General features: G+C 38.8%; 3 protein-coding genes across 4 annotated transcripts in view; all 3 read right to left on the bottom strand.

Moving 5' to 3' along the window:
• HSPA4L (heat shock protein family A (Hsp70) member 4 like) overlaps positions 1-56933 on the bottom strand; it is a 56978-nt gene extending 45 nt beyond the window's left edge. Inside the window, exons 1-19 of the mRNA XM_084884602.1 lie at positions 56511-56933; positions 45356-45413; positions 42383-42523; positions 41901-42023; positions 39338-39437; positions 38881-39014; positions 33634-33878; positions 33433-33509; positions 31793-31944; positions 30815-30927; positions 28006-28139; positions 25337-25536; positions 22471-22566; positions 18985-19122; positions 17359-17484; positions 16607-16714; positions 14451-14570; positions 10132-10293; positions 1-7762 (exon numbers count right to left, since the gene is read on the bottom strand). The exon at positions 1-7762 is cut by the window's left edge and continues 45 nt beyond it. Coding sequence (XP_084740728.1) covers positions 7571-7762; positions 10132-10293; positions 14451-14570; positions 16607-16714; positions 17359-17484; positions 18985-19122; positions 22471-22566; positions 25337-25536; positions 28006-28139; positions 30815-30927; positions 31793-31944; positions 33433-33509; positions 33634-33878; positions 38881-39014; positions 39338-39437; positions 41901-42023; positions 42383-42523; positions 45356-45413; positions 56511-56617 — 2526 coding nt within the window. The 5' untranslated portion in view covers positions 56618-56933 and the 3' untranslated portion in view covers positions 1-7570. The remainder of the gene's footprint in view (positions 7763-10131; positions 10294-14450; positions 14571-16606; positions 16715-17358; positions 17485-18984; positions 19123-22470; positions 22567-25336; positions 25537-28005; positions 28140-30814; positions 30928-31792; positions 31945-33432; positions 33510-33633; positions 33879-38880; positions 39015-39337; positions 39438-41900; positions 42024-42382; positions 42524-45355; positions 45414-56510) is intronic.
• A 6176-nt stretch (positions 56934-63109) lies between these two features.
• On the bottom strand, positions 63110-79515 carry SLC25A31 (solute carrier family 25 member 31; the record flags this gene model as incomplete). The annotated part of the gene is made up of 6 exons (XM_084883994.1): positions 63110-63482; positions 66286-66411; positions 67866-68020; positions 73230-73347; positions 74522-74649; positions 79284-79515. The coding sequence occupies 6 exons, from the start codon at positions 79513-79515 to the stop codon at positions 63285-63287; spliced, it is 957 nt and encodes a 318-aa protein (XP_084740120.1). The 3' UTR covers positions 63110-63284.
• A 4881-nt stretch (positions 79516-84396) lies between these two features.
• INTU (inturned planar cell polarity protein) lies at positions 84397-133071 on the bottom strand. Of its 2 annotated transcripts, none has more exons than XM_084884593.1 (16): positions 132851-133071; positions 125476-126017; positions 121559-121644; positions 116690-116896; positions 111661-111779; positions 109776-109865; positions 108153-108230; positions 104492-104681; positions 96658-96711; positions 95135-95197; positions 93977-94198; positions 92638-93111; positions 90949-91046; positions 90395-90584; positions 88442-88599; positions 84397-87216 (listed from the first exon to the last, which is right to left on the bottom strand). In XM_084884593.1, exons 1-16 carry the CDS (start codon positions 132994-132996, stop codon positions 87105-87107), a joined length of 2829 nt encoding a protein of 942 aa, XP_084740719.1. In that variant the 5' UTR covers positions 132997-133071; the 3' UTR covers positions 84397-87104. The 2 variants fall into 2 exon arrangements, with proteins under 2 accessions (XP_084740719.1, XP_084740720.1); XM_084884594.1 differs by having other exon boundaries at positions 111661-111776.
• Between the last annotated feature and the right edge of the window lie 11108 nt (positions 133072-144179).

Raw genomic sequence — 144179 nt, 5'->3', positions numbered from 1 at the left:
TTGACAATGTGCACTGACATCCAAAATGAATGGCATTTATTATCGTCATTTGTTCGATCACTAGTATGAAGATGCACATTACATACATAGAAAATGTTGATATACTTTGATACTGCCATAGTAAGCCTTTTTATGGATGTTTGTGAAACAAGATTGTATGCCAAGTTTATATTCCTAAAATGTTACCAACATAAAATCACAAACCATTCTTATGTCTGCTCATTAAAGCTATTGTCAGTTACATGCACAACTCAGTTAATAATTTTTATAGACATATCACACTCGATTATGACTTTCTGCTTTGCACTGGTCACTCTATATTGAAAAAAAAAAAAGAGGAACTGCGAAATCAAATATGGTAGTTTTCTTAAAAAAAAAAAAAGTAATTATACGCTAGTAGCAACTAAACTGCCTAAAGTTACTTTACTTTAATGACAAGTCAGAGTCACTGTGTACATAAATTATTTTAGTAATGGTTGGAGAAAAAAAATGACTTGTATGCATATTGTTAATACTAAACAATTTGGTGGCTTCATTAAATATTGCTTCTATAAACTGGTATTAAATAACAATGGCATCATCCTACTGAATATAAAAGGTAATCGCTTTTAATGTGAGTCTCCTTCTAAGACTAAGCCATAAACGCTTGTTTCAGGGGAGAAAAAAATCACAACACTTTAAAGCTTCCATTACCTAGATTTTCGTCTCTAATTACATTTTTAACATCTACACTCTGGGTGGGTCCATATGATTTCAAGATCATTTTAACTCAAGTTCTTGGTTGCAAGAAATTCAAAACCAAGGAGATGTACCAACATATGCATGTAATCATAAAGCAGCAAATAACTGACGGTGTCTAATCTTTAACAAGCATTCTTAATTTCTGACACTTGTTATTTTGTCACATTGATATTTGAATTAAAAATGAGGGATGTTGGCCGAAACCGGTTTGGCTCAGTGGTAGAGCGTCAGTCTGTGGACTGAAAGGTCCCAGGTTTGATTCCAGTCAGGGGCATGTACGTTGGTTGCAGGGCACATCCCCGGTAGGGGGTGTGCAAGAGGCAGCTGGTCGTTGTTCCTCTCTCATTGACATTTCTAGCTCTCTGTCTCTCTCTCTTCCTCTCTGTAAAAAAATCAATAAAATATATATTTTTAAAAAAATGAGGGATGTTGGTTGCTTAATACTCATAAAATTGATCTTGTTTGGTCCGGAACTACTTAAAAATATTCTAAGGTTAGATGTAAAATATATACTTGACCAGGCCACTACTAAATTTTAAAGGTATTATATAGGGAAATTTATATCATGGCTTTTCCAGCATGAATTTGAAATAAAACTCTTAACAGTAAGATTTGGTATGAAAATAAAAAGGAGATAATCAAATTAGCTATTAAAGTGATATGATAGCCATGAAACTTCTTTAAAAAACCATGAAATAGAGACTTCTAGTAAAGATGGAGGTGTACGTAAACATGGTACTCACATCCTCCCTCAACCACATCAAAATTACAACTACACTACAGAGCCACCATCATTCAGAACCGCCTAAAGTCTAGCTGAACAGAAGTCCTACATTCATGGATTTAAAGAAGCTACACTGAGATTGGTAGGAGGGGCAGATATGCAGAATAAATTGGTTACACAACCACATGTGGTGGATTTTGAGGAGGGTATTTCCGCTGTAGAGGTCCTCTCTGAGGAGTGACAGGATCCATTCTCCATACGAGAGGGGAGGGGAAGGGAGGGGAGGGGAGGGGAGGGGAGGGGAGGGGAGGGGAGGAGAAAGAAAGAAATTAACCCTTTGCACTCCGCTGTCCCCTCTCAGGGGACATTGAAATTCTAGCATATCACTCGGATGTCCCCCTCTCAGGGGACATTGCAGTTTATTAGTGATTACGGGGAATTGAGTTAATTCAACGCACGTTTCGCAAAGTAGCGTCGAGTAGCTGGTAGCCAATTTCCAGAATGGTTTGGAATGCAAAGGGTTAAAAACCTATTTGAAAAAATAGTCTACAGCCATACCACCCTAAACACGCCCGATCTCGTCTGAAAAAATAGTGACAGAAAACTTTCCTAGTCTGGTGGAGGAAATAGACATACAAGTCCAGGAAGCACTTGGTTCCAAACTAGAGGAACCCAAAGAGCCCACACCAAGACACATCATAATTAAAATGCCAAGGTTAAAGACAAAGATAATCTTAAAAGCAGCAAGAGAACAACAGTTATCTACAAGGGAATGCCCATAAAACTGTCAGTTGACTTCACAAAAGAAACTTTGCAGGCCAGAAGGCAGTGGAAAGAAATATTCAAAGTAATGACTAGCAAGGACCTACAAGTAAGATTAAGCAGCAAAGCAATAATTTAGAATTGAAAGCCATAAGAGCTTCATAGACAAGGAAAAGCTGAGTTAATCACCATCAAACCAGTATTACATGAAATGTTAAAGGGTTTTCTTTAAGAAGAAGAAAAAAGATTAAAAATATAAACAATAAAATGACAATAAATATATATCTTTCATCTTAATAAATAAAAGCAGAACAGAAACAGACTCATAGATACAGAAAACATTTCAATGGCTGCTAGATGGGAGGGGGGTTGGGTGGAAAGGTAAAGGGATTAAAGAAATACAAATTGATTGTTACAGAATATTCATGGGGATGTAAAGTACAGCACAGGAAATATAATCAATAATAGTCTAATGCATGGTGTCTGCTGGGAACTAGATTTATCAAGATGATCACTTAGTTATATAAATACTGTCAATTGTAATTGAAAAATTAAAAATGATTTAAAATTTTTAAACTTATTAAATTAAATAAAAGGTTTAAAGACGTCCTGGCTGGTTTGGCTCAATGAGTTGAGTGTCAGCCTGTGAACTGAAGGGTTCTAGGTTCGATTCTGGCCAAGGGCACATGTTGGGTTGCAGGCTCAATCCCCAGTAGGGGGTGTTCAGGGGGCAGCCAATCAATGATTCTCTCTCATCATTGATGTTTCTATCTTTCTCACCCTCTACCTTCCTCTCTAAAATCAATAAAATATATATATTTTTAAAAAGGTCTAGAGAATAATCCGAAATAAAAGAGAAAATTAGACTTCTGATAAATATAATGATTTAGGAGTCTAGAACTGGATGTAAAGGTAAATGAAATGTTATAGAAAAGATTAAGGACCATTTCCATTTATAGTTTACAGATCGTAATGCAATCAAATTATCTAAAACATGTTGAATTTTCACTCATCTCTTTATAGGATGGGTCGTTTCTGGGTATCAGTACATTTCCCTAATAATTATCCTGTGACTTAGGACATGATACTAAATTAGAGATTCCAAAGCAAAGATCATACTATTAATTACTGTTGTTATAGATGTTTACCTATTTGAAAGACTGAATCAAATGTTCGTGATTCAATTATGGGCTTTTTTTTCCCGTGAAAGTTCAAGTCATTTAATAATGTATTTTAACAAACGTGCCTTTTCTTTTAATACTCTAACAATATGCTAGAGGTATCCTTAGGGATACCTAAGGATAGGTATGGAAAAGGCCATTACTACCTCTGGATACTGATCACTGCCAAAGACATTCAGGTTTTCTTCTCTTCTTCTAAGCTGGTTGTTAGTCTAAAAATTCCAGGTGACCATTTATTATGTGAAACAATTACCTTAGAATTTAGTAGGAAAAACTTGGACATGTGTCTGTATTGTAAACCCAAAGCTTCTTTTTCGTACATAGAAGAATAATGTATTTTAAATTATAGATGTGAAAGTAAAATAGCTAAAGTTTCTTTTTTGTTTGGTTAAAAGTCTTGGATCTTTTATTTGCAATATTTTTTTGTTACTTTTTATTAAAAGAAAAGGTTATGTGCTTCCTGGGAATTACTTTAAAATTAATACTTTAAATTAGACATTGATAAAAAAAACAAAAGGTAATTTTAAACCTGTTTTATTTTTTTGATCAAAAAGTCTATCTCCTGAAAGAAACTGACTGCTTTAAGAAGATTTAGCTTGCTAAATTGCTCTTAGTTAAAAACACATTAAGAGGATACACTGTAAGTATCCAACTTGGTAGATGTCCCTACCTACATAATTTGAAAAGTTAGCAGTTGCTATTTAATTTATGCTATCAGATTTTAAATATTAATAGAGCAATACAATTAGTTACATGATTAAGTTTTACAGAATCAAATATCACAAAATAAAATTCCAATTAAAACTTCCAAAGTTTAAACACAAGATAACATTTACTTTCGAACTGAGGTTGTAAAATTCTACAAGGTGAGAAAGATGACTCTTATTTTTCTAGTAATTTAAGACTTGTAAATCTTGCCTTAGCATTAATTTGTGTGTACTGCCAAAAATCAACCATTAGAACAAAATCTTGAAAAAACAACAAAATCTTGCCCTGGCCGGAGCTGTTAAGAGCATTGGCCTGGACACGGAAGGGTTGAGGATTCGATTCCAGGCCCTGGTCAGGGCATGTGTCTGAGGCGACCAGTCAACGTGACACTCTCACAACTGTTCTCTCTCTCTCCACCCCCCCCCTTCCTATCTCCCTTCCACTCTCTCTAAAAAAATCAGTGGGAAAAAATATCCTCGGGTGAGTATTAACAATAACAACAAAAACAAAATCTCAATGGGAATGTTTACAATTTAAATTGATGAAAAAGGAGGAATGGCTATATCTATTTTGAGACTGAAGTAAGCTAATTTGATTACTATATTCAAATATCTATTGTCTTTAAATATGAATAATTTTTCAAAATAATTAAAGATGTGCTAATTTGGATAAAATGCTTTAATACTAAGATTTTATTATATTGATAACTGAGCCCCAAAATTCACTTTTAATAAAGAGTTCTATCAAAGAAATAACTATGAGCATACTAAAAATTGCCACCCCAAAAAGTCTAAGAAATCTTTATTTCTTAATAAGAGACCAGTTACCCATTTAAAATAGATTATCTGATATTCCAATAGTCTAATTCTTTGGTGTGCTGTTTCTAGTTACTTTAAAACTCAAGAATTCTGATTACTGCTAAGGAATTTAAATTTGTTATATTATTGCTATATTATTAGCAGTTTTTGTTTTTATACTCATAATAGGCTATCAAGAGTTGTTTTACAAACCAAATAATTTATATTTTTTCAAGAGTCAAAATATAATAATATTTATTAATCATCCTAGATATTTCTTATATTTAGTCTTTATTTGCCTACTATAGTAAAACAGTCTATTTTGTTATGTATCTTTTAAAAATCTATAATAGCTTTTCCTTTTGAAAAAATATGTAATTCTTTTGTCTAGCACTGCATATTTCAGTGATTAAAATGAAACCAAACCATACTATGTACCCAAAATTGTATTTAGGAGAACATTCCTTTGTAGAAGAACTATATTACATTCTAAGTAGTCAATAAATAACTACATTATAAGGTTAAACAGTGTTTGAAAATATAATTTAAGTTGAATAAATTAAAAAGCACACATATTATCTTTGAATGTATTTAACTCATTGTTATATAACTGAAACAATTGGAATGTTATATATCTGACCAAAACACAGAACTACATAAACTGATTTAAGGAATGGAAAATGTCAGGACATACTAGACAATTCAGATGAAGAAAGGGTTGTCCCCACATTTATTCCCAAGAGGTTTCTGAGGTATAGCTCCTAAAATAGTGATAATGGTCTTCTTGCTAACTCAAGAAAAAACTATAAACTCCTTACTTTTACTGTTATGAGTTCCCTTTAATGATTTTGTTCTTCCCCAAATGAACCTATATAGTATATTCAACATATAAATGAAAAGTAACTGGTAAATGCTTTATAATAAGGTACTTTATCACTTATTACTAATGGATATAATTATTTCATTTTAAATGTATTAAAACAAGAACAGTTTAGACTAGAAAACATTAAGATATATTGAGAGTATATGATTTTTTTTAATGCAAACAAGGGATATCTTCCTCAAAAAGGATGATAAAAATCCCTGGAAAGTGCACTCCCTCTACAGTCCCCTTTCAGTGCAGACTACATTGTAGAAACAAAATCTCTCTTAGAGAACTAGTTGTGAGAAATAATGACCATCCCTAAAGGTACTAAACTCTCAATCTGTACTACTTAAGTCAATATTAATTATTCTTAATACAAAGATTTAGCTTTTAGAAAAAGTGAGCCTTTGAAAATTTCAGAACTAGGTCAATCTAGTTGATTGGGATTAAACACAAGAGCCCAGGCACTGACTATGCTTTCTTTTCTTATAGGTTTAAAAATCATTTCAGTCTACTCCCAGTTAGTTTCAAGCCTGTAGACAGAAGTGAACAAGGTGAACAAGTCTGGTGATGAAACACAGATTAAATCCTTAAAATATCTTAATTTCACGGTCCTCTGTCCCATGTAATTTATATAAGAACCACCAAAACTGGAGCCAAGGTCTGAACAGGTAATATAATAGCAGGAACTATAATTTAATCACATCATATTAAACTATGTAACATTCTCTATTTTGCCTGTTGATATGTAACATAGTTAAGTTTATTATAAGCATTATTTCCTAAGACTTAGGGCATAAGTGATTCTTTTCAAGTATTACCACTTATTTAATAGTGTTTTTCTATATCTTAACATTAAGTACTTCAATAAGTGTACATAATGCAATACATTGTGCCATTTCCCCTTTCCCTGTGTTAAGATTTAACAGAATCAATCCATAAGACTAAAACCAATATCAAAACTGAAACAAGGCTATCAATATCACAGATGCATATCTGAGTAGATCAACAGCATTTCCCACTTCACATGAACGTATTTTCATAAAAAAGCCTTCTTCGGGCTAGCAGCAGCAGCAGGTCTTCAAGACAAGTAGATCAGAAGTTTCAAGTGAAAATGATACTGAAGTACTTTAAGAAAACATCAATCTACATTTCTAATAAAGGAAGAAAACTGCTGGTGTCACCTTTACATAAAATTGTGCGTGCGTTTTCACTTTCAACGTAGATTTGGTTCATTTACGTGATAAAAGCAAAGCTTCTGGAATTCTCATGGCACACCAATGAGATGGACTAATTTGTCAAGGAACCTCTTATTTGTTTGCATACTTAAGTTAGAACAGTAGAATAACTAGAAAAAAGTCAGTGCCCTAATGACTTCAAACCACATCAGTTTCAATATTTGTTTTTCAAAATAATGATCAGTTATATCTATGCTTCTGCAACAATAGTGCAATACTGTATACTTTCCTGAATAAGAAGCTAAAGTTTATCCAAGTAGAAGCTCTAAATAAGGTAGACTGTGGCCAACTACATGTCAGTCTTGCATGTGATATACATTAGGAAAGCTTAAACTGACATGTAAATCTATATTCAGCTAAAGCTTCACATAAGCAGCAATGGAAATTTATAGATGTGTACTCAATATAAAACACTTTTCAAAACTACTCCCAATAACAAATGACAAAAAGTGGTTAAGAACAACTGAACATCTGTTGTGTGTATCAGATGTAAAATAAGAATGGATCCCGTGGTTACTTGCACTGTTTGAATTATGTGAAGGTAAATTTAAGATTTAGTCCACTTCCATCTCCCCAGAAGATTTAGTATGCTGTGAGCTGTCTTTTGTTGTATCTGGTTTGGTTTCAGTCCCACTCTGTCCATCCATCTGTCCGTTGTGTTCACTATTAGCTTTTGCATTGTCTTCTGCAACCTCTACTTTTGGTTTGGGTTTGTAAATGATGGGGTTACAGAAATTATCCAGTTCCTAAAGACATGAAGAATATCGATTACATTAAAAAAATCCACTGTTAAATTCCACATTAACTTTCAAAATTTCCACATAATTCCACATACCTGAATTTATGTTAGCTCAGTTTCTTCAAGTACCTCAATGAGAGATTTACCTTCTGGGTTAGTGCATGTCAGTGGAATTATTCAATCTTAACAGTGTTTTTTATATTGAATCTTCCTAAAAAATCATTTCCTCAAATTTAAAATATAGTTTACTTTAGCAATTAACATAGGGAATCATATATCTTTTTTAGATTATTATTGCAAATAGCTTTTAATTAATTTCATTAAATTATGCCTACTGCTCTGTTATGAGAATTATGCCAGCAACTATTTCATGAATTGATATTTCTCAACATTTATATGAAAACATACATACTAACTTTACTTTTTAAAACAAATGAATAGCCTTTTTAATGTTGAGAGAATAAACCATGAAAATAAATGCAATTTAAGAATTTAGAAGAAATACAATGTATTTCTAAATTGTTACTTTATTTTTTTACATAGACAAAAAAGACCATTAAAATATTTTCAAGACCTGTGTCACAGAGATTGATATAGAAGTGGAAAGATAAGGAGTAACATCCTGGGGGAATGTTTTAATGGCAAACTGCTTTCATCATACTTTGCACTTCATTTGATGAGGAATAAATTATTATAGCTTCTCTGTAAAACTTTCTCAAAAGTTTAGTGCTCTATTTGATTAAAATAATACCTCTTTCTGTTAAAAAACATGAGATACCTAAAAATATACGAGGTGAAAAAATCACCTGAAATTCCATATCCTACAGGTGTTAACATTTTGAGTGATGGTCCTTCTAGATGAATATCAGGGATACACATATATACAAATATATCTATTAACACATTCATTTATACAGTGAGATATCTTTATATTCTGTAATCTTTCATTTTTCACTCAGTATGTTGCTCACATCTGTATATATATACATATATAGAGATATTGATATATCTCTATACTTAAAATACTTAATGACTACAATGTGTTATATGGATGTATCAATTTATTCATTGACTTGCTTACTGATAGGTATTTTAGGTATATCCAATTTATTGCTATTATAAACAAAGGTATTTAATCTGCATATACCTATGCAATAATCAATTTAGGATGAATTCTTAGAAATGTGATTTTGGGTTAAAGTGCCTACTCACTTTAAATTTGTATGCATATTGTGGTACAATGTCCTGGAAAAGTTATAACAAATTTAACCAAGATGTTCAGGGAGAGCATTCATTTCTTCATACCCTTGACAATTGTGGCAAGATTATAAATGTAAACACACAACTTCAGATGGGTGAAAAGAGAGATTTGCATTTTTTAGATTAGTGATAAGGATGAACAATACTTTTTGTATTTTTCATATTTTTATTGAACATGTATTTCTTTTGTCAACTGCTTATCCAATGTATTTATTCATATTCCTACATTGATGCTGATCTTTATTGAAAACTTTGTCCCCTATTTTTATGTTTTCTATGATCAACTGAAATTTTCAGTAGTAATGTTTTTAGAGTGCAAACTTTATCTTAGAAAGAACTAAACACGTTTGGAATTATGCAAAGACTGACCTGCCAAGATTACAATGGAGACTTAGAGGTCTTACCCAATCCAGAAAAGTCTAACATATTTGACAGACAAAAGTTGTCAAAGTGCTTTATTTCATTCTGTATTACATTTAATTTTTTTAAAAATAGGCCTTTTGTATGCGACTAATGAAATCAAGAGATGTCCCACATAGAATCTTTTTTCAAAATAAAAAATTATGTCTCCCAATAAAAAATTTTAGTGCTTCAATTTACAATAGCTAAGATTTGGAAACAGCCTAGGTGCCCATCAGCAGATGATTGGATCCAAAAACTATGGTACATCTACACAATGGAATATTATGCTGCCATAAAAAAGAAGAAATTCTCATCATTTGCAGCAACCTGGATGGAATTGGAGAACATCATGCTGAGTGAAATAAGCCAGTCAATGAAAGAGAAACACCACATGACCTCACTTATTTATGGATGATGAAGAACATTATAAACTGAAGAACCAAAAGATAGATATAGAGACAGTAAACTAATAAGCAGACTGTCAAATTACAGCGGGGAGGTTAGGGAGATCTGGGGTTGATAAGAGATCAACTGAAGGACTTGTATACATGCATATAAGTACAACCAATGGACACAAAACTCTGGGGAGGGAGGGCATGTATGGGAGGGGGGGCAATGGTATATGTACAAAGGTAATAATTTAAATAAATAAATAAATAAATAAATAAATTTAGTGCTTAAATCCCTTAAAAAGAGAATTCTATAATTTCTTACCTTTGACTTTGCAACTATTTCTGAAACTTTCACCACAGGATCTTGAGTGAGACTTAATTTATTCTGTGCATTCATCTTACTGTTAAGCCAACTCATGGCTTCGTTGATATATTTTTCAATTTTTTCCATTTCAGCAGGATCCAAATGATCATATCTTTCATCCTAGTTAACAAAAAACCAAACAAACAAACAAAAAAACCCTTTACTTAATGGAACTTTTTTAGTAAGTAAATTTTATTAAAAAATTTATTGAATATATACTTTGCACATATGCATGTGAAGCCACATGCATGTTACATAGAACTGAAGAGCCTGGGGCAAAATAAAAATCAGTATGGGTTCTTGAAAGGCTTTCTAAAGGATTCAGGTTTAGAAAAAAATGACTAGTGGTGAATATTCAAAGAAAGGTACTTAGCCAAAAAAGGAGCTGCATGGAATTGAATTTGTCAGAGAGTTAAGAGAAATAAGAGAAGCAAGCATATGGAAAACTAAATAGAAATTTCTGAATATATAACAAAACACTATAGAAAGTTTTTGATAAAAGGAATTGCATAATAAAATGCTGTCTGAAAAAGAGAATTGCAGAGCTAGCTGTTTTGGCTCAGTGGATAGAGCATCGGGCTGCAGATTGAAGAGTCCCAGGTTTGATTCTGGTCAAGGGCACATGCCCAGGTTGCAGGCTCGATCCCCAGTAGGGGGCATGCAGGTGGTAGCCAGTCAATGATTTTTCTCTCATCATTAATTTTTCTCTCTCCCTCTCTCTTCCTTTCTGAAAACAAAAAAAAAAATATATTTTTTAAAAAGAGAAAATTGCAGCTGCCACACATAGAAGACATGATAACAAGCCATGGTTTAAATTGTTAGCCACAGAACCAGAAAAAATGGACAATGCAACATATGGAAAGAGGGTTTCCTGATGAACTAGAGATTGGACATGGAGATAAAGGGAAAGAGAATGAAAGAACAGAGAAGATGATGATGCTTCATCAGATACTGGATCCATCTTTCTACATGTGTGATTACAAATTATGTACCCCTCATCTCTCAGTTTCTGGGTATCCGCGCCCCCCCCCATTTTTCTGAATTCCTTGCAAATTCATGGATCATTGCTTAAGTTCTTTCCCATTCATGCTGTATTTACATTCTTTAAATAAATTTTAAAAAAGCAAAAACTCTAGCCTTGAGCCTCTTCCCAGAAATCCCAACTCTATAAACAACTTCCAACTTGATTTTCTATTTGTGAAATTTGAAATGATGCCCTACATTTCAATCACCTCCCTACCTTCTCTTCCCAGTAAATGGCAACTTCATCCTTTCAGACCAAATCCTATGAGTCATTTTGGACTCTTCTTTCTGTTATATTTCTATAAAATCTATCAGCAGATCTTATTAGCTCTGCCTTCAAAATAAATGCAGCAAAAATATAACTACTTCTTCCCCCTCCACTACCCAAGTTCAAGCCTCCCACTGTCTCTTGCCTGTATTATTCTATTAATGGCTGCACTAGTCTCTCTGCTTCTAGTCCTTAAAAAATAAATCATTTTACTTTTATGTTCAAAATCTTCAATGGATTCCTATCTCAGAGGAAAAGCCAAACTTTTCTAAAGGCCTAATAGGCCCTTTATGATCTGGTACCTGCTTACCCACCACCACTGTTTTAAACCACAGGCCCTCCTTGCTGTTTCTTCAGTATGTTCTCCCTTGAGATTTTGCAACTGCTATTCCCTTTTTTGTAGAACTTTTTTCTTACAGTTATCATACATCTTGAACGCTGACCTCCTTCAGTTCTCCCCTCACATGTCATCTTATTAGCAGTCTGCCCTTCTGACAAATCTCCACCTCTGACAGTTCCTTACTTTTTTCATAGCTCTTTATCACTATCTGACTACTTTACAGTAACTTATTATCTACCTTTCCTTACTAAAGCATAAGGTTCAATGTTTTGTTTGATGCTGTAGTTCCAGCCCCTTGAAGGGAGTCTGGCACATGATAAAAACGAAAAATCCTTGATCTTAAGTGAAGTCTTGCTTTGGATAATTTCTTAAACCTGCACCCTCAAGAAGACTGCTAAAACCTGGTCCATAGTAATTTTATGGGAATCTCCAGTACCATAATTGAAATAGTCTTAGTGTTTCCGTTGTCGGCTTGCTCCTCCTTATCTTTCCTTTATCCTTTTGTTCTATTTGTACCTGTTTGGAGAATTAGGACGCTGACATTGGCAGGGACATTCACAATTTTTACCTGGAGTCTTCTAGGTTGCTTGGATTGCGATATGATTTTATAAATTTCACAAATATTTTTTTCTGTAATAAGTAACCTCTTTCTACATTGTATAGCGAAAAGCTCCATGGTTAAGAGTTTGTATGTTAGGTTTGTATGTTTGGTACTGCTTAGGTGCTTTGTTTTTAAATATAGTTTTTGTTTTTATATTTTTTTTTAGAGAGAGAATAAGGGAGAGGGAGACAGAGAGAGGTACGGAAACATTGATGAGAGAGAAACATCAACTCCATCAGCTGCCTCTTGCATGCCCCCTGATCAGGAATTGAACCAGCAACCAACCTCTTGTGCATGGGTCCATACTTAACCACTAATCCGCACTGGCTGGGTGATGCTTAGGTTTTAATCCTGACCCCACTATTTACGACTTTGACAAGTTGCTTACGCACTGCAGTTTTCTTATATATGCGTATGAGAATGAAGTGCGATAATCCATATAAAAATGCTTCAAACTCACTAAGTGCTTGTTCAACGTAAGCTATTACTCATACTCTGCTCAAATCTTTCAGGTGCTAGCTAGCCTCTCCTGCTAGCAGGCATGGCTCAGTGGTTGAGCATCGACCTATGAACCAGGAACTCATGGTTTGATTCCCAGTCAGGGCACAGCCCAGGTTGCGGGCTCAATTCCTAATGTGGGGCATGCAGGAGGCAGCCAATCAATGATTCTCTCATCACTGATATTTCTCTCTCTCCCTTTCTGAAATCAATAAAAATGTATTTATTAAATTCAATGTAATGGCAATGATAAAAATTGGGAAAATTATGAGTTCCTTTGATACCAAAATGAATTTTTTTTTTTAAAACTTCACCTGAGGATATGTTATTTTCTTTGGTTATAAAGAGAGAGGGAGGGAGACAGAAACATTGATGTGAGAAACATCAACTGATTGCCTCCTTTATGCACCCTGACAGGAGATTAAACTCTTAATCTGGATATGTGCCCTGACTGGAAACTGAACTCCAGATTCTTCAGTGCATGGGACAACACTCTAAACACCCAAGCCACATCGGCTGGGTGAATATTTATTTAAAGCAGGAGTTAGCAAACTTGTCCTACAGACCTAATCCAACATGCCACCTGTGTCTTTTTAAGTAAAGTTACTTTGGAATACACGCAGGTCCATTAATGTACATATCACATATGATTACTTTTGCACTACAATGAAGACTTGAATAGCTGTATATAGATAAATCCTGAAAAGCCTAAAATATTTGCTCATTTAAAGAAAAGTTGGCCCAGCCAGCATGGCTCAATGGTTGAGCGTCACCCTATGAACCAGGAGGCCATGGTTTGATTCCAGGTCAGGGCACATGCCCGGGTTGCAGGCTCAATCTCTAGTGTGGGGCATGCAGGAGGCAGCCAATCAATGATACTCTCTTATCATTGAGGTCTCTGTCTGCCTTCCTCTCTGAAAATCAATAAAAATATATTTAAAATATTTAAAGAAAAAGTTGGCTAACCTCTGGTTAGAGGGAAAAAACAATAAGCTTAATTTTGTTAAATCTTATTGTTATATCCAAGTGGAGATATCATTTATATAACTAAATTTTTGAAGCTTAAAATAAGTGGAAAGGTCAAGGGTAATAATATAGATTTGGGTATGTATATAAAAGAAACATGGGTACAGGGGATTGTCCAGTTAGAAGACAGGGAAATCAAAGAAAAAGAGGCCACAGGACAAAAATAAAGGCTAGCAGAGTCCAGTCACAAAAAGCCTTTAATAAAAAAGGTTTAAGAAAACCTCTCTCACTATATCAATAATGATCAATAATGGATTTGGTCAGTAGGTTAATTTGTAATGTGGTTTTAGGGAATTAAAAAAAGTGAAAATCACATACCTGCGCTGTTATTTTAAAGGCAGTAATATCATTTACTGACAATTCTCATAAAAAAAGAAAGGTTTCAAGTTTGCTGCACAATGTCTCTGAAATTTGGTAGCAACAATTGTTATAGCTTTGTAGCTGAGAACTTTTGGATTTGCCCCACGCTCACCAAGTATTCCTCATGCCATCATCATCAGTTGACTTTATGAATTCAATACCTTGTTTCTGTACGCTTCTATCACTTTCATGACAAGTTGTATCTTTTTTCCCAAGTCAGTTAAAGCTTTTGGTCTCTCTTCATGTTCCATGTATCTCATTTGAATAGGCTGGCCATATTTCTGTTAACATAGGTTAATTTTTTTAAAAAGAAAAAGTTACTAACAAAAACCTTTTAACAGAAAACATTGAATATTATGTATATTATGTTTATTCATTAGTTTAAAATGTATACTTTATTATAAATGCAGTGCTTTAAAAAATAAATCTTTGTATTTTTTCCATAAAAAAAAATCTTTGGGCCATGTAATGGGGAGTTTCTAAATGTTAAAATAGCCTCTATAACATTTAGGAGAGGTATAATATAGAAGAATGAGTAAATATTTTATTTCAAATTGTTTACATACTTAAATAAGAATTAGTTTATTTTAGATGTTCAGAAAAGTTACAAAGGAAATGAAAGATAAGACCCAAGCACCTCTCATCGCTTTTCTCTAATGTTAACATGTTATACCAGCACAGTGTATTTGTCAAAACTAAGAAACCAACCCTGGTACATTACTATTAATTGAAATCCAGATTTTATTTGGACTTCATCTTTTTCTGTTCCAGGATATCATATTGCATTTAGTCTTTACATCATACTTTTTTTTTTTTTATATAAATACTAGAGGCCTGGTGTACGAAATTCATGCACTTGAGGGGGGGGGGTGGTCTCTCAGCCTGGCCTGCACCCTCTTGCAGTCCAGGAGCCCTTGGGGGATGTCTGTGAACCTGGCTTTCTGGCTGAGCAGCCATCCCCTGTGGGAGCACACTGACCACCAGGGGCAGCTCCTGCATTGAGCATCTGCCCCCTGGTGGCCAGTGCACGTCATAGCGACTGGTAGTTCCACCACTGGGTCAATTTGCAAATTAGCCTTTTATTATATAGGAAAGATATCTGAAGAAGCACGTACTGCATTTTAAATTTCTAAAAGCCATCTTAAAACAATAGTAAAGCCTAAAAAAACTTATGTAGCATTCATTTTTATGTTTAATTATACATTTAAGGTGCTTAAATATCCATTTGGGGTGTTTCTGGGCTTTTCCAGCTATTTCTATTAGCACTAGCTGCTTGGCTGTTCCTATGGTCCAAAATACATGCATTCTCTTAGGGAGATAGGGAGTAAAATCACCAAGAAGATAAAATGTGATAAAGCCATGTATTGCTGTCATAAGCTTGTGTTTGCTAGTTGCTTTATAATTATTCCTTTTGGAATTAATTGTTTCAAGATATTAACTTCTTTTGCACCCCCATCTCCAGTTAACAGGTTGTTTTCCCATTTTCTAGAAATGCTTAATGCCATTATTTAGCTTCTATGTAGTCCCTTGCTACTCAAAGAATGATTTAGGGACTAACTGCATCAGAATCTCTTAGAAGCTTATTAAAACTATATAATCTTAATCTTGGGCCCACCTCCATATACTAAATAATAATCTGCATTTCAGTAAGAGCCCTAAGTAATTCATGTACACATTTAAGCACCATATGATCCACACTAAGGAGGAAGGAATAAAATTCCCTGTCATCCTTCCAGTCTGATTTTCTAATCAAACTATTTCCTTTTCAGGATAGGAGGAGGGTTGGTTAGTAAGCAGGTGAAAAGGTCTTTTCTTAAAATCAAACTATTGGCCTAGAAGAAGGGAATCTGGTGACCACGTCTCCGTATTTCTTTGTAAAAAGAAAATTTTTGAAGTTCTTTGCTGACCAAGTGTCCCCACACTTGCAGTATGGAAATCAAACCAGTGAAGGGGGAGAGAAGCTGAGGAAGTGTGACTCCTCTAATAAGAAGGGGTTAGGTTGACAAGTCACTTTTAATGACATCTCAAAAATATATGGCTTGTTAAAGTAACACTAACATTCTGGTCATCTAAATATTTATATCTGAGAATCATGACAGACAAATATAATTATCATTATTTGATTTCAATTACATATTTAGCATTGCTCACTTCTCAAAATGCTTTTTAAATGAGAAAAAACATTTCCTCTTACACATGCCTGCCTTAGTAATTTCTTACATATTTATGAAAAAAATACACTGTGCTCTTACAACCAACTTTTAGGAAAACTTAATAATATTCTATTTTGCACTAACATGGACTTTAAAAAATGTACCTTTAGTTCTTGAAGCCTATCCACATAAACTTGTTTAGGCTGGTCCTCTCCTTCTTCATAAAGCCAATTCTCTGTATCTTCCAATACTGCAGATAGTTTATTCAAGTCCTAGATATACATTTAAAAGACAGTGACTAAAAATGCTTTCCTTACAAATATAAATTTAATGAAGGAAATAATGTTTTCAAATATAAAAAACTGAATTTCATATTTTTTTACTTTTATTTATAAATATATTCTTCACCATACTTCTGCTAATTGGAAAAATAAGAACCATTCCTAAATGTGCTCAAGAAGATTGACAATAATGCATTTAACACATTTATTTACATAATTTGTATTAGCAGTCACAAGCAAACACTACAAGTAGTTCTACCGTGTTTCCCCGAAAATAAGACATCCTCCGAAAATAAGACCTAGTGCATGGAAAGATAAGACATCCCCTGAAAATAAGACCTAGCGCATCTTTGGGAGCAAAAATTAATATAAGACACTATCTTATTTTCGGGGAAGCAGGGTAGTAAAAAACATACTTCTTTTTTTTCAGTCCTCACTTGAGGATATTTTTTAAATTGATTTTTAGAGAGATACAGAGGGAGGGAGGAGTGAGCAAGAAAAAGAATCAAAGACATAGGAGAAACATCAATTGGTTTGCTCCCATATATGCTATGATTGGGAATAGAACCCAAAACCTCCTGGTGTAAGGAATAACACTCCAACCTACTGAGCCAGTTGGCCAGAGCTAGACTTACTTCTTGAGTGACGAACTTTCCATAGACAGTGCCCAGCTTGTCTCTAAAATCATAAACATATTCTTCAACAGCATTCTTAGCATCATTTCTCTCTTTCTCCAATTTATCTTGCATTATCATTTTCCCCTGTTCAAATTAGGTTAAAGTTTCAGATTAGGTGCCATTAAGAATATTAGGGAGTTAGGGATATAAAAGTCAAAAGCACAATGAAAATACCATTTCATAAGATGACTAAGAAAACAATTATTGGTGAAGATGTGCAGAATATGAAACACTTGTACACTGCTGTTGGAAATGTACAATGCTGCTGCAGTGACAAAAAAGTTTGGTGGTTCCTCAAATAACAATATGACCCAGCAATTAGGTATAAATCCAGAGTAGCAACTCAAACAGATATTTGCATACCAGGGTTCACTGCAGCAATATTCATAATAGTGAAAATGTAGAAATTGTCCACTAACAGATGAATGGATAAATAAAATGTACATATATACAATGGAATATTAACCTACAACAGAAGTTCTAATACATGTTAAAACATGGGTAAACCTTGAAAATATCTCCTAAGTGCAATAAGTCAGACACCAAAGGACAAATATTGTATGACTACATTTATATAGTAAATATTGTATGATTATGTTCATCTACAATAGGCCAATTTGTAGAGACAGAAAGTGGATTAGAATTTTATTTTATTATTTATTTTTTAAAATATGCTTTTATTGATTTCAGAGAGGAAGGAAAAAGGAGAGAGAGATAGAAACATCAATGATAAGGGAGAATCACTGATTGGCTATCTCTTGCATAGCCTCACTGGAGACTGAGCCTGCAATCCGGGCACGTGCCCTTGACTGGAATCGAACCCGGGACCCCTTCTGTTCACAGGCTGATGCTCTATCCACTGAGCCAAATCAGCTATGGCTAAAATTGATATATTGGTTAAAAGCCATATATTCCATGTCATTGTACATACTCAGATTCAGGAAGTCACAGTTCAATTCCCAGTCAGGGCACATGCCCAAGTTGTGGGCTTGATCCACAGTGGGGGGTGTGCAGGAGGCAGCCAATCAATGACTCTCATTGATGTTTTCTCTCTCTCTCCCTTTCTGAAATAAAAATAAACAAATAAAAGTAAACTATTTCTTACACAATTACTATTAAAGAAACAAAACTCTTCAAGAGACTAAAACATTTAGCTATGTAAGGAAAATTTCAAGAACGACAACAAATTTTACAAAGTATTAATTCTAAGCCAGGAAGCATTTGAATAGAGTATTTATCTTTTAGGACAACACAGGAGAAGAGGGGAGCTGCTATTACTTCCCCATAAGGCATTTGCTGGGTGTTACTGTTAGAGACAGACTAGAAGGGGTAGGAATCATTATTGTTGGACTAGTCTTTCTCTATAGTGGAAATAATCATGTTTCCTCATATAACTAATATGAAACTGTACATGACATTAATACAGCTCATATTTTGTCCAAAATAAAGTAGTTTAATGATCTATTTAGTAATTTCTTAGTAGTTATAAACTAATTACCTCATTTGGGGGGATAACTGTTGACTTCTACAAAAATCTCAGAATACACTACTACCTATTTTAACATCAACACGGGAATTATATACCTCATTTTCAATGTAGCTATTGAGAAGATCTTGGCCCAGTTGTCTACACAGGCTACTATGGATAGGTAGATCAATACTCTTGACTTTTCCTTTTTTAATGGTCTGGTTTAATCGGTCTTGTCTGTCTGAGGGAGTTGACTGAAAAAAAAAAAAAAAAAAAAAAAAAGAGGATAATAAATTTCTAAAGCTAGTTTAAAAATAGATTTAAGAGTAATTTCAGATGAAATAAGAAAGTAAAATTAAACAAAACTTATCAAGTATATTTTAAAATATTACTTTAATGCTGATAACATTTTATACTCTGCACATTAAGTCTTTTTATATAAAATATATTAGACTGGAAATGCAAATTGAAACCATAATGAGATGCTACTTTACATCCATTAAGATGGCAGTAATATAAAAAATAGAAAATGACAATTGATGAGGATGTGAAGAAATTGGAACTCTTATTCATAACTGACAAGATAGTAAATTAGAGCCATTCTAGAAAACAGTTTCTCAAAAAATAAAAGATACCATATATCCAGCAATTCCAGTCCTAGGTACATGCCCAAGTTGATCAATCTACACTAATAAAAGATAAAGATGCAAATTGACCATACCTTTGTGATGCCCACCAGCCAATCAGGAGTGAGTATGCAAAGTAACCGAACAAAGATGGCAGGTTAATTTGCATATGCTGATGCTGAGCAGCTGGGGGCAGGGCAGGATATCTTGAAAGGCCCACACACAAACTTTCATGGTCCAGCTTCCTCTGAGCTCCAGTGCTGGGAAGAGGCTTTGGGGACATCCAAGAACATATGGGGAGGAACTGGACTGTCAGATATCAGGGCAGGAACTCGGGGGGTGGCTTTCTCACAGCCTAGGATGCTCATAGGGTTCATGGTTCCTGTGCTGGTGCCTCTCTATGGCAGAGTGGACTGGCATCTATATCTGAGTTTCCATCAGCATGGCCTACATTGTTTTTTCTGTCCTGATGATTCCCTGAGATTCTGCCTCATCCAATTTGCAGCCCCATCCAAGCTGTTTGCAGCTACTTTTCTATATGAATGGCCTGTTCTGGCTCAGGCTTCAGACTTTGATAAAATCTTTTCAACAAGAGGAATTGGAGTCAGCCTGTCACAAACCTATCAATAAAGGGCCCAAGACCCAGCACTAGCACCAGTCTGCCTTGCTTCACAACTGGGCCTTGCCTAGGCACTTCCTAGCCCAATACAAGTAGCAGCAATCTGTAAATCTCTCTGTAGCTTCTGCTGGGAGGCCCCAAAGCCAGTGTGCACAGTAGACAGCTTCAGATCATACCATATTACAACTCTTCACATTCACAAGTGACACACTCAAGGGGAAGACTCAGTGAGCACCAAAGCCCCCACTGAAGCAAGTCCTGATCCATAGGGTTGTCTCATGCACAGCAGTTCTTCCACTATAGTTGCAGCTGGTCCTCACAGTCAATTGGTCTATAGGTCAATTACTCCCAGTGATGCCAAAAGCAGTCAAGACTCAACTATAAGACTGTGCATGAAAATCACACTGGGGCACACCTTGAATGCCCAGCTAAGGTGCCTGGGGAGGCTGAACCACTGGGCCCTATAGGACATCTATTACACAAGGCCACCCTATCAATTACAGGAGATATAACAGCTCTACCTAATACATAGAAATAAACAGGGAAACAGCCAATATGAGGAGACAAAGAAACATGTTTCAAATGAAAGAAATGGAAGCAAGCAATCTACTTACTGGATACAGAATTCAAATAATGGTTATAAGGTTACTCAAGGATTTTTTTTTTTAATATATATTTTATTGAGTTTTTACAGAGAGGAAGAGAGAGGGATAGAGAGTTAGAAACATCGATGAGAGAAAACATCGACCAGCTGCCTCCTGCACAACCCCCACTGGGGATGTGCCCGCAACCAAGGTACATGCCCTTGACTGGAATCGAACCCGGGACCTCAGTCTGCAGGCTGACGCTCCATCCACTGAGCCAAACCGGTTTCGGCAACTCAAGGATCTTAATAAGAGCTTCAAGGGACTTAGTGAGCCTTTCAAGGATCTTAGTGAGAATTTAAAAGACATGAAAAAGGACCAGTCAGAAATTAAGCATACACTAGCTGAAATAAAGAATAATTTATAGGGTTTTTTATCAATAGAGGATTCTGAGAATCAAATAAATGATTTGGAATATGAGGAAGCAAAAGAAGAAAAAATACCCAGCCTTAACAGCAAAAAGGAAAAAGAATCCAAAAGTATGAAGATAGTATAAGGAGCCTGTGGGGTAACTTCAAGCTTACCAATATTTGTCTTATGGGGATGCCATAAAAAGAGAGAGAGACAAAGATAGTGAAAACATATTTGAAGAAATAATAATAGGAAACTTCCCCTACCTGATGAAAGAAACAGACTTATAAGTCCAGGAAGTGCTGAGTCCCAAACAAGAGGAACCCAAAGAAGCAACATCAAGTAAGACAGATCAAAATTAAAATGCCAAGGTTTAAAAACAAAGAATCTTAAAAGAAGCAAAAAAGCAGTTGGTTATAGGGTGCACCTATATGACATATAAGGGTGCACCTATATGACTATCAGCTGATTTCTCAACAGAAACTTTGCAGGCCAGATGGTGTGGCAAGAAATATTCAAAGTGATGAATAGCAAGGACCTACAACCAAGATTAGTCTACCCAGCAAAGCGATCATCTAGAATTAACAATCAGATAAAGAGCTTCACAGACAAGAAAAAGCTAGAGGAGTTCATCGCACCAAACCAGTATTACATGAAATGTGTTGTTGTTTTTTTTGTTATTTTAAAAATATATATATTTTATTGATTCTTTACAGAGAGGAAGGGAGAGGGATAGAGAGTTAGAAACATCAATGAGAGAATCATAGATCAGCTGCCTCCTGCATACCCAACAGGGATGTGCCCACAACCAATGTACATGCCCTTGATTGGAATTGAACCTGGGACCCCTCAGTCAGCTCTATCCACTGAGCCAAACCAGTTTTGGCAAAATGTTGAAGGTAATTCTTTAAGGAGAGGAAGAAGAAGAAAAGATAAAGAATATGAAAAATAAAATGGCAAAAAATACATATCTATCAATAATTTAATCTAAATATAAAAATGAACAAGAAATCGAATGAACAAGATAAATTGATGAATAAAACTGAGGCATGGAAATATGGAACAGACTGATCAGTCTTAGAGGGAAATGGTTGTGGTGAGTGGGAATAGATTAACCAAAGATATACATATATGTTTTACTGATGGACACAACAATAAGGTGGTGAAGGCTTGGGGCAGGGCAGGAACTGGATGGAGTGGGGCAACGGGGAGAATGATGGGGGACACCTATAATACTCTCAACAATAAATATTTAAAAAATCAAAAAATCAAGTGTATTAAAAACATACATTATAAAGTAAATACATAAACTTAAATTATTCAATCCCCATAAGACACAACCATAGAAATAGTAAAACAAACCTTTGTTTTGGCTCCCGTATGATCAATTTCCTCTTCTGGGGTGTGCTCAGCATGACATTGTTGATGACCTTCTTCTTGGTCAACCTGCATTTTTTCCTGAAAAGAAAATACGTATTATTTGTAGTGTCTATTTTTCTTTAATAAACAGCATATTAGAGTTCAAGTCTGTTTTTGAACTATATAAACAGTAAAATAGAAGCTTGTTTTCAATCATGAAAATAACTACAAATAACAGGTAATTAAAATGAAAAGATCTATTTGATGCTGTATATAAATCTTGTGTGATTCACCTGTGGCAAAAACACATACATAATAAATGGAAAAATTTCAAATCAAATTCACAAAAGGAAGCTTACAAACAAGAACAACAAAAAAACCCTATTAAATTTCACATGAAAAATGTCAATAAAAAATTTAATGTGGGCCAAAACCGGTTTGGCTCAGTGGATAGAGTGTCGGCCTATGGACTGAAAGGTCCTGGGTTCGATTCCGGTTGCGGGCACATCCCCAATAGGGGGTGTGCAAGAGGCAGCTGATCGATGATTCTCTCTCATCGATGTTTCTGACTCTCTATCCCTCTCTCTTCCTCTCTGTGAAAAATCAATAAAATATATTTTAAAAAATTTAATGTGGGATAATGAAGTGAAAAAGATACAAAATTTATGTACTTCATAAATTCAATAATATTTTGAAATGTAGTAAAATACTCAAAGAAATACAGTAAAATTGTCAAAGTGGATGTCTCTGAATTATTATAACATAAACTTAAAAAAATTTAATATCTAAAAGACAAACTTTTAGCCAGTTAAGGTTGATAAAATGGACTTTCTATTTGGCAAATAATACTAAGTATTACATTTTTCTGATCTTTAAAATCTTATTCTTGACCGTCCTTCCAAAAAGAAGAAAGCTTAGAATTCAGAAATCAGTATAATTTAGGTCTTCTAATATATCTGAAGTTAAGCACATTCAGGATAATCATAAGGCTATCTTTAATTAAAAAAATAAGTTTATTTGTGCCAATGAGAAAAATAAGTTGTAATTGTTCTTTGTCAATAAAAGGACAATTATTTCTGTTATTTCAACTCCCCCTGCACCTTCTAACTGTACATTTTCTCCAAGCCTGTGATTGAGAATATGTGAAAAAAGTGACACTGGTGCTCTGGCTGGTTAGAGCATGCAAGAGGCAACCAATTAATGTGTTTCTCTGACACAGATTTCTCTCTCTCTCTCTCTCTCTCTCTCTCTCTCTCTCTCCCTCCCTCCAACCACTCTCTCTAAAAATAAATGGAAAAAATATCCTCAGGTGAGGATTAAAAATAACAAAAAGTAACAGTGGTAAGTTGATGTAATGTAGGAAGACACAATTACATTATTTACTTCATTTCTTGTAATACTAAAAAAAGATGCTGCCAATTAAAAGACCAAACTGCTTTATCACTTGGCATTTTTGTTTTACACCTATTCAAAGAGCCCTTCTAGTGTGTATATTTTTATACATCTAAAGGCAAATTAACCAAATAAATTGGTTAAGGTAGTTCTAAAACTTGTTCACATTCAGAAGCCAATGCTTCTGAAAATCATTCAATTAATTTATTAATATATGTATTTTTCTACATAATGTCCTTTGTGCCATCGAGACCATTAGCAAGTGACTTATCATTTGTTTAAAAAATTGCTCCAGTATAGGTCTCTAGTATCTCTATACAGTAGGTAATTGGGTTACGTCGAAGATCCGTTCCTGAGGCATGACCTTACGTGATTTTCACAAGTTGGAACCCACCTACATAAGCATCTATGTCACTCACATGGAGCACATACACAGCAGTAATGAAGTGAAACAGAAAGATTGCAATTCCTGACTTTTACTTGTGTTAAATAAATAATAAAAAACTTAAAACACATATGTACATACATCGAAATGACAGAATTTAAAATAACTAAATAAACTAGAGGCCTGGTGCATAACATTTGTGCACTGGGGGTGTGAAGGGCCCTCAACCCAGCCTGCACCCTCTCACAGTCCAGGACCCCTTGTCCTTACTGCCCACCTACAGCGGAGGCAGGAGAAGCTGCTGCAACCACTGCTGAGCTTGCCAGCCATGAGCCAGCTTCTGGCTGTGTAGTGGTCCCCCCGTGGGAGCACACTGACCACCAGGGGGCAGCTCCTTCATTGAGCATCTCCCTCCTGGTTGTCAGTATGTGTCATAGCAACTGGGCATTCCACTGTTCAGTTGATTTGCATATTAGGGTTTTATCATATAGGATGGGAGATGGCAATGTAACCACGAAATGACATACATCGAGTCCGATGTAACCCGAGGACTGCCTATATATAAAAGCCTAAGCGACTGTTACCACCAAACAACTGGAGCGACCGGTTGACCAGTTGCTATGATGTGCATAGACCACCAGGGGCAGACACTCAATGCAGGAGCTACCCCCTAGTGGTCAGTGTGCTCCCACAGCCAACCTCCCATGGGTCCTCCTCCCCCCACACCTGCCAACCTCCCGTGGCCCCTCCCCCCTGCTGGCCGGTCCCCCCAATAGGCCCCAATTGGGGGGCCGGCTGGCCAGTCTCCTGTGGCCCCTCCGCCCCTGGTCAGCCAATTTCCCTCGTCCCCTCCCCTGTGCCATTGGCCCCATTGGCCCCAATCAAGGGGCTGGCTGGCCAACCTCCCATGGTCACTCCCCCTCGCATTGCAGGGCCAGGATGAGCAGGAGCAGCAGGTAGTGTTGGACTCCCAGTTTTGGCCCAATTCCTGCAGGCTATGCTGAGAGACCCCCACCCGTGCATGAATTCATGCACCAGGCCTCGAGTACTATCTATTTAATTAGAGGAATTTGAAACAAAATTTTTACATACCACATCATCTTTGCTTTCATCCTTAAATGAAGTTTCTGTCTCCATAGGACCATCGATGTGATCCCCTTCTATATTTAGCTTCTCAATTACTGATGCACTAGCCACACTGAAGATTCCATGGATGTTAATGCGAACTTTAACCTTCACTTTAGAACTATCACCATCAGACTGTGGAAAAACATTCTGAATAGTGAAGCTCCCTTAAAGAAAAAAGAGCTTTGATCAATACAGGGGCCTCAGATTAACTCATTCAATTCAGTAATTTGACTATCATCTTTCCAATGATGGCAAATAATTGTGAAATTATTACCAAATCCAGATTAATTACTGCAGGACAGGTATTTTCCCCAGATCATTTTCATACCTTAATAAATTTGGTATTAAGACTTAGAAAGAGTAAGCAACCTGTCCAAAATCAACAATGCTAGATAAAAAGGAGAGATGGGATTTTAACCAACGACAATCTGACTCAAGGCAATATAACTTTTAAGTTGTTTTTAATGCTCTAAAACCAAAATAAAATTCAAATTTCTGACCAAATATAAAATGACCCTTTTGCTACAAGTTATGCAAATTATAATCATCTCGATAATTCATAAATAAAATTACTTAAACCTTCCCTGGATTTTTCCTATAGCAAAATTGCTATTATTCAGTCACTAATGTCTACAGAGGTCATATTAATTTTTCAAGTACAGTTACAAAGATTATCTTTGTAGATAACCAGAGAAATTTGAATATGGACTGTATAGTAAACAGTATTATTCCAAAAATAAATTTCTTGGATATGATGTCTTAATGTGAGAGAATGTTCTTCTTAAGAGACCTGTGGCATATAATTAGTGGTGAGTTGTTGTGATATCTATGCCTTACTTTCAAACAGTTTGTTAAAAAGTGTATGTATCTGTGAGGTTAGCAACTGGATCTAGGTGAATACATGGTGTTCACTCAACAGGTGGTTGCCAGCCAGTGGGATCCGGGGACCACTGGTGGTCCGTGAAGTCTGAAAGGTTGGCGACTGCTGCACTAAACTATTCCTTCAATTTCTTATAGCTTTGCAATTTTTCAAAATTAAAATGGTAGAGGGATAAAACACAAATGACAAAAGATTCACCATTAAGTCATTAAATCATTTTGATATATAGAGATATTTATAGATCATGCAATTATTTTGAATTATTTATAACTTAAGGCAAATGTAAAAATAAATATGAAAGTACATTAAGGAATAAATTATGTAAGTAAAAAAAAAAATCTACCAATGCTGCCCTGGCCAGGTGGCTCAATAGGTTGGAGCATCGTCCTGTGCACTAAAAGGATGCGGGTCGATTTGCAGTCAGGGCGTATACCTAGGTTATAGGTTCAGTCCTTGGTGAGGAGGCAACTGATCAATGTTTCTTTCTCATATCAATGTTTCTTTCTCCCTTTCCCTTCCCCTCTCTCAAGAATCAATAAAAACATATCCTTGGGTGAGGATTAAAAAAAAAAAAAAGAAATCTAATGTTTTATTTATTTTTTTAATCTCAAATAATGATATCCATAGTAGAGAAAGAATACTAGGCAGAAAAAATGAGTAGTAAACAATATGGTTGCCCTGCTTTGTGGGTTGAATTATGCTCCCCTCCCTGCCCTTCATATATTGAAGTCCTACTTTCCAATACTTCAGAAGGAGACCTGATTTAAAGATAAGGTCTTGCCAAAACCGGTTTGGCTCAGTGGACAGAGCGTCGTACTATGGACTGAAAGGTCCCAGGTTTAATTCCGGTCAAGGGCATGTACCTTGGTTTCGGGCACATGGCAGCTGATCGATGATTCTCTCTCATCAATGTTTCTAACTCTCTATCCCTCTCTCTTCCTCTCTGTAAAAAAAACCAATAAAATATAAAAAAATAAAAATAAAGATAAGGTCTTTTCACAGGTTAATCAAGTTAAAATGAGGTTATCAGACTGGGCGCTAATCCAATGTCTGGTATGTTTATTTGGAGACAGGTATACAGACAGAATGTCATGTGAACATGATCACCTATAAGTCAAGGGAAGAAGTCTAGAATGGATGGATCCTCCTTCCAAATCAGCTCCTTGATTTCAGACTTTTAGCATCCAGAACTGTGAGACAAAATTCTATTGTTTAAGCCACCCAGTTTGTGACAAAATTCTATTGTTTAAGCCACCCAGTTTGTGGTACTCTGTTAAAAAACCCTAGCAAATGAATACCACCTTCAGTATTTAATATCTCCTGATTTAAATATTGTACTTGAAATATTTATAACGTCCCCTTTCTAGTCTGTCATTAAAAGCAATACATAAAGAATTTTAAAACTTAAGAATGATTCTTTCTCTCTTTTTTTGTTGTTAATCCTCACCTGAGGATATTTTTTCCATTGATTTTAAAGGAGTGGAAGGGATGGGAGAAGGAGAGAGAGAGAGAGAGAGACAGACAGACAGACAGACACATGGATGTCAAAATAAATTTAAAAAATTCAAACTTTGCTGTTATTTCAGAAACCAACTCTGAGCGCTAACAAAGTACATGTTTAGATAAAGGTATGGAAATCTTTCTTTTAAAATCCAGTGCTGGCTTAGCTTAACTATCAACTTATTTGTTCCCTTAATTCAAACATTAATATATTATTTACAAAAATAAAAAATTCATGAACACTTTCTCTTACCAATTCTTGGATCAGGATAAGGCACTTCATGTAAATTAGTATAAAATGCTTCTAGCTCAAATGGTTCCTTCTTGTGGAAAGTAATGACCTTTGAGAATGGAGCAGGATGGTTCTTACAGAATACTTCACATTCCCTAACATGGAGTGAGAAAACATGCAGTTTAAAACAAATAGAAGGTTGCCTATGAAAATAATTAGAGAATTCACCTTATTTTTAATTCATAAATAGCAATTATAAAGGCCTCTTTCCATGCACAAAGTATAGAAAAATAAATTGTTTGTATTATTAACCTCGATTTGATTGGCTTATGGCTCAAAGATTTTAGAATGTCTGTCATCATACTAGTGCCACTAAAATTAAAAAAAAGTTCCCCTGAGAATAGGTATATGTTAAGGCTAATATAGAAAGATTATCTTTTTGTTGTTGTCTTTTACTTACATCTGAGGACCAAATCCTACCCATTAGTTTCCAAAATACTTACCAAGTGGAACTTTTTTTATTCTAGCTTCTTTAAAAAGGAGCTTTTATTTGAAAAAAATTTCAAACTTACAGAATTGTGCAAGAATAAACACCTATATATATATTTTTTTAACCTAGATTTATTACTATTAACATTTTAACCCCATTTGTTTCATAATTTGAGTATATACACACTGTCAATGTATGTGTATATTTTTTTCTGAAACAATAGAGGCTATTATATACATTTATAGCCATTTACCTTAAGTGCTTCAATGTGTATTTCCTAATAGGGATATTCTCTAATATAACAACAGTACAACTGTCAACTTTATAAAGTTACATCAATACTTTAATATGTAATTCATATTTCAATTTTTAAAATTTATGTAATAATGCCATTTGTAGTATTTTCTTATCTCCAGTACAGGCAATTTAAAAACCTACAAAGCAATTCCTATTCATTAAGTAGTGTAACAGTTTTATAACTGTTGTTTACAGTGTTCCAGAAACATATTCTTTCTTTAAAAAAATATGTATTTTTATTGATTTCAAAGAGGAAGAGGGAGAGATAGAAACATCAATGATGGGAGAGAGTCATTGACTGGCTGCCTCCTGCATGACCCCACTGGGGATTGAGCCCACAATTCGGGCAAATGACCCTGACCAGAATCAAACCCAGGACCCTTCAGTCCACAGGCCGATGCTCCATTCACTGAGCCAAAAGGCATAGGGCCAGAAACACATTCTTCAATACATAGTATCATCCTATGAAGTAGGCAAGGTTTAAAATTTTTATATTCATGGACCATTTCCCTATCCTAGTATTCAAGAACCCACTACCTTATATTTTCTTATTGTAGTTACTAAGATATATTTCCTTTAAAATTTAACTTTGCATATATTTTCTTTCTTTTAAATCTTCATTGTTGAGAGTATTACAGATATACTCCTTTATTTCTCCATTGCCCTCCTCCACATGGTTCCAGCCCAGAGCCAAGTCTTCAACACCCTATTGTCTGTGTCCATAGGTTCAACACACACACACACGGTTAAGCAACCATCCAACCGTCTGACCAGCCGGTAGGTATGATACACATTGACCACCATGGGGCAGACACTCAATGCTGGAGCTGCCAAGCTGCGGTGACTTGGCAGCGACAGTTCTTGGGTGACGCACCCCAAAACCATAGAGGAACAATCCTGATTCCTTGCAGGGTGCTCAATTCCACCTTCGACAATTAGTTATGTGGTTGCTGGGGCTCTGTTGGCCCTGAATCTGGTTTACTGCACACTTGCATCTGCATTCCACACCCTGTATGACAGCAACTTTGCAGAGTGCCCTCTCGCACTCCAGGACCCCTCAGGGGATGTCGGAGAGTCCATTTCAGCCCGATTCCCGCAGGCCAGGCTGAGACACCCCACCTGCTGACTCTCTTCAAGCCATGGAGCCGCCCCAGGTGCAGCCAGCCAGGGAGGAACTGCAGGAGATTGGCTCCAGGGCATGTCCGGCCCATCTGGTCCAGTCCCACCCTGCCGGCCATCTCCTAATTAATGTCCTTTCAATGTACTGTACATGAATCTGTGCACCAAGTCACTAGTATGCATATAAGTACTTTGGTTAATCTCTTCCTGCCCCTCCTCTTTCCCTCTGAGATTTGTCAATCTGCTCTATGTTTCCATGACTCTGGTTCTATTTTATTCATCAATTTATTCTGTTTATTAGACTCTTCGTTTATTTATTTTGATTTTTAGATTCAATTGCTGACATATTTATTGCTATTTTATATTGTTCATATTTATTATCTTTCTTCTTACTAACTTGTTTTCCCTTACTGTTTTTAAGATTATCTCTTTGTCTTGATCCTTGGGTATTTTAACAATAATGTGTCTTGGTGTGGGCCTCCTTGGGTTCCTTTGGGGGCTTCTGTGCTTCCTGGACTGTAAGTCAATTACTTTCATGAGGTAGGGGAAGTTTTCTGTCATTATTTCTTCAAATAGGTTTTCAATATCTTGCTCTCTCTCTTCTCTTTCTGGCCCCCCAATAATTCGAATGTTGGTACATTTGAAATTGTCCCAGAGGCTCTTTATACTATCTTATTTTTAGATTATTTTTTTCTTTTCGCTCATCTGATAGGGTGTTTTTTGCTTCACAACCAAAAGGTTGCTGGTTTGATTCCTGTTCACATACCTGGAGTTTCAGGCTCTATTACCAGTACATGGTGTACCAAAGGCAGCTGATCTATGGTTCGTTTTCTCATCAATGTTTGTTTCTTTCTCTCTCTCACTCTCTCTTCCAACTCCCTCTCTCTTCAATAAAAAACACAAACATATTAAAAAGTAACTTACCCAGACCCAGTTCCATCTTCAAAAGAGGTCTTCCATCGTAATGTGATTGAGTAGGGAACAATGTCCGTTATGGAAAACTCACGCACCTTAAATGCTGGTGAGAGAATCGCACACTGCCAATAAAATGTACATCATATTTAAATCAACAAACACAAAGCACACACTAGATCACCCTTGATTAAACTGCTTAATAAAGTCCTTGCAATAAAATTGTTACATTTTAAAATTACTGTTTAATGGTAAAACTAGTTAACAGTTAAAAGTGTTGCCCAGCTGGTGTGATTCAGTGGCTAAGTGTTTGAATCAGGAGATCACAATTTGATTTCCAATCATGGAACCTTCTGGGTTGCAGGCCCAATCCAGTAGGGCATGCAGGAGGCAACTGTTCCATGATTTTCTCCCTCTCTCTTCCTCTCTGAAATCAATAAAATATATTTTTTTAATGAAAGTGTCAGAGTACTTTTTCTGTGACCTTAACAAATTAATACAAAAATATTTTAAAACCCCCAAAAAGAATTTTTAATGGGAATAATTATATGGATTCATAAAATAAAAGTTATAGACATACTGTTTTATGATAGTGTAAAATTATAAGTAGCTTGGCTAGTGTGGCTCAGTTGTTGAGTATCAACCTCTGAACCAGGAGGTCAAGGTTCAATTCTGGTCAGGACACATACCCAGGTTGCAGGCTTGATTTCTGGTAAAGGGCCTGCAAGAGGCAACCAATCAATGATTCTCTCTCATCATTGATGTTTCTATTTCTCTCTCCATCTCCCTTCTTTTCTGAAATCAATAAAAATATACTTAACAGAAATAAAAAATAGGAAAGACATAAGACTTACTTTTCAGGAATAATTTCAATTTACTTTTAGCCTATTGACAAGTGGTTAGACTAGATAATATTTAAACTCCTTTTAGGTCTATCACCATATTTCTGGAAAAATACACATTCCAAAATACAACTAATATTAATCATACCTGTAATGCACATCCTCTTGCAACAGCTTCATCAGCATTTAATGTGGTACTTATGTCTTTAAGGAAGAATTTCGTGATATGTTCCTTTACTGCAGGAATTCGAGTTGCTCCTCCTACAATTTCTATACTACTTATGTCTTCACGCTGTAAGTCTGGAAAGCAAAATTTTTTAATTGAGAAAAATAAGGTAATCTTTGTAACAATGTAGAAAGCAGACCTTGGAAAGTACTTTATTAAAAAGTGAATATTTCATTTGCTCAAAACAAGAAAAAAAGGAAAGAAGATGGGCAATTAAAAGGTGAAATTTAATAAGTACTACCTATGTGTCAGGCATTGCACTTGGTGACAGAGTGATAATAAGAACAAGTACCTCATGGACTTTATTTATTTACTTATTTTTAATATGTTTTTACTCATTTCAGAGAAATATCAATGACTGAGTGGCTGCCTCTTTCATACCCCCTACTGGGGATTGAGTCCACAACCTGGCACGTGCCCTTAACCGGAATCGAACCTGGGACCTTTCAGTTCGAGGGCCGATGCTCTATCCACTGAGCCAGGTCTCATGGGCTTTAAAGGGAATCTCCAGAGTCTTTCAATGTTTTATCTTTCACCTCCAGAATCCACACAAAAGCAATTTTTTTAAAGGGCAAAATATACTTCTTTCCTTGGGAACAGTTTTTAATTAGAATTTTTTCCCACAGAAGATACTTTTAATTATTACCAAAAACTTTAACAACAGGCAAGCATATTTCCATTTCTACTTTTTTAAAAATTTAATTCTCACCTGAGGATATTCTTCTACTGATGTTTAGTGAAAGTGGAAGGAAGGGAGCAAAGGTAGAGAGAAAGGGAAACATTGATGTGAGAGACACATGGCTTACTTGCCTCCTGCATGTGCCCCGACTAAAACTGGGGAGACCAGAACCAAGGATTTCGAGTTTGCAACTGAGTTACGTGTCCTTGTTTGGAATCAGACCCTTCAATCTACAGGCCATTGATCTAATCACTGAGAAAAACCAGCTAGGGTCCCATTTCTACTTTACCTTCATGTTAGAAGTCTTCTAAACACCTTAGTTTTACTAGCATTAGTTGTATGATATAAATAATAAAATGAACCAGGATAAGTTCTCAAAAACCCAGATTTCTACTATCTTATTTTTATCAATAAAGAGTCATAGTTGGTCCGAAGGTTTTGGGTTATTGTTAAGCTGATTAACAAAGTCATAATCTCCTCCTCTGAAATGAGGAATACAAATATTCAAAAAAAGAATGAAGGTTTATAGTTTTACCATTTCCAACACCAGATATTTTCAACTGTTTTCCTCTCATAGCATATATAAACCAATTACTAAAATTCTGTGGCACACCAAAATTATATTTTTTGCCTATCTCACACACAAAAAAATAGGTAAAATTTTGATTCATTCACAGTGGATAGTTATTATTGTGCTGGCTGTTGTCATTTTTTTATTTGATAATCTAAGGGAAATAAGTGTCATTGTCCCTGATTAAATAGACAGGTATTATATGTTTGAAAAATTCTTGCAGCATACTGACTGAAAATAGCTGTCCTATACCATTCAAATGAATAATACCATGCTACAGTTTCCATGGTTAGTCCAATAATCTCCACTTACTAGCTTGTTCCAGTACTGCTTTTAATGGTGGTTCAACTCTGGCAAGGAGGGAAACACATAATTGTTCAAATTGAGCCCTGTGGAAAAATGAAATAAAATTCACTATTTGAAACCTAAAAATCAAGCATATCTTCAAAAATAACAGAATCTCAACATTATAAAATAAGCAAACACTTTCCCAACTGAAAACATACATGGTACCTGTTCATTTTACTAGAAACATCAAGATCATTCATGAAACACTCGATGTTCAGTGGAAGATCTGACGCATTTGCACTCATTAGCTTCTTTAATTTTTCACATTCCTGATATAAACGCAACAAGGCTCGAGCATTTTCTTTCACATTTATCTTATATTTGGTCTTGAACTCATCACAGAAGTAGTCTACTAAAGCCTCATCAAAGTTCCTGCCACCCAAATATGGATCAAAGGTAGTAGCCAATACCTGTTTAATTGAAAAACCAGAATGGAATTTTAAGAAATATATTTTCAAACAAACAAACAAAAATACCCTTTTAAAATTAAAATAAAATCAAACCCAAAAAACTTGTCAAAACCCACTGGGGTACCAAATTTGAAGTCCTCATATCAATTATATTTAGCCAGAATATGTACTCACTCTGAATTATCTGCTTTAGGTTACATATCAACATATCATAATTTAAGAATACCGTAACTCTAGCCTGGCCAGTATGGCTCAATGGATGAGCAATGACCTATGAACCAGGAGGTCATGGTTTGATTCCTGGTCAGGGCACATGCTTGGGTTGTGGGCTAAAATCGCAGTATAGGATGTGCAGGAGGCAGTCGATCAATGATTCTCTCTCATCATTAATGTTTTTCTCTCTTTCTCCCTCTCCCTTCCTCTCTGAAATCCATAAAAATATTTTTAATAACTAATTCTGAAATAAATGAGTTACAACAACTAAAACTTTACCATTACACAGCTTTTTATTCTATAACAGCACTGAATAGGTAGGCCAAAAACTAAGTTTAACAGAACAAAGAAATAGTCATAAATACATAACCAAAAATAAAGTAGCTAAGCAAAGCTGATCCAAAGATTAAACCCTAAAATAATATAATTGGTCAATGTATAGTTCAGGGAGTAGAACTTAAATTATTAAGAAACAAAAACAAAAAACAAGTCTATTTTTATAAAAATACAGAAAAACAAAAGAATACATGAGGAAAAAAAAAAGAACACCGAAAAGTATGAAGAAGAATGACAAGAGCCAAAATCAGTTTGGCTCAGTGGATAGAGCGTCGGCCTGTGGACTGAGAGGTCCCGGGTTCGATTCCAGTCAAGGGCATGTACCTTGGTTGCAGCACATCCCCAGTAGGGTGTGTGCAAGAGGCAGCTGATCGATGATTCTCTCTCATCGATGTTTCTAACTCTCTATCCCTCTCTCCTCCTCTCTGTAAAAAAATCAATAAAATATATATGTTTTAAAAAGACACAACTTAAAAAAAATGACAAGAATTTGACATGGTAAACATGCTGACCAATAAGCTCCAGCTAGCAATCAGGTGGAACAAGAATAGACAAGTCACAGAACTTCAACTCTAAAGCTCTTGGAAGTCATAGGACCAAGATATGTAGTCTCTCTCCCCATTGTAGAGGGCAGAAATGCCTACTTACAAAGTAACTACTAAAACATGGAGTCCCACTGCTTGTATTTGTCGGCAGCTTTTTTCTCCCACAAGGATGGGTGGTAGATTAGTGGTAAACATGATAGTACGAAGTGGGCATAATCTGACTGGTATGTTCTCCCACAGACTAACATGGGGAATCCATGCACAAACTTCTTACATGGTCCAGTAACATGCAAAGTTGTATTACGGTAGTATGTGACTTGTACAAATGTACATCCTTTTGGAGAGAATAGATTTTATCAAATGTTCAAAGAGTTCTATGATCACTACTCTAAGTATTTACTAAAAAGAAAAGAAATTTTTTAAAAAAATATATTTTATTGATTTTTCACAGAGAGGAAGAGAGAGATAGAGTCAGAAACATCGATGAGAGAGAATCATCGATCAGCTGCCTCTTGCACACCCCCTACTAGGGATGTGCCCGCAACCAAGGTACATGCCCCTGCCCAGAATCGAACCCGGGACCTTTCAGTCCCCAGGCCGACGCTCTACCACTGAGCCAAACTGGTCCTGGCAGAAAAGAAATTTTTAATTTACTTTTCCTTAAGTAAAAATTCAAGATTAACTACCAAGAATAAAACCTCCATTCTTGGTAGTTAATCTTGAATTTTTAGTGTAAGTCATCTCCATCTAATTTTCTGATTACAAGGAGGTGTTAGAGTCATATAAACTACTCGTGGCCCCATGCACAAATTCATGCACATTGAAAGGAAATTAATTAGAAGAAATATCGCTATTTGCCCTTTCTCTATGATAGAAGTGTCAACCAAATTCATAAATGACAATGACAGATCAAAACACGCATGTGTATGGTGACAGTGAGAGCTTTATATATCTACTAGAGGCCTGGTGCACAAAATTTGTGCATGGGGTCAGGAAGGTGGAGCGTTGTCCTTCAGCCCAGCCTGTACCCTTTCCAATCTGGGATCCCTCTCACAATTCAGGACTGCTGGCTTCCAACTGATCCCCTGCCTGCCTTCCTGCTTGCTCCTAACCGCTTCTGCCTGCCAGCCTGATCACCCCCTAACAACTCCCATGCCAGCCTGATTGATGTCTGACTGCTCCCCTGCTAGCCCGTTTACCCCCAACTTCCCTCCTTTGCCGGCCTGGTCACCCCTAACTGCCCTTCCCCTGCAGGGTTCATTGCCTTTAACTGCCCTCCCTTGCAGGCCTGGTGCCTCCCAACTGCCCTCCCCTACTTGCCTGATCACCCACAACTGCCCTCCCTTGCAGGCCTGGTCCCTCACAACTACCCTCTTCTGTTGGCCAACTTGTGTCCACATAGGAGCCAGATCTTTGACTACATGGGGGCAGCCATATTGTGTGTTGGAGTGATGGTCAATCTGCATATTACTCTTTTATTAGATAGAATAGAGGCCTGGTGCATGGGTGGGGGCCAGCTGGTTTGCTCTGAAGGGTATCCCGGGTCAGGGTGGGGGCTCCCTTGGGGCGTAGGGCAGCCTAAGTGAGGGGACTGTGGTCGTTTGAAGGCCAGCCATGCCCCCCAGTGACCCAAGCGGATGCCAGCCATGCCCCCCAGTGACCCAAGCGGAGGCCCTGGTATATGGGATACATTTACTTTCTACAATTGAAACTTTGTAGCCTGGAGCGGAGCCAAGCCTCCTGCTTGCTCAGGGGCAGCAGCCATTTCTGTTTGGATTTGTATACCTGCTATAATTGAAACTTTGTAGCCTTGAGTGGAGGCTTAGGCTGGCAAGGGCAGGTGGAAAGCTTGGCTTCCTTCATTTTCCTCCGTTGCTGGGGAAACGGCTCCCTCCTGCTCTCTGTGGCTGTAGCTATCTTGGTTGGGTTTATTTGCATACTCGCTCTGATTGGCTGGTGGGCATGACTTGTGGAGCAGAGTGGTTAATTTGCATATTACTCTTTTATTAGGTAGGATACTAATAAAAGCCTAGGTGGCCATCATGCCATCAAAAGATGGCCGCCTCACAATCCATCACCAGATGGCTGCCATAAGATGATTGGCAGAGAAGGGCAGTTGTGGAAGATCAGGCCAGCAGAGGAGGGCAGTTGGGGGCAAACAGGAAAACAGGGGAAGGCAGTTGGGGGGCGACCAAACTGGCAGGTGAGGACTAGACCTGCAGGGAAGGGCAGTTGGGGGCTATTGGGTCGGCAGGGGAGGGCAGTTGGGGGTGATTGGGTCGGCAGGGGAGCAGTTAGATGTCAATCAGGCTGGCAGCAGAGTGGTTAGGGGGCGATCAGGCTGGCAGGAAGAGGCAGTTAGGAGCCAGATTGGAAGAGGGATTTCCAACTGCTGGTGTGGACCAAATCCATAGGGTCCCAGAATGGAGAGGGTGTAGGCTGGGCTGAGGAACTCCCCCATCCCCTGTGCATGCATTTTGTTTACAGGGCTTCTAGTATATTGATAAACTTGCTTAATTAGACCTGCTTTCTGATTTAGCTAAACTTTTCCAGCCCAGTGAAGCACCCCAACTTCTCTTTCAGGTAACTGTCAGAAGCAACACAGCAGTAAATATCAACACGAAGCAAATTATTGTAGACCACACAGGGAGAACAAAGGATAAAATATTTAAGTATATCAGTGTTTGACTATATTCTGTGCAGTGAGAAAACCTGAAGTCATTTTCAATTCAACCATTTCTTACTTCTTTTCAGTCAGGTCAAGTTTCTAAACTTTCTAAATCTGTTTTCTGGCTAATGAAAAGAAAAAAGGATTTGACTTAGTCTCCTGTCTACCTACTCCAGGACTTCTGTGAGGATCAAATGAGATGAGGCACAGGAAAATGCTTCACAGACATTTGGTTAAAGTGTGAAATGTTTGCACCTGGCTATAAAGCAAGTTGTGTTCCTGGGCTGAAAAAACTGCAAGAAGGCTAATCATAACTTGGGAGAGGAAGCCAGAAGTTGCTACATGATGTCATTATCTGGCGCCCACAGCCACCATTTCCAGGCTGGGCTGGGCTGGGCTGGGCTGTGAACCACATTTTGCACTATGGGGTCTCGGCACCAGCGTTGGCTGCGATTTGGTGGGCTGTCACTTGGGATGGTGGTGGGGCCTGTGTTCCACTTGGGAGAAGCCGAGTGTTGTTTTGTGGGCGCCAGCTCTGTGGTGCCATTTCTCTGTAAATGGCCAGTGCGCATCACAGCAGCTCCTCTGTTGAGCATGTGTCCCCTGGTGGTCAGTGCGTATCATAGCGACCGGTTGGACAGTTAGACACTTAGCATGTTAGCTTTATATATATATGTAAGACAAAAGGCTCTAAAAGATGTTGGATAACCCAAAGCATTTCATCTTCTAGTCAATTCTATACATGTCCATAATGGAGAGAATGTGTAAGTCTGGATAAGATAACCAATGTAAAAATAAATATAAAACCAAATATAGATTATAAGAAAATAAGCACATGCAAATAAATAATGCCACATTGTAGAAAATTTTTATTAGGATTCCTGGATACAAAGGTTTCCAAAAACAATGGAATCATTTTTTAAAATGTTTCCTTATGTATATTTATAGATAAATATGTAAAATTATTTGATAGCTAATGTAATACCTCAACAATAATACAAATAGCTAATGAATATTATAGTATCTACAATGTGGCATTCCACGCACTTTGTATAAGTCAACTCCTTTTGTCCTCAGAATGGTAACCCCAGGTGAGAAACCTAGGGTTTAGAGAGGTTACGTACCTTGCTCAAGTTCACAGTTTTCATAGATTTTTAAATCCAGACATAAAGGTTCTCTATATGGTCTTAAATGCTCTGAACCATTAAAGCTAAATATTGCAAATCACTTATTTACTTACTTTAAGTTTTCCTTTGTTAAAAGCACAAAGTGAGACTTGGTAGGCAGAATGTCCCATATCAATAAATACTACATTTCTTGGTTTCTCATCTAACAGGGGAAGATCCTGTTTATAAATTCCATATGCTAGTGCAACTGTGTAAGAACAAAGAATTAGGTTACTTTCAGTATAGCAGTCAGATGGAAACAGATAAATCACTTTGATACTACACACTTTAATACACAGTAGGGTAATACAAATTAAGTTCAAATTAACTTCATAATTTGCTTAATTAATATTTTAAATTTTATTTTTTTCTGTACTCATTTATAACTCTTGAAGATTAATGATTCTTATAGCCAATGTAAAACATGCCAAACTTTTATACTCCAAAATGAAAAGCTTACAAGAACCAGTACATAAGTTTTTAAAAATTAACAGTATTTTTTTATGTAATTTCAAACAGCGAAGTGCTCACCTGCAGTAGTTTCATTCATCAATCTTAAACAATTTAAACCTGCAACCTGGGCTGCGGCCATCACAGATCTTCTCTCAGCATCAGTGAAAAAGCTGGGAATCTGATATTTAAAAACAACAAGTATATAAAATTTATGTAGTATGTTTTACTTTAACATTTCATTAGCTGAAAAATGTAAATTACACTAAAACTTGTGTACAGCTTAAGGCAAAGAATGGTGTTCTAATGAAATAAATGAGAAAACATGCCAAAACCCGTTTGGATCAGTGGATAGAGCGTAGGCCTGTGGACTAAAAGGTCCCAGGTTCAATTCCGCTCAAGGGCATGTACCTTGGTTGTGGGCACATCCCCACTAGGGGGTGTGCAAGAGGCAACTGATCAATGATTCTCTTTCATTGATGTTTCTAACTCTCTATCCCTCTCTCTTCCTCTCTGTAAAAAAATCAACAAAATATATTTAAAAAAAAAAAAAAGAAAGAAAGAAAGAAATGAGAAAACATACTCTTCCACTGCCCTCCATCCCCCAACCCACTGTGTAACCTGCTTCAGTGCCTGCAGGCTATGGTTCAAGGTCACAGTTTGTTCTGGCATGGGGCACTATGAGAGACCCAGGGGGACAGGCATTGTTTTTTTTTTGTTTTTAAAAAAATATATTTTATTGATTTTTTTACAGAGGGGAAGGAAGAGGGATAGAGAGTTAGAAACATCGATGAGAGAGAAACATCTATCAGCTGCTTCCTGCACACCCCCCACCAGGGATGTGCCCACAACCAATGTACATGCCCTCGACCGGAATTGACCTGGGACCCTTCAGTCCACAGACTGACGCTCTATCCACTGAGCCAAACCGGTTTCAGCTGTTGTTTTTTTTTGTTTTTGTTTTTGTTTTTAAGTTTGGCTATTTTATATCATAAAATGGTGACCTAAAGTACAAACAATTGTAAAGCAACAAATAATATGGAATAATACTGCAGGACTTCCAAAATATGTTAGTCTAAAATCCTTCTTATGTTAGTTTGGCCTATGAAAAAATATATTAGTTCATCTAATATACAACATGGGCTCTGTAGTTTATAATACGGTATCATGGAAATTGTGTAAGAAAGTAGGTCAGGTACTCTCATCACACACACACAAAAATAAATTAATAAAAGGTAACCATATGAGGAGGTGGATATGTTAATTTTAATTAGCTTGATAGCACTAATCATTTCACTATGATATGAAAGCATCACATTGTACAGCTTATAAAACCAACAAATTTTATCTTTAAAAAGGCACAAGGGAATATGTTTATTATAGTGATAATGATTTTATAGGTATATGCATATGTCAAAACTTTAGAAAGTATACATATTAAATATATCCAATTTATCATTAAAATTAAAACCTCTTCTTTCTGATACAGAATATTCACACTCTAAAAATCCCATGTGGGAGTTTTCAACCTTTGAGATACAATGTTCAAGTCCCTAGAGGTAGGAAAGTCAGTGCTCCCTGGAAAGATTCTTAGGGAGAAGTGGCATTTACAGAAGCCACTAATCACATACATTAGTTGTATTTTTTAAAAGATTCATTGATTATCATAAATGACTTTTGGAAACCTCTCTCCTAAATTTTACCAAATAAGGTACTTTCTTTTTAATCTATAAGTAAAAATGGAGCCCAAGCCAATTTGGCTCAGTGGATAGAGCGATTGGCCTGTGGACTGAAGGGTCCTGGGTTTGCTTCCATTCAATGGCATGTAACTCCATTACAAGCTTGATCCCTGGCCCTAGTCAGGGCTCATATGGGAGGCAACCAATCGATTTGTCTCTCTCACATCAACATTTTCCTCTCTGTGTTTTGCCCTCTCCCTTCCACTCTCTATAAAATAAAAATTAATGGAAGAATATCCTTCGGTGAGGATTAACAACAACAAAAAAGTAAAACTGGATTTAGTTTATTACTGGATAAGGGCAGAAGCAATAAAGAAAGGAAGAAAATCATTAAATATAACAATACAGGATGCTTCCCTTATTCACAGTTTTGCTTTCCAGGGTTTCAATTATCCATGGTCAACCAAGTTCTGACAATACTAAATGGAAAATACCAGAAATAAATAATTCATAAGTTTTAAATTGTATGCTCTTCTGAGTAGTGTGATGAAATCTAGTATTATCCTGCTCTGTCCTGCCTGGTGACTCATCACTTTGTCCCAAGTATCCATGCTGTATGCACTCTCTGCCCAGGGGCCTATGTAATAGCCTCCTCGGTTATCATATTGACTGTTGTGGTACCACAGTGCTTGTGTTCAAGTCACCCTTTTTTACTCATAATGGCCCCAAAGTGCAAGAGTAGTGATGCTGGTAATTCGAATATGCCAAAGAGAGACTGTAAAGTGCTTCCTTTCTTTAAGTGAAAAAGTATGTATGCATACAAAAAATCATAGTACAGATATAGGTTTGGTATTATGGTTTGAGGCATCCACTAGGTCTTGGAACTTAACCCCCATGGATAAGGAAGGACTATAGTACACTGGAAAATAGGATTCAAGAGTACTCATTACTGAAGTAAAACTTACTGATATCACACAGTCAGCTACTGGTTTCTTTAAAGCATTTTCTGAGGTCTCTTTAAGCTTAGCCAACAGCATTCCAGTAACTTGCTCAATAGCAAAAGGTCTCTCTTCTTCTAGGTACCGCACCTGAAACCAAAAGTTGAGAGATTTTTATTGAGTCATTTATTCATCCAATAAATATTCTTTAAAAATCTCCACTATACATGTTGGATATACAACATTGAAAAAGGCAAAGTCGTTGCTCAAGGAAGTTATATTCCAAAAAGACTGTTCTAGTGTCATAATCTGTTAGTTCTGAAGTTTCAATGCCTAACACATTGTTACAAACAAATTAGTTGCAAAAGTGTCTTTACCTGTTACATATCCTTACCTCCCACAAAAAGCAATTTCTATCATTCAACTTCCTAGCTAACAATAAAGAAGAAAAATAGGGTATTTGGTTTCTTTAATTCAAATATGTTTGTATTTCAGGAATATAAACTTACCTTAATTCCTGCACTTCCATTAGGCATTTTCTGAAGCTCATAGGGAATCCTGATCCTTTCAGTTTGCACAATAGGATCATCAAATGATCGTCCATGAAGCTTTTTGAAGCCATGAATTGTATTTCTTACATTTGTTACTATCTGTTGGCAGTAAACACTTTATCTGTTACTTAATAAATGCAACATAAAACACTATTCTAATACCTGAGAACCAATAAGTCTCTATCCTACACATCCAAGTGCAGAATTACACACATTCATTTTTCTGGTTTCCTACTAATAGTAAAATTATACAATGAGAACATAAGCATGTAAACTATTCCCCACCCCCACCCCCAATATTCCTCCTTTCCTTGGAAAGTTAGATATAAAATCACTGTCTTCAAAAAAGAAAGAATAAAATTTAAATATTTTTCAAATAATAAAACTGATCTACAACCTGTGTCTGGTTTTACTCAACACTTTTGCTCTAGTACAGTGATTTTCAAGTGGTTTGCCACAAGAATTTTTAAAAAATGAAGTACCTGATAATTTAGTCAGGGGCACTGATCTCCTTTTCCCTTAGATTGTCAAATAAAAAATGACAATAGCCAACATGACAGTAGCAATCAAATGTGAATGCCTTGTCTTGAACCATAAATACATAGGTTATATAATAGAGTTGCATCTAACTGTGCCTGATTGGTTAATTCTTGGTACTAGAACTCCTTATATACAAGTATAGGCAACGGAGTTTTTTTTTAAAAGTCACTTTGGAGCAATAGGGTAGGTAATCACTATTATTATTATTTTTGTAAATAAATCGAAATCATATTTTTTTTTGTCAGATTGGCAAAAAAAAATTTTTTGGTGTCCCACAGAATTTTAGTTTATGTGTGCCATGAGATGAAAAAGGTTGAAATTGCTGCTCAAGGAAATTAGCATCTTTGATTTCTCTTATTTCTTTCCACTTTCATTTGTTTTTATTTAATATGTTTTTTATTGTCTGGTCTTTCTTTTCCTCTGATATGTAATTCTTTTTAAAAAAATATATATTTTATCGATTTTTTTACAGAGAGGAAGGGAAAGAGACAGGAAGTTAGAAACATCCCCTACTGGGGATGTGCCCACAACCGAGGTACATGCCCTTGACCGGAATTGAACCCAGGCCCCTTCAGTCCGCAGGCTGACACTCTATCCCACATGTGTCAAACATAAGGCCCGCGGGCCAAATCCAGCCCGCCAGGCCTTGCAATGTGGCCCGCACCGCGCTGTCATCACTGCACTCCGCTGTCAGTTTATGACATTGTCAGTTTATGACTGTTCAGTAAACCATTCGGCCCGCGATTTAGGCTGGATTTTAGATTTTGGCCCCTTCTCTGATTGAGTTCGACACCCCTACTATCCACTGAGCCAAACCAGTTTCGGCTGAATATGTAATTCTTTATGACATTTCTCATGTACTACTATGTTGCTTCCATTGCAACGAATTGCTCCTAGGCTTGTAAATTAAAACTCTTTCCATAAAGCATGGTGCTACTAATTAAAGTGCTAATTAGTAAATGGCTTGTACTTTGATAAAGCAAATTTTTCTTTAACTAGAACACATAGTTCTAACAATAGAATATTACTGAGATCTATTTGTGCCCTCTTATTGACCTTTAAAAGCCAAATAGATGTTGATCTTCAATTATGAGACTGAAAACTGCAGGAATCTTGAATTACCATGTTCGTCTTTAGCTCTTTAGGAGCTATAACTTTCTTTAGAGACTTTGATATCTATTGATACACTGAGAAGATTAGCCAGAAAATGAGATGCAAACTTTAGTGAAGGGGGCATTTTGGAACCAACTCAACATTTATGTACAAACTAGAGGCCCGGTACACAGATTTGTGCACTGGTGGAGTCCTGAGCTTGGACTGCGCACTCTTACAATCCAGGACCCTTTGGGAGATGTTGGACTGCCGGTTTTAACCTGATCCCCACAGGCCAAGCTGAAGGACCCTACTAGTGCACAAATCCATGCACTGGGCCTCCAGTATGCACATAAGATTTTTGGTTAATCTCTTCCCACCCTTCCTCCTCCCCACTTCCCTCTGAGATTCATTAGTCTGTTCCATGTTTCCATGCCCCCCGGTGGTCACTTAACATCATAGCTACTGGTCAAGCAGTCGAATGGCTGGAAGGTCACTTAGGCTTTTATATATATATATATATATATATATATATATATATATATATATATATATATATATGTATGTGATGAAAAGCCTAAGTGATATATATAGATGAAAATAGAAGAAGTTACAAGCATATTCATATCTAGACCAATTGAAAGACAAACTTGGTAAAAATTATAAGCAAAATTCCTGGATAAATGAGCAATTATTCCTACAAAGTCATAAAGAAAAAGCCCCATTAAACAAAGTTATCTTATAATGAAGAAAACCCAGGTATATATTAAAATTTAAAAAGAAAACTATTAAGGGCTTTTAGTTTAGGGCAATAAACTAAGTCCATGGACAATGAACCTGTAGCCTGGAATATTAAAAGTGAATGTGCTACCATAAGTATTTCAGAAGCCTAGAAATATGAAGACTTAAACAGATTCCATATCAAGTACTGGTAGCCACATTGGATTCCTCCGGAAATTAGTTCCTCCATTCTTCCACACTTTTTTTTAACAAGACATCACTCACTTGTTGTTGAAGTGCATATTCTAGATAGGATATCCCATAGAAAATGACTACCCAGTGAAAATTGATGTTATATGATGGAACATCCTAACTTCACAACTAAAGATTTTTAATAAATAAAATTTTAAAATATTTTATAAACCAAAGCAAATATATATAGTAAGATACAAAGGTTTAGTATCTATCATATTTTCCCTACTCTTTGTTTTCACTCTTAATTTACGTAAAATGGGAGCTTAGTTACCAAGATTCAGTTCATTGTTTCTATAAATCAAAACATTTACATTAACAATTTACCTGGCTCTTTGCTGCATTTCCAATGGCTCTATTTCTTGATCCCAAAGATATACAGGCCCTAAAAGGGGAAAAACACAATTTTGTTTTCCATGGTGTTTTTATACCAATGTGCTATTATTCTGCTTCACCTTATATAAAAATAAATTAAAAGGGTTAATGCAATCATGTACTATTTTAAAAAGAGGTTATCTAAAATCAGAATTTTGCATATAAGAAATGGAAAAGTGATTAGAATAAATGTTATACTTTTAAAAAATGTTCTATTGGTGGCAACACTACATTGGTTTCTAAAACTGTTTTTCAAATTCTATTGTTTTTTAAAAAATATATATTTTATTGATTTTTCAGAGAGGAAGAGAGAGGGATAGAGAGTCAGAAACATCGATGAGAGAGAATCATCGATCAGCTGCCTCTTGCACACCCCACACTGGAGATGTGCCCGCAACCAAGGTACATGCCCTTGCCCGGAATCGAACCCGGGACCCTTCAGTCCACAGGCCGACGCTCTATCCACTGAGCCAAACCGGTCCCGGCTCTATTGGTTTTTGACCTACTAATAAAATTAACTGGATTCACCCTGGTTGATGTTACTCAGTGGTTCCAGCATGAGCCCTGGCCCTACGGGTTTCGGGTTTGATTCCTGGTCAAGGGCACATACATGGGCTTCGTGTTCAATTCCCAGCCCCAACCAGGGAGTGCAAGAGGCAACCAATCGATATGACTCTTTCACAATGATGTTTCTCTTTCTATCCCTCCCCTCTCTCCCTTCCTTCCACCCTCTCTAAAAATCAATGTAAAAATATACTGTATTCAGTAAGGACAGACTGCTTGAATCTAAATCCTGGCTCTGCTACATAACAAGTAAATAACCTTGTGGAAATCACCTAACCATTATTTCCTCAGTTTCTCATCTGGAGGTAGTAATGGTAATACCTGCTCATAGGACTGTATTAATTAAGTGAATATAGGTAAATGCTTTGAATAATACAATTAATGTTTTTATTTCTGCATTTATACATAATTCTGCTTATAAATGCAAGTATAGAGTAACTTTATTATCAATAATGTAATAATTCAAGAAAGTATTTTCATGATTTCCATTGTAACTAAGGTAATTATTTAAGTAACAAATAGTTACAGGCATTATGTGCATACTAGCTAGCTACAATCACTCTCCTTGAATAATTTGTAGTCTATTGAAAAAAATCAGAATATGATTATGAATGACAGTAGCAAAAAAAAGGAGACGAATTACATCTAGATAATAAGGTTTAGAAAAAGCTAGTAGTAAAGGTGATCTCTGAATAAAGGCTTAAGAAAAGAGAAAGCACTTTAATGTGCTTTGCTGAGGACATTTCCAATATATAGTATATGTCTATTCTCAATACGATACCCAGAGAAATTCTCCTAAAGACTAAGGTCATGAAAGTTCTCTGCTTACAACCCTCCCCCTGGCATCACCACACTGTTGTCTGTGTTTATGGCTTATCCCGTTTATGTTCTTTGACTAATCTCTTCACCTTCTTTATTCCGGTCCCCTTCTCCTCTCCCCTCTGACAGCTGTCAGTCTGTTCCATGTACCCATGCCTCTGTTTCTCTTTCCTTGGTCAGTTTATTTGTTCATTAGATTCCACATATAAATGAGATCATATGGTATTTGTCGTTCATTGACTAGCTTATTTCACTTAGCACAGTAATCTCCTGAATACTTTTTAACTTTTCAATACTTCACTACCATTATTTGAGTGCACAGAATCTCATTCTTAGGTTGATTTCTCAAGAGTTTAAATTCTTTTGAAACACTAGATCCAAATAAGATTGATTCAACAACTATCACTTCTTAAGTGCTAGATTCTTTGAAATATACTTCAGACATATATTACTTCACAGAGAAAGCTAAACAATTAAAATATTGCCAAAGGTCTTCAAACTCCTTTCTTTGTTTAATTTCATCAAAAATATTCCATAACACAACCACTAAATAAGTATCTGCCAAGGATTTTCAGAAAAATCTAAATAAATACCCATTCACTCTAAAACTTTTACCTAAACTTTAGTAATAACAAGTGAAATAGACACTTTATATCACATATTAGGCAGATATAAATTTTTAAAGGAAAGGTTATTAACTATTTAAATAACTATATAATATAAAATCCACATATATTACACTTTTATAGGTTATTTCAACTACTATTTAGAAATACCTTAAAAAAAGTGTTTACAATACATGTTAAATCCATAATATTCAATCTAATATTGTCACTATATTGGCTGTCACAGATTCTCAGAGAATGCCACAGAACTCTAACCAAATAAACAGAACTTCTAAATGTCCTATGTCACTTTTAGTAGAGGAGGGACATAAAAATCAAATGACAGTATATTACTTTAAGAAAGTTATATTTCACCTTTAAATTTAAGATTAACTTTCTCTCTCTCTTATAGAGTCTATTTTTATAAGGCCATGCTGATTGGGATGGAGGAAACACATACTGCCAGCAGACTAAAAGACTTCTCACTTAAAAGGTCAGCCCTCTAAATTTCTTTGCTTCACTGTTAATCCCAACTTAGGATTCAAAAAGCCTTGACTTAGGACTTAAACTTTTAATATATCCCCATTTTAAAAATTCTGACCTTCCCTTGCCAGTTTCTATAAGATCACAATTACTATTTTAGCTTCATCTGCTATCATTGAGTAGACTCTAAGAAATACAATAGCTCAATTAATAATGATATGAGAGGTCAATCAACTGCTTTAAACTAAGTGGTTAGCTCCTTACACTGCCAATTTCAACTATGATTGCCAACATGTCCATAAAGTAACCTTGGCACTATTGACACTTTGGGCCAGACAATTCTTTGTTGGCAGAGTGGGGGTATTCTGTGCACTGGAGGATTTTAAAAGCATCCCTGGACTCTACTTGCTGGATACCAGTAGCATTAACCCCTCTCTCCCTCCAGTGTATCAATGAAAAATATCTTGATATTGTCAGATGTGCCCTTGTGGGGGGAAAATCTCTTCCAACTGACCTACTGGATCATTTTTTAAATATTGTCCTGTGGAAAATTATTGCTTAGACCAGTGGTCAGCAAACTCATTAGTCAACAGAGCCAAATATCAACAGTACAATGATTGAAATTTTTAAACTTAAACTTCTTCTAACACCACTTCTTCAAAACAGACTTGCCCAGGTCATGGTATTTTGTTGAAGAGCCACACTCAAAGGGCCAAAGAGCCGCATGTGGCTCACAAGCTGCAATTTGCCGACCATGGGCTTAGACATTCAAATAAGTTGGGAAAAACATTCTTGGAGTGTTTCAATGGTAATAATTAAGGAATCTGAGAAGTTATGCTGTAAAAAGAACACAAAAACATCTGGTTATTATTTCCTAAACTTAACTATTTTAGAAAAATGTTGCCCTAGTAGGAGGTAAGGGAGGAATGTTCTCAAAGGACTTATTATTACCACCAGAGGCCCGGTGCACGAAATTCATGCATAGTGTGCGTGTGTGTGTGTGTGTGTGTGTGTGTGTGTGTGTGTGTCAGCCAAGCCTGCACCCTCTCCAATCTGGGACCACCAGGATCGGGCCTAAACGGGCAGTTGGACATCCCTCTCACAAATCAGGACTGCTGGTTCCCAACCACTCGCCTGCCTGATTGTCCCTAACTGCCCTTCCCTGTAGGTCTGGTTCCCCCTAACTGTCCTCCCCTGCAGGCCTAGTCACCACCAACTGCCCTTCTCTGCAGGCCCGGTCCCCCACAACTGCCTTTCTTTGCAGGCCTGGTTGCCCCCAACTACCCTCCTCTGCCAGCCTGTTCACCCCTAACTGTCCTCTCCTGCAGGCCTGATCACCCCCAACTGCCCTTCCTTGCAGGCCTGGTCCCTCCCAACTGCCTTCCCCTGCTGGCCTGATTGACCACAACTGCCCTCCCCTGGCGGCTATCTTGTGTCCACATGGGGGCAGCCAACTTGTGTGTTGGAGTGGCAGTTAATTTGCATATTACTTCTTTATTATATAGGAGGATTTGCTTTCTTAGAAAAATAAGGCTTCTTTTAGACCTTATATTTAGTAATAATAAAAACGTTCCAATCTTTCAGTATGGACAATGTATACAATATTTTAATGTATGAAAATAATAAAATTTTACTTAAGCCTGGCAGGTGTTGAGCTGACCTATGACCAGGAGGTCATGGTTTGATTCCAGGTTGGAGAACATGCCCAGGTTGTGGGCTAATCCCCAGTAGGGGGCATGTAGGAGGCAGTGGATTGGTGATTCTTTCTCATCATTGATGTTTCTATCTCTCTCTCCCTCTTCCTTCCTCTCTGAAATCAATAAAAATAAATTTAAAATATTTAAGAGCTTCCAAATGCTTTTAGTAAGTATAGTTCATAAATAAATTAGTTCATAACTTGAAACCATTAACAGAAATCATAAACATTTACATAATTAGAGACAATGTTTTAAAAGTTGATTAGATGCATTAAATTAGACATATTATTTAACTATTAGATTATTAGAGATATCTTACTTAAAATCTACCAGTTCAAAAACAAGTAATGGTACACAGTAAGTTGAAAGTTCTAACCACTTTGCAAATTACTACTTGCCACTAACTTTTGTAAATAAAGTTTTATCAAAACATGGATATGTTCATTAATTTATACTGTAGTGACCAACCACATACCCACAAAGACTACCAATGGCATTTCAAATATCTTAAACTCAGGTATTATGTAATTTGTATTTCTCATTCCTGGCCTTCTAGAAACCCTTTAGAATTTCTCACCCATAAATTCAAAGCAATGAGTGAAGATTTGTTTTATTTTAGATAATATTCATACTAAAAGATCCTTCCTTCCTTCCTTCCTTCCTTCCTTCCTTCCTTCCTTCCTTCCTTCCTTAAATCAATAAAACCATGCCCTCGGGTGAGGATCAAAATAATCATAAAATAAAGTATTTTTATAGTCCTAGCTTTGGCATGCTAAAGTGTGAGACGTCTGTCCTTCTACCCATCTCAGCACAATTTGAGTTTTAAAAAAGTAAAGGTGTTCATTGAATTTTTGTTTGTCGACAGAAAAATAATATTTTGAATTTTCCACTAACAACAGTGTATCTATTATCTATTCTTTTAAAAAATATATATATTTTATTGATTTTTTACAGAGAGGAAGGGAGAGGGATAGAGAGTTAGAAACATTGATGAGAAAGAAACACCAATCAGCTGCCTCCTGCACACCCCCTAATGGGGATGTGCCCACAACCAAGGTATGTGCTCCCAACAAGAAACAAACCCGGGACCCTTGAGTCTGAAGGCCAATGCTCTATCCACTGAGCCAAACCGGTTTCGGTCTATCTATTCTTTATGACCATTAAAAAAGTAAATTAAGAGCCATATGTATAAGTTTAAGATGTCCACAATATATTTTTTTAAAAGCAATTGCAAAATGTGTATTATGTAATTATATTTGTTAAGAAACATATAGAAAAACATCCCAGTTATGTACAAACGCTCACATACTTGCATAAAACTAGGAACATACACACTTAAGTTTAAGAGGTGGTTGTAAAGGGACAAAGGGGAATATTTACTTTGTGTAATTCCTCAGCACTTTGTTTTATTTTTATTTTTTAAATATATTTTTATTGATATTTGAGAGGAAGGAAGAGGGAGTGAGACCTGCACACCCCACACTGGGGATGGAACCCGCAACCCGGGCATGTGCCCTGACTAGGAATTGAACTGTTGATGCTCAACCACTGAGCCATGCCTTCTGGGCTCAGCATTTTATATCAACATTGGCATAAGCTCATAGTAAAATATACAAACAAAAGCAATTCATATAATACAAAGAATACTTAATAAAAAATGTAAAAGCCTCCTCTTTCCCCAAAATGTATCACCATCAAGTTCTTCTATCCAACTATAATCACTGTTAATCTGTTTAGTTTGGTGTTTTGTGTTTTTTTTTTTTTTACTTAAAAAAAAATCCTCACCAGGGCTAGTTTGTCATTTTTGATGTATAAAAAATTGTAATACCCCAAAGTAAGTGATTTCTATTTTTGTGCATTAAAGAGGACATCCCAAAAATGTGAGATGTAGTGTATAAATAGTATTTTCCCATATTGTCAGGTTATTCACACACTGATAAAGAAATAGGGAAAAATAATGAAGACTAGCACATCTTTGGGAGCAAAAATTAATATAAGACACTGTCTTATTTTCAGGGAAACAGGGTAGTAGTCACATCACTTTCCTTTATGTTTAACTAACATATTTTGTGTTATTATGTTTTTATGAATTTTTAAACAAACTAAATTTTTATATATTAAAATAACTTAAAAGTATATTAAAACATTTTAAAACTAGATATTTCTTAGAAACTAGCCAAAAATAGATGAGTCTGTTATTAGAACAAAGATGTTTCTCTGTACAGTAACTGCCCAGGTAATTTATCTCTTTGATCATTACATCCCCAGTAATCTAGTCTGTATATACCCTCCTCATGTGAATAGATAATGGAAGCACATTGGGGTTCTGGAATCAAAGTGGCCTGAACTGAATCTTTTATAGCTTACTAATTCTTGGCCAAGATACTTAACTCTGCTTTAGGTTTCTAATGAAAAAAGATAGCTAGTAATACCAAACTAAAAGAAATAGTGAGGTATTTATGATAGTGCAAGCACTATTATCAACATGGCAGAATGTTTACATTGACCACATGCTTTAATCTGATATTGAATGACGATCTTTGGTGCACTTTCTTTTCCCACGTTTGAAACTAATTACTCTGGCCGAAACCGGTTTGACTCAGTGAATATAGAGTCAGCCTGCGGACTGAAAGGTCCCAGGTTCAATTCCGGTCAAGGGCATGTACCTTGGTTGCAGGCACATCCCCAGTAGGGGGTGTGCAAAAGGCAGCTGATTGATGATTCTCTCATCGATGTTTCTAACTCTCTAACCCTCTCTCTTCCTCTCTGTAAAAAATCAATAAAAAATATATATTAAAAAAAAATTCATGAAACTAATTACTCTGATATAATTAAGCCTGGAATGGAAATTCCAATACCCATCTGTATACTTAATTGAACAGTACAAACATATCTAAGGCCTTTCAAATGTACACACATTAATTCTATTTCTAAAAATTTATTTGAAGAAATTAAAAGTAAAAAATTTACTTATAGCCTAGCCAGTGTGGCTCAGTGGTTGAGCATTAGCCCATGAATCAGGAGATCATGGTCAGATTCCCATTAAGGGCATATGCCTAGGTTGCAGGCTTGATCCCCAATAGGGTAAATGGGTCACACAGCTGATAGAGGTTTCTATCTATCCTTCTCCCTTCCTCTCTCTAAAACAGAAGGATCTTAGCTTAGTATCTGCCACATAAAAATTCCAGTAAAGATTAGGTACTTAAAAAAATTTTAGTTACAAAGATAGTTATTGCCACATCTACACTAATAAAGAGAAACATGTAAATTGACCATCACTCCACTACACCCATCAGTCAATCAGAGCAAGTATGCAAATTAACCCAACTAAGATGGTGGCCACCATGGATCTGGAGTGAGCAGGAGGCTTGGATTGCCCCCGGTGATGGAGAAAGCCAAGCTTCCTGCCTGCCCTGGCCTGCCCTGGCCTCCGCTCAAAGCAACAAAGTTTAATTACAGAAGATAAAATAAATCCCAGATACCTGCTTCCAGCCAACCCTGGCCTATCTTGGGTTGCTGGGGGGGCGTAGCCAGGCTGAAAACCACCACAGGCCCCCCACCCAGGCTGCCCCACACCCCAAGGGAATCCCTACCCTGATCCAAGACACCCTTCAGAGCAAACTAGTCAGCCCCCACCCATGCACCAGGCCTCTATCCTATCTGATAAAAGAGTAATATGCAGATTAACCATCACTCCAACACACAAGATAGCTGCTCCCATGTGGTCAAAGATCCTGCCCCCATGTGAACATAAGATGCTACCTCAAGATGGCCAGCAGGGAAGGGCAGTTGGAAGGGACCAGGCCTGCAGGGGAGGGCAGTTGGGGGAGACCCAGGCCTGCAGGGGAGAGTAGTTGTGGGAGACCAGGCCTACAGAGGAGGGCAGTTGGGGGGGGGGGGGGTCCCAGGCCTGCAGGAGAGGAAAGTTGGGGGTGAGCAGGCCTGCAGGAGAGGGAAGTTGGGGGTGACTGGGCCTGCAGGGAAGGGAAGTTGGGGGAAGACCCAGGCCTGCAGGGGAGAGCAGTTGGGGATGGGGGGTGGTGACCAGGCCTGCCAAGGAAGGCAATTGGGGGTGATCAATCCTGCAGGGGAGGGCAGTTAGGGGTGATCAGGCTGGCAGAGGAGGGAAGTTGGGGGCTACTGGGCCTGAAGGGAAGAGCAGTGGGGGAAACCCAGGTCTATAGGGAAGAGCAGTTGGGGGGGACCAGGCCTGCAGGAGAGGTCAGTTGGGAGGGACCAGGCCTGCAAAGGAGGGCAGTTAGGGTTGACCAGGCCTGCAGAGGTAAGCAGTTTGGGGGGGGACCCAGGCCTGCAGGGGAAGGAAGTTGGTGGAAGCACCAGATCAGCAGGGGAGAGCAGTTTAAGAATAGATTATACTACTTTATATTCTGTTTGGTAACCAACATATCTTTACATTAATTTTAGCATTTTTAGGGGTGATGAGGCTGGCAGGGGAGGGCAATTAGGGGTGACTGGGTTGGCAGGGGAGGTCACCTGGGGGGGGAACAGGCCAGCAGGGGAGGACAGTTAGGGGCAAACAGGATGTCCAGGGAGCAGTTAGGTATCAATCAGGCTGGCAGGGGAGTGGTTAAGGGGGTGGTCAGGCTGGCAGGCAGAAGCTAAAGCGATTAGGGGCAAGCAGGAAGGCAGGCAGGGGAGCAGTTGGAAGCCAGCAGTCCTGGATTGTGAGAGGAATGTCTGACTGCCCCTACTGGGATCGGGCCTAAATGGCAGTCGGAAATTGCTTGAGGGGTCCCAGATTGGAGAGGGTGCAGGCTGGGCTGAGGGACACACATCCGGGTACCAATTTCATGCACCGGATCTCTAGTTGTTTATAAAAAAATATATAAACAATCTGAATGTCCAATAAGGGATAGATTAAATTAAGGAAATGCTAAAAATGCTAAAATTAGTGTTAAGGTATGTTTTAGATAGAATGAGGTTACAGAATATAAAGTAGTATAAAGTATTCTTAAGCTACACACAAGAAAAACCATGCAAATTTTATTTCTGGATGGAACAGTTATATTAATTTCATCTTTTAATGTGCCTGTATTTCTACAATGAACATGTACTGCTAGTATAATTATTCTTTTAAGAAAATTTTCAGAAAAATTAAGCTAATTTTAATGTATGCTGTTAATTTCTTTCTCCCTCCTCAATTTATCCACAACATTAGAGGCTAGTACAAGCACTCCCAACTTTACAGAGGTGAAGTCTGAAGAATTAATATATTAAATTACCTGGCCTCAGTCCCTTAATTGTAGGCCAAAATTAAGCAATTATTTATTTCATTAAACTGTCCTTGGTTTACACACAGTATTCTCTCATTTAAACATAATAATAAGTTAAAGAATGAAACAAATGTGAAAATTATATGGATACTGAACCAAGGGAATGGAGCATTTCTTTCCTCTTTTCCATAGAATCCTTTCATAATATATTTCTATCTCAGAAATACCTGTGTCGTGTTAGCTTGACAACTAGAGTACGGAAAACATTTTTTAAATGTAAAAAGAAGTTTTAACAGTACTATGAAGATTAACTCATCTAAGCTCATATTTGAGTATATAAATACAAAATTTCAATAGAAATATAACACATAGCTGGAAAAGGTTAAATAAAACCTTCTAGAATATTCTTCAAAGAAACCAAAGCAGACTGCTTCAAGTAAGCTACTCCTGGATATCTTGACACATTTAAAAATTTATAGAATTTCAGTAATTTAATCGTTTAAAGTCTTAGCTTAACACTGATGCTGGTTAAGATTAGGTTTATATTTATTATATTTTGGATCACTGGTAAAGGTCAAATGAACATGTTTAGTTACTTGTCCATAGAAGACATGGAAACTTCGTTTCCTCATAAAATTACCGGTAACAAGAGCCTACAACACGAAGCCAATTTATCATATCCCTGCCTTAATTATACTTTTCGTCAACAAACTTCCCAGACCAGAGAAACAATGGAGCATGTTTCCATGACATAATGCCACTTCTTTTAAGTCTTTCATCAAGTGTTCGCAACACAATAGCTCCTCAAGCATGTTTATACAGGACAGCCGCCTCCCACTCTCACAATTCATTCTGTAGAAATGTGCTTTGGATGGAGTCTAATGCCATCATTTCCCATTAAAGAATGTGCATTACCCATACAAGAGGCCAACGACTCCCACCCCCAATGCTCTCCTAGTTAATTCGTGTTAATACACACGCCCCTGGAAACCCGGCCATTACCTGGAATTCTCAGGGACACTGGGGAAAAACCCTGCACACCTCACCTGGTTAAAAAGAAAAAGAAAAAAGAAAAAAAAAAGAAAATAAAAAAAGAAAAAAGAAAGGAAAAGAAAAGAAATAAAGAAAGAAAGAAAATTAAAAAAAAGAAAGAAAGGGGGGGGGAAAGCTTTCTGGGCCAGATGATCCTATAACTCATCTTCCGATGCGCGCAGTCTAAGCTCTAATTTCTTACTTTTTGGCGAGAAAGGAGAGAGAGAGAGAGAGAGAGAGAGAGAGAGAGAGAGAGAGAGAGAGAGAGAGAGAGAGAGGAGATGATGCAGGAGAGAAGGGCAGAATGGATGCAGAATCCGTCACTCGGCTGGCAGGGGCGGAGGGGGTAGGGGGGTGAGCCTGCGGCCGGGGATTTCCCCCAAGCCCCACTAGGAAGAAACGGGAGATTTTTCTCTAATGTTCAGCGCATCGAGGGGGTTCCCACCCCAACCCCTAGCCGCACACTAAACAGCAGGGCCGCCAGGGCACGAGGCGGGGCGCGGGGACCGAGCGGAGATGCGCACACTCAGAGCTCAGCCCCGGAGCCCCGGAGCCCCGGATCCCCGGAGCCGCCGCCGCACCTGTCACCGGGGTTCGGCGCGCCTCCCGGGGAGTCCCCGGGCGGGAGGGACCTGACGCCGGGGCCGGGGATCGGGCCGGACGCGGCACTTACGGGGTGCACCTGTCGCTGTACTCATTGGCGATGGTCTCGATGCCGCCGCTCCTCGCCACCGCGATGTAGCAGTTGAGGAAGCCGAGGTCGATGCCAACCACAGACATCCCGCCGCCGAGAGGTCGGGATGCGGGTGCCGAAAGCTTCGGGGGAGGGACCGCGTCCTCGGCTGGGCTGCGGCTCCCGGGCTTGCGACGCCTACGGGAAGCAAAGGAGAGGTGACCCGAAGTGGCTGCGCTTTAAAGCGAGGGCAGCGCCGGGCCGCCGGGAGAGGCAGGGGGCCGCCGCCGCCGGGCTCGCTCTGCGCTGCGGGCCGGCGCCTCCAACCGGCGGTTACCGCGCTCCGCGCATGCGCGCTCGGCCTCCCGGGGACGCGCGAGCCGCCGCTTCGGCCGCTTCCGGCAGCGCTCGGGCAACGGCCGCTCGTGGAGCTGCGGGTTCGAGAAAGATCTGGAAAATGGAGGAGGCTGAGCCAGCCGGGGGCGGGGGCCGGGAAGGCGGAGCCGGAGGATCGGGAGGAGGAGGGAGGACACGGCGCTGGCTCGCTGGCCCTCGCGCGGCGGGCGGCCGGGAGCTCTGCGGCCGGCCCGGGGAGCGGCGCCCCCGCCCCGCGGCGTCCGAGGCCGCCCTGGCTTGTTGTTGGCAACCGGGGCCACGCCTGGCAGGGCGGCGGGATGCCACCCACACCGGCCCAGGCTTGCAGGGGCCAACCGCGGCCCCGCACCTCGCCGCCCCGAGGGGCCCACATGCCGGCCGCTCGGCTCGCTCTGTGAGGTCGAGCCCATTGTGCAGCGCGGCGGCCGCCTCGCCCGCGGGAGCCCCAGGCGTGGAAAGCGGCCTTTCCACTTAAATGCCTTGTGTGGACGGTGACTGGACGCGTGTGTGTGTGTGTTTCTCCTTGCCAGGGCTTGAAATACCCAAAACCAATCGGTCAAGAAACCAGCACACTGATAGCTTTCCCTCCATGGTACTTCCTTCGCCCCATTCTAAAGATGCAGTCCCTTCCACTAACCCTGGCCCCCGCCGAAAACCCGTTTTTCAGGAAAGCGACCTTCTGTGTGTCAGCCACCCCTACATCTGGCAAGCCAGGGCTTCCCCGCAGCTCCTGCCCTAGAGGAGGCGGGACAGCAGCCTGGTGCGGCCCTGCCCTGTGTCCCTCTCCGTGTCACCATCTGATGTCTGGTCCTGAAATTAACCAAGTCATAGTTTTACACTTACGGAGTTTGGCTGTCCCGATCCTTCCGGTTCGGTTCTTCATGGGGCTCCCGTTCCTTCTTGCCCAATTCTCCATGTGATTCCTGCCCCTTCTCATCCACTTGTTCAGATGTTTCCTGTTTCTCCTCACCCGATTCTTGGGATGTTTTCTGTTCCTTTTCTACTAACTCTCCGGATACTTTCTGTTCCTTCTCGATCGACTCTTTGTCCGGTTTCCTACTTGTTTCCATCTTGAGATAGACAGTGTCACCAAAATCTTCAGCACTTGTATTGTCATTATTTCTCCACTTCTTCAAAGATTTTAAGATTTTTACTACTATCAGTGCTACAACAGCAGCAACAGCAAGTGTGGTTATAGCTCCTGCTGCTATTGTGATAAAGACCATGAAGTCCATTTTCAAGAGAAACTGGGATGTACAATTTTGCTTTCACTCTGGTCTTTCTACATTAGGGAGTCACATCTCTCCAGTTCACTGGAGCTCCTGGTGGACAATGGACACTCGGCTGGCAGGGGGCGGAGGGGTTGTCGTCAGGGACACCGCAGACTGGGGAGGGGCGTCCCGTAGGGCAGTGCGTGAGCACAATGGGGATTGGCTACTGGGCTCCCCACGGAAACCCACCCCCGGTGGCACGTGGCTTTGATCCTCTCCCTCAGTTGCCTCTGCAGCCATCCTCCTCTTGGGCCCACCACCTAGATTTATATCAAAATCTCCTAGGGCCATTTAATTACCCATGCTTTCTGTCTATATAACGAGGGTGTGAGAATGACTTTTCTATTAAAAAAAACACACTTAAAATTACCAGAGTAAAAGTAAATAGTTGAGGCCAGGGATAAGAGATTACCACATTCTTTACATTTTCTGGGAGGAAATGAGCATACCTACTGACTAGAAGCATGAAGGCTTTGGGGATCAGAGAGATTTGTAGTCCTAGGCTTGCCTAACTTACTAGCAGTAGGGCCTTAAACATTTAACTCTGCAAAGGAAATAAATGACATAAAAATACCAACAGGTGCAATAGCACAGAAGCATCAAAGAACATACTGTATTTGAGGAATCAGAAGTTACTGGTATGCTTGTGGTACAGCTATGTATGGCAGATATGATGTATAGCTGAAGTTTAGCTAAATCATAGACATTATATGCCATGATAAACTTCTTATCCTACAGGCAAGAAGTTTACCCTTTTAAGAATGAGGACCTGGCCAGACCAGTGTTGCTCAGTGATTGAGCTTCAACCTATTAACCAAGATGTCACAGCTCAATTCCTGGTTAGAGCATATGCCAGGGTTGTGGGCTCTATCCACAGTCAGAATGTGTGCAGCAGATAGCCAATCAATTATTTTCTTATTGATGTTTCTTCCTCTCCCTTCCTCTCTGAAATCAATTAAAAAAAATTTTTAATGCGGCCCTGGCTGGTGTGGCTCCATTAGTTGAGCATCATCCCATTCACCAAAAAGTCAGCAGTTGCCAAAACCGGTTTGGCTCGGTGGATAGAGCGTCAGCCTGCGGTCTGAAAGGTCCCGTGTTTGATTCCAGTCAAGGGCATGTACCTTGGTTGTAGGCACATCCGCAGTAGGGGTGTGCAAGAGGCAGCTGATGGATGATTCTTTCTCATCAATGTTTCTAACTCTCTATCCCTCTCTCTTCCTCTCTGTAAAAAAATCAATAAAAAAAAAAAGGTCAGCAGTTGATGTCTCTCTTTTCTTTCCCCACTGAAACAAAAAAATGTGGGTGTTTGAGTCCAAGTTCTTCTCTCGCTAAATCGAACAATGAAGTTGCAGACAAAAACTTCAATAGAACCAAAGTTTACTGGGAGAAGCCAGTCCTGGAAAATGTGTAGCTGGCGTTCCAGAAGCAGGCCCGTATGTGGAACTTTCTTTCCATGTTGGGAGTAGCTTAGTATCCAAGCTAATTAAAGTCTAATAATCCATGTGTGGAGGGTAACATGGCCATAAGCATAAAACAAACTGAGGAGTCTCAGAGGGAAGGGGAGGGGGTGGCAGGAGGAGATTAACTGAAGAACTTATATGTTCAACCCATGGATACAGACAATAGTATGGGTGAAGGCCTTGGGAGGGAAAGGGATGGGGGAGGAGGGGACCAATGAGGGGAAAAAAGAGAGGTATCTATAATACCTTCAACAATAAATATTGATTTTAAAAAAGTTCAGGGAGAAACCAAGATGACGGCATAGGTAAACACCTAAACTGCTGTCTGGCACAACAATATCAAAACTACAACTAAAAGATAAAATAGACACCATCAAGAATCACAGGAAAGCTGGCTGAGTGGAAATTCTACAACTAGAAGGAAAAAGGAAACACAAGAGACTCAGAGGAGCTGTGAAAGGCTGAAGTACAGAGACGTACACGTGGAGAGGACGGGCAGCTGTGTGCACGGGAGGCTGAGTGTGGGGCTGGCTTCCTAAAGGGAGAGGGAGACAGAAGCTCCCAACTGCGCTTAACTCCAATCCCGGGCAAAACACTGGTAAACCAGAATCATTGGGGGAATCTGGACTGTCAGGAAAAGGGAAAGCACAGACTCAGGAGCTACAGAAAACAGAGGTCTGGAGGCACATGCAGAGAAGCTGAATGCGCGTTGGCTTTCTAAAGCAGGAGGCAGACAAAAGCTCCCAACGGCGCTGAACTACAGTTAAGGGCAAGTTTCTGGAAACCCCGACTCATTCGGAAAGAAACTGAACAGGCTGGCAGTGGGTGAAACTCAATGGCGTTTCTCTCAGAGGTGCTTACAGTGATTGCCGAGGGACACTGAGATCCAGAGGTCTCATAGGGCAGGGCTGATGGGAAGCCAAGACTGTCTGCTCCACCCTGAGACTCTTCCCCATCCAAGCTGAGCACAGACACTTTTACAATCTTCTCCCATAAGGGTGTCTCCAGCACAGTTCTCCCAGTGTAGACACAGCTGATCCTCACAGCCAATTGGCCTGGAGGTCAATTCCTCCCATGATACCAATAACAATCAAGGCTTACCTACAACAAGGCTGTGCACACAGTCCACAAAGGGGTGCACCAAAAGTGTCCACTCCTGGTAACTGGGGAGGCTGAGCCACTGGGCCATATAGGACACCTACCACACAAAGCTACTCTGCCAACTCAGGAAAGCAGCGAAAATGTGGAGACAAAGAAACAGATCATAAATGAAAGAAATGGAGGAAAGCAAATGACTGGATATAGAGTTCAAAACCAGATTTTTCAAGAATTTCCTAAAAAAGGCTGATAAATTTAACGAAACCCTCAAGGATATGAAAAAGGACCAACTAGAAATTAAACATACATTGACTGAAATAAAAAATATTATACAGAGACCTAACAGCAGTCTAGAGGATTGCAAGAATCAAGTCAAAGATTTGGAATACAAAGAAGCAAAAAACCCTCAACTGGAAAAGCAAAAAAGATAAAAGAATCCAAAAATCTGAAGATTGTGTACGAATCCTCTGGGACATCCTCAAGCATACCAACATCTGAATTATGGGGGTGTCAGAAGAAGAGAGAGAGCAAGATACTGAAAACCTATTTGAAGAAATAGTGACAGAAAACTTCCCCCACCTGGTGAAAGAAGTAGACTTACAAGTCCAGGAAGAGCAGAGAACCCCAGACAAAAGGAATCCAAAGAGGACCACACCAAGGCACATCAAAATTAAAATCTCAAGAGTAAAAGACAAAGAGAGAATATTAAAAGCAGCAAGAGAAAAACAGCTAGTTACCTACAAGGGAGCACCTATACGACTTTCAGCTGATTTCTCATCAGAAACTATGCAGGCCAGACAGGAGTGGCAAGAAATATTCAAAGTGATGAATAGCAAGAATCTACAACCAAGGTTACTCTACCCAGCGTAGCTATCATTCAGAATTGAAGGTCAGATAAAGAGCTTCACAGATAAGAAAAAGCTAAAGGAGTTCATCATCGCCAAACCAGTATTATATGAAATGTTGAAAGGTATTCTTTAAAAAGAGGAAGAAGCCGGGACCGGTTTGGCTCAGCAGTAGAGCGTCGGCCTGTGGACTGAAAGGTCCCGGGTTCGATTCTGGTCAAGGGCATGTACCTTGGTTGCGGGCACATCCCCAGTGGGGGGTGTGCAAGAGGCAGCTGGTCGGTGTTTCTCTCTCATCGACGTTTCTAACTCTCTGTCCCTCTCAATTCCTCTCTGTGTAAAATCAATAAAATATTAATAAATAAATAAATAAATAAAAAGAAGAAGAAAAAGGTAAAGATAAAAATTATGAACAACAAATACGTATCTATCAATAAGTGAATCTAAAAATCAAGTGAATAAAAAATCTCATGGCCGAAATCGGTTTGGCTCAGTGGATAGAGCGTCAGCCTGCAGACTGAAAGGTCCCAGGTTCGATTCCGGTCAAGGGCATGTACATTGGTTGCGGGCACATCCCCAGTAGGGGGTGTACAAGAAGCAGCTGATCGATGTTTCTCTCTCATCGATGTTTCTAACTCTCTATCCCTCTCTCTTCCTCTCTGTAAAAAATCAATAAAATGTATTTTTAAAAATCCGATGAATAGAATAAACTGGTGAGTATAATAGAAAATGGGGCATAGAAAGGGAGTGGACTGATAATTCTCAGGGGAAAGGGGAGTGGGGGGTGCGAGAAGAGACTGGACAAAAATTGTACACCTATGGATGAGGACAGTGTCGGGGAGGTAAGGGCAGAGGGTGGGGTGAGAACCGGGTGGAAGGGAGCTATGGGAGCAAAAAAAGAGGAACAATTGCAATAATCTGAACAATAAAGATTTAATTTAAAAAAAGCTCAAATATAACTTTTAAACTTCCTTTATTAATACAAAATCCACAAACTAATTTTTGAGGGGACTTTTTCTGTTTCAAGATATATTCACATTAGCAAGATTTTATTTAAAGAAAAAAGTTAGCAGATATATGCCATTTTGTATTCTTTTTCCCCAACTACAGCTTTACAGTGTCATTAATGTCATTATCAGTTTTTTTAATTAAAAGCTATATAATATCATAATCATTATACTTAGTACTAAACTGAGCTGTTTTAGTAAAGATCTTGTAGAAGAAAGCTTACTTATACCCAATGATATAATGATGACATTAGTACTAAACTGAGCTGTTTTAATAGAGATGTTGTAGAAGAAAGCTTAGTTATGCCCAAAGACATAATGATGACATCTTCTGATAAGCTTTTAAGAAATATATGTCATATGATTTTAAAGGAAAGGAAGATAATTACATTAAAATAATAGCACTTATAAAGAACCTTAATTTCTTATATTTTAATATTATACATTTTAATTTTTCATCACAAAAGAAAAGGATTTTAACTAATAAAAGTAACAGAAACTAATTATAAGTAAAATGTCTCAGTAAAGTAAGTTTGAGTCTTAATGGGAAGGAAACCCACATTTATCTGATTTTTAGTATTAAATGCTTGAAAAAGCTTATGCTTTATTGTAGAATTACCACTTAAAAAATACTGAAAATAATAACCAACTATCAAAGTATATACAAATGGCAGCTATATAATGTGTATGTTTAAGTTAAATGTATGCATTTCTCAATTTAATCTGATGAATTACCTCCAAAACCAATCTGAAGGAATTGTTGAAATTTATCATATAATACCAACACTAAAGCGCCCCCTGTACCACGAAGAATATTGGAGAAGCAACCACGAAAAAATGCAATCACTCCCTCCTGTTGGAATATCTTCACACCGCAGTCAAAAGATCCTTTATACTGCCGTTCAGTCTCACCGCTCTACATAAAGACAAATATTTTACCATTATTGTAATAGCTTTTATGTTAAATAGATTTTATTCAGTACTAAGTACAGGTAAAAATAACGACATATTGAATAAATATGTTGGTCCAATAGGTATATACTGAATGTATATCTAGTGGTCGGAGATACACTTGAAAACTGAGCAAATATTAGGCTTAACAAATTTCAAAAGATGGCATCTCAAACCATGATTTATACTCTCACCACACTGCAATGAAGTGCTAAATCAATAGTAAAAAAATAACTAGAAAAGTATCATGCTTGGGTATTAAGAGCAAATCTTAGAAAATATTTTAAACCTAATAACAACCACAAAACTCCTTAAGATGAAGCTGAGTGGTGACTTATAAGGAAATTAATGTGCAATTTAAACATTTTTAGGCTAAGAATAAACCCAAAGAAAGTAGAAACTAAATAAAGAGAAAATAAACACAATAGAAAGCATAAAAAGCCACAAGTTAGTTATTTGAGATAATTTACTGATAAATTTCTGGAAACATTCCGGCATCAAAACTATTAGAAATAGCAGATGATTCAGAGATTAAGGGAAACATGATAGCCTCGCTGGTGTAGCTCAATGGTTGAGCATTGACTTATGAACCAGGAAGTCATGGTTTGATTCCAGGTGAAGGCATATACCCAGATTGTGGGCTCAATCCCCAGTGTAGGGTGTGCAAGAGGTAGCCAATCAATGATTCTCTCTAATCATTGATGTTTTTCTCTTCCTCTCTTGCCCTTCCTCTCTGAAATCAATAAAAAAAAGAAAAAAGAAGAGTAACATGATATTACAAAGAACTTCATGGTAATTACTTTGAAAACTCGGGAGAAATAAATTTCTTAAAAGCATAGAAAAAATAGAAATAGAATTAAAAAATGGAATAATAAATTCATTAAAGAAAATTAGTCAGTTATTGAAAATCTTCTCATAAGGAAAACCAGGTGGCTTTTACATGTAAGTTCTACTAAACAGCTAGTAAACATTTATTTTTAATCTTACATAAATTATTCTAGAGAAGAGAAAATTAAGAAGAATCCCCAACATATTTTATGAAGCTTACAAAGCCTTGATATCAAAATTAGATTAGGACAATATAAGAAGGAATAATTCCAAGCCAGTGTCGCTAAAACATGGATGCCAAAATCCCGAACAAAAACTAGCCAATCAAACCCAGTAAGGGATACAAAATATAACACATCATAAACAAGCTGGATTTATTCCAGGCACATAAGGTTGGGTTAGCTCTGAAAAACAGATAAATAGCCCTAGCTGGTTTGGCTCAGTGGATAGAGCATCAGCCTGTGGACTGAAGGGTTCCGGGTTTGATTCCAGTTAAGGGCACATGAACAGGTTGCAGGCTTAATCCCCAGTAGGGTATGTGCAGGAGGCAGCCAATCAGTAATTCTCTCATCAGTAATATTTCTGTTTCTCTCTTCCTCTCTGAAACCAATAAAAATATATTTAAAAAATAGTTTAATAGTCTATATTCACATGAAAAGTGAAAAATGATCTGATGTCAATAGATATAGAAAAAGCATTACTACCATTCCTAATTGCTACCTATTATAACCTAAAACAGAAAGAAACAGCCATAGCTTTGACAATGGATGACTACAAAACCTCACAGCTAACATTAAATTATGTAATACTGAAGCCACTCCCTATAAGATTAGAACAAGACAAGATGGCCAATTACTTCTTTAATATACCACTGTAACAGTCTCTCATACAGTGCATAAATGCAAAAAAAGGAAATTAAAGGTGTAAGTATTGATAAAAGAAATGAAAGAACCTGGCATTTTTTGTAGATTATAGACCTCTGTGTGTAAAAAAAAATCTTCAAAGAGTGTACACATAGATTAGTAATTGTAATAGGGTTTAAGAAAGTTGTGGGATCCTATATAATAAAAGGATGATATGCAAATAGACCAAATGGCAGAACTGAACAACAAATCAAAGCAGAATATATTAATGGTATGCTAAGGATGCTCAACCGCCCACTATGACGTGTACTGACCACCAGGGGGCAGACAGTCAACTGGTCGACAAGTCACTATGATGTTTCCTGACCGCCAGGGGCAGATGCTCTGACCAGTAGGTTAGCTTGCTGCTGGGGTCCGGCCAATCAGGACTGAGCAAGATGGACCAGATGCCCTGGAACTTTCCCAAAGTCCCTTCCCAGCCCTACTGTGCATTGGTGGGGTCCCTCAGCCTGGCCTGCATACTCTTGCAATCCAGGAACCCTCGAGGGATCTTGGAAAGCTGGTTTCAGCCTGATCCCACAGGCAACTCCCCTTGGGAGGGCACCAGACGCAGGGCTCATGGCTGGTGAGCACTGCTGCCATAGAGTGAGCCTCTCCCAATCGGGACTGAGTGGGCAAGAGCCTGCAGCAGGCACATTGGGGCCAGGATGAGCAGGAATGGCAGATAGGAGTTGCAGGTGGCACTGGACTGCAGAGAGAGAGAAAGAGAGAGAGAGAGAGAGAGAGAGAGAGAGAGGGAGGGAGAGAGAAAGAGAGGGAGGGAGGGAGGGGAGTTTGAGAAAAATATTGATTGGTTGCGTCCATAGGGGTTTGAACCCGCAAATGACTGAGAATCAAAAGGGCAACCTTTTGGTATATGGGACGATGCTCAAATCAAGCCACTGGGCAAGAGCACAGCATGCATTTATTCACAAATGACCTATTTTCCAGTAAAAATGTCTCTAAAATTTGAATTATACGTAAATATCAGAGATAGTGGAAAACTCAACAAAACTTTCAAATAATATTATAAAATACCTGCATCATCATACGTCTTCTAATTGTGTCCAAGGGATAAGAGATTATTCCAGCGAATGTAGTCACAACTTGAGCAATCAAAAAGGTAATAATAAATGAAGATTCCTTTGATTTGGGTAATAAGCCCTAGGAAAAAATAATGTATAAAGTAACCATTTCAATTTCTAAAACATCTTAAATCCTAAGTCAAATAGTAACTCTTAGGAATATATGAAAGAGGGCTCAATTATACTTTTTTTCTACCTTATGGAAATGATATTAAAATCTGAAATGAAAAGGCAATTGCTAAAACAATCTGGAGAATACAATACAGAATCTAACAATACACAATAAACACCTAATAAATGTAAATTTATTACATTTAACTAATTATGCCTTGCCTACTTTCTAAAATGGTGATAGTAAACTTACTATTTATATGTAAAAAAAAAAAAAAAAAGATAGCTGAAACTGGTTTGGCTGAGTGGATAGAGCATCGGTCTGCGGACTGAGGGGTCCCAGGTTCGATTCTGGTCAAGGGCATGTGCATTGGTTGCGGGCACATACCCGGTGGGGGGTGTGCAGGTGGCAGCTGGTCGATGTTTCTCTCTCATCAATGTTTCTAGCTCTCTAACCCTCTCCCTTCCACTACGTAAAAGATTAGTGAAATATATTTAAAAAAAAAAAGATAATCAACTCAATGTAAAATGAGAAAATACTGTCAGAAGCCTTTCTATATGTCAAAAATTTGATTATAATAGTGAGGTTTTTTTTTCAGTGTAAATAGCAAAAAAAACCTTAATATTTGGGTTTATGCTCTTTATCTCAAATCAGATCCACAATAGAGTTATAATTTAATTAAGTTATGGCAAAGTCGTGATTGAACAACTCTATAATGTCTCTTATTCCATCGTTTGTTTTGATTTATATAATTAAAAGTAAACATATCTGCTGAACATATTACTAATTAAAACAATAAAAAAATTAAAAATAGAACTTCCTTTTGAAGCAGTAATCCCATTCCTAGGAATATATCCCAAGAAATCAGAAACACCAATCAGAAAGGACATATGCTCACCTATGTTCATAGGAGCACAATTTACAATAGCTATAATAGTAAGATCTGAAACAGCCTCAGTTCCCGGCAGCAGATGAGTGTATTAAAAAACTCTGGTACATCTACACCATGGAATACTACATAGCTATAAAGAAGAAATAACTCTTACCATTCGCAACAGCATGGACACGGAAAGCATTATGATATGTGAAATAAGCCAGTCGGATTAACATGAATATCACATGATCTCACTCATTCATGGGATATAATAAACATAAATAGATCTAGAAACAGACCATCAAACTTCAGAGGAAAGGGGGGGGGGGTGGTGAAGAGATCAACCAAAGGACTTGTATGCATGTATATAAGCATAACCAATGGACATAGACAACAGGGGGGTGAGGGTATGTGCAGGGGGGCGGGGTACGAGAGGGTTGCCAGGAGAGATCAATGAGGAGAAAAAGGAGACATATATAATACTTAAAACAATAAATAATTAAAAAAAGAAATGAACCATTTAATATATACTAAAGCCCCAAATTACCTTAGCTGTGTCATAAATTCCAAAATAAGCAGCTCGGTACACAATGATGCCCTGTACTGAAATACTAAACCCTTGGTATAAACCAACAATTCCATCTGATTTTGCTATTTTGATAAGACAGTCACCTAAACCGTGGAATTGTCGCTCTGCAGGACCTAAAATAAAGCCATTTGAAATTCATTAGCAGTTTTATATATCATATAAATACTTTATTTAAACATTTTACAGATTTAAAGTATTTGGAATTGCCCCTAAGAAATCTAACAAAATAAAAGCACACATCAAAATTCTCCCATTAGTTAACAAATAATTAAGCTTTAAAGTAGTATCTTTTAAATATCTATCTCTTTTAAAACCAATCTAATTCAAGCAATATGAAAGGGTCAAGAAAATTAACAGAAGATCCTAGAAATGTACTTCTAGGAATTTAGAAGTTTTTAGTTTTCATTAGGAATGAAAGACTTTATGACTCATTTCAGGTGAAGAGCAAGAAGACAAAACTAAAAACTAGTAACTTAAGAATCATTAACATTATAGATGGGGTGTCACAGTTTTTGAGTGTTTGTTAGTTTTGTTGTCTCCTGACTCAAACTTTTTGCCAATAATTGAAATATTATGTGTGTAATATAATCCTTCAAAAATAAGCTAAATTTTCCCAATTTTGAGAGAAAATAAAACTACTGAACTTAAATAAGGTACATGAATTATTTTTACTTTCTTAGCAATAACAAGAAAATTTAGACTGCCAGTTAGACATAAGATAGAACCCCTATTTTCATTTTTTCTCAAATCATTATCCTTTCTGAGATATTTTCCCTGATCACTTATCTAAAATTGATGTTACTCCCTTCTAATTTTTTCATGACATTTACTGCAAGTGACACTATATTTTAGTCATTGATTCATTGATTTTTACTTTTATCCCCCACTATACTATAAGGTACATGAGCTACAAACACCATGTTTTGTTTTGTTTTTTTTTAATATATTTTATTGATTTTTTTACAGAGAGGAAGGGAGAGAGATAGAGAGCTAGAAACGTCCATGAGAGAGAAACATCGACCAGCTGCCTCTTGCACACCCCCTACCGGGGATGTGCCCGCAACCAATGTACATACATGCCCTTGACCGAAATGGAACCTGGGACCTTTCAGTCCGCAGACCAACGCTCTACCACTGAGCCAAACTGGTTTTGGCCAAACACCATGTTTTATATCATGTGTGCATGTGTGTGAAAGTGAGAGAGAGAGAGAGAGAGAGAGAGAGAGGGGGGAGGGGGGAGGGGGGAGGGGGGAGGGGGGAGGGAGAGGGACCACATGCTCGTGCATGTGCACACATCTGGTTCACAGCATGCAATGAAGAAACATTAAATGAATCTCTGCTCTCTTAAGACATTTTATTAAAATGATAATCTATAGAAGCACCACTATAAGCCTTTGGAGCCCAGAGGCCCTTGAGGGGCCCCTCTACATTCCTGTGGTGTCTGGCTTAAACCTGAGCGTCTCCTCGAAACCATTAGCCATTCTTTTCACCACCATGAAGCCGTTTCCCATGCATGGGACCAAATAAAATTATAAAGCTTTTTGCAGGAAAAAAAACCACAACACACAAAAACTCATCTAGATAGAAACCAAGATGGTGGCATAGATAAACACCTATACTGCTGCTTTGCACAACAATTTCAAAACTGCAACTGGAAGACAGAGTGGACATCATCCAGAACCACCAGAAAGCTAGCTGAGTGGAAATTCTACATCTAAAAGGAAAGATAAAAAGACACTAAGACTCAGAGGAGCTTTAGAGAACAGAGGTATGGAGACTGTGCACGTGGAAAGGGCGAGCAGCTGAATCCGCAGCTAGCTTACTCGCGGCCCACGGAGAGGACAGGCAGCATGCATGTGGCTAGCTACCTTGTTCGGGAGGGAAAGAAAACCTCCCGACTGCACTAAACTCCAGTTCTGATACCCAGATTCATTTGGGGAGAAACTGGACTGTCTGCAGAGGGCAAAAATTGATAGCAGCCCTGACCGGTTTGGCTCAGTGGATAGAGTGTCAGCCTGCGGACTGAAAGGTCTCAGGTTTAATCCCCATCAAGGGCATGTTGGTTGTGGGCACATCCCTAATAGGAGGTGCGTAGGAGGCAGCTGATGGATGTTTTTCTCTCATTGATGTTTCTAACTCTCTATCCCTATCCCTTCCTCTCTGTGGAAAAAAAAAAAATCAAGAGCGTTCTTCTCTCAGAAGTGTGTGCAGCCATTACCGAGGGACACTGAGACACAGGGGCCTCTTAGGGCAGGGCTAATGGGAAACCAAGGCTGTCATCTCCAACCTGAGACTCCGCCCCATCCAAGCTGAGCACAGAAGCTCTCCCAGTAGAGACACAGCTGATCCTCACAGCCAATTGGCCTGGAGGTTAATTCCTCCCATGATACCAATAACAATAAAGGCTTAACTACAACAAGACTGCACACATAGCCCACAAAGGAGTGCACCAAGAGTATCCATCTAGGGTAGGGGTGTCGAACTCAATCAGAGAAGGGGCCAAAATCTAAAATCTAGCCTAAATCGCGGGCCGAATGGTTTACTGAACAGTCATAAACTGACAATGTCATAAACTGACAGCGGAGCGCAGTGATGACAGCGCGGTGCGGGCCACATTGCAAGGCCTGGCGGGCTGGATTTGGCCCGCGGGCCTTGTGTTTGACACATGTGATCTAGGGTAACTGGGGAGGCTGAGCCACTGGGCCATATAGGAACCTACCACACAAAGCTACTCTGCCAACTCAGGAAAGCAGCGAAAATGTGGAGACAAAGAAACAGATCATAAATGAAAGAAATGGAGGAAAGCAAATGACTGGATATAGAGTTCAAAACCAGATTTTTCAAGAATTTCCTAAAAAAGGCTGATAAATTTAACAAAACCCTCAAGGATATGAAAAAGGACCAACTAGAAATTAAACATACATTGACTGAAATAAAAAATATTATACAGAGACCTAACAGCAGTCTAGAGGATTGCAAGAATCAAGTCAAAGATTTGGAATACAAAGAAGCAAAAAATCCTCAACTGGAAAAGCAAAAAAGATAAAAGAATCCAAAAATCTGAAGATTGTGTACGAATCCTCTGGGACATCCTCAAGCATACCAACATCTGAATTATGGGGGTGTCAGAAGAAGAGAGAGAGCAAGATACTGAAAACCTATTTGAAGAAATAGTGACAGAAAACTTCCCCCACCTGGTGAAAGAAGTAGACTTACAAGTCCAGGAAGAGCAGAGAACCCCAGACAAAAGGAATCCAAAGAGGACCACACCAAGGCACATCATAATTAAAATCTCAAGAGTAAAAGACAAAGAGAGAATATTAAAAGCAGCAAGAGAAAAACAGCTAGTTACCTACAAGGAAGCACCTATACGACTTTCAGCTGATTTCTCATCAGAAACTATGCAGGCCAGACGGGAGTGGCAAGAAATATTCAAAGTGATGAATAGCAAGAATCTACAACCAAGGTTACTCTACCCAGCGTAGCTATCATTCAGAATTGAAAGTCAGATAAAGAGCTTCACAGATAAGAAAAAGCTAAAGGAGTTCATCATCGCCAAACCAGTATTATATGAAATGTTGAAAGGTATTCTTTAAAAAGAGGAAGAAGAAGAAAAAGGTATAAAGATAAAAATTATGAACAACAAATACATATCTATCAACAAGTGAAAGACTGAAAATTCTCAGGGGGAAAGGGGAATGAGGGGTGCGGGAAATACTGTACAAAAAGTGTACACCTATAGATGAGGACAGTGGTGGGGGGTAAGGGCAGAGGGGTGGGGTAGGAACCTGGTGGAGGGAAGCTATGGGGGAGGGGGAAGAGGGACAATTGTAATAATATGAATAATAAAGATTTATTAAGTTAAAAAATACCTTAAAAATGATTTTTAATATATATATATATGGCTAAGTGACCGTTCAACTGGTAGCTTTGACGCACACTGGCCACTGGGCAGACGCTCAAGGCACAGGCATGGAAGAATGGAACAAACTGATGAATCTCTGAGGGAAGGGGGTGGGGGAGAGGGCAGGAAGAGATTAACCAAAAATCTTATATGCATACTAGAGGCCCAGTGCATAGATTCGTGCACTGGTGGAGCCCCTCAGCATGGCCTGTGGCAATCAAACCGAATCCATGCACTGGGCCTCCGACATCCCCTGAGGGGTACCAGATTTTGAGAGGGAGCAGGCCATGCCAAGGGACCCCACCAGTGTATGACTCTGTGTACCAGACCTCTAGTAAAGAAATAAAATAGGTTTAATGCCATATAGGCAAAGAAGAATATTGACAAAAATAAAATCCACAAATTTTGACATGATGGAAAAGAGGTGAAGGGGTGTAACCTCACTAAGTAGAGCAGAGAAAACTGAAACTTACTTTCTTGCAGAAGGAGATATTGTTGAGAAGAAAGCCCTAGACTCCAATCTCAGAAAAACTTAGAAATTAGGGGAACTAAGTACTGTGCTATTCTTGCAGTGAAAGCAAAGTATTTCAATACTCAAAATCTACTTCACCCTGAGCAGCCAAGTCACTTTCTCCTGTCATTCTCAGAACTGAACTCAAGGCTCCAGATTGAATGGGACCAACAGAGTTGCCTCCGTAATCACTGAAAAAAAGACTCATACAAATATACATATTGTGAAATATCATGTCAGCATGGACATAAGGTAATTAAAAAGAAAAAAAGGTACATACAAAAGGATCAACAGTAAGAGATCAACTTCTTAAGAGCAATGTTAGAAACTAGAATCCAGAGTAATACTTTTTAAATTGTGAAAGAAATTTAATTTAAACCCAAAATTTTTATATGGCCAAGAATTAAGAGAGTAAAACAGAGACATTTTTAAACAAGCAAGATTTCAACTTATCTCCTATTCTACTCTTTTCAGAAAGCTACTAAAGAACATATTCTACTAAAAAGGTTGCATAACAAAAATATAGAAGATATGGTAAATAAAATAAGCAGGAACAGAGGAAAAGGGAATCTCTAGCATGAGAGTTGTACATCTAACCTAGAGAGGAATCACAGCTGAGGCAGGAGTAAGTTAATGAGGGATCTAAAGGTGGCACTCCAGGAAAATAAAAGAGGAAGTTATAAATAGTCTTTGTTTGCTCTTTTGTTACTACAGTGTTGGCCTTCCTCTTCCCTCCTTTAAGGGAGAGGAAAAAAGTAGTAATCTTTAGGCCATATGACCTTAACAGTTGGTTGAGAATACAATTTTTAGACTGTAACTAACACTGTTGTTACAGCATAGCTTTAGAATAAATAGTACATTATTCAAAACACAAAAAAGGAAGTCAGTATTTCTAAAACTCCCATACCTTTTCCAATATCAACACCTAATCGTGTTCGAGCAAAATCTAGTGGATATACTACACATAAGGATGTTGCCCCAGCTGCTCCGCCAGCAGCCAGGTTTGCCAAAAACCATCTCCAGAACTGAAACATATTAAATTAAAACGTGGTTATTAAAATACAGAACCCGACTGTGTAAAATATTTATTTTTCTAAAGGCTAAAAGGTCAGATTTACAAACTGATTCTCTAAAGTAAACATCTGTAATAACGCATATCATACTATCCAGAATACTTGTCCTGTGTTTCTTACCAGGCAGTCTAGGAGGTACAGTTTAGATATACTGACATACTGAGATTGCAAAATACTTTAATGTCCTCCAGCAAAAGTAGCCCAGATTAGCAAAAGTGGACACATAAGGTAATCATGTCTTTAGATTATATATGCCATGCACTTTAAATCTCAGCTAACCCCAGCTGGTTTAGCTCAGTGGATAGAGCATTGGCCTGGGGACTGATGGGTCCCAAATTCAATTTTGGACCCTGGTTTCAGGTTCCTCCCCTCCCCAGCTCTGGTCCTGGTGGAGCTGGTGCAGGAGGCAACCAATTGATGTGTTTCTCTCACATCAATATTTCTGTCTTTCCCTCTCTCATCCACTCTCTCTAAAAATCAATGGGGAAATATCCTCAGGTGGGGATTTTAAAAAATCTCCGCTAAATAGGTCCTTAGTAATAAAGAAACAACTTGCTTTTTTAGGAAATAAATCACCTCTTTTTTTTTTTCTTTTTTTTTTAAATAAGAAAGGAAGGGAGAGGGATAAACAAACATCAATGTTGAGAGAGAATCATTTGATCGGCTGCCTCCTGCATGCTCCCTACTGGGGATTGAACCCGCAACCCAGGCATGTGTCCTTGACTGGGACCGTTCAGTCCATAGGTCAACACTCTTCCAATGAGCCAAACCAGCTATGGCAGAAATACATGCGTCTTGACTGCTTTTTTCCTTTTCGCTTAATAAAAGCAGACAAAATGTTAATTTTTCTAGTGTAATAAAGTAGCAATTATAAAATATAATTACATTAAAATTAATATTTATTCAGAGAAATACTGCTTTACGACAAAATATACCTTAAATATTAAAACCATGTTCAAAGAAACCTATAAAAGTTGTGCTTTTCACATATAATTTCTGTGACTTAACACATAGTGTGTTAACAGTTACTATTTTAACTATTTTTTCTACCACTTGAGCACATCCTCTCATCATACATAAGACAAACCATTTCTTAGAAAAATTTAGAGATATTATCTATACTTGCCTGTTTATCTTTATTAACTCCAGTCATGAAAAGTTGTTTGTATTTGTCCTTAAAAGCAAAATTTAGAGCTTGTGTTGGAAAATACCGAAGAACATTTACAAAATTGCCACGCCAATAACTAAAGAAACCTACAAAAGAAAACATACTACACATAAGTATATACTGTATTATCTTCTCTAATAAAAGGGTAATATGCAAATTAACCATTAATCTGTCACAAAGATGGCGGTGCCCAATCCCCTCAACCCTGCCAGAGTCCCCCAGTCCTGGGGGGCGGCAGCTGCTGAGAACAGGCAATGTAAGCAGCATAGCGGAATGCCTGCTTTGTCACTGTGGCGATGAGGCAAGCATCCCACCCGGGCCACAGGGGGCCTCTGGGCAGTGGAAGGCCTCTAGGCAATGGGCGCAGAGCAGCCAGGCCCCACAGAAAGCAGAGAACCACAGGGAGTGGGCCTAAGCTGCCATGGTTCCCAGATTGGAGAGGGTGCAGGTCAGGCTGAGCCACCCACCCCCCATGCATGAATTTCGTGCACCAGGGCTCTAGTCATTAAACAATTCCCACAACTTTAACAAACTTTGTTATTTGATTTAAAAGCAAATCTCTTTCTCAGGGAAAAAAAAAATAGTTTATATGTGTCTCCACTGAAGGAAAAATGTAGTGTTAACTCCATGTACTTCCATTCCAATTTTATTAATATCCAATGAAAAGCCTTGAATACCTAACAACCTGTGGAAAACTATCATCAGTTGAATATAGGATTCTTCACTAGTAGAAAAATAGTTCAGGAGTATTTGTCAGAGAAGTTAGTAACCCTTAGCATCATTTCCAAATCATGATATACAATTCCTATAGTAGTAAGGCTGCTAGAACAGAATTGGTTTGTATGCATACTTATGAGGAGAAAGTGACATAAGTCTAAAGCATCCTTATCTTTATGTTTTGGAACCCAGACAGAAAAGGGAACAATTTATAATTCAAGGCCTGATAGAGAGACTGAAGGAAACTTCAGAGATTAATAATCTTCCCACTTCAAATCTCAATGGATTGACCGATCCTACTATGTGTTATCCTTATAATCCAGAGCTGTCCTAGAATGTAACAGGCTTGCTCTTTAGTAGCCATAATTGTTTTTACTAGATTGCAAATTGTCAAATGGTTTCATCTTACTATTCTGAATAAGATACCTCTCCACCTAGCTTGGGGAACATCCAGAATCAGTCTTCTAAAGATGAACATTCAAATGAAAATTAAGATGCACTCATAGAAAGCAGGAAGATAGTTCTGGGATGGGAGGGGGAAGGGGAGGTTGAGCAAAAAAGAAAAAGAGAACTCATGGACATGGATAACAGTGTGGTGGTGATTGCTGGGTGTGGGGAGGGAGGCAGGGGGTGCTGGTGCTGGTGGAAGAGGGCACAGAGGGGATAAATGGTGATGAAAAAAATAAAATAATTTCAGTTTACTAGGCTGGTCCTCAGAATCTGAAAGTTAAATTAGTGTAGTACACAGAGAGAAAGATATTTATTTGTTAAATAAGTATATTTAGTGTGTGTGGGGGGGAATCCCCAGAATCTTGGTGAATCCTAAGCTGAATATAAAGCAGTTGCACATAATCACTCATGAGGCAGGTACCGTTTCCCCGAAAATAAGACAGTGTCTTACATTAATTTTTTCTCCCAAAGTTGCGCTAGGTCTTATTTTCAGGGGATGTCTTATCTTTCCATGCGCTAGGTCTTATTTTCGGGGAAACACAGTATTAGTCTCTTCATTTTAAAGATGTAAAATTAATTCCTGCAGACAGACTAACAAAAAACAAACAAACAAAAAACTATTCTCTTTGTAATGCAAACAGAGGAATAAAATTTGAGACCTCAAATGTGTCTCTGGAATAACGATTATTTGGGGCTGATTTTTTTTTTAAATAAAATATATTTTATTGATTTTTTTCAGAGAGGAAGAAAAAGGGATAGAGAGTTAGAAACATCGATGAGAGAGAAACATCGATCAGCTGCCTCTAGCACACCCCCTACTGGGGATGTGCCTGCAACCAAGGTACATGCCCTTGACTGGAATCCAACCTGGGATCTTTCAGTCCGCAGGCTGACGCTCTATCCACTGAGCCAAACCGGTTTCGGCTGGGCTGATTGTTTTTAAGAAACTAAAAACTAGAAGGATTTTAAATTTATTTTAACCTTCTCCTTAATTACCAGAACAAGTTTAGAGAGAGGGCTTGGTCCAAGAAGAGAATTATCAAAGAGCATCGGCTAGGTATGGTAAACTAGTGGTAGCTGGGCAGGATCTGTTTGTTCAGTCTCTTCAGTGCTCCATTGTCTCAGCAAAACACAACAAACATTTGTTTACAAAATATTTGCTTTTCCTATCTTCCTGTAAATTTTCTTCTTCCCATTGGAAAACCCAGGCCCTTACCGCCCCCCCCTCTCTCGTCCCGCAACTTCCTCCCTCCTTTCCACTCTCCCTAAAAATCAATGGGAAGGTATCCTCAGATGAGGATTAACAATATCCCACAAAGCTGAAGATCATAAAACCAATTGAAGAATAAATCTTTTAGAAAAGCATTAATCAGGATAAATCCAGAAGCTTTCATAATTCAAGGAAAGTTTATAAAAAATATCAAAGACATCCAGAGAGATGTTTAAAGCTATGTTCAGAGCAAGAATCAAGAAATCTATCCTTGAGCTAGAAAGGAGAGCTAAGTGTTTACTAGAACTATACCCAGTTTGTATTTAGATTAAATCAGAGTAAAGTTAGAGGCTTAATCATAAACAGGTTTTACTGCTACATGAATATCCAGTAGGAGGAGCTCTGAGGCTGGCCATGTATAACAGCAAGATGCTTAACCTCCCTGGATTTTGTCTTTCATGTTATTACAATTGAAGATTACAATCTTTGTGCTAACAAAAAAATTCCCCACAATTTTCAAAAAAAGCTCCTAGATGGCAATATTAACCCTGTTGTGAATTACTAACCTCTTACCATAGGATATATATCATAGTGTATTCATAAGGAGGCCCTGTATATAAGAATAGGAAACATCTTGAAGTTCTGCTTTTATCATCTCATCTTTGAAAGTATAGAAATCAGAAACTGGAATACTATTCAGAATGATCGCAATTTATAAGAGCCATATTGAATATGTTTAGGTTTAAATATTACTAAGAACATTTAAAATAGAAAATAAATCAGCACTGGTAAGCACAATCTAACCACAATATTTTTCACCCAACTAAATATGTAAAGTAGATTACTAATAATATAGCACCGCCTACTTCTCTGAAGAGGTTTTAGAGTTAGGTTAGAGGCTCAGATAATCATAAATATAAACTAAGGAGAAAGAAGTTCCTACTTTTCCCGTAAAAACCTTGAAGGAAATGGGAGCTTGCTCTAGTAAAAGAAATGGGGTGTGGAGAATGTGAACCACTCTTATGCTTTCTGGGTTCAGCTCTCAGATGGGCATTTAAAATTCATAATTTTAGATGATGCCTTAAGAGTCTACTTTGGCCCTACATATTGTGCCCAACAGATTTATCCCTAGGAAGAGAATGCTTTTTTATGGGAGAGTATATCCTGACCTAGACTTAGGAGTGGAAGAGAGAACTGCACTGGAGTTGAAGCCACTTTTTCTTGTTCTGAACAGTTAATAGGCCTATTTCCTTTTAAAAGTTTGTACAGAGCCCTCACTGGTGGATAGAGCCTCGGCCTGTGGACTGAAGGGTCCCAGGTTCGATTCCTGTCAAGGGCACAGGCCTGGGTTGCCAGCTAGGCCCAACATGCAGGGGGCAGCCAATCAATGACTCCCTCTCATCATTGATGTTTGTCTCTCTCTTTTCCTCTCCCTCTCTGAAATCATTAAAAATATATTTAAAGAAAATAAAGTTCATACAGAGTTTTCAATTGAATCCAACTATATGGATGGGCTATAGAAGACTTCTGATAAATTTATCCTGACCTTCTCTGAGCTAACTTAGGAGCCACTGTGCAACCGGAAGGCATTTCATGACTAACAAAACACTTTCATTCTTTAGCTCTTGGAATCTTTCTTTCAATATTAATTGGGGGGAGAGAGGGAGGGGAGGACTCCACAAAACATTAAAATTTTAAATAAAGACAGGATTTGATGCAAAAGAAAAATTGGTAATACTGATCCTGTCTTTAAAATTTTACTTTGCTCATCTTGGATTTAAAATATTATTTGTCTTCGTTTTGTTATTTTGCTCCCTTTCAAATCTGTGCAGAGGTGACTGCTTCTTCAATAGATTTCAAGAATACACAGAACCTCTTTTCACGGAGTAGAGCTCAGAGTACTGGGAGGCTCCAATGGTCCCATATTTGGAGAATACAGTATTTCAACAAGTATTTAAGCAATTTGGGCACTTGTTCACACACAGCAAGATGCTTAAATAGCATCTCATCTAATCTTGGGAGTCACACACGGCCTTCTGAGCCAGGCCCCGAGGCGTATTTAAGTCCTGCTGCGAAGGAGAAATTGAGAGAAAGAGAAGGTGGTGGTGCTCTCCCCCGCGCCCTAGGACTGGTCATGTGCAGGCCCTGGGGAAGCAGAGCCTCTTAGGTTACCATTACTGAATTTTTCAAGTTGAAGAAACAAGCCCATCACCCCCCACCGGCACCCCGCACCCCACCCCCACCCCACCCCCAACCCCGCCCCGGCTGACCCGGCCACGGCTCCAGCCGTCCCCTCCCGACCCACCCAGGAGAGAGGAAGGCATGGCGGCCGCCCCTACGCACCCTGCTCGCGGGGAATCCGTATCAGACAGTCCATCATGCCTTTGTACTGCGTCTCGAGGGAGATCTGCTTGGACGACGCCTGCACCTGCAGCAGGAGCTTCACCCGCTCTATGGGCGCCACGGCGGTCTTGGACACAGCCGCCGCCACCCCGCCGAGCATCAGGTCCTTCCCGAAGGACACGATGTCAAAGATCCCCTTTTCCGGCTTCTTCTTCGGAGGGTCACGCTGCATGGTGACGGAAAAACACCCAACAGCAAGCGGCGGGCCAAATTAAAACGTGCGGGAAAGAGCGGAAGAGGCGAAGGGACGCAGAAAACCGCTTGAGCGTCGTCCAGGCGGGAAAGCGGCGCCGAGAATGCTGGGAGATCCGCTCACCACGTGGGGCGGGGCTGGGGAGCTGCGCATGCGCTTCCAACCGCCTCCCCGCCACCTGGTGCGGGCCACGTGACTCCCGACACGTTGCGGCGGGCGCGCGTGGTGCTGCCTGGGTAAGTGTCGGTGCCCGAGATTTTTCTTGCAGCCGCCGCCACCGGCGAAGGGTAGCATCCGTGGCTCCTGAGCCTCCGAGGGTGCAGGAAGGGGCCTGGACGAGCTATTTATCTGTAAAGATAGTGTACAAGTTAGAGCAGCGCAGTGTGGGATTAACCGAGCTTAGTTTTAGTTCCTTCGTTTTTCTCTTAGAAATCACTTTAATTTCTGCTCCTTTAATTTTCGCAGGGGTCATTTAGTCACGTTGTCACTGTTTTTGCTGATTGTACCCCTGGAAGCGTTAAGTCAACATGTTCTTCTTTCTCCTTTATTTTACTGGAATTGGCCTATTCCATGTAGAGCAGTGCTTCTCTCAGTCCAAACTGCCCATTCAAAGGAGATGGACTGGCTATTAATTTTTTTTTAAAGTATTTTCCTATTTTTAAAAATATATATTTTATTGATCTTCCACAGAGAGAAAGAGAAAGGGACAGAGAGCCAGAAACTACCGATGAGAATCATGATCTGCTGCCTCCTGCACACCCCCCACCGGGAATGCGCCGGCAACCAAGGCACATGCCCCCCACTGGAATCGAACCCGGGACCCTTCAATCTGCAGGCCGATGCTCCATCCACCGAGCCAAACCGGCTCGGTTGGACTGGCTTTTAATTGTAAAGCTTGTGTTTACATTGCCTAAACCCATGGTCTACAAACTGCGGTTCGAGAGCCACATGCAGCTCTTTGGCCCCTTGAATGTGGCTCTTCCACAAAATACCGCGGCCTTGGTGAGTCTATTTAAAAAACAAACAAACAAAAAAAACATTTAATCAACTTTATTTTTTGTTTGTTTTGTTAATCCTCACCCAAGGATATTTTTCCATTGATTTTTAGAGAGAGAGGAAGAGGGAGGGAAGGACAGAAACATCAATTATGAGAGAAACACATCCATTGGTTGCCTCCTGCAGGAGCCCTAACCAGGGCCTAGGTCGAGGAGCCCTTGACCAGAATCGAACCCAGGACCCTTTGGTCCGCTGAGTCAAACCAGCCAGGGCTGGGCGAGTCTATTTTGAAGAAGTGGGGTTAGAAAAAGTTTAATTTTAAAAAATTTGGCTCTCAAAAGAAATTTCAGTAGTTGTACTGTTGATGTTTGGCTCTGTTGACTAATTAATGAGTTTGCTGACCACTGGCCTAAACTTGAGGCAATGTGAATGTGCAGGTTACCAATGACCTATTCCAGAACAGAGATTCACAAACTTTTTGTTTTTGTTATCCTCACTCCAGGATATTTTTTCCATTGCTTCCCAGAGGGAATGGAAAGGAAGGAGGGAGGAATGGGGAGAAACAGACAGAGAAACAGAAACATTGATGTGAGAGAGACACATTGATTGGTTCCCTTCCCACACACCCGGACCAGGGCCCTCAGGGATGGAACCTGCAACCCCCTTAGGAGCCTTTGAGGGGAAATTGATCCTTGACCCCATGGTGTGCAGGCCAGTGCCCTAACCACTGAACTCACCTGTCAGGACCAAACATTTTTTTATTATAGGACCCTATTTTCTCTGTTAAAGATTAGGAGCCCCTACTGAAACCGGTTTGGCTCAGTGGATGGAGCATCGGCCTGCGGACTGAAGGGTCCCAGGTTCGATTCCAGTCAGGGGCATGTACCTTGGTTGCGGGCACATCCCCAGTGGGGAGTGTGCAGGAGGCAGCTGATCTATGATTCTCTCTCATCTATGTTTCTGACTCTCTATCCCTCTCTCTTCCACTCTGTAAAAAATCAATAAAATATATTTTTTTAAAAATTAGGAGCCCAGCCGAAACCGGTTTGGCTCAATGGATAGAGCATCGGATTGCGGACTGAAAGGTCCCGGGTTCGATTCCGGTCAATGGCATGTACATTGGTTGCGGGCTCATCCCCGGTAGGGGGTGTGCAAGAGGCAGCTGGTCGATGTTTCTCTCTCATCGACGTTTCTAACTCTCTCTCCCTCTCCCTTCCTCTCTGTAAAAATTCAATAAAATATATTTAAAAATAATAATAATACTCAACACAAATAATATTTAAAATATTTTTCAAAACAAAAAAATATGTAGTAAGAATAGCCTTATTTTATATTTTTGGAAAGCTCATGTCTGAAGGAAAAACAGCTGGATTTACATAACTGCTCTTCAGCCTGTGGCAGTAGCATACCTCATGTAGCTGCTAGACAAATGAGAGAATGATAGTGACATTGGCAGATATTGTCTTAGCTTTGTCTTAGTTTTGACCTCAATGGAGGCCCAGACATCTTGGTGACACCTACACTTCTTCCCTCCCACACTTTGAGAACTCCTCTGAGGCTGAGCAGATTCAGGTTTGACTTCTTTGGGCAAGAATACTCACTCACTACATATCTGCTTCTATTTACTTCCATCCCCCCCCCCTTTTTTAAAAATATATATTTTATTGATTTTTTACAGAGAGGAAGGGAGAGGGATAGAGAGCTAGAAACATCGATGAGAAACATCGACCAGCTGCCTCCTGCACATCCCCTGGGGATGTGCCCGCAACCAATGTACCTGCCCTTGACCGAAATCGAATCTGGGACCTTTCAGTCCACAGACCAACGCTCTACCATTGAGCCAAACCAGTTTCGGCCCACCTCCCTTTTAAAAAAAATCGTATATCCTAGAGATCCCTCTATTATAGATTCCTGATTCCTTTTGATAGCATGTTTGATAGATTCTCATACATGGAGACACTGTGTTATCATCTCTTACTTTGTAGGACCTGCAGCCTTGAAACTCACCCAGAAAACCCAAGATGAGTTATTGACAGTTTTGAACTTAATGTTCTAAGTTTTTCTTCATTATCTTAAGTGTGTTTTAACACTTTTCATGCTACTTGTCACTAGTAAAAAAACAAATATGTAGGCCAAAAGGATTCCAGAGTAGGAATCTATATATATAAAAAGGCTAACATGCCAAGTGTCCCCTTGGGTGTTGGATTGCTTGCTACGATGTGTGTTGACCACCACGGGGTGGTATGGGATGAAGGGAGGCCCCGGCTGGCAGCCAGCAGCTAGGGATGGGAGGCTTTGGACTGTAACTGGAAGGCCCCAATCGGCCCTGATCACCAGCCAGGCCTAGGGGCCCTACCCGTGCTTGAATTTCATGCACCGGGCCTCTAGTTTTGTTAATATTTTGATTACTTCACATAAAAAGCTGGCAAGTCCTACGGGTCTGTTGTTTCATGCTACTTTCCATAGCTACTCATTCAGCTCTTTAGTTTTTCAGTGCAAGACTCTATTTTACATGTTGTTGCCAGATTAATCTTTCTGAAAAAATTGGACAAGTCATTATTCATAGATTTAGATAAACTTCAAAGTCTTCTCATTACATTGACTTTGCGGGGGCCTGATCTGGCGGGATCTCCCTTTTCCGCGTCCCGCACAGAAAGAGAGATGAATGAACCGGTTCTAAGTGGAGGTGCCCAGGGATTGAGAAATATTAGAAATAAAGAGAGAAGACACAGAGATAGATTTCAAGCTGGGAGCTGGGAGGGCCGTTGACCTCCTCTGCTGGAGAGGCAGACTGACAACCTCCTGAGCCAGGCAGCACATCTATTTATACTCCAATCCAACAAGGGGTTTCACAGGAAAACAAGGAGCCACCCACTCCTTCCTCCCAAACACATTAGTCAGGAACTAAGAACATCTCCGCACTCCCAGGGCGGCAGTGCAACTGACATGATTCTGTCAATATCCCGGGCCCAGTCAGCAACAATCTAAAGAATATCCAGGTGTCTTCCCATTTGGCCCTCTACAGACTTTAAGATCCTTTGTGAAATCAAGAAATAAATGATTGGTGTCTTATTGCAGAACTCTGAAAGATGAGTTTCAATCTCTTTACAGGGAATTGGCAGCATTAACAAGCACCCTGGGAGAAATTTAAGGGATTGATTACCTGAATCTCACTCCAAGGTGCCAAGAGCAGTCAAAGGAAACATCTCTGGTGGCAGGGAACATGGGTATCTCGGAGGACAGAAAAGCCAATGCTCAGCTGCTCCCTGGGACAGTGCTCTCTTCCTTCCTTTTTTAGCTTACCCCTACATTTGACTCAATAGTGTTTATAACATACTAGAGCCCAGTGCACAAAAATTCATGCACTGGTGGGGGGTTTCCTCAGCCGAGCCTGCCCCCTCTCATATTCCAGGAGCCCTCAGGGGATATGCTACTATTGGCTTAGGCCCACTCCGAGGGTAGCAGGCCTAAGCCACAGTCTGGTCTTCCTCCGTGGGGGGCGACCCGTCTGATCAGGGGAAGGCACCACCCGCATCACCCTGCCGCCGCCACCGCTGGCCACCTGTCCTAGGCCTCGCAGCTGCCGCAGCTGCTGCCTGCCCTCAGCCCTTGGCAGAATGTCTGGTCCATCTGGTCTAATTAGCATATTACCCTTTTATTAGTATAGATTCCTTTATGATATCCTCAAGCTCGTTTATTTATGGTATTTATTCACTGATGAAAGACAGCAAACTTTAAAGTACTTAGAAATATGGCTTTTTTAAAAAAAAATTAAGAACTTTAGATCAACTCAACAGATAAGCTGAAAAAGTTTAACTTGCTGCATTGCATTTTATTCACTGACTTAGAGACTCAGTTCTGGTGATTTACATGTTAATATGGAAGTATAGTCTCATAGCCTTTGTGCTCCTCACTCCCATGAGGGTGGGGATTTTTATCCGTTTTTGCCCCCACTGCTGCATCCCCAGCATCCAGAGCAGTGCTTGGCATAGAGTAAAAATTCAATAAACATTTTTTAGACCAATGCATGAAAAGGCAACACAAACTCCAAACCATCTTTATTAAAAACTATCAATACAGTATAAAAATAGCTTCAATTATATAGAATATAGAAATATAGCTCTACAAAATTAAATTATTTTCACACAACTTAGTGTCTAAGTTTTAGTAACATTTAATAATATTAAAAATAAAACAGCCAATGTATAAATCCTATTCTCAAAAATGTTTAGTGCTGAATACTTTCCCTCAACTTCTTTCCAACATTTTGTCCAGTAGCAGGTACGATTTAGCTGATTCCTTGGTTTTCAACCAATAGATATTTGATAATAGTAGCAGCAGCAGCTAACACTTTTATAGTACATAGCATGTGCCAGCACTATTTAGAGGGAACTCACACACACAATTATTCACAATATTCTCAAGAATGCTCAAAGCAGACAAACCTACGTAGTTGGTTTCACAGGTTTCCCCATTTTAATTAGAAATATAAAAAAGAAGGCACTGCAAATTTTCTAGGCATCATCATTAAAATCCCTTGGCACAAATGAACTTTCCTTTGCTGAGTATAGTTCTCTAACCCCACAAAAATAAATCAATAATAGCTAAAGAAAAGGGAAGGAGGAAAGGCAGTAGACTCTAGAATGGAATTGTGGGGAGTTAAAAATACAGGCTGGGACAAAAGTAGGTTTATAGTTGTGAGTATGCAGAAAACAGCTTATTCTTATATTTGCCCCACCTTGTATATGAGAGTGATAAGACAGTACTTGATATTTTTTTAAATGGCAATTATATGATCTTTTGCATCAATAGACTTTGGTGAAAGGGCCTATTTGCAGGATGCTAACAAAACCCAATACCTCTGTGGCATCTGCACTGTCATTTTCTCCCCTTTATTTAATAAAGTGGCAGATAAGTATTATCCAGTAATCAAACTAATCTACTTTCAGATGTGACTTAGAACGTATTTGGAAAAATGGTATACTAAGTTTATTTGCAATGTATACTTTAATAGCCATTTAGAGATGAAAACCAAGATGATGTTTGAATTCATTTTTAAAAAGTGTAATCTAACCTACTAATATTATAACATGCAAATTAACCATCGCTCCACTACACAGCCACGCCCACCAGCCAATCAGAGTGAGTATGCAAGTTAACCCAACAAAGATGGCAGTTAATTTGCATACATGGAGGGAGGCCTGAGGACTGAAGACAGCATAAAAGGAAGAGGGAGAAAAATTGGAAAGCAAGGTGGCTGCAGCTGCTGGAGGATGCGGAGTGGGGCGGGGCGAGGTGCGGCTGCAGAGGCTGCAGCGGGAGGCAGCGAGGGTGGCAGGTGCAGCGGATCGGGTGGGTGGGGCACGCAGCAGTGGTGGCAGCGCACGTGGCCTCGGAGACAGTGGTGGTGGTGGCCGTGGTGAGGCAGGCGGGACAGGTGTGCCCCGCCCTGCCCCCCGGTGGCGGGAGGGAAGCCCACCAGAAGTCTTGCAGGAATATTCCTGCAACAGGTGCCTAGTATCTTTATAATGTGGACATTGCGGTATACATCTATAACATAGCAAATGATTTATCCTTAGTAAGATCTGTAGTTTGCTTTATCTTTTTGTTTCAGTTCTTGAGTGGTGTTCAATATGATTCTTTGATATCAGGAAAGCAGTTCAATAGACTAAAATTTTATTGAACAAAGAAAAAAAAAGTCTTCTATAATAAAACCCCAAGTTTTCAATCTGCTTGAAAATCTGAGGTGATAAGTAGCTGCATTTATTAATAATTCTCAGTATTAAAAGATCATAGTTGTTTTTTTTTTTGAAAATATCAAGAAACTTAAGACATTTAACAAATATGTGTAAACACAGTGCGTTAATACCCATGATACCTTAATGCCCTGAGCTCAGAGAACTACAAAGACTTGCTCATGGTTACAGCCCTAATGTTACAGGACTGGTCTCGTTCTCCCAATTTCCTGATTCATTCACCAGATTCAGTATCAGTCAGTCTTGAGATAAATACACAACGAACTGAGTAGTTTTTCAAGATAAATATTTCTATATTAATTTTATATAAAACACTTCACATTATTTCAAACTAGTTAATAAATTAATGTTATATACAAAAATGGAAATAAGTTAACAACTGCTTCTTCATATTTTGATCAAGTATCTTTTCAAAAGTCTCACAATAGCCAAAACCGGTTTGGCTCAGTGGACAGAGCGTCAGCCTGCAGACTGAAAGGTCCCAGGTTCGATTCCGGTCAAGGGCATGTACCTTGGTTGCAGTCACATCCCTAGTAGGGGGTGTGCAAGAGGCAGCTGATTGATGACTCTCTCTCATCGATGTTTCTTACTCTCTATCCCTCTCTGTAAAAAATCAATAAAATATATTAAATTTTAAAAAAAGTCTCAATACTAATTAAGATCTAGTGCATCAAATCCAACAACATAAGATCTCAATATTTAACATTATGTTCAGTGAAAAGGAACTAAACAGCATCTTCTGTGTATGCATTTCAGCAATCCTAAAACTGCTTAGTGCTTCTTATTGTGCAGTGTTGTTGTGTAGCAAGAACACAGTTACAAGGTCAATCCAAAGAACAACTTAAAAGCCATTTCAATGGCAATTTCTGTAACTGAGTCATGAAAACAGACATAAAGTTCTTGAATTTTGGGATGGAGAAAGAGTCTCCTGTAGAGAAAAAGAAAACATTTATTTTAGAAATTCAAATAACAAAGAAAAATAAAAACTTTCTATTCACTTCATTTTATTTTATTTATATTTTGTTTCTGAAAGTACCAGTAATAAAGTAAAACACTAATCCAAATCTATAGTATTATTTAAAAGTGCCTTAGGTAAATTATTTTTATTTTTCTACAGTGTAACAAGCCTATTTTACCAATATGTTTTACCATTTCCGTTTTTAAATATTAAATTTAGTCATTATTATTATGATAAAGCCAATGGTGATACCATCAATTAAGTACTATAATAATAGAAGAGTAATATGCTAATTAGACCAGACGTCCTTTCAGACATCCTTCCGGATAAAGCCAGGGCTGCGAGAGAAGCCCAAGTTCCTTCCAGGTGCCTGCTGGCTGCTGGAGGAAAGCCCAGGTCCCGGGTGCCAGAGGGGAGCTGGTGCCAGCAGCTGGGGGAAGGGGAGCCTGCTCTTGCATGAATGTCATGAATCAGCCCTCTAGTATATTCATAAATATATAGATCTATGAGCATAGTTCATATTTCTTCTGCTACCATGTTTCCCCGAAAAATAAGGCATCCTCTGAAAATAAGACCTAGCGCATGGAAAGATAAGACATCCCCTGAAAATAAGACCTAGCGCAACTTTGAGAGAAAAAATTAATATAAGACACTGTCTTATTTTTGGGGAAACAGGGTAGATGTAAGACTGCTAGATACAATGGGTATGACTTTATCTTTCTGTTTGCCACACCACCCACCTACCACCAGTTTGCCAAGCACAGCTCCATTTACTAAATCTATGCTAATAAAAGGGTATATTTTTATTGATTACAGAGAGGAAGAGAGAGAGAGAGAACCATCAATGATGAGAGAGACCCACTGATTGGCTGCTCCTGCACGCCCCCCACTGGGGATTGAGCTGCAACCCAGGCATGTACCCTGGGCGAGAATTGAACCGGGACTCTTCAGTCTACAGGTCGATGCTCTATCCACTGAGCCAAACTGGCCAGAGTAAGATATTTGTTTTTAATAAAAAAGATTTGGGAGGAATTTAAAAGAGATACTTAGCAAATAAGAAGTTCTAAAATAATATTAAAATATTATAGTTAGATTAAAAATTTCATGCCTACATCCTAAATCTTTATCTCCTTTACCATATTTCTTTCACTTTTCTAACATTTTACTTCACTTTCAAATACTTTTTTCCACTTACCCTACTACCCAATAAGCCATCACTGGTGGTGCTTTTCTCTGGTCAGTCCAGTTTTCAGGTGAGCATTCAAACAACACCCCATGTTCTTTCACAGGGTTTAGAGAAGACACCGAATTTGTAGACCCTGAATGATCTGCAGTGTTTAGTGCTTTCTTTTTCTGTAAATAAATAGGTATTATTAGCATTAACTGGTATTAATAGTGCTGATCCTAGCACTTAAGAGCCTGCAATAACATTCTTCTTAACTGCAGGAAAATTTCTACTCTTTCTCACAGGTTAAATACCATCTCCTATAAAAGACTTCACAGATAAAGTATCCCTTGACTTTTGCAGGGAGCATTTTGTTCATAGTCCTGTATTAGTATTTATGTTATTATTTTTAAAAATATATATTTTATTGATTTTGTACAGAGAGGAAGGGAGAGAGATAGAGAGTTAGAAACATCTATGAGAGAGTCATCGATTAGCTGCCTCTTGCACACCCCCTACTGGGGATATGCCCGCAACCAAGGTACATGCCCTTGACCGGAATCTAACCCGGGACCCTCCAGTCCCCAAGCCAACGCTCTATCCATTGAGCCAAACCAGTCTTGGCAGTATTTATGTTATATTATATTAGCAGCTTATAGGTCTTTCTTCCCCAGGACGGGATAAGCTCCTTTTCCAGGCAGAGGCAATATACTACTCATCTTTGTATTTTTTGTTGTTGTTGTTAATCTTCACCCATGGATATTTTTTCCTCATTTATTTATTTTTTTTAGAGAGAGGGGAAGAGAGGGAAGAGAAAAGAGAGAGGGGAAGAGTGAAACATCAGATAGAAGAGAGACACATCGATTGGCTGCCTCCCACATGCACTCTAACTGGGTGGGATTGAACTGCAACCCAGGTACATGTTCTTAACCGGTAATCAAACCCGAGATCCTTCAGCCCATGGGCCGAAGCTCTAACCACTGGCAACTGGCCAGGGCATCTTTGTAGTATTTTATTTATTTATTTTTTAATAATCCTCACCCAAGGATATTTTTCCACTGGTTTTTTGGGACAGTGGGAGAGAAAGGGAAAGACAGAGAGAAACATTGATGTGAGAGAAACACATCGATTGGTTGCCTCCTGCACATGCCCCGACCAGGGATTAGGCCAGGGAGGATTCTGCAACTGAGGTACATGCCCTTGAGTGGAACAGAACCCAGGACCCTTCAGTACGCAGACTGAAGCTCTATCCACTGAGCCTAACCAGCTAGAGCTGTAGTATTTTTTTTTAAGTTGTTGGTACATAGTAGGTACTTAATGAATATATTAATAATGAGATTATTGAATAGATTAGTAAATAAACAGATGGTTTTATAATATACTTAAAATATATTAAACTTAAAACAGATTTAGTATCTCTCTAAATTTTATAAATTTCCCATTCATAAAATCATTAGCAAAGCAATCAATTATGTGAACTATAAATATTTTTTTGTGAGGCTCAGGTCAAAATAGTGGAGTGATCCTTAGTTGTTCTTTCTCTCATAATCCTTATATAATCCATCAACAAACCCTTCTGGCTTACCCTCCAGAATACATCCAGAAGCCACTTTCTTGTTTTGAGAATTTCCATAGCTGGATATATTAATTAAGGAATGTTTTTTTGTTTGTTTGTTTTTATTTTTAAAATATATGTTATTGATTTTTAACAGAGAGAAAGGGAGAGAGATAGAGAGCTAGAAATGTCGATGAGAGAGAAACATCGACCAGCTGCCTCCTGCATACTCCCTACCGGGGATGTGCCCGCAACCAAGGTATTATACATGCCCTTGACCAGAATCGAACCTGGGACCCTTCTGTCCGCAGACCGACGCTCTACCACTGAGCCAAACCGGCCTCGGCTAATTAAGGAGTTTTTAGAGAGAATATTTAGAGAGATAGAAATTAAACTGGCATAAAGCTATATTTATAGCAGTGCTTTACCTCTTCCACCAAGGTCTGTTGAAAAGCTGCACGAATGGAGAGACAACACTGATGGAAATTCTTTATTAGCTGAGGGTGGATAGAGCCACTCAACTGAGCCACTTCTTCATGAGTAGGAGTAATAAAGATCCCTTGTACTGTTTCTAAAGCAACATAGTGGAAAAGTGTGTTCTCAGGCCCAGATGTCAATCTTGGGGGGGGGGGGGGGGAAGAAAAAGAAAAAAAAGAAAAAGATATTTAAGTGAATGTAAAAATATTGCTTTATTTTGAATTGTGTAGATTCCTAATAAGTATTTTCCTAATAAGTATATTCCTAACCAGTATCTACAATACTAATGCCCTGCTGCACGGATTTGTGCACATTGAAAGGAAATTAATTAGAAGGTGGCCAGTGGGGCAAGACTGGGCGAGACAGGCCAGACACACCCTGGAGCCAGCCTCTGCAGTCCCTCCCTGGACGGCCAGCACTGCTATGGACTTATACATTCTCATTGTAAAATATCATTGAAGTCAAGAGTTTAAGTGAAAAAGAATGTTATAAGGAAGTTTCTTACTTCAATGTGTTATATATTTCCAATTCTTTTTCTGAAAGTTCCTTTTTCAAGTTTCCCAAATGAAATGGATTTGGAAGAGTAGACTTCTTTTTAGTGACCTGAAAAATATAGTTCAGTAGATCAGTTTATGCCTGAGAATGGAATGAAACAGCAGAAATAATGTAAAATCTAAATACCCTTCTAAGAGAACTATTTACTATTTTGCAATGCTACCTTTATATATTGTCAATGCTAACTTGTGCCTCTTGGCTTATCCTTTGACCCAGATCCATGTCATAGGAGGAAATGAAAGTTCTCCCCAAAAACCTTCTACCACAGCCATTATGGAGCCTTTACCAAGCTTTGTTATAATTTGTATGTATGTGTATTTGTCTCCCTCTCCAAACCATACTCCTCAAAGGCAGTGGCTGTATGTTATTTATCATAGTATCTATCTCTTTTATGTAGCATAGCCCTGGACAGATAGGTGTTCAATCAACAGTTGTTGAATAGCTAAATCTTAGAAATTAGTTTTTTTTTTTGTTTTTTTGTTTTTTTTAGGATTTGTTAATGGCTTCTTATTTCTTTCCAAATAGTCTTAAACTTTATTTCTTACCAATTTCACTATCTATAATAAGTACAGTACTTATGTGAACACTTCCTAAACATATCCACTTAGGGCTCCAAGAGTGCTCTATTATTTGGAATTAGGAGATAAAAATCTATGACTATTTGTGCCATGACACACAGAGTCTCATTTTATTCCTGCCCCTTCTCAGACTCCTCCTTCGTCACTTCCATCCACTTGAATGACAACTTTCAAAAATGTTTCAAAAACCAACGCCATTCGAATAGGTAGGAAGCCTCCCAGGGTGATTATTTTCATAATCATTTAAATATAATATAGTATTTTCGTGGAAAAAATGCATAAAATATGATAAGCAGTCTGAAAAATGAACATTCTCTTAGCTTAATAGTCTCATTTTCAATTCTTGATATGGAGACCAGACCTTCACAGGTGCAGATTATTAAAAATTTATAAAAACACAGAACAAGACACACACATATTTTAAATTACTGATTTCCCCCCCTGAACATTTTATTGACTACTTAGTCTGATCACCCCCTAAATGCTCCATAACTAGGCTGTTCCTTATTAATATCATAAACAGAGAAAAGTGAGATGAACAGGGAAAGCAGGGTTAAAGTTTCCCTTCTTGTCAGTAGTGTCAAAGCAGATGTCCTGGATATTACTTATTATTTCCTATTCTTTTGGGTTCTAAATCATTGGTTTTCCAATAGTGACTAAAACATCCACCACTTCAAATGAAGAATGATCGGACATTTTAAAATTTCTATTAAAAAAAAAATCTTCCATCCTAGCCAGCATGGCTCAGAGGTTGAGTGTCTACCTATGAACCTGGAGGTCATGGTATGATTCCTGGTCAGGACACATGCCTGGGTTGCAGGCTCACTCCCCAGTGTGGGGCAGGCAGAAGGCAGCCGATCAATGGTTCTCTCATCATTGATGTTGCTCTCTCTCTGTCTCTCTCACTCTCTCTGTCTCTCTGTCTATCTCTCTCTCTGTCTCTCTCACTCTTCCTTTTTGAAATCAATAAAAATATATTTAAAAAATTCTATCCAGTTATAAAATAAGGACTAGAAAGACAGCTTAGCTCCCAGGATGTACACACTTGAACGCACACACACCTTAAGCATGGCCCCACTTTCTTCCAAGCCATCAGATTCTCTTTGCCTCCGTACTGCATCTGGTGTAGTGTGGGGACTCGGGCCAACACCTTCTCCACCTTCACAACCGCTGTCAGACCCTCCACTGCTTCGGGAAGGACTGGGCTTGCGTGTTTTTAAGGAATAGTCACCAAAAAGAGTTCTTCTGCAGGTTGGAGAAGTTGCTGCTTTGGAAATCCCTTGCAGCCTACTGAGGATAGGAGAGGTTGTCAGACAATCTAATTTTTCATGGGATCCAGCAAGGAACCAGTCAGCACAAGATAAGCAGGGGCTTGGAGAAGATGCCAGCCGTTCATTTATGCGGCAACCTACTCCTTCCAGCTGGTGAAGAACTGTTCTGACCTGATCCACATATATACAGTCTGGTCCAGGGTTCCCAATAGCTTTGGACGAGCAGCCTCCAGCTTCTAACAGTACACACAACATATAATGCCTCTGTAAGAAAAAAGGCCATTAGTACAGATTTAGCCACATGAAGATATTTATATGCAATACGCATGTATCCATTTATGAATACTGAAGACATGTAGGCATATGGCATAACCATGTGATGATTACTAAAAACTCCTCCCTCCACCTTTCCTTCTTAGATATGCTCGGTGCTTCTTGATCACCCTTGAAAACAAATCTTATAGTGCCTTATCCTGATATATCATCAGTCACTACCTTAGGCACATGGAATTCCCTAAGGCAGTTTTCTAAGAGCCTCAATTACTAGAAGTCCTTTCATTTATAATCACATATCTATTCTGATTCTATATTCTTTTTATGTTTCCCTCTATTTCCCAAAACAAATCAGAGGATAAAACCACTATAAAAATGAGAACAAAGCCAAGCCAGCATGGCTCAGTGGTTGAGCATCGACCTAAGAATCAGAAGTTCACAGTTTGATTCTGGGTCAGGGCACATGCCTGGTTGCGGGCTCGATCTCAGTGTGGGGTATGCAGAAGGCCGCTGATCAATGATCCTCTCTCATCATTGATGTTTCTTTCTATCTCTCTCTTTCCCTTCCTCTCTGAAATCAATAAAAATATATATTTTTTTAAAAATGGAAACAAAAGATCTCAAGAATCTGCTAAAATCTTATTCTGGGTTTCATTAATATTTCTCCATAGATACTAAATGGATGCTTAAAAAAAAGGAAGAAAGAAAAAAAAAAAGGAGTAAGGGGCAGTAACATTTTCTTGAATACTGATATTTGATATGTTCATAATTTTAAATGATCATATTTGTGTGTTTATTTATATAATAAATGGCAAAAACAAAACAAAAAATCAAGAAAGAAACCAAGGCAACTCACCCAGCCCACAATTAGCAAAAAATATCTCCCTTCAGGTTCCTGAAAGACTTCAGTGTTTGAATCTGTAGAAGGTTGGAGATGATGTCGAGGAAACACTTCTCTCCATATTATCAACTGACCAATTCTTTGTTTTGCTGCTAAAGGCAGTAGGCCATAGTGGCGACAATATACAGCAATATCAATAAGATCATCCTTAGGCAAATGACTGCATATCAAATAACCCTTGAATTTAACCACAAAGAACAAAAGTCAACCAGTGGTATGAAGCAATAATCCCCTAATACATTTCTACGAGTTTTATAGTTTTACAGGTACTTCTTCAGTTGGTTTAAAATATTCCAGTTTTAAGACAGAGTAAAAATAAGTCCCTCCACTCACTGAGGTCAACTAGAGATCAAATATTCATGATAACTTAAGTCTACAGCAGGTAGATGGTAGCACAAAACAAGATCATCTCTGAATAGAAGCCTGAATGGCAAAATCAGAACAGAACTGAATTCTGAGGATGGAAAGCAGAGAATGAGGAGTTGAAAACACTTAAAATCACTTGACACTTACTAAGTTTCTTTAAAAAAATACGTTATTTTTATTGTGGACACTATTACAGATGTTTCCATTCCTCCTCGACCCCCACCCACTTCTACTCAGCCTCCCTTTCCTCTGACCATCACTGCACTGTGTCTATGGGTTATGCATATATGTTCTTTGGTTAATCCTTTACCTTTATTCATCCAGTCCTGCCCCTGTCCCCCCTGACAGCTGTTAGTCTATTCTATGTATCCATGCCTCTGGATATTTAACTTTCTTTACATGGAAGTTAACTACTTAATGTAAAAAGATTCATTAAAAAGATGCACAGCGAGTCTGAAGATAAACAAGCATACTGCTGCAAAAGGAAATCCAGAGAGCATTCTCCCCTTTCTTACACACTTGGTTCTATGAGTATAGTTTCTTCTTTACTAATTTACAAATGCTTTAGAACACAATGAAACCAAAAATATTTAATGTCTAGGTACAAGTTTTATTTTAAGATCTTAATTTTAGGGTACCTACATTTAGAGGAAAAGAGATAGAAACATTTTTCATGTCTGTAAAAGTTTGAGAAAATTTAGGTCATATAGCAGTTGGACATTTATAAAGATTCAAGCTTCAGCTTACCTTGTAGAACAAAGAAGACCCTAAAATCGTATACAGCCGCCTCATGTCATAGTAATCCTCAGACTGGGGGCGAGAAAACCACAGTGGATTAAAAAAAAAAAAAAATCCTAGTTAAGCAATAACAGTTAAAACAACAATTACATTCTTTAGTAACTGAATGTTTTACAGTGCCTTTATTAGAAATAAATACACTAGGATATTAGGGTGAAAGATAGTGTGCAAAATAAGTATTTTGATTTAAAACAGTTTTATTTTTAATTCTTATAAGAAACTATTGATTAGAGAATCTAAAAATAAACATAAGATTTGTGACACCACGAGGGATTAAAATAAGGGTATCAAGACAAAAAGCATCTACCTACACATCATCTATGATATTTAATATTAACATATATTATTTTTGAAAGTACAAATTGGTATAACCTTTTTGGGGGCCACTGAGTAGTATGTAAAAAAAAAATTAAAAACATACACTTTTTAATAGAATTATTTGTAATATGCAAAAATTGGAATTGATTTTTTCTTTTAGCAATAGGGAATGGTTAACAAAATTACAATAGATATAGTCATAACACAGTTTCATACCAGAGCAGTCACAAAATGTTATAGAATATACTGTGCTGCAAAGAATGCAAGCTACAGAATAAAATACCACTATGATCTAGTTTTTGTTAAAACAGCACTCCTAATGGTACATGTGTTTATTTTCAGGCCCTACTCTGGATCCAGTGATTTCCCTTAGGAGTCATGGTTTCTTGTAGCAAGAAATATTACTTATGCACTATGGCCTGGGTGCTAGTGGTCTTTCTTACTGCTGGGGATGATCATGGACAGAACATACATACATACATACATACATACAGTATGTATGTATGTATGTATGTACATACATACATATTTTTTCCCTGGACAGAACTAGGAAACACACTTGTGGTTTTTTTTTAAGATTAAAAACCATATTTATACTTTCCCTGGACAGAACTAGGAAACACACTTGTGGTTTTTTTTTAAGATTAAAAACCATATTTATACTTTCAATATAAATCCAGATCTATAGGATTTTTACTTAATTTAATCAACATTACATGTATATCCTGTCTCACAAAGCCCAGTTCTTAATGATACCGATATGATTAATCTTTACATGTATGTCATGTACAAATATTTTTTTAGAAAATATTTTTATTGATTTCAGAGAGGAAGGAAGGGAGAGAGAAAGAGAGAAAGAAACATCAAGGATGAGAGAGAATCACTGATCAGCTGCCTCCTGCATGCCCCACACTGGGGATTGAGCCTGCAACCTGCGCATGTGCCCTGACCAGGAATTGAACCGGTTCATAGGTCGATGTTCAACTGAGTAGAAAATATTAAGGTGAGCAAAACAGACTTGCCCTTGTCAAAATAGAGACCTGATGTTATGTATTTCAAGAGTATTGCATGTCCACTTGCAATATTTTTAGAATGACTGATTTACAAAATGAGAAATCAACATTGTCTTTCCTAAAACTTACTGCTTCTCTTACCAGTTCTGCAAAATCTGCAGCCTCCAAGTCACTCAATGCTGTGTCTAATTCCATCTGTGTGGGGAGAAAAAAAGAGTAACACAGACAATTAACTCATAATTACTTTGAAATCATGGCCATATAAAAGTGTTTAATTACTTAAGGAATTGAATAAGTATCTTTCTCCTTTGAATTATTTAAGAACTGTCCCTCCCAACCTCCATGGTTCAGTGGTTGAGCATCAACTTGTAAACCGGGCGGTCACTGGTTCAATTCCCAGTCATGGAACATGCCTGGGTTGCAGGGTCCCCAGTAGGGGGTGTGTAGGAGGTAGCCAATTGATGATTCCCTCATTATTGATGTCTTTATATCTCTCTCCTTTTCCCTTCCTCTCTCTGAAATCAATAAAAACATGTTAAAAACAAACAACCACAACAGTCCCAAATAGAACATCTTGTTTTTAAGTTTTGCAATTACAAAAAAATTAATTTAACATATAGGCATTTTTCAATTAAATCACAACTGAAAACTAGGCTTCCCTCTGAATTCAATTTAAGATAATTTATGAGATTTAAAAATTGCTTTGTTTTAAGTTAGAAAAATTTTTAACATAATAAAATTCTTAAGAGGAAAAAATCAATCACAATGTAACTAATCTATTTTGAGCTGTTTTTATATTTTTCTGTTTCCCATATATTTCTCAACAGATGGATTCTTAGAAAATATCAACATTCTCTTCTGTCTCTCTCCCATCTATCTCTATAAAAACCTATGTGACTGATCAGTAGCTATGATACACAATGACCACCAAGGGGCAGATGTGTCGATTCGTAACTATGACATGCACTGACCACGCAAGAGCTGCAGGGACTTTGCAGCTGAGGTTCTCGAATAACATACCCCCAAAACAGAAAGAAGGGAGCCTGATTCTTGGGTGCATCACCTGAGAACTGCCCTCTCACAATCCGACACCCTTCAGGGGATGTTGGAGAGCTGGTTTCCGTCCTACCCCCCAGGCCAGAGGGACCCCACTCACTCCGCAGACAGCCCCGCCTCTGGGAGGCTGGCTCCAGGGCATGTCTGCCTCAGCTTGCCCTGTCCTACCCCACCGGCTACCTTCTAATTAAATTCCTTTCAATGTGCACAAATTCATGCACCAGGCCTCTACTGTTTTGTAAAGGACTGTTAGTAATTATTCATGGATTAAAACATGAAGGCAGGTGTCCTCTTGAAATCTGGCACAGCTTATCTACCCTACAGAGTTATTAGAAAAATCTTTTACTTAGGGTTTGGCTTTTGTTTCTATAGAAATTGCCTAAACTCCTTCATGCATTTCTTTTTCTCCCTAAAGCATTCACAACTTAAAAACAATAAACTTAGCAGTTTAATCTGTAATGCATATACACGAATTAAAAACTATTGGCAATGAAAATTTGTAGCATATATGCTATTTGTGAAAAACAATCCTCTAAAAAAAAAAAAAAAAAAAAAAAGTCCAAGACACTCTCTGCAGGACTGTTTCACAAACTGTGTCTTATTGAGTTGACAAAAGCTTTGGAAACATTAGTCATGCTTTCATTGCTTTTCACACAGTATGACTTATTACTCATTTGTGACCTACATTTTTCTTCATCTAGCAAATCTTCATGCTCTCATTTCTGCAGCTGGGAAAAACTACAGGACAAAAAGAAAGTTACCCACTTGCGATTTTTTATTTCAGAAACGTTACTGTTTAATGGGTTGCTGTTCCTGTTACAGAACTCAATATATAGGCTAATGTACCAGGTCATTATAATTGTTTCCTCATATTCCTTAAGAGAAAAGGTAAAGTTTCTTTTCTCTCAATTATTCCAGTGTACCTTAGGAAAAAATGATTTAAAAAAAACAAACAAAAAACACACACAGAAGATCTGACAAAAAAACAAAATAAGCAAAATTACAAACACCTAGGAAGAACACTGAAGTCCTCACTGCATACTAAACTGAGAGCAAGTTTTTTTCTAAGTTAAAATAACTTTACACCTAAATTTATTAGTTATAAGCAACTTCACATGCATATGTTTTCAACTATATATTTTTTAAACTGATTTCAGAGAGAAGAGGGGAGAGAGAGAATAACCTCTCTGTGAGAAAGAAACATTGATCAGCTACCTCCTGCATGCTTTCCGACTGGCAATTTAACCTGCTACCTGGGTTTGTGCCCTGACCATAAATCAAACCTGACACTTCTTGGTGTACAGGACGAAGCTCCAACCAGCTGAGTCATACTGGCCAGGGCTAGATTTTTTGACCACGGCATAAAAAATCCTTAATATTTTTCATTAGAAAATATATAGTCACTAAACACTACTATTTTTTAACACAGCAATTTCAAAGAGAAGTGCGTAAATTCTTTGAGTTTGCTGGTAATTTCAAGAGTTACTAGTTTTTAAAATTTTATATTTACTAGAGACCTTTAGATCACTTTATAGAACATGTCTACCTCCTTTCCCAGAAATTTTGTTCTTACTTTTCTTAACCAGACTACAAAATATAGAAAAAGTCTAAGCTATGTCCTCAGTGTTTCCTGTGTATTAATCTCGCCTACCCAACTGAACTGTGAGCTTCCAAAGGAGACTTTTCTGTATTCCCCAAAACACAACACAAATCTGAGTGCCTGGCACAATGAAGATGGGTCTCCAGACAGCAGTGTTAGACTTAACAAGGATAGAAGCAACTAAAGACAAGCAATTGGTATGACTTGAGGCCACAAATTAAAAAACATACACCATAATTCACAGAGTGAGATCTCAGTTCAATATTCCTTTAAGTTGAGATAAATAAAAACATACAGTCCTTTTGATAAATGTATGCTAAATTAAGAAAAAAATGGCAGGCTCACCAAGAAGCAAGTCCACCAAGAGGACCCAAATACACAAAATCAGAAACAAAAGAGGTGAAATAACAACAGACCCCACAGAAATACAAAGGATTGTTAAAAAATACTATGAACAACTCTATTCCAACAATCTAGACAATCTAGAGGAAATGGACATATTCCTTGAAAAATATATTCTTCCTAAACTCAATCAGGAAGAATCTAAAAATCTCAATAGGCCAATAACTATGGGAGAAATTGAAGGAGTCATCAGAAAGCTTCCATCAAACAAAATCCCAGGGCCAGATGGCTTCACAGGGGAATTTTACCAAACATTCAAGGAAGAACTAAAACCTCAGACTATTCCAAAAAATTCAAGAGGAAGGCACACTTCCAAGCTCATTCTATGAAGCCAGTATTACTCTAATACCCAAACCAGATAAAGACAACACAATAAAAGAGAATTACAGGCCAATATCCCTCATAAACATAGATGCCAAAATCCTCAACAAAATTTTAGCAAATCGGATCCAGCAGTACATCATGAAAGATCATACACCATGACCAAGTAGCATTTATCCCAGGGATGCAAGGATAGTACAATATCCACAAATGAATTAATGTGATACATCACATAAACAAATTGAGAGATAAAAATCACATAGTCATATCAATTGATGCAGAAAAAGCATTTGACAAAATCCAACACCCTTTCTTGATAAAAACTCTCAGCAAAGTGGGAATAGAGGGATCATACCTCAACATAATAAAAGCCTTCTATGACAAACCTACAGCAACATCATACTCATAGGCAAAAACTAAAACCATTTCACCTAAGAACAGGAATGAGATAGGGATGCCCACTTTCACCACTCCTGTTTGACACAGTTCTAGAAGTGCTAGCCATAGCAATTAGATAAGAGGAAATAAAAGTTATTCAAATTGGAAAAGACACAGAACTTCATTATTCACAGATGACATGAAACTGTACATAGAAAACCCTAAAGACTCCATAAAAAATTTATTAGACTTAAATGAATTCAGTAATGTAGCAGGATATAAAATTAACACCAAGAAATCTATGGCATTTTTACAAATCCAATAGTGAACTTACATAAAGAGAGACTAAAAAAACAATGCCATTTACCATTACACCAAAAAATTAAGATACCTAGGAATAAACTTAACTAAGGAGGCAAAAGACCTGTACTTGGAAAACTACAGGACACTGAAAAAAGAGATAGAGGAAGACAGAAACAGATGGAAGAACATACTATGTTCATGGTTAGTAGAATCAACATCATTAAAATGTCCATACTACCCAAGGCAATTTATAGATTCAATGCACTCTCCATTAAAATATCAATGGCATATTTCACAGACCTAGAACGAACTCTCCAAAAATTCATCTGGAATAAAAAAAGACCCCAAATAGCTGCAGCAATCCTGAGAAAAAAGAGCAAAGTAGGAGAGATCTCAATACCAGATATCAAACTGTATTACAAAGCCACTGTTCTCAAAACTGCCTGGTACTGGCACAAGAAAAGACATATAGACCAATGGAATAGAATAGAGAACCCAGAAATTGACCCAAACCACTATGCTCAATTAATATTTGAGAAAGGAGAAAAGAATATACAATGGAGTCAAGGCAGTTTCTTCAATAATTGGTGTCGAGAAAATTGAACAGATACATGCAAAAAAAAAAAATGAGACTAAACCACCAACTTATATACCATACACAAAAATAAACTCAAAATGACCGAAACCTGTTTGGCTCAATGGATAGAGCGTTGGTCTGCAAACTGAAAGGTCCTGGGTTCAATTCCGGTCAAGGGCATGTGCCTTGGTTGCGGGCATATCCCCAGTGGGGGGTGTGCAAGAAGCAGCTGATCGATGATTCTCTCTCATCGATGTTTCTAACTCTCTCTCCCTCTCTCTCCCTCTCTGTAAAAAATCAATAAAATATATTAAAAACAACAAACAAACAAACAAACCCAACTCAAAATGGATAAAGGACTTAAACATAAGATGAGAAACCATAAAAATACTAGAGGAATCCACAGGCAGCAAAATCTTAGACATATGCTGAAGCAATATCTTCACTGATACAGCTCCTTGGGCAATGGAAACTAAAGAGAAAATAAACAAATGGGATTACATCAAAATAAAAAGCTTCAGCAAAAGAACCATCAACAAAACAACAAGAAAGCCCACTGTATGGGAGAATATATTTATCAATGTAATCACTGATAAGAGTTTAATCTCCAGCATTTACAGGGAACTCATACAACTTAACAAAAGGAAGATAAACAACCCAATCAAAAAATGGGCAATGGACCTGAATAGATACTTTTCGAAAGAAGACAGAAGGAAGGCCAAGAGACATATGAAAACATGCTCAAAGTCACTAATCATCTGAAAGATGCAAATCAAAATGACAATGCGGTACCATCTCACACCTGTCAGAATGGCTAATATCAACAAATCAACAAACGACAAGTGCTGGCGAAGATATGGAGAAAAAGGAACCCTCATGCACTGCTGGTGGGAATGCAGACTGGTGTAGCCACTGTGGAGAACAGTATGGAGTTTCCTCAAAAAACAAAAAATGGAACTTCCATTTGATCCAGTGATCCCACTTTTAGGAATATATCCCAAGAAATTAGAAACACCAATCAGAAAATACATATTCACCCCTATGTTCATTGTGGCACAATTCACCATAGCTAAGATTTCAAAACAGCCTAAGTGCCCATCAGTAGATGAGTGGATTAAAAAACCGTGGTACATCTATACAATGGAGTACTACATTTCGGTAAAAAAGAAGGAATTCTTACCATTTGCAACAGCATGGATGGAACTGGAAAGCATTATGCTAAGTGAAATAAGCCAGGCAGAGAAATATAAATATCACATGATCTTACTCATTTGTGAAATATAATGAATAATATAAACCGATGAACAAATACAGATCCAGAGACAGAGAAGCATCAATTAGACCATCAAACGTCAGAGCAAGGTAGGGGAGGGCAGGCATAAGGGGGAGAGATCAAAGGACTTATATGCATGCCATGGGGGGCTAAGGACCCATATTTAATATTAATAAAGAAAAAAAATTAAAAAGTAAAAGTTTCCTCTAAATGCTCTAACCTCCTTCCAAATAAAAATTATACACTAATACTTGAATCAGTACAATTATGATACAACTAGAGGCACGGTATACGAATTACGTGCATGGGACGGGGTGTGTGTCCCTCAACCCAGCCTGTACCCTCTCCAATCTGGGACATCACTCTCGCAATCCAGGACTGCTGGCTCCCAACAACTCACCTGCTTGCCTGCTTGATTGCTTCTAACCACTTCTGCCTGCCAGCCTGATCACCCCTTAACCACTCCCCTGCCAGCCTGATTGACGCCTAACTGCTCCCCTGCCAGCATGATTGCCCCTAACTGCCTTCCCCTGCCTGTCTTGTTGCCCCTAACTGTCTTCCTCTGCAGGCTTGGTAACCCCCAACTGCCCTCCTCTGCAGGTCTAGTCATCCCCAAATGCCCTCCCCTGCTTGCCCAATCACCCCTATCTGCCCTCCCCTGCAGGCCTGGTTGCCCTCAACTGCCCTCCCTTGCTGGCCCAGTCACCCCTAACTGCCCTCCCTTGCCAGAATGGTTGCCCCTGACTGCCCTCCCTGCAGGCCTGGTCCCCCCAACTGCCCTCCCCTGTTGACCTGATCACCCACAACTGCCCTCCTCTGCCTGCCATCTTGTGCGGCCATATTTGACCACATGGGGGCTGCCATCTTATGTGTTGGAGTCATGGTCAACTTGCATATTACCTCTTTATTATTGTAGATAGGTTGGGCCAGGCTTGATTCTAAGCACTTCACATGTAAAAGCACATAACTCTATGAAGAAGGTACTATTATTGTCCTCATTTTAGAGATAAGAAAATTCAGCAAAGCAATTGATATATCAGTTTAAATTATTATCTAACTGTCAAAAAAGTATTTATTTGATTGTACATAAAGGAATTTCATGAAGAGTGGAACCCTTAATTTTGTTTTTACTAAATCAGGCAGGGTTTCTTCATGGGCAGGGAACTGGCTATGGCATAGTTCCTTGTTTAATACTAATCCAAATGCTGTGGCTGAATACATTGCTGGTGATGAAAATTTCTGAAATGATCTTTCCAGTTATTCATCAGTAAAGTTATTCTAGGTCTGCAGATATGAGTAAAATCACTTTGATGATACTTGGTCATCATGAAGCCTTACCCTTGGTAAGCTATGTAGGGGATAAGGCAAAAGCTGATTACATATGTTCATGTAAGGAAAGATTTTGCTATAATTAGTGGAAATGTATACTTAACTAAGAATATTGTTTGTTAGACAATAATTTCATTTACCATTATTTTACATACTAGAAACATAACTAACATAACCTTACATTATAAAATCAAAGTCACGAAATTCACAAATAAGAATACAACATATCATTATGATTTCTGAAAAGTAATCCAAGTTTGGACAAAGCTTAAATATTATAAAATGAAAGAGCTAACTTTTATTTAGAAAGGAAAATTTGTCTAAGTTCACTGCACTGGACCTCCTGCTTCATCAACCAATTACCTTTTTCACTCTTACCCACAATCCTGAAAATAATAAAAAGCTTGGGGGGGAGCGGGGAGAAGAGAAGACAGAATTATAAAACAGCTGGTTCTATGATCAACATAATTTGATGAATAAGAATAGATCGATCTAGAGACCAATGGTAAGGGAAGGGGGGTTAGAGAGCAACCAAAGGACTTACATGCATGCATATAGGCATAACCAAGGGGCACAGACACTGGGACAGTGGGGGTGGAAATGGCTGGGGTGGAGTGGAGGGGGTGTCGATTGGGGAAAAAAGGAGACGTATGTAAAACTTTAGACAATAAAGCAAACAACAACAAAAACAAAAAACAGGTGGTTCTGATTCTTACTTTTTGACACCTAAGATTACCTTGATTTCCTGTGGAAGTGTGAGCCACCGCACTCCAGGGAGATTGTCTAAAAGAACCGCACCGGCAGCCTCGTACTGCTGGGCACTGGCACTGGCCCTGCCATGCAGCGTGGCAGGCTGGAGGGCTCTTTGGAAGAACAGTTCAAAAAAATGATCCAATCGAGGAACATTCTCAACCTGGCAAAAGGCACTGAAGAACCAAGAGCTCTAAGTTAAAAAAACACATGGAAATAGATGGTGGTCATATCATGTGCTGCTGAGGGGACTGGATCTTTCCCAACCAGATAGCTCTCTTCCTTACTCCTGTCTCTTAGTAAGAATTAACTGCTATCATGTTACTGATGGAATGTGCTAATTTACCCTGTCAATATTTTTTACCCTAAAACCTACTCTCAAATGCACTGAGTAGTGGTACTATGGAAGAACCACATGTTAATACAAGTGGTATATCTACAGCAGAATGGGTTCAGGTCCCCTTTTTGTAAAAAATGTGTTGTTTTTATCTCTCACTATCAACCGTTTACAATTCTCAATATCTTCAGACAATATGGGAAAATAAAGAGATTTTGAGATTTGTAATAGAATAGATAAGGCTTTGAATCTTATCACTACACTTACTGGGTAGATATCATAGGAAAATAATCTAACCTTTCTCTGAACTTTGTTTCCAACTCTATAAAAATAGGGATAGTACAATCTAATTCGCATTCAAACTATCTAGTATATAATTAGTATAAGCACGTATAAGACTCATTACTTAGTAAGCACATAAGTTAACCTAAGTTATTTCCTCACCTCTTTAATGAAAGCATAACTATTGAAAAACTCAAAAGAGGGAGAGAGAGAAACTTGGTTTTAGCCATGTAAAATAATACAACATTGCCTGCAACATTCATGGAATACCTCACTGGATAATTGGTAATATTAGCAGAATACTACCCACTGGTTCATTCAACAAATTACTTGAGTGCCTGGTGTGTTCTTGATATTTTATTCTTGTCTTTTGTCTTGATATTTTTATTACTGTACAGAATGGAGGTCACATTCTAGTGGAGAAAGACAAGTGAACAGTAAAATGAACACTTACAAAGGACTGTGCAGAGAAGAGGGCCTTGTGAATGTGTGGTGTAACTGGTTGGCTATTTTATTAATAGATCAATGGTTGGGGAAGGGTCTCTTAGAATGGGGCATTTAAACTGAGATCCGAAAGTCAAGAAGGTCCAGTGGGAGCAGAGTGCAAAAGCCAAAGGGGGGAAACAAGGTTGGCCGGGTGCCTACAGAACGGAGCAGAGGGCTGGGTGTGGTCTGAGATCCAAAATCAGAAAGGTAGGTAGGAGCCAGAAAGGTAGAAAGATCACTCTAACTGCATTTGGAAATTAATTAAAGTGGACTCCACTTGGGGTTGGGAATACACAATGCAATATACAGATGCTCTATTATAGGATTGTACACCTGAAACCTATATAATTTTATTAACCCACTAGAGGCCCAATGCATGAAATTTGTGCAAGAGTAGGCTTTCCTCTCTCCTCCCCCTCCCCACCCCTGCTGCCAGCACTGGCTTCCCTCTGGCACCTGGGACCGGGCTTCCCTCAGGCAGCAGGCAGGCACCCGGGACCTGGGCTTCCCTAGCAGCCTGGCTTCATCTGGAGGATGTCTGATATAATTAGCATATTACACTTTTATTATTATAGAAGATATCACCCCAATAAATTCAATAAAAAATTAAATTTGAAAAAAAATAGTGAAACTAATGAAGGTGGCAACAATGGAGGCAAGGAAACCAGTTAGGAGTTTACTGTAGTAGTGAGAGATGGCTATGGCTAGAGAGGGTAGATGGAGAAAATGGATGGATTGGCTCATATGGACTTGCTAGGAATGGTGAGGGGAACTGTTATATCTTTAATTTTATCACAACACTAAACTTTGTTCATGTACAATCAGTTTTCTGTGGCTCAATGCGCCTTTCATATCTTTCATAATCAGAAAAAAATACTGCTATTAAAAATTATCGCAAAATGACTATAAACAACATACTGGACCTGGACTGCCTTTTGGTTTTAAGAACTCAGTGGATCTTCATATTTATCGATTGCCTTTCAAATTCTCACTTGGACAAGAAGTAACTAGTTCATTTTGTTGCCATCTTGGAAATACTTCCAAATCAAAGGAAGCTAAATATCAAGATGAACTTCAGAGAAAGTAAGAGTACCTCTGCCCCCAAACCACACCATTGAAATCTGCAGAACAACTCCAAATGATCACCTTCATGAATAGGATTTATTGCAGGAGATTATTCTTTATCTCTGGTTTCATGAAAACAGAAAGCTTCAATTAGGGTAAAAAACAGCAAGCTTTGCTCATCTCGTGTCAATTTAAAGAGATAGTTTATAACCACATCCTTACACTTCACTGGTTAAAAATGTCTTCATTGGTACACGGTAAAAGGCTTGTTGGTGGATGCCTGGCCTTCTGCCGTTCACACATTTGGAAAATGCTAACAAGGAAGTAATTGAAAGGAAAGTGTCTCTTAAGCAGCTGTTGGAGAACACTGCAAACTAGACAATTTTCCCAGATGGCACAATCACAGAAAACCCAGAGGATTGCTTTGAGAACAGGGACGGCAAAAATCTACAGAGAGAAGCAGAGAGCTGATATTACTGTGGTTTGGAAAAGTGTATAAAAGAATTGATTTATATACGCTAAAGACATTGAAAGCAAAGGCATCATTTTAGCTATTTAGGTACCGGGACTTACAAAAATCCCACAAAGAGAAAAATCTATTTTTCATCATAATTTTACCTGTTAAAATGTTGAACAGTTACCTCAACTATCCTTCTTCAGATCAAGAAAGATGCCTCGCATTATGGGGTCAGGTAAAAAAGCAAGAGGCAGGAAAAAATATCTAGTATGAGCCCACATGTGTTCAAAAATAGAGTATTCATATTATTTAGAAAATACACAGAAGGAACCGAAACCCGATAGAGCGTCGGCCTGTGGACTGAAAGGTCCCAGGTTCGATTCCGGTCAAGAGCATATACCTTGGTTGCGGGCACATCCCCAGTAGGGGGTGTGCAGAAGGCAGCTGATCGATGTCTCTCTCTCATCAATGTTTCTAACTCTCTATCCCTCTACCTTCCTCTCTGTAAAAAATCAATAAAAATATATTTTAAAAAAAAAAGAAAGAAAGAAAATACACAGAAGGATACACAGGAAACTAAACAGTCTGTTGTGATTTTTTAAAATTTTAATTGTGCGTTCATTTTTAGTTGAAAAATTTTCTAGAAGGAAGTATCACATTTTAGGATAGTAAATTTGACACGGGTATTATAATCAGAAAAACACAGGTAAAAAACACACTTAAAACCTTCTGTTACGAACAAATGCTCTTACATTTACTCCTACAGAAATATATCAAATCAAAATATAATTGTGATTCATTACTATTTCACTAAAGTAACATATGAGACCAATAAAAGAAAAAGCAAGGGATGAAATGAAAAACTGCTCAGAGCTATAATTAAAAGCCAGTAGTAAAGGATGATAAAATAAGGAGGAGGGGAAAAAACCTCAAACAACTAACTTGCTAAGGAAGGAATTGTAGTAAGTGCAAGAGGTGATTAGGCTTACAACTTGAGATTCAATTCAAAGAAGTACTTACCCATCTAACGAACCATACATAAATTTTAAGGTTTGGGCAACATTTTCTATCATACTCCTTAGCTGAGGAAGAGGAACTCTGAAAAAGGTAAAAACATTTGTTTATTTTTAGCATAACGAAACGATGCATATCAGAAAGAAGCAGACCAAGTTTGTAGCCTCTGCTCAGTTCCTTAGCTGGGCTTCCTCTCCCCTCCCTCATGGCCTATGCTGCCTTTGTATTTTGTTTTTCTTTTGCCTTCTGGGATACTAAAAAAATAAAGACAAATGATTTATCCTAAAGTATCTCATCCTAAAGTATGTTATTATGGATGTTCCACAATTTTTATAAACCCACACTTGCAAAACAACCCAGCTTTACATAACCCAGCCCCCTGGCCTTGGGCAGTCTCCTAGCAGGGTCCTGTGCTCTTTTACACAAGCTACTTGAGCATCTGCGGATTTTGTTATCCATGTAGGGTCCCTAAAACCAAAACCCTGCAGATAGCAAGGGACAACTATCATCCCCTTTTAGATAGAAAACACACATTAGTTTGTTAAAGAGAGCCATCATTTAGCATTTATCATACCATTATTCCATGGTGTTAAAATTCTGAACCCCACACATTTATGATAGATCATGTCTCTGTTAAAAACTGAAGTCACCTTCAAAACATAATCCATTTAATATTTTTCACTGTAGCCTACTTTGGAATTCCTGTTTATGATGTTAAACATGCCCATAAATTGTCTGATACTCTTCCTCTCGAGATGGAGCTTAATTCCTTCCCCTTGAGCTGGACTAGGTAACTCACTCCAACAAAGAGTATATAGAGTGGAAATGATAGCATCTCTATTCTAAAACTAAGTTAATAAAAGGCCTTGCAGCTTCCGCCTTTCTCTACTTTGGATCTTGCTCTGGGGTAAGCCCAGGGACATGCTGTGAAGATGCTCAAGCTATCTGCAGGTTTTGGTTCTAGGATCCTTCATGGATATCAAAATCCACAGATGCTCAAGTCCCTTATATAAAACTAGAGGCCCGATGCACGAAGATTCATGCAAGAATGGGCCTTCCTTCCCTGGCTGTTGGCACCACCTTCACTCTAGCTGGAGCCACCTTTTCGCTCCAGCCTGCAGCCGTCTTTCCGCCTTCCCACGTTGCCCAGAGGCCCGGAGCGGCTGGGGCAGTACAGAATGCCTGCATCATCACCATGGTGACAATGCAAGTGTCCCGCCCCGCCCCTGGCCACTCGACGCCTGCATATGCAAATTAACCCACCATCTTTGTTGGGTTAATTTGCATGCTCAACCCTGTTTGGCTGGTGGGCACCGTGAAGGTACAGTCAATGTGCATCTTACTCTTTTATTAGTGTAGATAGCATAGGAGACTGCCCAAAACCAGTAGGTTGGATTATGAAAAGCTGGGTTGTTTTGCAAATATGGATGTACAAAAATTCACATCACATGAACACACAGTTATTGTACTAGTACAATGGACCTTTAAATCATAAAGCTGTTTAAGGAGTTTGCCTTTTGACATAATTTTAATGGCATAATTAAATGAAAATGGCATAATTTTAATGAAACAAACTATGTTAGCAGTATTTGAGAAATGACCGTAAGGTAAATAAAACCCTCAACTTACTCTTCAGCAGGCAGGCCAATTAACAGCAACTTGTCAGATTCTTTCCAATAAGCCACATGAATTTGTTTCCCATTTAAAAGAAGGGAGGAGCTAAGAAAAAAAGTTAGAATATCTTTAAATGTTATTCTATATCATAAAGTAATATGCAAATTAACCCTCACACCCTCACAAGATGGCTGCCTATGACCAGGCTAGCAGAGGAATTAGTGAGGGACGACCAAATGACTGAACAAGCAGGCTACGTGGGGTGACCAGGTTGGCAGGGGGGTTAGTGAAGGATAACCGAACGCCTGAACAGCAGGCTGTGTGGGGCGACCAGGCCACAAGGGTGGCGGGGGGGCAGTTGGGGGTGATCAGGCCAATGGGGGCGGGAGTTAGGAGCGACCAGGCTGGCAGAGAGGGGGCTGTTGGGGGTGACACGGCCAGCAGGCGGGGGCAGTTAGGGACACTTAGGCCGGCAGGAGGGTTGGGGGGCAGTTCAGGGCAACCAGGCAGGCAGGCAGGTGAGCGATTAGGAGCCAGCAGTTCAGGATTATGAGAGGGATCCTGGATTGGAGAGAGTGCAGGTTGGGCTGAGGGAACCCCCACACCCCCATGCATGAGTTTCGTGCACCAGGCCTCTAGTAAAATTATAAACAGTCATTCAGAAAAGATTGCATATGGAATGATTTAAGAACTGCATGCCTAATAAGCACATTTCTTGCCATATCCCTAACTGCCAAATAGAAAAGATAATTGTACAATAACAAAAATATATTCTGAAGTAGTTTTTAAAAAGCCCACAGAAACTCAAACGAAATTATACCCATAACAGAAAAAACAAAAAGAAGAAGACGACTTCCATTCCAGTGTGTTAATTTAATATATCAGGTCTGATTGCCTACGTATGAACTTGCTTTACTAATGTGATTACAAAAAAAGGAAGACATGGTCCCAGCTTATAAGGTAATAATTCAATATGTGACACAGCTACATAAACAAATAAACAAAATGTTAGTCAGATTTCAAATATTCCTCAAGGAAACTGTTGGAGTGATGTCATTTTTACCAGAAGATGGAAAAAGAAAATATAAGTCTGGAAAACCCAACTTGACATTTTATCAGTATTTTAGGCTTCTTAAAATTTGAGATAAACTATTTTTTATAAAGTCAAAGATTGTTGAAATATTAAGGAAAAAAATAGCTTATACTTCAGAGATTTATTGTATAAAAAGAAAAACAACCCCCAAAACAAAACTTAAAAACTTTTGAGCCTCTTCTTCCCATAAGTTAACTATGGCATATCAAAGTCAGGGCTGGTTAAGTCAGTGTATACTGGTACACTCTGCTGTATAATTGACTATATGATGTATTTTATTTTTCCAAAAATTATTTGATATCACTCTTGCTTATCCATCACTGAAAAAATTTGCACAGATCATATTGCATTCCAAACATGCCTCCTAAAGTGTATTCTGTCTTTTTCTATTACTGTTGTAAGAATCATAAGAAAAATAAGCATTTAGTCATTCTTACCAACCACAAAGTGTTACCCATCCAGCAAGTTAACAATCAAGATAAAATCACGAAGAAGCCAAGACTCATCATAATACCATGCTTAAGAGATACCACCTTCATAAAATAAGTTCTAAAGTATAGGTCACTGTTCCGACTTAGTGATATGAAGTATACCAGAACACCCAGATCTACAGCCATATTGAGAACCTACACTTTAAGTAGATGACTGGTAGAAATAACTTAGGTGAGAAGCAAAATATCTGCAGATATATCTACAACATAGACACAAATATATTTGTGTAATAGATATTTCTATTAGCGTTTTGTCAGAATAAAGGTAAAGAACTGAAAGAAGAATAATTAAAGCTAAGTTAAAATCAATTATTACCTAGTAACTTGTGTCCCAGTTACATTTTCCAGCATGTCACACAGCGTGAGAAATATCCCTCTCACACTTTTAAGTTTCTGAGATGCATCAGACACTGGATAATGATAAAGAATTTCCTGCTGTTAAATGAAAACAAACAAACAAAAATGATCACATTCCTCAATTTTTCCAGCCATTATTTTTTGTCATGGAAAGTTCAGTTTGTATTTAGAAAGGAACAACAATAAAATTATTTATTTATATTTTATTTAAATAATAATAATTTTATTTATAAAATTATTTATAGCTTCAGTAGGAGTTTTACTCAAAATAAGAAGAGATAAATGCTTAAAATTTTAACACAGTTGAAAATATAAGTTAAAAGCTGTCAAAATTGGTGAGGATGTCAAAATATACATATACTGAAAAGGACACTAATTAGTTGGAATAATTTCAAACAATATTTTAAACTTTAATCTCCTTTATAATAAATTCTATAATTAATATTTTATTGTATTTCATTATACAAATATTTTTATACATATAGTATCTGTGTAGATATCATATGTGATTTTTAGGAGACCTTAAATTTAATTACTTTCATAATGACTTTAAAAGAATCATCTTTGTCATTTTTGGTGAGTTTGTTAAATTATTAAATCTTTATTTAAACCCAAAACAATACTGAAATTAAAAAGTGAGAACACAAAACTACATGAGAGTAGGGCAGATAGGAAGAAACATTATAATATTATAAAATTTGAAAGGGTTTTCCTACCACAAATTAATCTGAATGAAGTCTTTAAAAAACAGCACATTTTAAATCATGTAAAATACTAGATCTATAGAATAAAGCTCAGAATGCTTACTACTTTTCAATTTTCAAGAAGAGCCTGTTCCCAGGAAACATGAAGTTTTAACACAAGTTCAAAATCAGAATGTGCAGTGTACTAGAACTTTTACACAAAGGGACGAATCATTCTGGACCTCACTTTTTTGTTGTTACAATATTTAAAGCAACATGACATTTTTCTTACAAGGCAAATAAAAAGCAGGCAAAATACAAATTTCCAGATAGAAACCTTAGAGAATTCAGAGTAGTTTCTACTAATACTGTTTAGTGGAAAAATTAGCATAAATATTAACATGGCCACTATTGAAAGCCCAAACTCTTATAATATTATCAGATATTTTCCTTGGTTCTCTCTCTGCTTCTTGCTTTGGTCTCCTTTTACAAGAACTAATTATGTGACATGGTATATATATCGTGGCAACTTTTACATTAGGACAAATATAAGTAATAACGAACTATACACATCTGCTTTTTATGCTTATTAATAAACACATTCAATATATGCAAATTGCTATGGAACATGTTGGCCACATACATTCTTCCTAAGAACGCAAATCTTCTTGCAATATTTTTGCGTAAAAACAGTGAAACACTTTATCTCTAGAAATTAAGCCAAACATCAGTGAAGATTTTCTCTCACGTCTATTTAAAACTTTGCTAGCCAAATAACAAATACCACTTTAAACAAATAACCATTATTTCCTTTGATTCACTTTGTGAAATTTCCAAATCATCTGATTCAGAGAAAACAAGCTTTTCTTAGATATGTAACTCACAGGAAAACAAAATGACCCTATGACACCCTCACTGTAAAGTAAGTCATACCAGTAAATAAAGGTCCTTCGAGAAAACCTCTCTGCCAACTGCTGCAGCAGCCAGCCCTGAAAGCCTCCCTATTAATACAGGCCGACAAGCTCTACAATTCCCAACCAATTTAATTAGCTGTATTTTTAAGCACTGGCTAGCAGCATGCATTTGCAGCAACTCCCCCTCTATTCAGTGAGAATAAAAAGCCTCTCCTGGTCACAGTGTTGATACAGGGCTGTCAACAGACAGAGAAACATCTACCCGCTTTCCCATGGGAAGAAAGGCAAGGATGACAAAAGGCCTCAGCAGCATCCTACTCCAAGACAAGCTAGAAGGGGCCAGAGTGCTGCCATCGCAGAAATTTATTGTGTGTTTTACACAATAAATGGTTAAACTTCTCATTTGTCTTAAACATATAAAGGACTGATCATACATGCAAGAAATTAGAATTGTTAACTCGAGGGCTCTAGGCATTTCAGAACAGAGAAAATAATAAAAATATGTATAAGTAAATCCCTTCTTTTCCATTTGAATCAGTGACTAAATTTCGATATATGAAGGAACAACCCAAGGAAATACACTTTTTGTGTAAAATGGCTTTGGCATCGAGAATACAGACTGCGAAGATTTCAAAAGCAAAGAAATGCAAATTAGGTAAAACCTAATTTTAGATCCCACTTCTTCTCCAAGCATTATGGTAAACTAGATGCTCTAAGAGACTCTTGTGTTATAAAACAACTAGATCCATGACCAAAACATACGTGTTCGAACTGCTGGATATGTGAGATGTAGAGAGGTTTCCAAGGATACCCTCTCCATACCTTTCCACACCCCCTTCCCCACCACTGCAAAGCAAGCCGGGGCCTCAGCTGGGAGTGGGGAGTGGTGGGCAGAAAGGCAGAGGCAGGGCTGTGATGAGGGTTGATACCCAGCACATTTGATCAGGACACTGAGTACTGGGCTAATGGCTCAGTAGATGAGCTAAGTCTAAGACCAGTGTGTTAAACCTCGATCCTAGAATAAAGCCCAGCCCAGTGGCAGAAGCAGAAGCAGAAGCAGAAGCAGAAGCAGCAGCAGCAAATTCTCTCTGGAGGAACACATTCCCACTTTAGAACCTTCAGACTCCCAAAGATAAAATCAAGCAGTAAGTTTCACCAATGATCTCCAAAGACTTAAGAAGACAAGTCACCACAAGTCAGAGTCCCCTCAGGACTTAGAGAGAGTGGGATGGGCAGGTTCAGAGCAGAGAAGAACCCTGTATGAAATGCTTAGAGAAATAAAATATGGAATCACTAAGAAGAGCAAGCAACAAGAGACTATCAGGAACAGCATTGTAGATCTGTATGCATATAGTTAGAAAATTTTCAGAAACTCCTAAAAATAAAACTGTGAATATTAAACACAATGGAGAGGTTAAAAAACACTATGGACATAGCCGAAGCTATAATGAAGAAAGAAAATAAAAGACATGTTTTACAGAGGAATGACTGACAGTAGACTTAGCAGCAATTACAGAAGTCTGAAGACAAATACTATCTTCAAACAGATTAGAGAAAAATAATTACTTTTTACCTGGTTGGCATAAGCAATACCATGTCTTTACTCCATCTTCTTCCTGGCCACACAGGAAGACTACATTTCCTACCTCCTTATATCAGGAGAGAGCATATACCTAGTGCTAGGCACTGGGACATGAGCAGAAGTGATGTGGCTACTCTGAAGCCAGGCCTCTGAAATATGCCATAGGTTACAGCATGCTTTCTCTCTTCTCACACTGGCCAACTGGATGCAAAAGATGCAACAGAGGACTGGGAAGCTCTTGGGAAGAATGGAACCACTACTCAGGGGTCTTCAAACTACGGCCCGCAGGCCACATGCGGCCCGCAGAGGAGTCTGATCCGGCCCGCCAGGTTTTTTGGGCAGTGAGCGCAGCCGAGGTGTTACAGTAGGAATTAGTAGTTCATATAGTCCGGCCCTCCAGCTCTCTGAGGGACCGTGATCTGGCCCCCACTTTAAAAAGTTTGAGGACCCCTGCAAAAGGGCTCAGATCACAGAGCCACACAAGACAGGAATGTTTACATTAAAATGAGAAATAAACTTCCATTATGTTATCACTGAGACAAGAGGATTGTTTGTTATAGCGACTGGCCTATTCTGACTAATACAAAGTAGAATTATAAAACTACCTTTCAAGAAGGGGCGAAAAACACATAACAGATAAATAACAAAAACAATTTATCAGGAATAGACTTTCTCTAAAAAGAAATTTCTAACATATATGTTTTAGGAAGAAGAAGAAAAAAAATACCGTGTAAGAACAGTCTAAGATGTAAGAAAGAATGGTAAGGAAATTGCAAAGCATATATGTAAATTTAAAGAAGGTTCATTTTGCCGAGACTGGTTTGGCTCAGTGGATAGAGCGTCGGCCTGTGGACTGAAAGGTCCCAGGTTTGATTCCAGTCAAGGGCATGTACCCTGGTTGCGGGCACATCCCCAGTAGGAGGTGTGCAGGGGGCAGCTGATCCATGTTTCTTTCTCATTGATGTTTCCAACTCTCTATCCCTTTCTCTTCCTCTCTGTAAAAAATCAATAAAATATATTTAAAAAAAATAAAGAAGGTTCATCTCTGAAATATGTAATTTTATAATATATAATTTATATTTTTATAAAATATAAAATATACTAGTTGTTAGTAATAATATTATAATTATGCCAATTTGTGGAATTAAAAAATGATGGCATTAAGATATTGATGACAATAGCAGGTAGGTGAAGAGGGGGATGATTGAAGTTAAGCCATACTAAAGCCTTGAATTATTTTAAAAGGCAATACAGATAGTGTTTAACTTTAAAATCTTGTAAGACAAATGTGATAAAAATTTAAGAGTAATCACACGTAAAAAGAGAACAAGAATAATAATGATACAAGCACCCCAAAATAGGTAAGGAAATGTCATAGAAGTGCGGCTTAGTGGTTGAGTATCAACCCATGAACTGGGAGGTCACGGTTTGATTCCCAGTCAGAGCACATCCCCAGTGCAGGGTGTTCAGAAGGCAGCTGATCAATGATTCTCTCTCATCATTGATGTTTCTACCTCTATCCCCCTTCCTCTCTGAAATCAATATATATTTCCAAATATATATATATTATGGAAAACCAGTTCAAACAGAATTTTTAAAGAAGACAGCACAAACAAATTTTCAAGTATTTCACTAATCTCCACAAATGGATTCATTGAGCTTGTCAGTTAAAATACTGCAATTAGAAGAAGCAAGAGACATACCAAAAACATAAAGACAGAATGACTGATCAAAGGGCTCATTCTTCACTGAGAAGACTATACTAGCACAAGGTCTTTTCGTTTTCCCTGCACTTTTGAGAAGACTCACCTCCTCCTTTGAGGTCTCGGAGTCCAGCTCTAGTGTGAGATACATAACCACGTGAGGGGTGTCGAGCACATTCTGCTGGTTACCTTCAATCTCCTCTCCCCATAGAAGTTTGACTAAATCACCTTCTGTTTTTGATTGTGCATTTTTCTGTTTGGGTTGAGTCGATTCCTTTTTCACAGCATATGCATTTTCTAATGTCAGTTTCACCTTTAAAAATTAAAACAAGGGAAAATCAGCTGCAGCTTTCGCAAAGGAGGCTCTGTATCTGCACATACAGGTACACACAACATGCAGAGACATCCTCCTACAGCACGGGCTCCTCGGTTCCTAGTCCAGCGTCCGGCACACAGTAATGCAAATATTTATTGAGTAAGAATGTATAATTATCTGTACAAACATTCATGTGTTTAAATGTAATAACTGTATTGTAAGTATTGACAAAACAAGAAATGCCCCCAAAACAAAAATTAGTGTGATCTAACAGCGTAATGAAGACTAATACCACATTATAAGCACTGACTCCTCTGGGGAAAGTAAAGGAGATTCTGGATTAAAAGCAACCTTCAGCTCTGGCCATTGTGATATCTCTGTCTCTGTCTCTCTGTCTCTCTGTCTCTCTGTCTCTCTCTCTCTCTCTCTCTCTCTCTCTCTCTCTCTCTCTCCCCCCCCCTCTCCTCCCCAATCCCTCCCTCTCTCTCTAAAAATCAGTGGAAAAAAATATCCCTCGTAAGGCTTAACAAAAAAACAAAACAAAAAAAGCAACCTCCAGAGTTAGCGTTCCTTTCAAGTGAGGTGAGGTTCAAATGTTCTCTCAGACATTCTTTGTGTCTGAGATTGTCTGTGATTGTTCTTTACTCTCCTGAGCCTTTAAATCAACGTGCTGGGTCTTGGATCATGGCCAAAATAAGATCATCTATCAGTTTTATCATGCAGTTTTCATTGCATGGCCTGATGTCCAACCAGTTTGGTAAGCACCCAGGACATGGCCTTTTTCCAGTTGTTGAAAGAGGCTTCCACTCCTCAGTTACCTTTCATTGACAAAGGAGCTAAGTGTGTAGATGCCCGCTGGCCAAAGATAACTCACTCTTTTTAAAGCATCAGTGTGTATCTTGACTAAAAGAAGTTAAAGAATATTTAAATACTGGATTTGTGCACTGGTGGGGTCCCCTGGCCTGGCCTCCAGGGATCGGGCTGAAACCGGCATATCAGCAACTTATTACGCTTTGATTGGTTGAAGAGACGACCAGATGACTGGACACTTAGCATATTAGGCTTTTATTATATCGGATGCTTAATTTTATGTAGCATGGACATCATTATAAGCTAGAGAGGCACCAAATATCCCCATTGTTTAAAATTGTCCAAACTACAGATGAGTAAAGCAAATATTCTAACTGTAATAATCCATAACATTTCAACTTTAAACACTAACATACAATTATTATTTTAAAATTAGATTACATTTTAAAAGTAAAAAAATATATTCTATCAAGAAAAAAGTCTGCTCAATACATGTTTATTAAGTATATTGAATACTTTAAAAAATACATTATATAACTTAGATATATACAATTTTTATTTGTCAAGCATACCTCAGTAAAGCTGGGGGGGGAGGTAAGAAGTCTGCTCAATATTTAAAAACAGATAAAATTGTACATAGTAAGTTGCATTTAGGGATAAAATATCTAAAAACTATTATCAAGACAGCAATAATCTCTATTTTTAGAAATGTATTACAAGAGGTTCTACTTTCAAGGCCAACTTTAAATATATAATAAATACTAACACATTAGGAACTCTTTTTAATAATGAGCTTTATCTATTTATATATTTTTATTAAAAAAGTGAAGCATGTTATTTTAAAAAACTCATTCATAATCAATCCCTCCAGCCCATCCAACAACTGTTTGCATTATACTATAAAATAAATCTGCCCCCAATGAATAGAACCTTCCAAAAGAAAAATATCTAGGTGTCTTCTTTCTTGTTGGCAAGGAGTGATGACAACTGTGTTAAAGTCTGCTATCTATAGCTATCTGTGACATTTCGGGAGCACTCAGTTATCTTTGTCTATATAAAGTGAATTAAATCACAAAAGCATCTTTTCTAAAATAAGTCTCAGAGTTTATTTTAGTAACAAGTAGAAAAGAAAAGAAACATGAAGTTTAAATTCATCAATAAGTATACATTCAGAATAAAGATAAACTAGGTCACAGTTAGCAGTAATCTGTATAGAGAGCAGGAGGGGAGAAATCCCTCATGAAATTTTTCTGAGGCCTGGGGATATCTTTCTTTACAAAACATTTAATAAAATCATTCCAAATGGAAACGATCAAGCTTTATTAAATTTTTTGTTTTCTGTAAATCTGATATTGAGAAATGGACCCTGGGTATTAGAACACTGTATCAAGAAAGGCTGAGTATAAAATTAGTATATCTGGGGGGAGGGGATATTAAGCAAACTAAACAAAAATATTAAAAAAATTACAGATCCTACATGGAAACAATCAAGATTTATCTGATAGAAATTAATATATGGTTAAGGTAAGGAAGAGTTGAAGAGACTTTTTTTTAGGAATGATCTTAGAAGGATATGAAAAAGAGTGTTTGGTATGAGGTTTTGACCTAAGCAAGCAACATGTAAGCATTATATGGCCTGAAACTATTTTATGAGGGTGGCATATGTTCCAGTGGGTAATGCTCTCAATATCTGTATGCATGAATAAAAATGTAAACATAAGCATAAACATGAAATCCTTGAGTAAGGATCTGATGAAGCGGGTGGCTTGGGGGTCAGGAGGTTCTTTTATCTGAGACTGAGAATTTGGGAGTATCCAAAACAGAATACACGGGAGTCTTTGGTGATGTTCCTTGGAAAGGCAATAAATCTAGGACTTGGGGAAATCCTGAGCACAGAATTTGTGACAAACTACATGGGAGCTTTGAAGACTGTTCCCGGACACTGGGTTTGGGGGAGGAGTGGCTGGGAGGAGGAGAAAGCTGGCTGCCAGGGGCACGAGATGAGTGACATCCCAGGGAAGCGGCCCTCACAGAGAAGGGCCAGACGGGCTGGAGCGTCAGTGAGAGCTGTACGTCTTTTCTAGCTGAGATTCTTGTGGGTGGAGAGGTCAAAAGATAGGGCGTGATTCCCCAGAAATGACAAAAGGAAATGACTTAAAATAACAATTCACCAATTTTACTTTAGGCAGCAGCAGCAACCTAAAATTTAAGGCTGGTTTGCTATGCTTCATGAAGAACAAGATACTTGAAAAACCAACGTTAATGTTATACTTGGCCCACATCAGCACTTCTTTTCTGTGGTACACAGACCTTTCCCCCTTACCGTGACAAATACTTAGACCAGCACACACACCACAGAACCACCCATTAAAATTCTTTAAGGAACTATTTTAGCCAGCGTTTTTCCGATTTCAGTCAAGTTGGCTCTGTATTCCAAAGATGATTACACTTTAGCAAGCCATTTTGAAAAAGTCTGCATGCTAAGTAGCTATAAATGTCAGGAAATCTGGTTGCCTTGATGAAATAAGAAAGGGTGAGATAGATAACCAAGTCAAGAGTAAAGTGCTATTTTTAAAACGGGGGTTGATGTATGTGAGTAGGAGGATACCAGAGGCCCGATGCACAAAATTCACGCAAGGGCCTTGGCCATGGCCCCTGCCCGCCCCGCAGCTTTGTCCGGAAGAACATCCGGAAGGATGTCCGGTCTAATTAGCATATTATGCTTTTATTATTATAGATTATGTGTTTTATAGGAAAAAAAACTTTTATTAAGAAACACTTAATATAAGATCTTTTATATGAAGCTTCTCATAAAAAAGGATTCCTGCTGTTCTTTCATAGACATTAACCTATGACACATTTCATGGCTCCTCCTTTCCTGTCTCCCTCAAAACCGTTTCTGATTGGTGCAATGCGCCCATCCTTCCTTTCCTCCTTCTCTCCCAGGTCAGGAGAGGATGTGCCTTTCCTCAGGTCTAAGGACATGCTCACGGGAACTCCTCACTTCCCAAGTCTTGTTGCTTTAATGATCCCCTCTCTCTGCTTCTATCTCCAACTCACTCCATTTAACAAGCAAACTCTCTTGAGTATCAAAATAACATTACAAAAGAGTTTTATTTTTACCTATAAGGAATGGAAGGTAATTCATTACTTAGCTAAACAAAAACTCAGGAATAAGGCTAACCTAGGTCATAGAAAAGCTAAGAAAATAGTATGGTTTAAAATAAGTAAATAGCGCCGAAACCAGTTTGGCTCAGTGGATAGAGCGTCGGCCTGCGGACTGAAAGGTCTCGGGTTTGATTCCGGTCAAGGGCATGTACCTTGGTTACGGGCACATCCCCAGTAGGGAGTGTGCAAGAGGCAGCTGATCGATGTTTCTAACTCTCTATCCCTCTCTCTTCCTCTCTGTGAAAAATCAATAAAATATATTAAAAAAAAAAAAAAAAAAAGGTAAATAGTACAGAAAAACCTGACAGCAATAATGACTGTGGTAAGTCAGAGAAGAGAAAGTTCCAGGACTGTTTAGAATGACTTTTCCAGAAACAGGAGTTCCATCAGCCACATAGGGTAGTTATAATGGCAGATCGGTCATTGTATATGTTTTTATTATTGCTCTACTTCCTGCTTTACTAAGGCTGAGTTTTATTTGTAAACATGATTCTCTCTTTTTAAGAATAATCTCCAAAAGCTAAAAATGTTAACAAGATCTTAAATATTTTAAATACCCAAGTATGTAAGAACTCCTCCATTATATACGATAATTTCCAGAGTCTTAAAAAAAGAAAATAGCACAAGATGCACTTATTTTATGTTAATTCATCATAACACCCAGACAGAGAATGTCCATACCTGCATAGGCCCAGGAATGCAGGACAGAACTCGCTCTATGTTCTCAGAGGTCACCTCAACATCGTTCACAGCAACAAGGACATCACCTGAGAAAAGAATAACAATAAAAGACAGTCGTGGGACTATCCGCAAACCTAAAAGATCTAGAATTGAAACATTAAAAACGATCCATTCTGACCTTTTTAAAATACAGTGAAAAATATGGTCCAGACATTCAAGGGCTTGTCCCAGGTGAAAAAGCTCACTAGTGGCAGAGCTCACCTTCCATTCCACTCTTTCTTAAACTACAATACAGACCAATATTGTACCGCGACTGAACACAACCCAGGACTATTATAGAGATGAATATTCTCATTTTTGATACCACTGGGAGAATTATGTAAAGCCAAAGGCCAGGTGGAAAATTTGCAGCATAAACCAAGTATTGCTCTTAACAAAATCGAATCTAACCACTTATACCCAAAGTGAAAATATTCAGCTGAAATTTTATTTAATTAAATACATGTGGTACATCATAACTCAAAATGCTGTGGAATTCACTGTTGTTGATCTGTGTCTATACATAGCTCTTGGTTTCAAAGGCCCCACCATATCAAAACCCATCACATGTTCTGGTAAAAACTTCCTTTGCCATGGCTTTTCTTTAAATGTGTACGTTTATAAATCGGGGGGGGGGGTGTTAATATAATAAAGATCAATCTTAAAATGGAAATTTACAACCACAACATAATTAAAGGTAATATCAAAACACCAGTAATTATATAATACAAATACAAAAAATAAAGTGCAAGTCCTTGGCAGAAGGAACAGCAAAATGGCACCTAAAAAGGCAGCAAAACTTCCAAGACCCCAGCAAAGCAGCATCAGAATAGAGATCTGCTGTCTTGAAAGAAGAGAAGGAAGCGGCCAGTCTCACTGTGCTAGCCAAGCTCTTCTCTCAGAGGCGGGCCCCTCTCCCGATGGACAAAGGCAGCGCTGCCAGCAAGCTCCATCCCCAGGGCAGTTTTCAAGATCCCCCGTCCTGTGGGTTACCTCACAGTGCAACCACAGACCGCACTGTGAAGGGAACTATGACAAATTTCCATCCCAGAAGCCCTTTGTGGGACTAGCAAATCCTCTATGACATTAAAATAGTCTGTTCTTTATTCCTAAAATATATAACTTTAAAGACAGAGAACATAATCATTATAAAACCTTTTAAAAAACAGAGAAAACAATCACCCATACTCTCCCAATATTAACCCAATACTATTAGCACTTTGTTGTATTTATACTGACTTCTAATTATCCTCCCTGAACATTTTCTTTTTACTTATTTTATCCATGCAACCAATACATGTTTTTCAGAGCTTATTTTGAGGCAAGCATTTTGCTATACACCAAGGATGAAAGGATGAAATAGTCATCTTTTTCTGACACATCCCTCTCTCTCTCTCTCTCTCTCTCTCTCTCTCTCTCTCTCTCTCTCTCTCTCTCTCTCTCTCTTTTTTTTTTTTTACTTATTAGAATATCAGAAGCTTTTCCACCATAAAACTGAAATCATGAGCCTTTCATTTCTGGCATTTTATTGCTAGTTAGTATACATGCATTAAAGTGCACACATTATGATACAATACAGTGAGTTAGCAAAAAACGAACACATCCATATAACCACTCGGGTCAAAAAGTAGACTACTGGCATCCTGCGTATCTTTATGTTAAAAATAAACAGTAGGACCACCGTGGTAGTAGTCTCTTTCTCTCTACAGCTTATTTTCTTTCCTCCTGCACAGATGGCACAAAAAGATCAGGCCTGGAGGTAACTGGACATTCCTAGGAGGTTCGGCAGGTCAGAGTGAGGATCAGGGGAGAGGACATACGGAATTAGGAGGCTCACTGGTTATAAGCCCTCCTGTTTCAAGAGAAAAGGGTAAAAAGATTTTTAGAGATTTGTCTATAAACCAGTCCAAACAGGTATTCAGAGCAGAAACCCCAGATAACTACACTTATCCTTCAGCACCCACGGAAGACTGATTCTAGGACTCCCCGCAGATTTCAGTATTTGTGGATACTCAAGTTCCTCATATAAATGGCGCATTATTTGCATAAACCTACACACCTCATCCCATATGCTTTAAGTCATCACTAGATTACTTATCATACCTAATACAATGAAATGCTATGTAAATAGTTGCTATCCTGTATTATTTCTGGAATAATGACAAGAAAAAAGCTTGTATATGTGCAGTATAGGTGTAACTATCCAGGGCCTAACTACATAGTACGTGTCAAACCAAGTGACAATCTTCTTCAGAGTATTTCCCATGTGAGGGTGGTTGAAGCCACAGAGGTGGAACCCACGGACATGAAGGGTCGAATGTATAAAGAGAATGCATGGGCTGGAATTTCCCATCATGTGGGATCCTAAAATGATGAGGGTCAGCAACAACAAGGCAGGGTTTCATAAGCAGGAATTCTGGACTCCTCTGACAGAATTAAAAGATCGAATCCTATAAATATTTTAGTCCAATCTCATCATTTTACAAAAAAGAAAGCTGAGGATCTGAGAGAATGTAGATCGCATTAGCTTCTGTTCTAGTTACTACCTCTTTGCCACATAACGAATCACCCAAAAACTCGGTAGCTTAAAGCAACCATCATGTTTAACTTTGTGCGGTAATAATGTACTGTGGCCGTCACTTTGCAATATAGACAAACGTTGAATCATTATGATCCCACCTTTTAAGTAGATCACATAGTGCCACATACGCAGTAGTCACAGGCCCACCCAGATGCAGAGGGCTGGGCGGGGGAGAGACACAGACTGTAACTCTCTATGGGACTAGGATCAGCGTGACATTGTAGGAGGAGAACATGGGATCTTGTTGCAACCCTTTGTGACACACGCTTGGCACCGATGTCCTTCTTGCTCAGGTCCTCCTTGCAAACCCCTCTCATGGCGCTTACCACGCTCTGTGAAGCTGCCGGCCATTTCTGGCCCATCTCTTCCACCACAGGAGGAGCTCCACAAGAGGAGTGTTTGGACCGTTAGTCTTTGAGGTCCTGGCACCTAGCAGATGCCCAAATAGTTATTTGTCAAGCCAAATTTAGGCAAAATAAAAACATGTTTTTAAAGTACCAATAAAAGTTCCTTTATCCAAATCTCTTAGGTTAGATCAACTTAAGACTGCCAGCTTTTATTTAGCGCTGTTAATACCATTAAATTTTATTAATAACATATTCTCATCTGTGTCTAATTTATTTATAAGTAATAAAATTACTACTAACTCAAACATTATCTACAACAGCTTAAAAGGTATCACTAACGCAAAATGCTCATCTTCGTATCTATTCAGAAAAACCTGTGGGTTTATTTTCCCTCCCTGCATATTGGTGGGATTGTTTTATGGCAAGCACCCTTAAAGGGAAATTTATGCACAGCACCACTGTTGTTAAACATGCCAAACAGAACGGTTAAAGCCATTCCAAGATCTCAGTGCATTCAAGTGCAGACATACAATTTTAAAGTTCTTCTGTTCATAAAATTATATATTTTTGTATAATGTTATTGGACATGTCATTCCACCCTAAATTATCACTGTACAATCAACTTATTTTCTCTTACTTTTCAGTAAACATACAACCAAGTAGACAAAGATATATCCCATTCAAAACTCAGAAATTAGTTAAGCTGTCCCCTGGCCTAAGCAAGGCACACAAACATATTAAATAAACGAAAAGCGTCTATTTCCAGAACAGTGTGCCGGGCAGTACACCACCTTTAACAATTTCACTACTGTCCCAAATATCGTCAAGGAGCCCTTAATCTGTTAAGACCCTGGCTATACTGGTAATTCCATTTTGATCCGCATTCCTCACAGGCATCTCTAATCCCGCGTCTCAGCAGACAAGACCTGAGGTTTAGCCGCAGCACTTACCAATTACCACCTGACCGCTCTTCATGGCCGATCCTCCTGGCAGCAGGCCGTGGACCACCAGCCTCTCTCCGCCGGCCTGCTTCCCGGCTCTTCTCCAGCTCCACTTGGTCTGGTGGATGATCCCAACCAGCACTTCCAGAAGCTTGAGCTGCTCTTTGGCTTTGGTGACCGTGAGCTTTTTGGGGTTTACGTAGACAGTCACATCTTTGTACCTCTGTTGTACAATGACGCCTGTTTTCTGATTGGACTGATGCTTTAGAATGGAGACTGGCCCACTATCGTTGCTCTTTTTCTTATTATGACGCTTGGGTAAAAGTCTTCTGCTTCTTAAAATTTTGGTAAACCGCTTGAGTTTGGGCTCATACTTTTTTCCTTCTTTGTAATAATCATCCTCTTCAATAATAATCTCATTTTCACTGAACCTGACATGATTCACAACAGGTGTCTCAGGAAGGAGGCTTTCTTCTTCACCCTCACTCAGTTCCAAATAAAATAGCTCTCCATTTCTCTGCACACTGTCCAGCCACTCAGGCTCAAGATCACTATTAAAAAAAAAAAAAAAGATAATATGAATAGCAGCCAAACATAAGAAAAAGTTATGCCTTTCTAGCACAGGGCTGAGGGTAGGGGCAGGGGGCAGGGAAATGGGAGATAGAAAAGTTATCTGATTATTAGAATCTCATTATTTCTAGTAAGTGAGTACCAAGAGCTTTTTTCTGGAGGATGCTTTTTGTAGAGCCTGGAAGAACAGGGGTTGGAGAAGAAATCCAAAAGACATAGTGCTTGAAAAGAAAACAAATAAAAAAACGAGATGGCCCCCCTTCTAGAATCTGAGTCTGGGTTTAAAAAAAGAAAAAAGAAATTAAGTTCTGCCCCTGTGTAGTTATTGTTCACATTAGACAATTTCACTGGACAATAATTTACATTACCAGTCGATCATGCATTGTATCCACAGATGTAAGCCATTTGGAAATTGTACATAAAAATATCCTATTTGTATAGAAATTTTTCAGCATGGCTGTTATGTTAAAATGAAAGCTAAAGACCGGTATTAATAGATGTTATTTATAGAGTAAGTTTTAAAAAGAGAAACATTCCCTTCACTATAAATAAAAATCGTTGCTGAAAACCATTTATTTATTTATTTATAAAATATATTTTATTGATTTTTTACAGAGAGGAAGGGAGAAGGATAGAGAGTTAGAAACATCAATGAGAGAGAAACATCGATCAGCTGCCTCCCACACACCTCCTACTGGGGATGTGTGCAACCAAGGTGCATGCCCTTGACGAGAATGGAACCTGGGACCCTTGAGTCTGCAGGCCGACGCTCTATCCACTGAGCCAAACCGGTTAGGGCTGAAAACCATTTATAATCGTAGTTAATAACGATCACTTCTATAGGCTATAATTTCTGTAAAATCCCTTTTTATGAATAACTGTAGTAGGAAAAGTAAAACACATATTACATAGTTCATCATGTGACTGTAAAAGAACTTTAACTGGGAAGCAAGCCATTGAAAGAAACAAAATTATTGCTATTAAAAATGACTAAAATAGCATTAAAAAACAAACAAAAAAATACTTAACCTTAAGGTAACCTACCTAACTACAAACTCTATCCTACTCAATATTATGAACGTTTACCTTTCGAACTGCGATTCTTTAAAGCAAAACACATTCCGGTGGAAAAACTAACTAGTGGAAAGAGTCTTTTTAAAAACATGAGCTGTAATATCCTGGCATAAAAGGGTATAATTTGTGTCCTAATCATTCCATCAGATAGAAGACAGTTTGGTTTTCTGCAGTATTAGCAACTCTCATTCTTTTTACTTAAAGATCTCTTTTTAGTACCAACTGGTTTGGCTCAGTGGATAGACCGTCGGCCAGAGTTTAATTCATGAGATGGGGAGTGACAGAAAGAGTAGTCAAGTGCTAATTTTTTGAGGCCTTTGGACCACGGGAAAGGTTTTGGATTTTGTAGTATAGGGCATTGATAAAGAGTTTACCTGTCAGATATCCTCGGATAGGTCTACTTTGACAAGAAAATGAAAGGATTTGAGGTGGACTCAAGAGACGAAACCAAGTAGGGGGCTTTTTCCATCATCCAGGCAGAGATGATAATGAAGGCAATAGTAGAAAAAATGGAAATAGGAAAAACATTTAAGAAATGGTTGAAAATCACCAGGATTATGAGATTGATTAGATGAGCGGATAACAGAGAGGAAATGATGAATGTTGATTAGATTTCTAGTTCGTGTCTATACTTTCATGCATCCTCTTATTCTTATTTTTAAATACATATTTTTATTGATTTCAGAGAGGAAGAGAGAAGGAGAGAGAGATAGAAACATCAATGATGAGAGAGAATCATTGATCGGCTGCCCCTGCATGCCCCACACTGGGGATGGAACCCATGACCCAGGCATGTGCTTTGACCTGGAATCAAACCAAATCTGGTTCATAGGTTGATGCTTAGCCACTGAGCCTCACATGCATCCTTTTATGTGTACACTGGAGGCCTGATGCCCCAGCTTCGTCCAGAAGGACGTGTGGTCTAATTAGCATATTATCCTTTTATTATTATAGATATGCATAGACTCATTCTACACTAATGGGGACATAATTACCATATACACCATCTTCCCTTCTTACCTTTCACTGACATAAACAATGTTAAAAATCTATGTTCGTATATAAAAACACATAGGTTTAATCTGTTATTGTTTTTAAAAAGTAGAGCCCAGCTGGTATGGTTCAGTGGTTGAGCATCGATCTATGAACCAAGAGCTCACTGATTCAATTCTGGTCAGGGCACATGCCTAGGTTGCAGGCTCCCCAGTGGGGGGTGTGCAGGAGGCAGCCAATCAATAATTCTCTCTCATCACTGATGTTTCTATCTCTCTCTCTCCCTCTTGCTTCCTCTCTGAAATCAATAAAAATATATCTAAAAATAAATAATAAGTGGAATGTGTGTATCTGTATACATGTCTGTGTGTGTGTGTGTGTGTGTGTGTGTGTGTGTGTGTAAAAATATATATTTTTTCATTTATCACTTAACAATTTAGAAATCCCTAATGGCTGCATTAATTGTCCATTTTAGAGATGTAACACATTTGGTTATTCACCTACCGATAAGCTTTGTGTTCGGTTCCCTCCCCGCAACAACACAGTAGCCACCTTTATGAGAATATACAGATCTTTGCCCAAAAGAAAAGACCATTTCCCATGTCCAACAACAATGAATGCAACCCATTTTCTTAACCTTTAGATGAAAAAACAAACAAACTTCCCTTTAAGAGGAAGAAGAAATTTAAAAAAGTATATAAAAAGGGAGATAAGCGAGAGACACAAGCAAGAACAGGAAATGAGACAAGATACTACAAAAGAAAATGACGTGTAAAGTGAAAACAAAATTAGCGGAGAAGACACAGAGACCTTGGATCTTTGTGTAGATACTCCCCATTCCAGGGGATGGACTTACTGCTTCCAAAGACCAGTGTGTGGAAAGTGAAAAATGGTAACCACAGCAAAGAAGCCTGGCTGACACGACATGACTAAGAGATGCAGGCTGTGAGGAACAAGGGAGGGCGGAGAACTTCACAGAACACAGGGTACTAAGGAGACCTGCTGACTAAAGGCAACACGAAACCTTGGATTAGATCCTGGGACAGAAAAGGAGGTAGTAGAGGAATGGTGAAATCTGAAAAAAGTCTGTAGTTTACTTAATAGTACAGTGCCCCAATACTAACTTCTTATGTGCTGAATAATGTGCCGCAGCTGGGTGAGATGTTATCAACTCAGGGGACCCCCTGAAGGATACACAGGAACTCTGTACTGTCTTTGCAACGCTGCTGTAAATCTAAACTTACTCCAAAATAAGAGGTTTACTTTTAAACAGGAATTAAATCTAGCAGTTTTAATTCAGATTTTTGTAATACCCGGGTCACATATAGGCAACAACATGGATAAGTCTCAAAATAATTATGCTGAGTAACAGAAGACAAAAATAATAATAATAATAATAATAATTGTCCATACTGTATGATTCAATTTTTATAGAACTCTAGAAAAGACAAACTCATCTCTAACGACAAAAAGCAGATAAGTGGCCGAAACCGGTTTGGCTCAGCGGTAGAGCATCGGTCTGCAGACTGAAAGATCCTAGGTTCGATTCCGGTCAGGGCCATGTACATTGGTTGTTGGCACATCCCCGGTGGGGGGTGCAGGAGGTAGCTGGTCGATGTTTCTCTCTCATCGACGTTTCTAGCTTTCTATCTCTCTCCCTTCCTCTCTGTGGAAAATCAATAAAATATATATTTTTTAAAAAAAGCAGATAAGTGGTTGTAAGGAGTGGGGACATGAGTAGTCTCAGGAAAACACATGGGGAAACCTTTTGTTGTTGTTGTTAATCCTTACCTGAGGATATTTTTCCCATTGATTTTCAGAGAGGGAGAAGGGAGAGAAGGAGGAGGGGAGAGGAAGAGAGAGAAACATCAACGTGAGAGGGAACATCTATCGGTTGCCTTCCATACAAACCCCCAACCAGATATCAACCCAAAACCTAGGTAGGTACCCTGATCAGGAATCAAACTTTCAGTATGCAGGAAGATGCTCCAACCGAGCCACATAGGCCAGGGCTCCAGTCATTTTTAGTTTCAATGGAAGTTCCTTAGCTTTTTATAGCTAACTTATTTTTAAAAAGGGTCCCAGTTTCTCTGTCAGTCAAGGCTTTAAACCCAACAGTAACAAAAAGTCACCTTGAAAAATCGAAGCGCTAAGTCATAAAAGTGTTAACTTTGGCCACAATGAACTAACAAATGTTGCTTCAATTAGCTGGATCATTGTAAACCAAAACAAAGAAATGTGGACTTGCAAGTAAATGTATGATTTCTGTTATTTCCATACTGAGACTAGGCACTGGCTTCCTCAACCCAGCCTACCCACCAATATTACCTCAGAAGCTTCCCGAGGGACTTGCCAATGTGCCAGGTGAAGATATACTGCAGTAATCTAAAATTTTCCTATTACACAATGTCTTAAACAAATCTACTAAAAGTATATCACCAAAAAGTTCCCAAATTAAACTTATTTTGTATTGACAATCTCATGCGGTTCAAAGTGGTTTTCAGTTACAAAGCATGTATGAAACAATAACTTCCAGAAAGAATCCTATATAGTAAAAGCCTAATATACTAAGTGTCTAGTCAACCATTGAACCAATCAAAGCATACTATGCTAATGATATGCTAAGGCTGCTCAACTGCTCACTATGACGTGCACTGACCACTAGGGGGCAGATGCTCTGACTGGTAGGTTTGCTTGCTGCTGGGGTCCAGCCGATCCAGACTGGGTGAGATGGGCCAAACACACCCTGGAGCCCTCCCGTGGTCCCTCCCCAGCTGGCCAACCTCCCATGTCCACCCCAGGCCCCAATCGTGCACTGGTGACGTCCCTTGGCCTGGCCTGCACCCTCTCACAATCCGGGACCCCTCAGGGGATGTTAGAAAGCCGGTTTTGACCAAATCTCACAGGCCAGGCTGAGGGGGACCACTAGTGCAGTGTTTTTCAACCGCTGTTCGAGATGTTGCCTGGTGTGCCATAGGTGCAGACAAGACAAGAATTTTATAATTTTTCACTATTTTGTTTACTTAATATTTCATAATAAAGTAATTATAAAATACTTTATTTGTGTTTATTTGATTCCTATTCAAGAGAATTACTTTATATATAGTCAATATAGGCACAGAGTTAAATTTTTTAACATTTTCTAATGGTGGTGTGCCTTGTGATTTTTTTCATGAAACAAGTGTGCCTTTGCCCAAAAAAGGTTGAAAAACACTGCACTAGTGCATGAATTCATGCGCCGGGCCTCTAGTATGAAAATAATTAACTAATTAGAACCCTGACAGTTCAGGATACTTTATGTGAATCAATAAGCAGCATAACTGCCTTAAAACCTTCATGTAGGCAATGAAAGACAATATTTCTTAGCTTTGATGAGAAAGATTACCCCCTATTCCTTTGATCAAAAAGTTGTCCTGTCCAAGTTGGGAAGGCCACTTCTTGCTTTGGTGACTCTGCAGCTTAGGGAGGTAAATAGCTAATGTCACATGGAAAGAACAAAACTGCCAATCTGCTCAGGTCAACAAATCAACTCTCACATCCTACACACCAAGAATGGGCAGCCATAAAGTCTGAATCTTGGTTACAGACCAGCAAAACATTTTACAATATAGAGATTTACTGTCCTTTTATGATTAGGAGAATAAAGACACTGGAACATGGGCATGATCACTGAATGACTGCTATAGAAAGCTTAATAATCATTTAAAAAAATTAAAATATAACACATATATACATGTATTCTGAATTGTGAAATGCTTTGAAGTAACGATTTTTTCCTAACACAAGGTCCTCAGATTGTTCATTTCAAAGGAGACAGATTAACTCATTTATCTTCATTCCACCAAAATCAGGGCGCCCCATTTGAAATAAGGTCTCCTAAGTTACTACACTGACAATTCACAGTTGTATAGTTATGAACAAGTTACAAATTCTCTCTAGGCTGAAAGTGTGATTTTAAGATGCAGACACACCAAGACTTTGAGGTTTCACACTGTCTATGTGGCTTCCATAGCAAGACCAAATGGGCTCTGTGTAATCCACACTTCCTTCCAGCAGCCTCAATTGACAACCATAAATTTTCTCATTATTTTTAAATGACCACACCAGAAGATTATGCAAAATATGTGATATTCTTAAAACTGTTCAAGCCTTGAAGCATGTAATCTGTCCTCAGTAAGCCTAGTATAGTAAGCAGCCTTAAGTGATAGCTTTCTCCATGCTTCTAAAGACAATGATAAAAAATGTTTTACATACCTATAGGTGAAAATAATTGTCACTCCTAAATATATACCAAATACTAGTGACTGTTATTCCTAAGTACATATAAAACATCACCCTTAAACTGACCATACATGGCAGTCCATTAGGACATCGATTTTCACCGGTGTGCCTCAAATTTTTTTTTTAAACATATAACTGACTATTTAGTCAAAATCACTGGCTGCTTTTCCCTTAGATTATTAAATTTTAAAAAATGACAACAGCCAACACAACAATAGCCATCCAGTGTGAATGAACCAAAATTATACCTATTTTTTTTTTTTTTTTTGTCAGACTGGCATAAAATATATATTGTTTGGAGTGCCACAGAATTTTAGTAATTGGCTCATGAGAAGAAAACTGCTGAAAGCCGCTGCTATATAAGTAACCCAATCCCAGCCCGTCCGCACTGTGCAGTCCCCCGGCCCACGTGCACCCTCCGGGCACCGAAGGGATAGGTTTCGTGGTCCCTCTCCCAGGACCTTACTCGTAGTCATCGCTGCTCGCAGACGAATAGGAGCTTGAGTCGCTGGCCCTATCTTCAAGATAACAATCGTCTTCTTTTTGCGAAGGGGCGTCTCCAGGGAGCCCCTCCGGGCTCGGACACGAGCCGCACGGAGCCGAAGACGCCATCCGCAGGGATGCTGCCGCCGAGAGGAGAGTAATTCAAAGCCCGCAGCCAGCGCTCCCCGAGGCCGCCATGTTTCCTCCGCGAGAGACGCGGAGAGGCCACGTGACCGCCGATCCTCGGCTGCCATTGGTGGGGGCTCCGGTTGCCAAGGAGACGGGGAAGCTTCCCCGGGAAGAACCAGGCAGACTGAGAGGAGCCAATGAGCTGAGACTTCTGGGAGGGCGTGTCGGGGTGGAAGGAGCTGAAACTTCCCGGCGCCGGGCTCTCTGCGGAGCGCAGGGCTGTGGACCTGATGAACTTACTAAAACGGGTACCCCTCACCCCATTTCTTCCTGTGTGCCCTTTGTTTCTGCGCCGAAGCTTCAGAGACGTTCAGCCTGCGTTTCCCTGGAGGTCAAGGAAACTATCTTCTGCCGAAACCGTTTTCGCTCAGTGGGTAGAGCATCAGCCTGCGGACTGAAAGGTCCCGGGTTCGATTCCGGTCAAGGGCCATGTACCTTGGTTGCGAGCACATCCCCAGTAGGGGGTGTGCAAGAGGCAGCTGATCGATGATTCTCTCTCATGGATGTTTCTAACTCTCTATCCCTCTCTCTTCCTCTCTGTAAAAAATCAATAAAATATATTAAAAAAAAAAAAAAAAAAGGAAACTACCTTCTGCCTTTCCTCAGGGCCTCTGCGTCTAATCAGGGAATGGAAGCTAAGCAGTACCCTCCATGTGTTCATGTAAATACACACCCTCCTTTCTTTGGTTTGTCATTGTTTCGCGTTTGCAAATATTTTTATAGTTTTCTCAAGCAGATGTAGACTGGTGCTTCACATCAAGGAGAAATGACTAGTGTGGGTTTTTGTTTTTTTTAATTTTTCTTATTACAAGGCTGAGCTGGAGCAAGAATTGCAACATAAAAGAATATGTTTTAAGAAATGTGCCTTCACACTAGATATGTTTGAGATATGTCAACTTCCTTAGCTAATTTATTTCTACATGTTAGTTTAATAAACAAAATGCCCCACACACCCAAAGTTACCACTTTCCTTGATTTTTTACAAAAGAAGAAATAAATAGCAATCATTTAAAATTCTTATTTAAATTTTCACGACATAGTGTTAGTCACATTTCTAACTTTATATCATATTTGTACTAGCTAAATTAATATTTAGTAACTTTAGGTGCATAGGAGAGATGAAGAAAGGAAAAGAAGATGCCATTTCAGGGCCTTATTAGCAATACTATTTTTGCTGTTTCATAATTAGCAATTGCAGGAAGACTTTTTCAAAAAAAGAGTTAGGCTGGGGTATATTTTAATTTTCTATTTTCCACTTTTCAAATGACCAGCTATCTTCTGAGGCCAAAAAAATATTTAGCTTAATAAATATGAGACTTAAAGTCCTTATTTCCATAGATTATCATCTCCACTGGGAAAACAATACAATTCTGACATAAAATACACCAGATAAGAACATAATTAAATATTTAGTGTCTTTAGTAGGTTCAAGAGCTCATTCCCTAGGAGTAATAGAAGCTAGCGTTGAGAAGTCAATGAAAAGAGGGCCAAAGATCATGTCCATTAACCTTTGAAAAACGTTCTTAGAAACTAATTATTATTGCCTTACTTGTGAACATGGAAATAATAATTCATGAACTATGTGGTAATACTGACAACCATGGCCATTTTGAAAATCACGAACGAATAACTTGATGGGTCAGCAAATTAGCATTTTACAAATTGAGATTTACAATGTGGAACTTAAAAGATCTGAGATACAGCCATAACATGTAAAAATAACATTTTGGCAATCCGATGTTTATAGAACTGCATTATGATCAGAAATTCTCATTTGCCCATATAAAAATTGAATTACCTGTAAACCTGTTTTAAGGTCATGCATTCTCCATTTGAATAACAACAGAATACAGATGAGAATCCAGGAGTACACAGAAAAATAACTAAAGTAGATGGCACAAAGCTCAAGCCCCAACCCCTTCATTTACTCCTGTGTATACTTATTTGATATTTTCATTTACAAATTATAATAAATTCAGTGAAATGTTGTGCTGTCAGACATCAGTAGCTGCCAACCAGAAGGAAGGGAGGCCTCCTTCAAACAGGAATATAACAGTAGCAGAAATTGTTAATGGCTGACAGTCTGCCAATATTGGCAGACTGTCAGCCATTAACAATTTCTGATGCAAGAATTAAGAAGAAAAAAAAAAAGTCATAGCTGATAAATGAGTGCCAAATGCCCTCAGTAGCACCTAAAAAAAAAAAAGTCACTGCATTGTGGAACCTTACAGCAATTTGATAACAACTGTGACAATGCTTGCCAATCTGCAAGTGCCCTGCATTCCCCAGTCAAGAGCCAGGTTCTCATCCTGATTCTGGTACTAAACCAAGTGAACATGGGCAGTTTCCTCACCTGAAGACAGTGAGAAGAATCCCCACCGACTACGCAGCATTGCCGAGAACCTAATGAGACACCCCTTGGAATCTCATGCCTTACATGTATGCTACATGTTATATATTTAAAAAGTTTTGATTCTATTTATTTTAGTTTTTACTTTTTGAATTTAGAAAGATTTTTTCCCCCCGACAGAAATATTGTCTCATCGGGTACACTTTTAACGCTGAGAGTTCTAGATATTTGAGGTACCTTAAATATGCACATTTTGTTGTTGACCAAAGTATGACATTTTAGGTTCATCAAACATTCTCATAGGCTCACCTCTAGCTCACTTCCCCTGCTAGCTTAGGCATCAGAATACACCAGCACTGCAGTCTGGACCAGCAGCATGTGTTAGCCATTAGGCTTTGGGCAAAGTCCCTTATCTGAATTTTTTTGTTGTTGTTGTTAATCCTCATCCAAGGATATTATTCCATTGATATTTAGAGAGAGTGGAAGGGAGAGGGAGAGATAGAAACATTGATGTGAAAGAGACGCATCAGTTGGTTGCCTCCTGCATAAACCCTGGCCAGGGCCAGGAAACTTGCAATCAAGGTAAGGTATGTGTCCTTGACCCAGGATCCAATCCGAGACCTTTCAGTCCTTGGGCTGATGTTCTATCCACTGAGCCAAACCAGCTAGGGGCCTTAACTGAATTTTCTTAGAGCCTTTAGGAATAGGTATCTTTTTGTGCTTTGTTTTAATATTTTAGAATAGTTAACATAATCCCTTATTTTCACAGGACTTTAATTTTTGAGAGCACTTATATATCACCAGAAATTCACACTACCACCCTGTAAGGTGGGTATTCTCTCTTCATATTACTGAAAGAAAAGGAAAATATAGACAAGTTAAATATCTTGCCAAGTCACAACTAGTTTGAAATACGACTCCAAGGGAATGATTAAATTGCAATAGCCATGTGCATACTTTTTCAAATCTTTGCAAAATACTGAGTACCAATGTTATTTGGGTACCTCTTATAATCAATATGACAGATATATGTTAATTTACATAAGTAAAAAGTAACTGAGAAATGCAATTTTCCCTGACTCAGACAACATATATATAATTTCTTTTTTAAATAAAAAAGCAGGATAGCTGAACATGTTTTTGCCAAGCTACTGTTATTTTAGTATGGACATATTTTGAAGCTAACACCACATGCAACTTAACTTCAATTTTGGTTGGCTGAAATATTTTTTTCAAAAGCACAGCAATTTAATCCTTTATATAATATTTTAAAAACTGTATTTGTAACAGAAAATACACAAGTAATGAAAAAATAAACACTCAGAAGACATCCTTCAAATAAAATGTAAAAATCAAGTAGAATAGTCTGCTAGTTTCTCTTGTCTATAAATTTTTTTTATGACTCAAGGCTACTGGTCTCTTCAATGCAATTCCCAACATTTTGTGGATATTCTTGCAAGGGATGTTTTAAAGGAAAAATATTTGTAAAACTTATCTGGAAAAAAAAATAGGCCATGCACTGGACTAGACAATGAGAACTATGGTGAATAGATGAATATGGCTTAAAGGTTATATAACATCTCTAATTCCTATTATGTTTAAATTTATATACAATAAGCAAAACATTTAAACTTGTGTGAAAATATAGCTTCATTAAATGAAAGAGAAATGTCTATTGCTATATCAAAAGTTTTAACTGTGCTTGAAGACATTAAATAATGTAAATAACCACTGATAAAAATAATGCATCGCAAAAGAGTTTTCATGCACTGTTAAAAATAAAGCACTGCCAGCTAGAATACCAACAAACACTTTTATGATTTCAGATTCCATGGGTTCCTATACCATGTGGGAGCAGTTATTTGTAAATCAGACAAAGTAGCTTCATCTACTGAGCAGGTTTATTCCAGAAACGCTCCACTACTTCTGAAATAATCACCTTAGTCTTGATTACTGCAGTTTAAGCAACAACAAGTTTGCCCTGGTTCCTCAGACAGGTTTTTGCCTTGGATCTGAAACACTGTAGTATTAATCAGTTCAGAATTTCTTTGGCACTTGACATTTAAAACATGAAGAAATTATGTTGCAGGAGGGTTTTAAAGCTTCTAAGACAAACAGCCTTCTCAGCTTTATCGAAGTCACACTGTGAGTGAGTTGCTAGTTAATACTTAGGGGGATTATTTCTGGACTGTAATTTTATCAAAGGCAGGGGAAACTGTCTTTGGGAATTTAGCAGAATCCTCTTTTAGCTTCCCACTTGATAATATTTTATTATACATGGCAGGGGTTCTCTTGGGGAGAGGGAGGAAGGAAACCAACATTGGAAAATTGTGGGTTTCAGAAGACAGCTTTTAAATATCAGAGCCCCAATTCCTTCCTTTTGCACAATGTCTTTCTTTTTGTACTCATTCTTCCAACAGTACAGGGTTTCTACAGCTCATCTGGTTTTGTACAAAAGACTTAAAAGGGTCACTCGAAACGTTTACAGATGAGAGAACTCACAGAAACCTCCCCCTGACAGTTACTAAGCGCCACTTACTCTTTCCCACCACAAATGTATTCAAGAGAAACTTTCGCTAAGTTTCTAGAACAGTTCCCACCCCCATGTAATGTCTTCAGAAGGCCAGGCTTTGCTAGAGTTAAAGCAGCATTAACCTCCACGGCACTTCATCCCTCCTCTCAATCTTAAAAAGGAAAGAGAATTTGCTTACCAGGTGGATTCTTATTTCTCTCTTTTCTATACACTCATCACCGTTAGCTTGGAGTTTGATATGCCCGTCTGTTTTGCATAAAGTATAAGGTTGGACAGTAAATGAATACACTAGCAGTCTATGGAGAGTTGGGGTTCTCCTCCTGAATTTCTTTTGTATAGTTTGTGTGCAGATACGTGTGTGCCTGAGTGGTATGTGTGGTGGTGATGGTGGCGATTGGGGCGGGGTCGGGGGTCGGGGGACGGTGAGGACGTTAAATTTAGATTTCTTAAAAAGTGGCTCGTTCTAACTCCCATCACAACCAAACTCCAAACAAAACTCTTGCCTGTTTTTTTTGTTTTGTTTTGTTTTTTTTCTTTTTCTTTCCTGGAGAAAGTCTGGAGGTGTCTAAAGAACAGCTTTGCTTCATAATTTTTTCCGCTTCTTTAGGAAGTAATATTTTTGGAGGGGTGGTTACGCTGGGGCGAGCCTCGGAGGACCTGGAGTAACGGTTTCCGGGCTGTGCGTGCGGGTCCCACCGCCTCTCCCCGCGCCAGGGAGCATCCCAAGGAGAGTTCATCCCAAGGAGAGCCTGGGGACGGTTGCCCCTCCCGTGCCCAGACCGTGGCACTGACCTGTGCAGGAGGACGCGCTGCACCGAGTCCAGGTCCTCCAGGCTCCGGGGCGCGGGCTGGGGCACGCTGGACCTGCCCGCCTGGAACATGCCCGCCGGACGCGCTCTGCGGAGGCGGAGGCGCACAGCGGGTCCTGGGAGGAAGGCGAGGAGGGGGCGCCCCGCTCTCACCCTGCCTGGGGCGCGGCTTGGTCTGTGACTGGGTAACCGGGAGCTGAAGGAAAAGCCGATCCGCTTCAGAAGCGCAGATGCGCCACAGCCCGGGGCTGCCTGGCAGGGGCAGTGCTCCTCCTCCGCTGTCCTGGCAGCCCGCACGGAGGAGCTGGGAGCCCCGGGGGGGGGGGGGGGGGTGCGCGGCCACTCCGGAGCCCGGGGCAGGTGGGCACTTGTCGGGTCCTCCCTCTTCACCGTTCAACCGCTGGGAAAGGACCGGGCACCAGTGGCCCCGCTACCCAGGCCTGCTCTCTCGCGCCGCCTAGTGCTGGCCCAGGGACACTGGTGTCCAGGCACCGCCCCCAGCAGAGGAGGCTCCCACCTGCAGCCCGGAGAGCCACCAGGGTTGAAGGGGCTGGCTGCAAGGAAGACTGGAAAGTGAGTGGGAAAGAGAGGCAAGTTAGGTATTGGTTCTTGATGGGAGTTCAAATTCTGCATAAAAGACACCATATCCATTTGTCCATCTATCCATCTATCCATCCATCCATCCATCCATCCATCCATCTATCCAGGTAAACATTTTGATTACCTACTAGGTGCCAGGCTGAGTACTTACTAGTCTTTGTGGATTAAAGGGCGATAAAAAGTGGTCACTGACCTGTCTCTGTGGACCCCGCGTTCTCTTCTGCGGATCTCTTTGCTTTAAAAATACACTTGACCCTGTACAAGATAGTATAGAAGAAAATCTGGATGCCTGTGGGTGTGATAATGACTTTGTAAATACAACACCAAACGCATGACTCATGAAAAACAAATTGATAAATAGGACTTAAATAAAATTAAAAATTTTAAAAAAATATATTTTATTGATTTTGTACAGAGAGGAAGTGAGAGAGATAGAGAGTTAGAAACATCGACGAGAGAGAGTCATCGATCAGCTGCCTCTTGCACACCCCCCACTGGGGATATGCCCGCAACCAAGGTACATGCCCTTGACCGGAATCGAACCCGGGTCCCTTCAGTCCCCAAGCCGACGCTCTATCCATTGAGCCAAACTGGTCTTGGCAAAATTAAAAATTTATGCTGTGCAAAAAGATTCAGTCAAGATAAGAAGAAGCCTGGCCAGTGTGGCTCAGTGGTTGAGCGTGGACCTATGAGTCAGGAGATTAGGGTTGGATTTCCAGTCAGGGCACATGTCCTGGGCTGATCCCTAGTAAGTTGGAATGGGGGGGGCGGGGGCATGCAGGAGACAACCAATCAATAATTCTCTCTCAACATTGATGTTTCTATCTTCCCCTCTTCCTTCCTCTCTGAAATTAATAAAAATCTATTTAAAAATAATATGAAGATACAACATGGACTAGTGTCTTATTTCTACTCTCCAGATAATACATACATAGGATGTCTAAATTTTTTAAATTACAGAAGTATCTTGATCTGCTCTTTATTGTTTTAAAGAGATTAGCTTTCCTTTGTTTTACAATAGGCAGAACAGGCTTCTCTATTTCATTTTCACCTCATCAGTTAGGAGGGTCTTTTAGCTTATCGCTTAAAGATAGATTGAAAATACAATCACTTATCAGGAGAGTTTCCTTGTTGAGTAGGTGCTCATTGATGAAGAATTTGAGGATCCACCATTGTACTGGAAAATGGAACAAAAAAAATAAATCTCAAAACTCTTTGACCACAAAAGACACCAGAAGGATGGTCCCCTGACAGAGGCAGGATGGAGTGAGAGGCAGGTGAGGAGGAGGCTGAGGAGGAATAACCAACAACAGGGCTTTGGGTACACATCAGCCTATGGAATGTGAAGAAGTGTGTACCCTTTTGGATCCGTGTTCATGATTGAATTCTGGTCACTTTGTGTTGTTTCTGCTGATAATCTACGCTCTTCCATACTCCGAGGGGGGCGTAATGGCAAGCTTACTGGTATAACAATCTAGCATTTCTGACCTTTTTTCTAATTTATTTAAGAAGTATTTAATGACTACTTTTAAATCCACATCACAGTGTTATCATTTAGAAATGATTTTAAAAGCCCTTTGTCACTTGGTTCCAGTTCCATCTTCCTCCAATAAGAGTGAAGGCGTCTTATGTGCAGCTCAGCCTCCCACAGGGCCGGGGATCCTGGTCATGTTCTCAGGAGTTGGGTCTTCGCTCTGACCAGCGGGGCTCTGCCCTGTCTCAGGGGGTTCCCGATGTTCTTCCCCTGGAACAGAGCAGGACCATCTCTGTCTCCACTGTCCGATGTCCTGGCCGTACACCCTTGCCACTTCCCACTGAACCCCATTCAGGTTTTGTTTTCATCCTAAACATTTTAACAAATGTGTGGAGCGATAGCACTGATTGGTGGATAAAGATGGATTTTCTTGGATACAGATCCCTTCTGTGTGCAAATCCTCAGAACAAAATAAGCAACAAGGGCTCTTTCTCCCACCTACTCCTCTCCCTAGGGCCTGGCATGTCCCCCCCCCCACCCCCCCATCTTCAGGATCTAGGGATCAGTCAAGTGGCATAGAGACCACGAATGACACCCCTACCTTCTTGACTTGGAAGATACATCTCAGGCATAGAATTCAGGGCTGTGTTTTGAACGTGTTCTCCTGTGTGTTTGTGTGAACTGATGACTGCACCACCCTTCACTCTGCCTTAAAGGGCATCACCCTGGTGCAGGCAAGGCTAGCCGTGAGAATGTGTGAGACCCTGTGTGGGCAGTGGGAGCAGACAGAGAAGTGCTACCGAGCCCCTGTGCCTTGGATACGGACCTTTCAGTCTGCCAGGGTACCAACATAAGCACTGGCATGGTGACGTGGTAAACATAAGCATGTTGCGTCCTGAAAATGAAGGAAATGAGACAAAACCTAAGAGGAGAAACCTAAAAGGAAATAAGGTAAGGGCTGCACAGAAAGTCAGTCGTTTCCATATCTGGCTTATGTTTATGTTGTGAGGACAGGTATGAATGAGGACACACAGAAGCAACATATGCTTTTTTATATTCAAGGAGCCTTTCATGAAATTTCCCAGTGCTATCATGGGATCAGGTAAAGAGGGTAGACGATTTAAAAGGTGTGAAAATCCCTGGTTGATGTTGTTCAGTGGTTAGAGCGTTGGTCTGCGCACCCGATGATCAAGGGTTTGATTCCCAGTCAAGGGCATGTACCTGGGTTGCAGGTTTCATCCTTGGCTCCAATCGAGTTGTGTACAGGAGGCAACCACTCTCTCTCCCTCTCTCTGTGTTTTCTTAAGTGGGGTATGGTGTTTAGACACCAGGATCTGGGTGTCGGGAGACAATTCTCCACGGTTCTCTCATGTTTCAGTAAACCTTGCGGGTGACGCAGTAACTGCCCTTTGTTCTGAACTGTTTTCTCAAGGACGTTTGGGTAGTGAATAGCCTTAGAAAATACACATATTGTCTCCCTTCAGAGCAAAGGACAGGCTTGTGTGCTGTCCAGTATATTAAAGATACTGTCTCCCTCTGGGGGCAAATCTAAGACAGCCCTCCCCTTCTGCAAGGTGCTGATTTTCCCTGGGTGCAGGGTCCTGTAACAGAACCCGTTGTTTGTCCAGACATCACCTGGCCCTCTTCACGATGCCCTGTGGGACTGGGGCAGGAGCTGGCACAACTGCTGATACTCTGGCAACGGCTATTACTGAGAATAAGAAAGTCCTTTGTTGTTGACCCATGAGTTCCTTGTGTTCTGCTAGCATTCGTGAAACTATGTCAAGCGAGCTTATTAGGTTGCAGCTAGGATAAAACCTCAGACCCTGTACAGTTGTTGATACGGGACTAGGTGTGTTCACTGCTACTAGTGTGTTCTTGCTTCTATGCCTTCCCATGGGAGACAACCCTGGGAAATATTATACATATATATTTTTTAAAAAGCATGAGTCAATGTACTAATACCTCTTATTCCAAAGCAGTGCCATAGGTTCTTCCTCTCGTTCCCCAATCCATATTTATATCTCTCTTCTCCACTGAGAGAACCTCCTTTCCCAAAATATCAATATACTCACTCCTGTGCTCTCTCCTACAATTCATATAAAGGATAGAATTACTGTGCCAAGTCCGCTACTAAAACTGAATCTTCTAAGCAGTTCTTTTTGTTCCTAGAGTATGTCACACTAAGGGCACAGCCAGATGACTGTAGTACTTTAAAGATACTTCAATTCTCTTTTCCTGTGATTATGTTATCAAATCAATAGGTAGTTAGTTTCTTTTGTTTATATTAAAATTCAACTTTAGCTCTACATAATACTCAATTGTGTGCATGTTCAGTAGTTTACTCAACCAGGCTCCTATGGATGGGCATTTCAATTATCTATACTATTAAAAGGGTAATATGCTAATTAGACTGGGAGACCTTCCTCGAGACCTTCTGGACATCCTTCCAGACAAAGTCATGTGGAGGGGCCAAGGCAGAGGCAGGTAGGGGTGATCAGGCCAGGAGGGGAGGGCAGTTGGAGGTGATCAGGCCGGCAGTAGAGGGCAGTGGGGGTGAGCAGGCTGGTAGGGGGGGCTCTTAGAGGTAATAAGGCTGGCAAGGGGGGCAGTTGGGGGTGAGAAGCCTGGCATGGGAATCGGGCCTAAACTGGTAGTTGGACATCCTCTGAGGGGTCCCAGATTGGAGAGGATGCAGGCTGGGCTGAGGGACACCCCATGCCATGCACAAATTTCGTGCAGCGGGCCACTAATTCCTTAAATTTTGCTGTGACCAGTTTTGCACATTGAGTAAACTTCTGTATTGTTTTGTTTGTTGGTTTTCTTTTTGGAGGTATATCTTTAGGGTAAATCCCTAGAAGTGAGAATGCTGGAACAAAGAATACATGCATATACAGTCTGGGTAGATACTGATAATCTCATTCAATGGGTTGTACCACTGTCTACTGCCACCTGGAAAGTGTGAGAGTGTTTGCATCTCCATCGCTTCACATGTGTATTGAAAAGCTCCTGAATTTTTTGCCAACATGAAAGGTTAAAAATAGCATAAATATTTTGCGTTTCTCTTATTAGAAGTCAAATGATGTCTTTTAATATGTTTATCTTTTTTTTATTGTTTTCTTTTTTAAATTGTCTGCTTCTGTCTTTCTATTTTGGGTTTTGGTCTCTTTTCTGTCCCTCTTAATTTTTTAAAAACCTTTTCCCCTTATAGTTTTATCAGTGTATAATCAACATACAATAAATGGCACCCATTTAAAATATACCATTGGTGCCGAAACCGGTTTGGCTCAATGGATAGAGCATCGGCCTGCGGACTGAAGGGTCCCAGGTTCGATTCTGGTCAAGGGCATGTACTTT

This window comes from Pipistrellus hanaki, assembly GCF_964339955.1.
Source record: "Pipistrellus hanaki genome assembly, chromosome: 5".
NCBI lineage: Eukaryota > Metazoa > Chordata > Mammalia > Chiroptera > Vespertilionidae > Pipistrellus > Pipistrellus hanaki.
This window is presented reverse-complemented; position numbering and strand designations above follow the sequence as displayed.

Excerpts from the sequence above, each read along its gene's own strand:
- INTU (XM_084884593.1), bottom strand. The coding sequence starts at position 132,996 with ATGGCGTCTTCGGCTCCGTGCGGCTCGTGTCCGAGCCCGGAGGGGCTC. Across the intron at positions 126,018-132,850 it reads GCGAGCAGCGATGACTACGA|TGATCTTGAGCCTGAGTGGC; the intron begins GTAAGGTCCTGG and ends TTTTTTTAATAG. Across the intron at positions 94,199-95,134 it reads GGTCTTCTTTGTTCTACAAG|GGTTATTTGATATGCAGTCA; the intron begins GTAAGCTGAAGC and ends GTTAAATTCAAG.